The following is a 144,179-nucleotide window of genomic DNA, read 5'->3' on the forward strand; positions in this document are numbered from 1 at the left end:
CAAAGTCAATAGTGTAACTATTTACAATGTGAGTCGATCTGGGGCCCTTCCTGCCCTGGTTGATCGTCTCGGTGTGAAAGCTGGTGTTGTTGAATCATTTGTTGGGCCCTCGCTGGGCTGCCGTGCAGCTGGCCTGCCTGGTGTGTTAAGCCCTGCAGGGCTGCTGTGGATGATGGGTTCTGCTGCGTGGTCAACCGTGGTGTCGGTTGCCACTGGTGTATGTGTTGGGGGATCAAAAAAGGTAGGGTCCAAGGTGGGTTGCTTCGGGTAGTCCGTGAATCTGAGTTTGATTTGGTCCAAGTGTTTCCGGTGAATGAGTCTATTTGAAAGTTTGACCCGAAACACCCTGCTCCCCTCTTTGGCCACGACAGTGCCGGGAAGCCACTTGGGACCTTGTCCATAATTTAATACAAATACAGGATCATTGACTTCAATCTCGCGTGACACATTTGCGCTATCATGGTATGCACTTTGTTGAAGCCGCCTGCTTCGACCTGTTCATGTAGATCAGGGTGAACGAATGATAGCCTTGTCTTAAGTGCTCATTTCATGAGCAGTTCAGCAGGTGGGATCCCAATGAGTGAGTGTGGTCTCGTGCAGTGGCTAAGTAGAACTCGGTTTAGGCGAGTCTGCAGTGAGCTTTCAGTTGCCCTCTTCAAACCTTGCTGATGGTTTGCACTGCCCTCTCTGCCTGACCATTGGACGCTAGTTTAAACGGGGCAGATGTGACATGTTTGATCCCGTTACGGGTCATGAATTCTTTGAACTCAGCACTGGTAAAACATGGCCCGTTGTTGCTCACCAGGACATCGGGTAAGCCGTGTGTGGCAAACATGGCCCGCAGGCTTTCAGTGGTGGCAGCGGACGTGCTAGCTGACATTATCTCACATTCAATCCACTTGGAGTACGTGTCTACAACCACAAGGAACATTTTACCCAAGAACGGGCCTGCATAGTCGACGTATACCCTTTGGAGGGCCAAGACCATAAACTTAGCGGTGCCTCCCTGAGTACATTGCTTAACTGCAAGCATGTATTACATCTGTGAACACAGGACTCTACGTCCGCATCGATGCCTGGCCACCACAAGTGGGATCTTGCTATCGCTTTCATCATTATGATGCCTGGGTGGATACTGTGGAGGTCATTGGTGAAGGTGTCTCTGCCCTTCTTGGGGACCACTGCTCGATTGCCCCACAGAAGGCAGTTTGCCTGTGTAGACATTTCATCTTTGCGCCGCTGGAATGGTTTTATCTCTTCCTGCATTTCCACTGGGACACTGGACCGTGAAGCACATAGCTTTTGACTAGAGCTAATAAGGGGTCCTGGCTTGTCCAGGTTTTGATCTGCCGGGCAGTGACGGGTGATTGCTCACTCTCATGCTTCCATAACCATGGCTAGATCTGCGGGCTGCGCCATTTCCACCCCCGTGGTGGGCAACGGCAGCCTACTGAGAGCATCGGCGCAGTTTTCTGTGCCTGGCCTATGGCGGATGGCGTAGTTGTATGCGGACAACGTGAGCGCCCATCTCTGGATGCAGGCCGATGCGTTGGTATTTACCCCTTTACTCTCGGAAAACAGGGATATAAGTGGCTTATGGTCAGTTTCCAATTCGAATTTTAGCCCAAACAGGTGTTGATGCATTTTCTTTACCCCATAGACATACGCTAACGCTTCTTTTTCAATCATGCTGTAGGCTCTCACGGCTTTAGACAGCTCCTGGATACATAAGCAACCGCTTGCAGTTTCCCGAAATGAGCTTGTTGCAATACACACCCGATGCCATATGACGACCCATCACATGCTCATACCAAACGCTTACATGGATCACACAACACAAGCAATTTGTTTGAGCATAACAATTTTCTCGCTTTTACGAAGACATTTTCTTGGCTTTTGCCCCAAACCCATTTGCCCCCTTTTCGTAGTAAGACATGTAGTGGTTCTAGAATGGTGCTGAGACCCGGTAAGAAGTTACCAAAGTAGTTCCATCATGTTCTGTGGCCTCGGTGCGTTCTCGATGGCCTCCGTCTTCGCGTTAGTGGGCCTGATGCCGTCCGCCGCAATCCTCCTTCCCAGGAACTCCACTTCAGACGCACTTCAAGCATTTTAACCTGAGCCCCACGTGGTTGAGTCGACAAAGAACCTCCTCCAGGTTCTGCAGATGCTCGACTGTGTTCCAACCTGTGACTAAGATGTCGTCCTGGAAGACCACGGTGTGCGGAACCGACTTCAGTAAACTTTCTATGTTTCTCTGGAATATCGCTGCCGCTGATCAGATTCCAAATAGGCATCTGTTATAAACAAAAAGATCTTTGTGCGTGTTGATGCAGGTGAAGGCCTTCGATGATTCCTCCAGTTCCTGCGTCATGTAGGCTGAAGTCAGATTCAGCTTCGTGAACGTCTTTCCTCCCGCCAGCGTTGCAAAGAGGTCGTTGGCTTTTGGTAGTGGGTATTTGTCCTGCAGGGAGAAACGATTGATAGTTACTTTGTAATCGCCACGGATTCTGATGGTGCCATCTCCTTATAGGACTGGGACAATAGGACTGGCCCACTCGCTGAACTCGATCGGTGAAATGATGCCCTCTCGTTGCAGCCGGTCTAGCTCAATCTCTACCCTTTCTCTCATCATGTACGGTCCTGCTCTCGCCTTGTGATGGATGGGTCGCGCCCCCCGGAATTAGGTGGATCTGCACTTTTGCTCCTTGAAATTTCCCGATGCTTGGTTCGAACAATGAAGGAAATTTGTTTAAGACCTGGGCACACAAAGTGTCGTCATCGGGCGATAGCGCTCTGACGTCGTCCCAGTTCCAGTGTATCTTTCCCAGCCAGCTCCTGCCGAGCAGCGTGGGACCATCGCCCGGTGCCACCCAGAGTGGTAGCTTGTGCACCGCTCCATCGTAGGAGACCTTTACGGTAGCACTGCCGATTACAGGAATCAGTTCTTTAGTGTAACTTCTTAGTCTCGTGCGAACTGGAGTTAGGACTGGCCTTGAGGCCTTGTTGCACCACAACCATTCGAAAGTCTTTTTGCCCATGATGGACTGGCTCGCGCCCGTGTCCAGCTCCATTGACACCGGGAGACCATTTAGTTCAACATTCAGCATTATCGGGGGGCAATTCGTGGTGAATGTGTGCACCCCATGTACCTCTGCCTCCTCTATCTGAGGCTCTGGTTCGTAGTGATCCTCCGTGGATCTGTCCTCCTCTGCAACATGGTGGTTTGCAGGATTAACAGGCTTAGCAGCTCGTCTGCACACTCGTTGGGGGTGTCCCATTGTTCCACAGCCCTTGCAAACGTATCCTTTGAATCGGCATGAATGGAAACGATGGTCACCCCCGCAACACCAACAAGGTGTTAATGGCCTTGCATTCATAACCCTTGATGGTGGACTCAGACATCTGCAGACGTGTAGCTGCAGGTATGTTTGACCTGCCTTGTACGTTACTATTATGTTCCTAACACAGATGAGACTGCAGACAGGGAGGTTAAAGTAACAGTGACCTCAGTCTTTATTAAGACACTCCAGAGTGAGAAACAGGCATTAGGGGCCGGCTTATTATACAGTGCTCCCAAGGGATGCTGGGATCCCTTGGAACTTCAGGGGATGTGCTCCCTGGTGGCGGAACATGGGAGTGCATGCTTTACAGATACACAACATCACTCTCCCCCAAAGTTAAAGTGAAAACTATTTACAAGGTGAGGCGGTCAGGAGCCTTTCTTTCCCTGGTGGACCGCCTCGGTACAAATGTCTGGGCTGGCACGTTGTTGGCCCTGCAGGGCTGCTGGGTGAGCCTGGCCTTGCTGGGCTGTTGGGCGTGATGGGTTCGATTTCCTGGTCCGGGGTGGTGTCGTTGATCCTTTGGGTGTGTGTTGCGGACTCAAAAAAGGTGGTGTCTGCTGTGGGTTGTTCAGGGCAATCTGTGAACTGCAGCCTCGTTTGGTCCAGGTGCTTTCTGCAAATTTGTCCATTGTCCAGTTTGACTACAAACACTCTACTCCCTTCTTTCGCTATCACTGTGCCCGCAATCCACTTGGGGCCATGTCCATAGTTTAGCACATACACAGGGTCATTCAGATCAATTTCCCGTGACACAGTGGCGCGACCATGGTTTACATTTTGTTGCTGCCGCCTGCTCTCTACCTGATCAGAGTCTGGTTTTTAAGTGTCCTTTTCATGAGTAGTTCAGCCGGGGGCACCCCTGTGAGCGAGTGGGGTAGCTGAGCAGTACTCAGGACAGGCGGGTTTGGAGTGAGCCTTCTGTGACTCGTTTAAGGCTCTGTTTGATTGTTTGTTTATACTGTCCGCTCTGCCTGCCCATTGGAGGCTGGTTTAAACGGGGCCGAGGTGACATGTTTGATCCCATTGCGGGTCATTAATTCGTTAAATTCGGCATACATTTTGTTGCTGACGCCTGCTCTCTACCTGATCAGAGTCTGGTTTTTAAGTGTCCTTTTCATGAGTAGCTCAGCCGGGGGCACCCCTGTGAGCGAGTGGGGTAGCTGAGCAGTACTCGGGACAGGCGGGTTTGGAGTGAGCCTTCTGTGACTCGTTTAAGGCTCTGTTTGATTGTTTGTTTGTACTGTCCGCTCTGCCTGCCCATTGGAGGCTGGTTTAAATGGGGCCGAGGTGACATGTTTGATCCCATTGCGGGTCATTAATTCGTTAAATTCGGCACTGGTGAAGCATGGCCCGTTGTCACTGACCGGTATGACAGGCAGGCCGTAGGTGGCAAACATGGCCCTCAGGCTTTCAATGGTAGCGGTGGCTGTGCTTCCCGACATTATTTCACATTCAATCCATTTTGAAAAAGCATCCACCACCACCAGGAACATTTTACCTGGAAACGGGCCCGCATAGTCGACATGGATCCTCGACCATGGTCTGGAGGGCCAGGAGCACAAACTTAGTGGTGCCTCTCTGGGCACGTTACTCAACTGAGCACACAGTTTGCCATACACAGGACTCTAAGTCAGAGTCAATACTGGGCTACCACACGTGGGATCTGGCTATTGTTTTCATCATTACTATACCCGGGTGTGTGCTGTGGAGATCCGAGATGAACGTCTCCCTGCCCTTTCTGGGTAGTACTACGCGGTTACCCCACAACAGACAGTCTGCCTGAATGGACAGCTCGTCCTTTCGCCGCTGGAACGGCTTGATTAGCTCTTGCATTTCAATGGGGATGCTGGCCCAGCTCCCATGCAGTACACAGTTTTTTACTAGGGACAGCAGAGCATCTTGGCTGGTCCAAGTCCTAATCTGGCGGGCCGTGACAGGTGATTTATCATTTTCAAACACTTCCATGACCATCAACAAGTCTGCGGGCTGTGCCACCATCAACAAGTTTGCAGGCTGCGCCATTTCCATCCCCGTGGTGGGCAATGGTAGCCGACTGAGAGCATCCGCACAGTTCTCGGTGCCTGGCCTGTGGCGGATGGTATAGTTATACACTGATAGCGCGAATGCCCACCTTTGTATGCGGGCTGAGGCATTAGTATTTATCCCCTTGTTTTCAGCGAACAAGTATATGAGGGTTTCCAGCTCAAATTTGAGGCCAAACAGGTGCTGATGCATTTTCTTTACCCTGAACACACACGTTAATGCCTCTTTCTCAATCATGCTGTAGGCTCTCTCGGCCTTAGACAAGCTCCTGGAGGCATAGGCGACAGGTTGCAACTTCCCCGCAACATTAGCATGTTATAATTCACACCCGACTCCGTACGACGACGCATCACATGCTAGCACAAGTCTTTTACACGGGTTGTACAAGCAGATTGTTGGAGCATAAAATGTTTCTGGCTTTCTCAAAAGCAATTACTTGTTTTTTTCCCCATGCCCAGTTCTCACCTTTACGCAATAACACATGTAGGGGCTCTAAGAGGGTGCTTAACCCCGGTAGGAAGTTACCAAAATAGTTGAGGAGTCCCAGGAACGACTGCAGTTCCATGACGTTCTGTGGCCTGGGCGCGTTCCTGATAGCCTCTGTCTTGGCGTCTGTGGGCCGAATGCCGTCCGCCGCGATCTTTCTCCCCAAAAACTCCACTTCTGTTGCCATGAAGACGCATTTCGACCTCTTCAGCCACAGCCCTACGCAATCCAGTCGCTGGAGGACCTCCTCCAGGTTTTGTAGGTGCTCGACGGTGTCCCAACCCATGACCAATATGTCATCCTGAAAAACCACCATGCGTGGTACCGACTTGAGTAGGCTCTCCATGTTTCTCTGGAAGATCGCTGCAGCCCACCGAATTCCAAACGGGCATCTGTTGTAGATGAACAGTCCCTTGTGCGTGTTGATGCAGGTGAGGCCCTTCGAAGACTCCTCCCGCTCCTGCGTCATGTAGGCCAAAGTCAGGTCGAGCTTGGTGAACGTCTTGCCTCCTGCCAGCGTCGCAAATAGGTCGTCTGCCTTAGGTAGCAGGTATTGGTCCTGTAGCGAGAAACGATTAATAGTTACTTTATAATCGCCGCAAATCCTGACCGTGCCATCACTTTTGAGTACTGGAACAATCGGGCTGGCCCACTCGATGAATTCCACTGGGGAGATGATGGCCTTGCGTTGCAGCCTGTCCAACTCGATTTCCACTCTCTTCCCTCATCATGTGAGGTACCGCTCGCGCCTTGTGGTGAATGGGTCGTGCCTATGGGACCACTGGAACAGTTTCCAATGCCTGTCTCAAAAAGGGAAGGAAATTTGTTGAGAACCTGGGTACATGAGGCCTCATCGACATGTGATAGCGTTCAGATGTCATCCCAGTTCCAGCGGATTTTGCCCAGCCAGCTCCTTCCAAGCAATGTGGGGCTATCGCCCGGGACAATCCAGAGTGGCAGTTCATGCACCGTGCCCTTATAGGTGACCTTGACCATGGCGCTGCCCAGGACATTGATGAGCTCTTTGGTGTACGTTCTCAGTTTCGTGTGGATGGGGCTCAGGGCTGGTCTGAATGCCTTGTTGCACCACAGTCTCTCGAACATCTTTTTACTCATGATGGATTGGCTAGCGCCAGTGTCCAGTTCCATGGCTACAGGTAAGCCATTCAATTTTACATTTAGCATTATCGGTGGACATTTTGTCTCAAATGTGTGCACCCCGTGTACTTCAGCATCTGCCTCCTCTCTCTGAGGCTCAAAATTGCTTTGATCCACCATGAACCGATCTTCCTCTGCCACGTGGTGGTTAGCAGGTTTTGCAGAGCTTGCAGCTTGCCATTCAACAAGATCATGGCTGATCTGCCCGTGGACTCGGCTCCACTTACCCGCCCGCTCCCCGTAACCCTTAATTCCCTTATTGGTTAAAAATCTATCTATCTGTGACTTGAATACATTCAATGTGCTAGCCTCAACTGCTTCCTTGGGCAGAGAATTCCAGATTCACAACCCTCTGGGAGAAGAAATTCCTTCTCAACTCGGTTTTAAATTGGCTCCCCCGTATTTTGAGGCTGTGCCCCCTAGTTCTAGTCTCCCCGACCAGTGGAAACAACCTCTCTGCCTCTATCTTGTCTATCCCTTTCATTATTTTAAATGTTTCTATAAGATCACCCCTCATCCTTCTGAACTCCAACGAGTAAAGATCCAGTCTACTCAATTTATCATCATAAGGTAACCCCCTCATCTCCGGAATCGGCCTAGTGAATCGTCTCTGTACCCCCTCCAAAGCTAGTATATCCTTCCTTAAGTAAGGTGACCAAAACTGCACGCAGTACTCCAGGTGCGGCCTCACCAATACCCGATATAGTTGCAGCAGGACCTCCCTGCTTTTGAACTCCATCTCTCTCGCAATGAAGGCCAACATTCCATTTGCCTTCCTGATTACCTGCTGCACCTGCAAACTAACTTTTTGAGATTCATGCACAAGGACCCCCAGGTCCCTCTGCACCGCAGCATGTTGTAATTTCTCCCCATTCAAATAATATTCCCTTTTACTGTTTTTTTTTCCAAGGTGGATGACCTCACATTTTCCGACATTGTATTCCATCTGCCAAACCTTAGCCCATTCGCTTAACCTATCTAAATCTCTTTGCAGCCTCTCTGTGTCCTCTACAGAACCCGCTTTCCCACTAATCTTTGTGTCATCTGCAAATTTTGTTACACTACACTCTGTCCCCTCTTCCAGGTCATCTATGTATATTGTAAACAGTTGTGGTCCCAGCACCGATCCCTGTGGCACACCACTAACCACCGATTTCCAACCCAAAAAGGACCCATTTATCCCGACTCTCTGCTTTCTGTTAGCCAGCCAATTCTCTATCCATGCTAATACATTTCATCTGACTCCGCGTACCTCTATCTTCTGCAGTAACCTTTTGTGTGGCACCTTATTGAATGCCTTTTGGAAATCTAAATACACCACATTCATCGCTACACCTCTATCCACCATGCTCGTTATATCCTCAAAGAATTAGTTAAACATGATTTCCCCTTCATGAATCCATGTTGCATCTGCTTGATTGCACTATTCCTATCTAGATGTCCCGCTATTTCTTCCTTAATGATAGCTTCAAGCATTTTCCCCACTACAGATGTTAAACTAACCGGCCTATAGTTACCTGCCTTTTGTCTGCCCCCTTTTTTAAACAGAGGCGTTACATTAGCTGCTTTCCAATCCGCTGGTACCTCCCCAGAGTCCAGAGAATTTTGGTAGATTATAACGAATGCATCTGCTATAACTTCCGCCATCTCTTTTAATACCCTGGGATGCATTTCATCAGGACTAGGGGACTTGTCTACTTTGAGTCCCATTAGCCTGTCCAGCACTAACCCCCTAGTGATAGTGATTATCTCAAGGTCCTCCCTTCCCACATTCCCATGACCAGCAATTTTTGGCATGGTTTTTGTGTCTTCCACTGTGAAGACCGAAGCAAAATAATTGTTTAAGGTCTCAGCCATTTCCACATTTCCCATTATTAAATCCCCCTTCTCATCTTCTAAGGGACCAACATTTACTTTAGTCACTCTTTTCCGTTTTATATATCGGTAAAAGCTTATATCGGTAAAAATGAGGTGCCCCATTGTTCCACAGCTCTTGCAAACATACCCTTTGAAGTGGCATGAATAGGCTGAATGGAAGCCTCCACAACGCCAACAAGTTGTGAATTGCCTTGCATTCATCCTTTGTTGCGGACTCTGAGTCATCTGGGTCACCTGAGGCCTGCTGGCAGTTGCAGACTCGTGGTTTCTGCCCTGTACATTTCTGCTCGCAAACACATTTCCAGTTAATTTATGAACATTGCTACCACTTGTGTGCTGAGAGATTTGTTTGGTGTTATCACTGGTGGACATAAACGCCTGTGCTATCGCAATGGCCTTACTAAGGATTGGTGTCTCTACAGTCAAAAGTTTTCGTGGAATGGTCTCGGCCAATGCCCAGTACACAAAAGCCTCTGAGCATTTGCTCCAGGTAGCCATCAAACTCACATTGTCCTGCAAGTCGCCTTAGCTCGGCGACGTAGCTCGCCACTTCCTGACCTTCAGATCGCTGGCATGTGTAGAACTGATACCTCGCCATCAGCACGCTCTCCCTCGGGTTAAGATGCTCCCGAACCAGTGTACACAGCTCCTCATACGACTTATCTGTGGGTTTCACCGGAGCCAGAAGATTCTTCATGTGGCTGTAGGTCGGTGCCCTGCAGACCATGAGGAGGACTGCTCTCCTTTTTGCAGCGCTTCCTTCTCCGTCCAGCTCGTTGGCTACAAAGTACTGGTCTAGCTGTTCGACATAGGCTTCCCAATCCTCAGCCTCCGAGAACTTCTCCAGGATGCCCACAGTTTGCTGCATCTTTGCGTTGGATTTGTATACTCGTTGCCAGTTATTGTGTTCCTAATACAGATGAGACTGCACACAGGGAGGTTAAAGTAACAGTGACCTCAGTCTTTATTAAGACACTCCAGAGTGAGGAATAGGCCTTAGGGGCCGGCTTATATGCAGTGCTCCCAAGGGATGCTGGGATCCCTTGGGACTTCAGGGGATGCACTCCCTGGAGGAGTGCATGCTTTACAGATACACAACAGTTATGATGCAAAAACAACATCACTTTATTCACAGTACTTACAGCAGCACTTGTGTGTTGAGAGATTTGCTTAGTATTGTCACTGGTGGCAATGAACGCCTGAGCTATCGCTATGGCCTTACTCAAGGTTGTGGTCTCTACAGTCAAAAGCTTGCGAAGTATGGTTTCGTGGCCAATGCCAAGTACGAAAAAGTCACTGAGCATGTGCTCCAAATGTCCTTCAGATTCGCAATGTCCTGCAAGGTGTCTCAGCTCGGCGACATAACTCGCCACTTCCTGGCCTTCAGACCTTTTGTAGGTGTAGAACCAGTACCTCGCCATTAGAACGCTTTCCTTCGGGTTGAAATGCTCTCTGACCAGTGTGCACAAATTGTTGTACGATTTCTCCATGGGTTTCGCTGAAGTGAGCAGATTCTTCATGAGGCCATATGTTGGTGCCCCACAGACGGTGAGGAGAATCGCTCTATGTTTGGCAGCGCTCTCTTCCCCATCTAGCTCGTTGGCCACGAAGTATTGGTTGAGTTGCTCTACAGAAGTTTCACAATCATCTCCCTCCGAAAATTTCTCCAGGATACCCACTGTTCTCTGCAGCTTTGGATTCGCTATCTGTACCAGTTGTTGTGTATGGAGAAAGAGTCAGACTGAACACTGTGAGCTCAAAGTAAAGTGTGACCTTAGTCTTTTATTGCAGGTCTCCAGAGTGTCTCTTCAACCTGTGAAGCTTTCTTAAATACCTGTGCTCCCAAGGGATTATGGGAACATAAGAACATAAGAATTAGGAACAGGAGTAGGCCATCTAGCCCCTGGAGCCTGCTCCGCCATTCAACAAGATCATGGCTGATCTGGCCGTGGACTCAGCTCCACTTACCCGCCCGCTCCCCGTAACCCTTAATTCCCTTATTGGTTAAAAATCTATCTATCTGTGACTTGAATACATTCAATGAGCTAGCCTCAACTGCTTCCTTGGGCAGAGAATTCCACAGATTCACAACCCTCTGGGAGAAGAAATTCCTTTTCAACTCGGTTTTAAATTGGCTCCCCCGTATTTTGAGGCTGTGCCACCTAGTTCTAGTTACCCCGACCAGTAGAAACAACCTCTCTGCCTCAATCTTGTCGATCCCTTTCATTATTTTAAATGTTTCTATAAGATCACCCCTCATCCTTCTGAACTCCAACGAGTAAAGACCCAGTCTACTCAATCTATCATCATAAGGTAACCCCCTCATCTCCGGAATCGGCCTAGTGAAACATCTCTGTACCCCCTCCAAAGCTAGTATATCCTTCCTTAAGTAAGGTGACCAAAACTGCACGCAGTACTCCAGGTGCGGCCTCACCAATACCCGATACAGTTGCAGCAGGACCTCCCTGCTTTTGTACTCCATCCCTCTCGCAATGAAGGTCAACATTCCATTCGCCTTCCTGATTACCTGCTGCACCTGCAAACTAGCTTTTTGGGATTCATGCACAAGGATCCCCAGGTCCCTCTGCACCGCAGCATGTTGTAATTTCTCCCCATTCAAATAATATTCCCTTTTACTGTTTTTTTTTCCAAGGTGGATGACCTCACATTTTCTGACATTGTATTCCATCTGCCAAACCTTAGCCCATTCACTTAACCTATCTAAATCTCTTTGCAGCCTTTCTGTGTCCTCTACACAACCCGCTTTCCCACTAATCTTTGTGTCATCTGCAAATTTTGTTACATTACACTCTGTCCCCTCTTCCAGGTCATCTATGTATATTGTAAACAGTTGTGGTCCCAGCACTGATCCCTGTGGCACACCACTAACCACCGATTTCCAACCCGAAAAGGACCCATTTATCCCGACTCTCTGCTTTCTGTTAGCCAGCCAATTCTCTATCCATGCTAATACATTTCCTCTGACTCCGCGTACCTCTATCTTCTGCAGTAACCTTTTGTGTGGCACCTTATCGAATGCCTTTTGGAAATCTAAATACACCACATCCATCGCTACATCTCTATCCACCATGCTCGTTATATCCTCAAAGAATTCCAGTAAATTAGTTAAACATGATTTCCCCTTCATGAATCCATGTTGCATCTGCTTGATTGCACTATTCCTATCTAGATGTCCCGCTATCTCTTCCTTAATGATAGCTTCAAGCATTTTCCCCACTGCAAATGTTAAACTAACCGGTCTCTAGTTACCTGCCTTTTGTCTGCCCCCTTTTTTAAACAGAGGCATTACATTAGCTGCTTTCCAATCTGCTGGTACCTCCCCAGAGTCCAGAGAATTTTGGTAGATTATAACGAATGCATCTGCTATAACTTCCGCCATCTCTTTTAATATCCTGGGATGCATTTCATCAGGACCAGGGGACTTGTATACCTTGAGTCCCATTAGCCTGTCCAGCACTACCCCACGAGTGATAGTGATTGTCTCAAGGTCCTCTCTTCCCACATTCCTGTGACCAGCAATTTTTGGCATGGTTTTTGTGTCTTCCACTGTGAAGACCGAAGCAAAATAATTGTTTAAGGTCTCAGCCATTTCCACATTTCCCATTATTAAATCCCCCTTCTCATCTTCTGAGGGACAAACATTTACTTTAGTCACTCTTTTCCGTTTTATATATCTGTAAAAGCTTTTACTATCCGTACAATCCCTTGAGACTCCAGGGAATGAGCCCTCTGGTGGCTGTACAAAGTAAATACAAGTCCACATATATAACAGGAAGCTTCTTCACGCAGAGGGTTGTGGGGTCTGAAACTCACTGCTTGGAAAGGTGGTAGAGGCAGAAACCAATATCACATTTAAAAGGTGCTTGGGGGGATGGGCACTTGAAGTGCCGTAATCTGCAGGGTTACGGACCTAAAGCTGGTAAGTGGGATGAGACTGGATAACCTCTTGTTGGCTGGCGCAGATACGATGGTAAGTACTTCAGGGTATCTAATACGGCCAGAGTGGTCTCCTGGACTAGTTTCGATCCCCTTGATGGGTCAGAGAGGAATTTTCCCAGATTTTTTTCCCCAATTGACCTGGGTTTTTATCTGTTTTTTTTACCTCTCCCAGGAGATCGCATGGCTCCGGGTGGGGCGGAGTGTAAAATGTTGCGATACATGGGGCAGACTGGTTGGGCTAGATGCTCTTTACCTGTCCACCATTGTTCATAGGTTTATATGTAACCTTCAGGGCTACTGACCAAGGGCCGTGTGGCTATTTGTCAGCCGGCGTGGACACGATGGGCTGAAATGGCATCCTTCTGCGCTGTTAATTTCTATGTTTTTAATCATAATTTGTGGTCAGCCCAATTCAGTTTGTACTGCAAATAAATACGATGTCCCCCATTGGCTGTCTGCAACAGAGTGTGGTTTAATTCCTGTTCTGTACTGAGTTATCTCAGGAAACACAACTCATAGCCACAGTAATCCTTAATTCAAATGGGGGAGAAATTAACTCAGCATTCTGTTCCTGGTCATTAGTAATGCAAAATAAGACCCGCCTCTCTTGTTGTTTTCTGTGACTGGTGGGCAAGTATTGGTATAATGGTTCTGATATCCCCTGAAATTACTCATTTAACCAATTAACCTTATCCATTTGGTTGGGTCAACCCAACCTCTAAAAATAGAAGTTGCCCCTTTCAGGAATGCCATAAGATTGTCCATTACAGAGAAAGTTGGCTTCTGGAACCAGCGGGTCCAGAATTGATTTTTTGTTTCAGTCTTACCTGATTTAACTGTTTTGATTAAATTTTGTTGGGTGAGGAGGACGGAGATGTGCTGCCTTGCTCGTTCAGATAGCAGCACGCGTCAGTTGTGGCTCAGTGGGTAGCACACTCGCCTCATAGAAACATAGAAAATAGGTGCAGGAGTAGGCCATTCGGCCCTTTGAGCCTGCACCACCATTCAATAAGATCATGGCTGATCATTCACTTCAGTACCCCTTTCCTGCTTTCTCTTCATACCCCTTGATCCCTTTAGACGTAAGGGCCATATTTAACTCCCTCTTGAGTATATCCAATGAACTGGCATCAACAACTCTCTGTGGTAGGGAATTCCACAGGTTAACAACTCTCTGAGTGAAGATATTTCTCCTCATCTCAGTCCTAAATGGCTTACCCCTTATCCTTAGACTGTGTCCCCTGGTTCTGGACTTCCCCAACATCGGGAACATTCTTCCTGCATCTAACCTGTCCAGTCCCGTCAGAATTTTATGTTTCTATGAGATCCCCTCTCATTCTTCTAAACTCCAGTGAATAAAGGCCCAATCGATCCAGTCTCTCCTCATATGTCAGTCCTGCCATCCCGGGAATCAGTCTGGTGAACCTTCGCTGCACTCCCTCAATAGCAAGAATGTCCTTCCTCAGATTTGGAGACCAAAACTGAACGCAATATTCCAGGTGAGGCCTCACCAAGGCCCTGTACAACTGCAGTAAGACCTCCCTGCTCCTATACTCAAAACCTCTAGCTATGAAGGCCAACATATCATTTGCCTTCTTCACTGCCTGCTGTACCTGCATGCCAACTTTCAATGATTGATGTACCATGACACTCAGGTCTCATTGCACCTCCCCTTTTCCTAACCTGCCACCATTCAGATAATATTCTGCCTTCGTGTTTTTGCCCCCAAAGTGGATAATCTCACATTTATCCACACATTACTGCATCTGCCATGCATTTGCCCACTCACCTAACCTGTCCAAGTCACTCTGCAGTCTCTTAGCGTCCTTCTCACAGCTCACACTGCCACCCAGTTTAGTGTCATCTGCAAACTTGGAGATATTACACTCAATTCCTTCATCCAAATCATTAATGTATATTGTAAATAGCTGGGGTCCCAGCACTGAGCCCTGCGGCACCCCACTTCTCACTGTCTGCCATTCTGAAAAGGACTCGTTTATCCCGACTCTCTGCTTCCTGTCTGCCAACCAGTTCTCTATCCACGTCAGTAAATTAGCCCCAATACCATGTGCTTTAATTTTGCACACCAATCTCTTGTGTGGGACCTTGTTAAAAGCCTTTTGAAAGTCCAAATACACCACATCCACTGGTTCTCCCTTGTCCACTCGACTCATTACATCCTCAAAAAATTCCAGACGATTTGTCAAGCATGATTTCCCTTTCATAAATCCATGTTGACTTGGACTGATTCGGTCACTGCTTTCCAAATGCGCTGTTATTTCATCTTTAATGATTCCAACATTTCCCCACTACTGATGACAGGCGAATCGGTCTATAATTACCTGTTTTCTCTCTCCCTTTTTTAAAAAGTGGTGTTACATTAGCTACCGACCAGTCCATAGGAACTGATCCAGCAGCGATAGACTATTGGAAAATGATCACCAATGCAGTCAGAAGTCTGTGTGTTCAAGTCCCACAACAAAATCTAGGTTGACACTTCAGTGCAGTGCTGAGGGAGCGCTCCGCTGCACTGTTGAAGGTGCCGGAGACGTTAAACCGAAGTCCCGTCTGCTGTCTCAAGTGGACGTAAAAGATCCCATGGCACTATTTCAAAGAGCAGGCTAATATTTATCCCTCAATCAACTTAATAAAAAAAAACAGATTATCTGGTCATTATCACATTGCTGTTTGTGGCAGCTTGCTGTGCGCAAATTAAAACAGTGACTACACTTCAAAAGTGCTTCATTGGCTGTAAAGTGCTTTGAGACGTCCGGTGTTCGTGAATGGTGCTATATCAATCCAAGTATTTTAACTTATCAACAAAAGTGGGTTTGTTTTCCTTTGTGCAATTATTTTTAAACTAACAATTGCGTTTCAGCGGCCCTTTAAAAGGTAAGCGATTGGTCAGCGGTGATGACTCACCAACTTGGCGCATAAGTCTCACTTTGGTGGGAGTCAGTGGCGGGGAGGCATGGAATTTGACCTCATTATCCCCCAAATTGGAGGCTTCGGCCGCTCTCAGCGGACGCTGGCGGCTTTCGCCTGCCTCCCCGACTTGTTGCTGGCCCTGACTTTCTTCAGCGGCAGCTTTTTCACGCTCATCCCGGGCCACCGCTGCCGGACCGACCCGCAGCTCCTCCCCGCAGCCCTGGCGAACCTGTCGGGCTCCCGGCTGCTCAACGCCAGCCTGCCGCTGCGCGCCGAGGCTCCCGCCGCCTGGAGCCGCTGCCGGCTGTACCGCTATCCGTCAACGGCGGCCGCCGCCCGCGCCAGTCCGCCGCTTCCCAACGGCACCGTCGCGTGCACCAGGGGGTGGCGGTTCGAGCCGTTCGCCGGCCTCGAGACCAACGTCGTCACCCAGGTGAGCAGCCGCCTCAAGCGCGCGCCCGGTGTTGTCCGTTCTAAACTCCCTCCCTCGTTTTCAGTTTGAACAGTACTAAAGTCTGAGGTAATTCACTCTTATGCGCAGTTTAGAAACCTGCACCTGCTTCTCTGAAGATTTGTGCCTGTTTTTGTTCGAACGTCCTACACACCTCTTCCCCACCAACCACCTACTAGGATATATATATATATATATATTGCACCATCATGTTCAAAAGATTTGTAGCAATTGATGGGTAAGGAAAGGTTGTGGGAAAAGTTTGTTCCAGTTTATTGTTGAGTTTCGCAGTTTACCAGAATTGTTCCTCTGATGACGGGACTTCAGTTATGTGGAGAAAAGGGGATTGTTCTCCTTGGAGCAGAGAAAGTTGGGAGGTTTGATAGAGGTGTTCAAAATCATGATGGGTCTAGATAGAGAGAAATGTTCCCGTTGGCAGATGGGTCGAGGACACTGATTTAAGGTGATTGGCCAAAGAATCAAAGGCCACATGAGGAAAATTTTTAATGCAGTGAGTGGTTAGGATCTGGAATGCATTGCCTGAAAGGGTGGTGGAGGCATATTCAATCATGGCTTTCAAAAGGTAATTGGATAAGTACCTGAAGGGAAAAAAATTGCAGGGCTATAAGGAAAAGATGGGGGAGTGGACTAGCTGAAGTGCTCGTGCAGAGAGCCGGCACGGGCTTGATGTGTCGAATGGCCTCCCTCTGTGCTATAACCATTCTATCTATGATTATCCATCGCCTAGGATTATTGCATGATGTATAATTAGCAGTCCATCATCAACTTCATCATCATCATCATCATAGGCAGTCCCTTGGAATTAAGGAGGACTTGCTTCCAGTCTAAAAATGAGCCCTTGGGTGGCTAAACAGTCCAATACATGAACCATAGTCCCTGTCACAGGTGGGACAGATAGTCATTGAGGGAAAGGGTGGGTGGGACTGGTTTGCAGTACGCTCTTTCCGCTGCCTGCGCTTGATTTCTGCATGTTCTAGGCGATGACTCGAGGTGCTCAGCGCCCTCCCGGGTGCACTTCCTCTACTTAGGGCGGTCTTTGGCCAGGGACTCCCAGGTGTCAGTGCGGATGTTGCACTTTTTATCAGGGAGGCTTTGAGGGTGTCCTTGTAACGGTTCCTCTGCCCACCTTTGGCTTGCTTGCCATGAAGGAGTTCCGAGTAGAGCGCTTGCTTTTGGAGCCTTGTGTCTGGCATGCGAACGATGTGGCTTGCCCAGTGGAGCTGATCAAGTGTAATCAGTGCTTCAATGCTGGGGATGTTGGCCTGGTCGAGGACGCTAACGTTGGTGCGTCTGTCCTCCCAGGGGATTTGTAGGATCTTGTGGAGACATCGTTGGTAGTATTTCTCCAGCGACTTGAGGTGTCTACTGTACATGGTCCATGTCTCTGAGCCATACAGGAGGGTGGGTATTACTGCAGCCCCTGTAGACCATGAGCTTGGTGGTGGATTTGAGGGCCTGGTCTTAAAAAACTGTTTTCCTCGGGCGGCCGAAGGCTGCGCTTGCGCACTGGAGGCGGTGTTGAATCTCATCGTCAATGTCTGCTCTTGTTGATAAGAGGCTCAAGAGGTATGGGAAATGGTTCACGTTGTCCAGGGCTGCACCATGGATCTTGATGACTGGGGGGATGGGGGAGTGCTGTGCGATGAGGACAGGTTGGTGGAGGATCTTTGTCTTACGGATGTTTAGCATAAGGCCCATGCTTTACCAAGCTATTCTCAGTAAACGTTCCTATCATTTGCTGTAATTTATGTGAATGTTTTCACGATCACTTAATAATGGACGGAACATCCAGGCTGTGGTTAGCTCACTGTTGTAAAACGTCAAATTATCCCCCAATATAGTTGGATGAAATGTTAGCCTGTCACACTGAACAATACTTTCTGCTAAATGCAATTTAATTTAATTAAATATTCTAATGCTGCATTGTAAAGTCCATTTTTGAAGAAATATTCTTGCGATTTAATTAGGTTTTTGGCATGATGTGATGTGAACTGATGTGAAACTCCTGAAAAGCATGTGTGTTGCTTTTTAACTTTTTTCTGAGTGTAGACTAATTTGCATCTGTCCATCCAAAGTTTAGCTTTGTGTGACAACACTGTTTGCTAATTCTGTAGCGCAAAGATTTGCGGTCAGTATTTTGCTCTTAAAGCTAGGGTGCCTAAACTTCAGTCTATCTGTAGTATGCAAACCCTGGACCAAGCAACTTATTTACACTTTCATTTCCTACTTGCTAATTTGTCCTGAGTTTTGTGGGTATGCAAATTTGGAATAGGCTGTTCTAATTCTTGCCTCATTTGTGTATAAATCTTGAAGCAGGATGTGAAGATCCTTGTTGGTATCTGCAGTTTGAAATAGATGCAAAATAATTGGAACATTGAATTAAACTAAGTAGCTACTGCAGTTTCATTGAATGTACTAAACATATCTCGCCATCAACAATAACTTGCATCTTTTTAATGTAAAGAAACATACCAAAGCACTACACAAATTGTTTATAAAGAAACAGTCTGACTAGGAGGGGACAAATTAGGGACAGACTAGAGAGGTTTTTAAAGGTGGAGATAAAGTCCAGGGAGGAAGGGCCAGAGCATAGGACAGAGGCAGCGGAAACCTCTGCCACCAATGGTGGAGGAGGGAATGCACGAGAGACCCGAGTATGAGGAACAGGGCATTTAGGAGAGGGAACATAGTGTTCGAGGAGGCTGCAGAAATAGGCTGGGGTGAGGCAATGAAGTGATTTATGGAGCTGGATGAAGATTTTATTTGCTTTGAAAATGGGAAGTGAGGCTGGGAATAGATGGGTTTGCAAAATTTGGTGTGGGACAAGATACATGCAGTAGGGTTTATGAACAAGTTGGAGATGGGAGACCAGCAAGGAGGATGTTGGGATTGTTAAGTCTGGAGGTGACTAAGACGTGTTAGATGTAGAAGTGAGCAGTTTTGGTAATGGATAGGATGAGAGATTTAAAGCTCAGCTCAGGGTCAAACAGGGTACCAAGCTCGCAAACAAACTGTTTTAGCCCGAGCATTGCTAAGGAAGGGGAATGGAGTTGCAGTGGGTGCCACAAACAATGCTTTGGCCGTTTCAATTTTGAGTTGGAGTTCTAACTCATTCAAGACGATATTGAACAAGCAGCCTGGCAGCATGGAGTCACGGGTCAATAGAAATGGTGGAGTAGTAGAGCACAGTGTCGTCTGCATACCTGTGAAAACTGACCCCATGCCTGCAAATGATACTGCTGAGGGGCAATCTATAGATGAGGAGGGGTCAAGGCAAAATTCTTGATCTCTGAAGATGTTTGCATGGGAGAGTTAGGTCGCAGTTCAGCCATGATCTCCAAGAATGACAGGCCATTTAGCACCTCGAGCCAGTTCTATGTGTGTTCCTAGAGAAGAAAAGCTATTGCTGGAGATGCAGTGAATGTGTTCAGATAGGTAGGAATAGAATTGTTAAAGACAGCCCTATGGAACTGATGACAGAGAAGATGGTTTGGAGGAAAATGATTTGGTCGATTGTATAAAACACCTTTGGAAAGAGTGAGGAGGGATAATACATGTCGATCAAGTTAAGAGAATGTCATTTGTGACTTTTGCAAAAGCCTGTTTTGGCTGTTGAGATGTTCAGAAGAGAGATTAGTGTGATTCAAGGACCGTTTCTGGAGAACTGGGAATAGAATTAGAAGCCCTGACACATTCTAAGATGTTCGAATTAGGTTGGTAATTGATCGGTCTTGGATCGTTTTTTCTGAGGAGGTGGGTGGTGTTGGTTTTTTGAAGGCAAGTTCATATCAGCTAGCATGGAAGATAGAAAGGAAGTAAGTGGAAAAGGAATTGAGGGACAAGGAGGTTGGTCACTTGAACAAAATTAATTTTGAGAGGGCAGGAAAGCAGATATGAACATATGAAAATGAAGGGCAGGTCCATCAAGCCTGCCCCACACTCAGGGTGGCTGTAGCATCTTGAGTAGACACTTCCTCCCTCCACCTTTCCACCATCCCCTCTAGCCATGTAATCTCCTGAAGAGGCAAAAAAAAATCTTAAAAACCCAGGGCCAATAACTGGTTCGGGGAAAGCTCCTCTTTGACCTCTTCATGCAGTCCAGGCGATTACATGGACCATGCATTTGTTCTCTCTTAATCAGTTTGCCTTCTACATGATACAATCTCTGCCCCAGCCAAGAAACAGTCCTGCTCCCTCCTGAAGCCATTCAGAGAGTCCGTACATGTTATGTATGCAATAAAGGTTCAGTTTAACTAAGCAAGGTACAACCTGGGCTCTGCTTTATTTGGGCCCAAAGTGCCTGACTCTCAAAATGGCTGGCCTTTTATACCTGAGCAGCACCATGTGCATGCTGCTCAGTAGCCTCCAACAATGACGCCATCTGGTGGCTACAGACAGAATGTACATAATGACAATACACACCGCACCAGCCGCCAACGCAATCCAATCCAGAGGCTTGTGGCTCTTTGGGGGAGAAAAAGGAATTGCTGAACATCCAGCCTTTTCCTACTTTTATGTAGTTAAATGCATGTTCCTTGGGCCTCCCCAATCTTTCCAACTGAAATAATCTTATCTATTGGCACGCAATCCAGTCCATTATTTTCTAAACCCCTATTGAATCACCTTTATGTGTAGACTGCTCTAGATCAATAGGCCCAGCTATTTAAGCCTATGTGAGTAAATAAGATTCTTTTAAAGAAAGAAAGCACTTTCATTTCTATAGCACCTTTCACGACTGCGGCACTACCCAAAGTGCTTTACAGCCAACTTTTGAATTGTAGTTAATTTTATAATGTAGAGAATGCAGCAGCTAATTATTACACAGCAAGGTCCCATGAACAGCAATGTGATATTGACCAGATAGACTGTTATTAGTAATGTTGGTTGAGGCATAAATATTGGCCAGAACACTAAGGAGAACTCTCCTCCTACTCTTCAAAATAGTGCCATGGGATCTCCACCTGAGGGTTTAATGACCCATCAGAAAGACGACACCTCCTACAATACTGCAATCGGAGTGTCTGAATAGATTATGTGCTCCAGTCTGAAGTGGAACTTCAATCCACAACTTTGAGGCAAGAGTGCTACCACTGAGCCATGGCTAATCTAATTTATCAGGAATCATTCTCGTACCTCTCCTCTGAATATTTTCCAATGCCACTATATCACCCACCATGATATGGAGGGAACTAGCAAAAATATAGGGCTAAAGTGGTTAGGAGACTGGGTCAAAAAAGGCAGAGTGGTGCATCTGCAGCAAAGCTCAATCATTGCTGCTTGCATGCATTAAAGTCTCTCCCAGATAGTGTTATCTGGAATCCTCCCTTTTAGTTCAGCAAGGAGTGCAGGAAAGCATGCCAGGAGCAGCACCAGGCATACCTAAAAATGAGATACCAACCTAGGTAGCTGCAAGACAGGACTACATGCATGATGAGCAGTGGAAGCCTCATGCCATCAACAGAGCTAAGCGATCTTATTAACGGATCAGGTCAAAGCTCTGCAGTCCTGCGACATCCAGTTGTGAATGGTGGTGGACAATTAAATAACTAACGGGAGGAGGAGGCTCCATGAATATCCCCATCCTCCATGATGGCGGGGCCCAGCACGCAAGTGCAAAAGACAGGGCTGAAGCATTTGCAACCGTCTTCAGCCAGAAGTGTCGAGTGGAAGATCTATATCGGCCTCGTCCTGAGGTCCCCGCCATCACAGAAGCCAGCTTTCAGCCAATTTGATTCACTCTACATGATATCAAGAAGAGACTGAGAGCTTTTGCTGTATCCAGTGCAATGAGCCTCAACAACATTCCCTCAACAACATTCCGGCTGTCGCGGTGAAGTCCTGTGCTCCAGAACTAGCCGTACCTCTAGCCAAGCTCTTCCAATACAGCTACAACAAACCTCATTACAGACTTCGTCCAAACATGGACAAAAGAGCTGAATTCCAGAGGGGAGGTGAGCGTGACTGCCCTTGACATCAAGGCCGTATTTGACTGAGTGTGGCATCAAGGAGCCCTAGTAAAATTGAAGGCAATGGGAGTCGGGGGAAGGGAGGGGAGGGGGAACTCTCCACTGGCTGGAGTCATACCTAGCACAAAGGAAGGTGGTTGTGGTTTTGGGGGTCAATCACTGCAGGAATTCCTCAGGGCAGTGTCCTAGGCCCAACCACCTACAGCTGCTTCATCAATGACCTTCCCTCCATCATAAAGTCAGAAGTTAGGGATGTTCGTTGATGATTGCACAGTGTTCAGTTCCATTCCTCAGAAAATGAAGCACCGTGGCTGCAGTATGTACCATCTATAAAATGCACTGCAGCAAATCGCCACGGCTTCTTCTGCAGCACCTTCCAAATCCGTAATCTCTACCATGTAGAAGGACAAGGACAGCAGGTGTATGGGAACACCATCAAGTTATGCACCATTCCTGACTTGGAAGTATATCGCCATTCCTCCATCGTCGCTGGGTCAGAATCCTGGAACTCCCTCCCTAACAGCACTGTGGGAGTACCTTCACCACACGGACTGCAGAGGTTCAAGAAGGTGGCTCACCATCACCTTCTCGAGCGCAATTAGGGATGGGCAATAAATGCTGGCCTTGCCAGCAACACCCATATCCCAGAACAAAAAAAAACTAAAAAAAAAAGTTAAAATGCAGCATTAAACCATTGTTGACTAAACTAAGGCTTTTGGAGCATCCATTGGATTATGGGAAATTTATGACTTGCATGCTGATATTCTTGCATAATTTTTTGTAAGTTTTCTGTTAGTCAAATTTGAGATGCCTAACCTTGGTACAGTTGTGTTCAGATGCCTCCTATTCTGTTTCCTCCTATATTTTTACAAATTTGAGGTAGTCATCACAGGCAGTCCCTCGAAACGAGGATGACCTGCTTCCACACCAAAAAGGGATGAGTTTACAGGTGTTTCAATTAAGGACCTAATATTCCAGATCCCGAACTACATCTTGAAGGGTGGAAAATGCCTCTGCGTGGATTTTTTTTTTAAACGTATGCTCATGGACTTAACAGAGCTCGGTCTTGGTCCAGTGGTAAGGATCAACCAAGACAACTGGAGACCAGCTCTGCTGCATGGACCAAGTGCGCGCACATATCACAATGTGTGCTGGCCCGTACTGTTTGTAGGACACTACTGTGTGCATATTGTCTGCTGCAGATGCCAACATAATAAGAGTAATTTTATTTCAACAGCAATTAATTGATTGATTATTAACATTTGGGGTGTACAGAGTACAACATGAGATGTTTGTATGAATGCAAGCTCTTTATTTCCTTTGCTGTATAATCATATGATTAAGCTAAAGTGATACTGGAATTTTTTTTAAATGAGCAGATACAGAGTATTCATAATAGGAGTAATTTTATGTATAGAAATTATGTAGGCACCTGCGGCAGACAATATGCACACAAGATTCCTACAAACAGTACGCGGGATGTTAATCCCTGAAATTTGGCAGTATGGATTGACTGAACAATATTGACTAAGTCACCAGGAAAACTCCCTGTTCTTGGAATAGTACACAATAGAGCTGGTCTCCAGTCGTCTTGGTTAATCCTTGCCACTGGACCAAGACCTAGCTCTGTCAAGCCCGTGTGCTGGCTGGGGTGCAACGGCCACCACACATATTTAAAAAAAAAAAAAAAAAAATCCACTCAAAGGCATCTTCCACCCTTCAAGATGTAGTTTGGGATCTGGAATATTAGGTCCTTCATTGAAACACCTGTGAATTCATCCCTTTTCAGTGTGGAAGTAAGCCATCCTCATTTCAAGGGACTGCTTATGATGACATAGTGTAACTTGGAAAAACAAATATGAACTGCATTGAAAATATGATGGAGTTGGGTGGATACAATTTAACGTCCATTTATTAAATCCTACAACATTATGACTTCTTGGTTAAATGATACTTTCTGCCTGCATTGGAAAAGTAATTAATTGCGTAAACAACCTTTTAAGACATTTTGTTGACATGGTAAGGATGCTATATAAATGTAAGTATGTATTTCTTTGGTTTGGCCCTCCCTCCCATGCTCATGGACAGTTAAATTATTACATTAAAATTGGATGCTATGATGGAGCATGATTCCACAAGATTGGGGTTTCTGCTTTGTCTTCCCTTTTACCTTTCCCTCCCACTGCATTACAAGTAGACAATTGTTCATTTTAGATATTGAGTACAATTTATTCTTAACTTGACTTTTGTGTTCAGTCAAGTTCTTCTCTCTTTTTCATGACATTGGCTCAGTAGAATAGGTTATTGTCCTTGCTCAGTGCAGTTGGTGCTATTCAGCTGAAGGAGTGATGTTCTAGTAGTGGGTGATAGTGAAACAGGAATCCTGGCAATTTCATAAAATTGTGAAGCCTAGATGAAGGATAAAACTCATACTCCAGGATATCACCAAGGTTAAAAAGGCTATAAGGCAACATGAATCACTCCCTAAAAATAAGACGTTTGGACCACTTACTGGAATGGTTGACTGCGCTGAGCCTGTGGAGGTATCTATGGCAGACCCGAATTTGTAACAGAGTATTATTGGTTAGTAACTTGTAATTCAATACTCTTATGTTGATCGGTTCCTGGTATGCCCTTTCACTTGGTTTCAGTGGTGTCAACAGATTCTTCAACCATAGGTCTACGACACACTATCGCACAACAATGTTGTTGACTTGCATAATTGCCAATGAAAATCTGGGATAATTTATCTATACAACTGGCAAAGTCCTCGTGTTGAAGCATCAAAATTTAAATTTTTCTCACTAAAAACTATTCCTGCTTAATCACTTCACTACACAATATTTGAATATTTATGTAATTGTGGAAATATTTTGATGTAATATCTTTGGATGAGAACCAATTGTACATTCTCTAACTTGAGTTAAGCTTGCAACTTTGCACTACTGATGGGGAACCTTGTCCACTGATCTCGCTTGTCAGAATTTCAGTTGCATGCTGCATGTGATTTTCCAACTATTTAAATTTATATGTTGGAAAACATGTATAACATGTGCCCAATTCCCTAATATGCACTGCTGGTGGGTGAAGTTTTTTTTTAATGTTTTAGTGTAAGCAGGCTTAATATAAATGATGAACTTTTCTCTGGCTTCTTGCAAAGTAAAGAAAGTCCTTTTCATTAGCTTTGGCTTCAAGCAGACATGAGTCCTTGCATCTAGTTTGGCAGATGACTCTGGTTAGGGTACCCTCTCGATGCACTTTCCAAAGCACAAGATACAACATATGGTTCCCTTCTAATCTAACCAGTGTCAGTTTAATTTCTTCCATCAGTCATTTTGGGAAGCTACAAGTGGCTTTTTTTTTAATTGAATATTTCTCTTAGTTAGGAAGAAGAGTGGAACCTCTATCTTGCCCTACCACTAGCAATGCTGTTCGTTGATTAAGGCTGTTGAAATTAAGGTCATTGTTGTACCCCACTCTCAGAATAGTATTTATATTGTATGATGCAGACCCAGAGTTATCCTGCTTCTGCATGTCAACCTCTCTGGTCAGAAGCAAAGGAGCTCTCCAAGCATGTATGTGTAGAGTTACTATGGGCCCAAGTTTCGGATCCTCGGTAGATCAGTGCACCTCGGAGAGGCCCGCCTAATTTCTAGAACTGAAAAAGCGTCAAATACTTAACTTCGCGATTCCCCGATATCTGTAGGCCCATTTGCAGCTCAGTGCGGCGCAGCAGAAGCTGCTGGGGGCAGAGCTACAGAGTGCCGGCAGCTGCGCGTGTGCGCAGTAGCTCCTGGCCCTCCCAGCACGTCCTGTCTCCGGGCGACGACCCTATCCCTGGCCAAAGGGACGTTGCCCCTATGCTGGGCTGAGTGGCCTGCCTGCCCTTACCTCGTCGGCGGCGGGCCCGTCCGACTGGCATCTCCTCGGGGGCAGGCCCCGCCCGAACTCCTCGTCAGTGGCGGGGCCTGCCCGACCAGCATCTCCTCGGGGGAGGGCCCCGCCCGAGCAGCTCTTCGGCAGGCTTGGTTAGAGGGCGCCTGGTGCTGCAATAGGTGAGAAGAAACTTTAAATGTTTTATTTATTGACTTTTTGATTTTATTTTAATTATTTTTTGATTTTTATTGGTTTATTGATTTATCATTTATTATTGATGATGGCTCTTTATTGGTTAAAAGTGAAGTGTTTAATGCTTTGTAAAATCTCCTAACTTCCCCCCCCCCCCCCCCCTACACCCCCCCATCTCGCGCTAACTGTGCCTAATTTATAAAGTGTAGGCAAGGTTTTTCTGAGCGTACAAAAATTGATACTTACTCCGTTCTGTTAGTTTGGAGTAACTTTTCGCTGCCTAAACTTGCAAAACAGGTGTAAGTGGCTGGTAATGTCCACTTTTGGGGAAAAAAACTGTACTAAAACGAAACTATTATAATTAACTAGAACTGGAGCAAACTAAATGCAGAGAATGGCGATTTCTAACATACTCCATACTAAACTAGTTGCTCCAAAAAAATAGGAGCAACTCAGGCCGAAACTTGGGCCCAGTATAACTAAAAAAACAAATGGTGTGACTCTAAAGGTGTACGAGTCCACCTCTTGGGGATTGTATACCACTAGATTTTGATGTCGTTGGAAACGACTTCACTGGCCTGATTGTACTTGTTTTGCATTAATGTTGAGCAGTTTTGAATGTGTTTCAGGAAAGCAGTAATTAAAGATTGTTTCCATTGGTTCATTACTTTGTAACAAGGGGACATAGACTCAGAATTGTCACTCGAAGAACAAAGTAAGTAGTTACAGGAATTATTTTTCAAGCTCAGTCTTGATCATAAGTGGCTATTGAGGCAGAAATGATATTATCGAAAAGGGAATTGGGAAAGGAGGCTATGGGGAAAGGGCAAGGACCTGAGATTACAGTAAATGGCTCCAGATGAACAGATAGCGTTGGCAGGATCATAACTGGCCAGATGGCCTCCTTCCGTGTCGTGGTTAATTTTGTGATTCCAGTCCTTGAATTAACTGAGGGGGGAGGAAGAGAGAGACGGGACCCTTATTAGTAAATAGAGAAACCTAGATTATGTTGAAGAACCCTGCATTTAAATAAATAAATAAATAAATAAAAATTTATAATGGGGGGGGGAAAAAAAGACTTGCATTTCTATAGCACCTTTCACAGCCTCCAGACGTCCCAAAGCACTTTACAGCTAATGAAGTACTTTTTGAAGTGTAGTCACTGTTGTAAAGGAATGTGGAATAAAGGCAAAGAGCTAACTCACCTGTGAGGCAGTGACCAAATGTTTTTCATTAGTTCCAATTCCGCAAAATTCTTCTACACTACTGCCTCCCCCCCCACCCCGCGCGCGCACACACCTTCATTCATAGAAACATATAAAATAGGTGCAGGAGTAGGCCATTCGGCCCTTCTAGCCTGCACCGCCATTCAATGAGTTCATGGCTGAACATGCAACTTCAGTACCCCATTCCTGCTTTCTCGCCATACCCCTTGATCCCCCTAGTAGTAAGGACTTCATCTAACTCCTTTTTGAATATATTTAGTGAATTGGGCTCAACAACTTTCTGTGGTAGAGAATTCCACAGGTTCACCACTCTCTGGGTGAAGATGTTTCTCCTCATCTCGGTCCTAAATGGCTTACCCCTTAACCTGAGACTGTGACCCCTGGTTCTGGACTTCCCCAACATTGGGAACATTCTTCCTGCATCTAACCTGTCTAAACCCATCAGAATTTTAAACGTTTCTATGAGGTCCCCTCTCATTCTTCTGAACTCCAGTGAATACAAGCCCAGTTGATCCAGTCTTTCTTGATGGGTCAGTCCCGCCATCCCGGGAATCAGTCTGGTGAACCTTTGCTGCACTCCCTCAATAGCAAGAATGTCCTTCCTCAGGTTAGGAGACCAAAACTGTACACAATACTCCAGATGTGGCCTCACCAAGGCCCTGTACAACTGTAGCAACACCTCCCTGCCCCTGTACTCACATCCCCTCGCTATGAAGGCCAACATGCCATTTGCTTTCTTAACTGCCTGCTGTACCTGCATGCCAACCTTCATGACTGATGTACCATAGCACCCAGGTCTCGTTGCACCTCCCTTTTCCTAATCTGTCACCATTCAGATAAAAGTCTGTCTCTCTGTTTTTACCACCAAAGTGGATAACCTCACATTTATCCACATTATACTTCATCTGCCATGCATTTGCCCACTCACCTAACCTATCCAAGTCGCTCTGCAGCCTCATAGCATCCTCCTCGCAGCTCACACAGCCACCCAACTTAGTGTCATCTGCAAATTTGGAGATACTACATTTAATCCCCTCGTCTAAATCATTAATGTACAGTATAAACAGCTGGGGCCCCAGCACAGAACCTTGCGGTACCCCACTAGTCACTGCCTGCCATTCTGAAAAGTCCCCATTTACTCCTCCTCTTTGCTTCCTGTCTGACAACCAGTTCTCAATCCATGTCAGCACACTACCCCCAATTCCATGTGCTTTAACTTTGCACATTAATCTCTTGTGTGGGACCTTGTCGAAAGCCTTCTGAAAGTCCAAATATACCACATCAACTGGTTCTCCCTTGTTCACTCTACTGGAAACATCCTCAAAAAATTCCAGAAGATTTGTCAAGCATGATTTCCCTTTCACAAATCCATGCTGACTTGGACCTATCATGTCACCTCTTTCCAAATGTGCTGCTATGACATCCTTAATAATTGATTCCATCATTTTACCCACTACCGATGTCAGGCTGACCGGTCTATAATTCCCTGTTTTTTCTCTCCCTCCTTTTTTTAAAAAGTGGGGTTACAGTGGCTACCCTCCACTCGATGGGAACTGATTCAGAGTCAATGGAATGTTGGAAAATGACTGTCAATGCATCCGCTATTTCCAAGGCCACCTCCTTGAGTACTCTGGGATGCAGTCCATCAGGCCCTGGGGATTTATTGGCCTTCAATCCCATCAATTTCCCCAACACAATTTCCCGACTAATAAGGATTTCCCTCAGCTCCGCCTCCTTACTAGACCCTCTGACCCCTTTTATATCCGGAAGGTTGTTTGTGTCCTCCTTAGTGAATACCGAACCAAAATACTTGTTCAATTGGTCCGCCATTTCTTTGTTCCCCGTTATGACTTCCCCTGATTCTGACTGCAGGGGACCTACGTTTGTCTTTACTAACCTTTTTCTCTTTACATATCTATAGAAACTTTTGCAATCCGTCTTAATGTTCCCTGCAAGCTTCTTCTCGTACTCCATTTTCCCTGCCCTAATCAAACCCTTTGTCCTCCTCTGCTGAGTTCTAAATTTCTCCCAGTCCCTGGGTTCGCTGCTATTTCTGGCCAATTTGTATGCCACTTCCTTGGCTTTAATACTATCCCTGATTTCCCTTGATAGCCACGGTTGAGCCACCTTCCCTTTTTTATTTTGACGCCAGACAGGAATGTACAATTGTTGTAGTTCATCCATGCGGTCTCTAAATGTCTGCCATTGCCCATCCACAGTCAACCCCTTAAGTATAATTCGCCAATCTATCCTAGCCAATTCACGCCTCATACCTTCAAAGTTACCCTTCTTTAAGTTCTGGACCATGGTCTCTGAATTAACTGTTTCATTCTCCATCCTCATGCAGAATTCCACCATATTATGGTCACTCTTCCCCAAGGGGCCTAGCACAACGTGATTGCTAATTAATCCTCTCTCATTACACAACACCCAGTCTAAGATGGCCTCCCTCCTAGTTGGTTCCTCGACATATTGGTCTAGAAAACCATCCCTTATGCACTCCAGGAAATCCTCCTCCACCGTATTGCTTCCAGTTTGGTTAGCCCAATCTATGTGCATATTAAAGTCACCTATTATAACTGCTGCACCCTTATTGCATGCACCCCTAATTTCCTGTTTGATGCCCTCCCCAACATCACTACTACTGTTTGGAGGTCTGTACACCACTCCCACTAACGTTTTTTGCTCTTTGGTATTCTGCAGCTCTACCCATATAGATTCCACATCATCCAAGCTAATGTCCTTCCTAACTATTGCCTTAATCTCCTCCTTAACCAGCAATGCTACCCCACCTCCTTTTCCTTTTATTCTATCCTTCCTGAATGTTGAATACCCCTGGATGTTGAGTTCCCAGCCCTGATCATCCTGGAGCCACGTCTCTGTAATCCCAATCACATCATATTTGTTAACATCTATTTGCACAGTTAATTCATCCACCGCATTACGGATACTCCTTGCATTAAGACACAAAGCCTTTAGGCTTGTTTTTTTGAACACCCTTTGTCCTTTTAGAATTTTGCTGTACAGTGGCCCTTTTTGTTTCTTTGCCTTGGGTTTCTCTGCCCTCCACTTTTCCTCATCTCCTTTCTGTCTTTTGCTTTTGTCTCCTTTTTGTTTCCTTCTGGCTCCCTGCATTGGTTCCCATCCCCCTGCCATATTAGTTTAACTCCTCCCCAACAGCATTAGCAAACACTCCCCCTCGGACATTGGTTCCAGTCCTGCCCAGGTGCAGACCGTCCGGTTTGTACTGGTCCCACCTCCCCCAGAACCGGTTCCAATGCCCCAGGAATTTGAATCCTTCCCTGCTGCACCACTGCTCAAGCCACGTATTCATCTGTGCTATCCTGCGATTCCTACTCTGACTAGCACGTGGCAATTCAATTTAAATTTTGCTTTTAAGTTGCTGGCACAATTCATGTGTGCTGTTTGAACAGTATATACAAATCTCCGCAAGACCCTACAAATCCCCTGGGAGGACAGACGCACCAAGATTAGCGTCCTCGACCAGGCCAACATCCCCAGCATCGAAGCACTGACCACGCTTGATCAGCTCCGCTGCGTAGGACACAAGACTCCCAAAGCAAGCGCTCTACTCGGAACTCCTTCACGGCAAAGGTGGGCAGCGGAAACATTACAAGGACACCCTCAAAGGCTCCCCACTGACACCTGGGAGTCCCTGGCCAAAGACCGTCCTAAGTGGAGGAAGCGCATTCGGGAGGGCGCTGAGCACATCTAATGTCGTCGCCAAGAGCGTTCAGAAATCAAGCGCAGGCAGCGGAAAGAGCGTGCGGCAAACCAGTCCCATGCACCCCTTCCCTCAACGACTATCTGTCCTACCTGTGACAGAGACTGTGGTTCTCGTATTGGATGTACAGCCACCTAAGAACTCATGTTAAGAGTGGAAGCCAATCTTCCTCGATTCCGAGGGACTGCCTATGATGATGGTGATATACAAATTAGAGGGGTGGTTTTTTTTTTCTGTGAAGATGGGTCTCGTGTCGTGACAAATAGTGATAGATGACAGGATCCCTGATTGATCTCACACTTTCAAGTAAACTATTTTGAACTTGAAATAATTTTATTGAGTGGGACCTCTATTATCTTCCTTCATGATTGACTGCCAACATTTTCATGGGGGGGAAAAAAAACATTACATGAGACATCTGCCCTCTGAGGTGGATATAAAAGATTCCATGGCACTATTTCAAAGAAAATTAGGGGAGTTATCCCTGGTGTCATGACCAATAGTTATCCCTCAATCAAAATCACAAAAATGGATTATGTGGTCATTATCATATTGCTGTTTGTGGGAGCTTACTGTGTGCAAATTGGCTCCCGCGTTTCCTGCATTGTGACTACATTCCAAAAATACTTCTTTGACTGTAAAGTGCTTTGAGACGTCCGGTGGTTGTGAAATGCGCTATATAAATGCATGTCTGTCTGTCTCTTTAATTTGTATCATACTTGGCTTTATTTTTCTGTATAGGGGATTTATGTACGTTGTGCGTAAAACTGCAATATGTGGACTCTTTACAGTTAAGAGTAGATAACAAAGGTTTCCTGAACGTACAGGTCTAATAATACACGTGTGAATTAAGTGTGCATCTTATGTGTAAAATTACATGTACAATTAACGCAACCATGTTAGACCAACACTATGGGAACATTTCTAAGCGTATGTGTATCAACTCCGAAATACTTGTTTAGTGAAGGGATACTTTAATACTGAGTGCATTGTTTGCTGAGTATAGATATGTGCTTTCTGGTTCTGTCTAAGAGCTGAATAAATGCAGCTGACCACAGAATGAGTCTTAGCCACCACGCTGTAATTAGAGAACACAAGTACAGAGTGACTAAACCACGGTATGCAAGTGAAAGTACAGTTTACAGGTTTGTGAGAAATAAATCATAAGTGTTCTAAAGTTTATATGTCCTCAGTAGTAAAAGAAAGACTTGCAAATAAGCATGTCCAGAAAAATGCTCTGATTGGGTCTCCTTGATCACATGACCTGCTTGCTGATTGATCTCCTTGGAAGATAAGTTACACCCAGCTGTTTCTCTGGAATGTGTAATTAGAACCGCCCTGCCAACAAATCAGTGAATTTGCAAAGTGTTATTCGAGCCATTCTGACTGCCGATTCCAGACAGAAGAGAGATCACTTGGAACAGACAGGGCTTATTCTCATGGGTCAAGATCTTCTCCCACCACCCCCTGCCTCCCACCCACCAAGTGCCTGACCTTGCCCCCAGTATCTTTCTCGCTCTCTGCCCCAGCGCTCGCTCGTGCGCTCTCTGCCTCCAGTCATTCTCTCTCTCTCTCTCTCTCTCTCTCTGCCCCCAGTCATTCTCGCTCGCTCTCTCGCTCTTCTTCTCCCCTCCCCCCACCCCCCAGCTCTTTTTTTTCTCTCAGAAGGCCATGTAAAAGTTTGTATAGTTAATCAGCGATATTCTGGTCAAAAGTCCTGCAGATAATCCAAAAGCCCTAGAACCAGCTCCAGGCTCGGGCAGCAGTGAGCGCCACCCGGTTCATGGTTCGGCTCCGACTTCCTTGTATATCGCGCTGCATATGAGTGACCGGATCCGACGTGCATGTTCAAAAATGGGGCGGAGTCCAAGGTGCGCATGTGCAGAAGGACACACAAAGATTGCAAATAATCACTTTTTGCATTTATATAGCTCCTTTCATCACTGGGTGTTTCAAAGTGCTTTGCACCCAATGAAGTACTTTTTGAAGTGTAGTTGCTGTTGTAATGTGGGAAATAAGTACTGTAGTATAATTTAGATAAGGGGTTCGTGATTACTAATCCAGTTGAAAAGGGATCCTTCAACCCAAAAAGTTTGAGAACTACTGCTTTAGAACACAGTCTAAGTTGTTAAACAAATGCCAATGGTTACTAATAAATTCTATATATTATTAACTCTTAATAATTTGAGAAGCTTCATGGAAAAACATGAGCAGCACCATATATTTTGATAGCTCCTTCAGCTATACACTAAATGACAAAGTAGATTATTACAGCAATCTAATGTTTTTTTTCAACTTTGTCATTTAAAAACATAACTAATTTACTGGGCATTTCTAATACTGATCCATACCATAACACTTTATTACAGTAATTTAAAAAAGACATCAGCATTTTAATGGAACCTGTTTGACCTGAATGTCGTAAGCAAGTCGTTAGTACTGCCAGTGACTCACATGCTTTGCATATATTGACCGTGCACATCACTTGACTTCTTTCATCATACAGTTTAACAACTGAGGATATATTTACTCTTCCTGCAAAAAAAACTACAGTATAATCCATCCCTCAATTTTTGGTTACTGTACCATGCGTTAAAAGATTAACTTTTTCCAAGTGTGGTTTAATTCTGTTATGAAGCCTTCACTGTATATAGCATGCAAGTGTGATGCTCAAAATACTTAACTACTGAGAGTGGAGTATTTAAAGTGCAGATCACATTTGTTGAATCCAATGTATTGACTAGTATATAGTAAGTGAAGCACCCTAAGGAAGGTCCAGAAAAATGGCTTTGTTGAGCCTTAATACTTTAGCCTTTTGTTTTTTAAAAAAAAACACAATTTACCCCAACTTTTCAATAATTTGTTGGCTCACAAATTACATCTTGAATATCAGCGTGGTTATGGAAATTGCCGTTCCCATGCAATTTCTCTATTGCAAATGATGCAGAAAATGGTGGAAATATACTACAGCTTCCTCAGCATATATAAAAAGGAGAGATAAGTTGATGTTTGAGGCATAGGCTCCAGGAACATGAAGTACTGAGCCGGATGCTGAGCTGACTGTCGTCCTAGTAGACAGTGCTTTTTTCAGTACTTCCTAAAGTTGCAGAAGTCTGCTGGAGAGAATTATATTTATTCTGAATTTCATCTTTGAGAATGACTAAAATACCAAAAAATTGAAAGATAGGATTTAATTGTAAAATAGAGTATTGGACAATGATAAAACTGTAACCACAATGTACTGTATAAAATGAGTAATATTGGTCTACTTGATGTTTTTAGGCGGTAAAGAAAAGGTACTCCTTGAGATTAAACAGTTTTCATTTTATTTTTTAAGTGGAACCTGGTTTGTGAGAACTACTGGAAGGTTCCACTAGAGCAAGTGAGCTACACAATTGGTTGGACTGTTGGATTCTTGACTCTTGGATCTGTTGCTGATGGGTAAGTTTTTTTTTCTCTGATTCACGGTATTGGCCTCTCAAGCTTACTGTGATTTGTTTTAGTATTTGGTATCCTGCTAAAACTGCTGCTATTGTAAATTTCAAGACAGCGTAGTAAATGCAGTATTTTCATGGTTTGAAAATAGCTTGAATGCTCCAGCAGAGAACTGTTTGAAAATCCTTCTTGACAAAGGCAAGTAGATTTACATGATGGGTAATTCTGGGCTGACCTGTTTAGATAGACCTTTCAGGTGTCAGCTGTGGCTCATTGGGTAGCACTCTTGCTTCTGAGTTAGAAGGCTTTGGGTTCAAGTCTCACTCTGGAGACTTGAGCATAAAATCTGGGCTGACATCCCAGTGCAGTACTGAGGGATATAGAAAATGCTTGTGTGTAAAATTGAGGGACCTAGGCCCTTATTTTCCCCAATGAAGATTTCTGGCATCCACTTACCTGTACACACGTTTTTCTACCCACCGTCGGCGGTGAAAAAAAAACTCGCTAGTCTCCCCGAAACGAAAGCTATTTATAGCACCGCGCTACCCGAGTCCATCTCGGCAGGGGGGGGGGGGGGCGGAGCTGACAATGTGCACCAAAGATTCACTGCACACCGCTTAAATAAAAAATGTAAAATAAGAGCCACTCACTGCGCTTGCGCTTGCGCATGCGCATGCGCAGAAAAAAAACTCTGCACATGCGCTGTAAACAAAAAATCAGCACATGTAGGGTCTGTCTGGATCACAGTGAGAATCCATTGGTGGCAGCGGTGGATTTGCAGGTAGGAAATACAGCTTCAATCAAAAGATGGATGCAAGGGAAGGACGTAGAAAAGGCGAAAAGGTCGGCGACGCAGAAGGGGAAGCTGTAAGGACCAAGAGATTTCTCTCGAAGAAATTGAGGCCCTGGCAGACATAATTGTGAGGTAGATGGGAAGTTCTTGAAAACAAGGGGAGCTTCGGTAAAAGTAAACTTAAACCCTCTGTACTCGCAAAAGTTTGGGACCAGGTTGTTTAGTTTAATGCAGTGTCCATTACCCCGAGAAGCAGTGCACAACTCAAAGAAGTGGCAGGACCTCGGACAAGCAGTGACTGTAAGTAATATTTTTATTTACATTTTATTTACGTTTTTATTTATATTTACGCACTGCAATAACATCTTTAAATGTGATTCCTTTGTGTGTGTGTGTGTGTGTGTGTTCAAAAGGACCCTCTCTTTAAAAAGTTCCATTTTCATCTTTGCAGAAGATGGTGTCACTGATCAACCTTGAATGGTCACAAACTGGAGGAGGTCCGGCAAGTAGGCTGCAACTAACAGCTGTGGAGCAGTGGATAGCTAATGTGATTATATCTTACAGGAGAAAACCAACCATCAACGTGGAAGCTGGGCCCAGTTTCCCAAGAGAGGGTAAACCCAGCAAATTGCACAGTCTGGGTTGGCTAAATGTTACATACTGCATGTGCTGGCTACACTTCTCCTTCCTCCCTGCTGCTAACCAAGCAAGCCACACCTGCGAGACGTCAGGAGGATGGAAGGGAGAGCTGATGCAGAGAACATAGGACATCTTGTGGGGAGAACATCCAACAATCGACATTGCTCCTGGAAATCTTCGGTGTGGTGAAGGTAGAATTAGCGGGACTGAGATGAAGTAGCAACACTGGCTGGAAGAATGGGTGAGGTGAGGGGAGAAATTGTGGGACTGTCATTAAGGGTGGCAAGACTTTTGGGACAGATGAGAGGTAGTAGCAGCAATAAGGGGGCGCACACCCAGGTGATCATTGTTGCCACTAATGTTCTAACCTCCAGACCAAAGTCAAAGGTTGATCCACAGGCTGAGGATGATTCCGAAGAGGAACCCAGGCCTTCCACAATGACACATGCTAGCTCTGTCCCTGTTGTAACCCAACAAGAAACACGCCGTCGGAAAGAAAAGAGAACCTTTGGGGGTGGAGGAAGGAAGAGAGAGGAAGCACAGGTCTGCAACAACGGGCACGTGTGGACATAGCGGCATCAACAGGGGCAGGAGTTGCGCACGTCGCTTAGGGGGAGGACAGATAATTGCTTTGTTTGGTTGTTCATTTAAAAGTTTGGCATGAAATGTATAAAAGTTAAAAGATAAGTTATGTTGCTAAGTACAACTGCTGTACAAATGTTTAATAAACATTTATTTTGGACTTTTAACCTGACTCCTGCACATTTTTTAAAATCCAGCACAACAAAATCTTTTTGGCTTATGTCACGGATTCAACATATCAAATGGCCTTATTCCTTGTAACCTACAAGTTTAAATGAAACTGGGACAGGTTCCAATACTAAGGTGTTCATGGATCCTGACTTGTTCTGAGTCACTGATGCATGCAACGCCGGACCAATGTATCAGTGACCCTGGACAAGTCGAGATCCATGAACACCTTTGTACTCGTATGTAATCTTGTAAAGCCAGGATTTTCAAATGTAACCCAATTTGAGGCAGTTAATGGACGTTGGAGCCTGGTGGCAACATACTAAATATACTTATGAGGTTGAGCACACCCTTTTCTAGTGGATAAAAACATTTTTACACTAAATAAATATCCATTAAAATATATAGTTTATTCAGGTTCATCATTATAGGCAGTCCCTCAAAATTGAGGCTTGCTTCCACTCTAAAAGTGAGTTCTCAGGTGACTGTGCAGTCCAATATGGGAATTACAGTCTCTGTCACAGGTGGGACAGACAATCGTTGAAGGAAAAGGTGGGTGGGGAGTCTAGTTTGCTGCACGCTCCTTCCGCTGTCGACGCTTTTCTGCATGCTCTTGGCAATGATACTTGAGGTGCTCAGCGCCCTTCCGGATGCTCTTCCTCCACTTAGGGTGGACTTTGGCCAGGGACTCCCAAATGTTAGTGGGGATGTTGCACTTTATTAAGGAGGCTTTTGAGGGTGTCCTTAAACGTTTCCTCTGCCCACCTGGGGATCGCTTGCTGTGTAGGTGTTCTGAGTAGAGCACTTGCTTTGGGAGCCTTGTGTCGGGCATGCGGACGATGTAGCCCACCCAACGGAGTTGGTCGAGTGTGGTCAGTGGTTTGATGCTGGCCTGATCGAGAACACTAAAGTTGGTGCATCAATCCTCCCAGGTGATTTGCAGAATCTAGCAGAGTCATCGTTTGTGGTATTTCTCCAGCAATTTGAGGTGTCTATTGTATATGGCCCATGTCTCTGGTCCATACAAGAGGGCAGGTATCACAACAGCCCTGTATATCATAAGCTTGGTGCCAGATTTGAAGGCCTGGTCTTTGAACACTCTCTTCCTCAGGAAACCAAAGGCTGTGCTGGCGCACTGGAGGCGGTGTTGGACCTTGTCGTCGATGTCTGCTCTTGCTGATAGTAGGCTCCCGAGGTATGGAAAGTGGTCCACGTTGTCCAAAGCCGGGCCGTGGATTTTGATGGCAGTGCTGTGTGGCAGGGTTAGGTTGGTGGAGGACTCTTGTCTTACGGATGTTTAGTGTAAGGCCCATGCTTTCGTAAGCCTCGGTGAAGATGTTGACGATGGCTTGGAGTTCATCCTCTGTGCGCAGACACAAGCGTCGTCCGCGTACTATAGTTCGATGTCTAAGGATGGGACGGTCTTGGATCTAGCCTGGAGGCAACGAAGGTTGAACAGGTTCCCACTGGTTCTATAGTTTAGTTCCACTCCAATGGGGAGCTTGTTGAGTGCGAGATGGAGCACTGCAGTGAGGAAGATCGAGAAGAGGGTTGGCGCGATGACGCAGCCCTGCTTTTCCCCAGTCCGGATGTGGACTGGGTCTGTGGTGGATCCATTGGTCAGGATCACGGCTCGCATATCGTCGTGGAGCAGGTGGAGAATGGCAACAAACTTTTGGGGGCAGCTGAACAGAGGAGGATGTTCCATAGTCCCTCGCGGTTAACGGTGTCAAAGGCCTTGGTGAGGTCAAAGGCGGCCATGTACAAGTACAAGGGTTGGTGCTGCTCCCTGCATTTCTCTTGCAGTTGTCGCGCCGTGAAGATCATGTTCATTGTACCCCGTTGTGGACAGAATCTGCATTGTCACTCTTCGAGAAGTTCTTCAGCCACAGGGAGAAGACGGTTGAGGAGGAATCTAGCGATGACTTTCCCAGTGGCCGACAACTGGGAGATTCATTTGTGGTTGTTACAGTCAGACTTGTCCCCTTTTTTTTTTAAAAAGATGGTCACGATTGCGGCATCTTTGAGATCTCCAGGCATGCACGCCTCCTTCCAGTTGAGAGATGAGTTCATGCATTCACGGCAATAACGCCACTCCGCCATACTTCAGTGCCCCAGCAGGGATTCCATCTGCTCCTGATGCCTTGTTGGATGATGGATGGCCTTTTCTACCTTGTGCAGGGCTGGGGTTTTGCTGAGATGATGGCGGGTAGCATGCTGCGGGATGGAGTCGAGGACACTCGTGTCAAGGGCAGAACCTCGATTTAAAGTGATCTTCGAAGTGCTCTTTCCAGCGGGCCTCTGTGTCCTTGATGAGTGTCTTCCCGTTCTTGGCCTGCAGTGGGGTGGGGCCTTGGGTGCTTTTGGCTGTAGGTGGACTTGACTGCGGTGAAGAATCCTTGCACGTCATGGCTGTCGGCCAGCTGCTGAATCTCCTGTGCTTTCTCCACCCACCATCTATTCTTTAGGTCATGGGTTTTTTGTTGGCCCTCTGGCCTTTAGCCGTCTGTAGAGCTGCTTTGCTGCTCCTGAGTTAGGTTGTTGCTTTAGGTTCAGAAAGGCCCTGCACTTGAGGTTTATTAGCTCCTGGACATTTTCATCAAACCAGTCCAGGTGTTTCCTGGTTGAGTGACTGAGCATATCTTCGCAGGCATTGGTTATGAAGGACTGGAGGGCAGACCAAGCGCTGGCTGTATAGGGCTCTCTTAGCTGGGTCTTTGAGTGCCCCAACGTTGATTTTTCTGCGGCATTGCTTCTTTTGCCATCGTATCTTTGGGGCTATATTAATGTTGATGACGGAACGGATTAGGCGGTGGTCCATCCAGCAGTCGTTGGCTCCTGTCATGGCGCGGGTGATGCGCACGTCCTTGCAATCTCTCACTCGAATGATGACCAATGCTTGGAGCAAGGATGTTGCCACGATGCCTTGTACTTGTCCCTCTGGTGGAACAAGGTGTTGATGCTGCTGGTACCGCTGGAGTTGGTTTTCCCTATCCCCTCTCTGCTGATCACGCCTCCCCAGAGGTCTGTATTCTGGTTCACCTAAGCATAGCAATACTGTATTAAAACATTGAAAATTTAAAGGAGACTATTTAAAAACAAAGTTCAATGTCCAGGCTTTAAAATAATTCACTAATCCTTTCCAATGTGCCTGGAGTGTGTTGCACTGTCTTGTGTGGAGGACCTTCAGCCTGGGATAGCAACGGGCAGCGTGCGTGGAGGACCATTGGCCAGGGATAGTAGCGGGTCGAGTCGGCTGCGTTGAAGACTTTATCTGCGAAGGAAAAGGCTGTCCTGGATGTTTGCTAAAGCAAGGTTAATCTTGAGGTGACTTTGCCTGCCGTTTTAGGAGAAGAGGCTACTCTACATTTTTGGTGATGAATCTTGGAGTATCTTTTGCAATTCGGATCCAGTTGGAACTTCGAGGGGAAAAGGCGAGTGGGGAAGATTTGTTTTTAAATTTGCCTGCAGTATCCTCAACCAAGGAAGAGTCTTAAAAGTAAGTTTTATTTCAGCTAAATTACTTTTAAACTACAGTTATTTGCTACAAAAAGGCATGGAGGACCTTCGGCCAGGGATAGGAGCGGGCCAGCGCCCATTTCTTTGAAGTGAGGGTAGGGTTTTTTTCAAACGGTCTTCAATGTCTCTGCAGTTTTAAAAAAAAAAACGGCGGTGGGGAAAGTGGCCTTAATGGCCAGAAACAGCGCGTAAACAGCTTTTTACCATACACCAACGGCAGAATATATAGCGCCAAAAATTCTGGCGCTGTTTGCCGGCGCTCAAACATCAGGGAAACTTTGAAATGCCTATCCATGCCAGAAACATCACTGGGTGCCAAAAGAAACAGCGCCCAATGCTGGGGAAAATAGGGGCCCTAGATAGAGTGGATAGGAAGGACCTATTCCTCTTAGCAGAGGGATAAATAACCAGGAAGCATAGATTTAAAGCAAGAAGGTTTAGAGAGGATTTGAGGAGAAATACTTTGACTGAGGGTGATGGGGTCTGGAACTCATTGTCTGAAAGGGTGGTAGAAGCAGAAACCTTCATAGCATTTAAAAAGTATTTGGATGTGCACTTGGAAGTGCCATAACTTACAAGGCTACGGACCAAGAGCTGGAAAGTGGGATGAGGCTGGATAGCTCTTTGTCAGCCGGCATGGGCATGATGGGATGAATGACCTCCTGTGCTATAATGCTCATTTTCAAACTGCATTTCTACTGTAATTGCAATGCTAAAACAGAATTTACAAAATGAGACCAAACTATTGAATATTGATTTTTTTTTTCTCACCTATAGACTGGGCCGTCGAAATACATTCATTCTCTCATTAGTTGTATCAATTATTCAGCACATTGGAGTTTCAATCTCTGTGGATTTCCTCATGTTTGTTGTATTCCGTATTTGTAGTGGGGTAGCATTGGCTGGACTACTCTTGTCTGTGTACATTGCAAGTAAGTATGCATCAGCTTAGAATCTGACCATATGTCAAACTACAGTGTATTCAAATGTATGCCTGTCTCAAAATTACAGGTTCCTCTCCTTTCTTAGTTTCTGTGACTTTTTTAAAGAGGTACAAGTACAACTCTTATTTTATATGATTTTCCAATACTGATCTTTAAGATATGACTTTTGTCAGTTTCTTCAATAATTACAGACAAAGTTGACCAAAATGCTATACTTGGAGCTCTTTAGTTCTAAGAAGTCGCTATCGTACATCTTAAAATTAAATTTCCCCAAATCTAAACAATAGCAAATGGCTGTATGCTGCACTAGTAGTTATTTTTTTTTTCATCCCTCTCTCCCTCTCCCTCCCAATATCCCCATCCAGGTTGCAAGTCCCTTTTTACATCAGCGAATTCAGTTGGCAATACTTAAAGATTGCTGAAATTGACTCAACTGTGCGTTCTCATAATTATTTGAATTGCATACGAGAGTAACTTGTCACAGCTGTTAAGGTTTAGTATAGTTATTTTGGGCTCCAGTTTCGGACCCTCGCTAGAACAGCGCTCATCAGAGAGGCCCGCCTAATTTGTAGAACAGAAATTGTGCCGGATACTTACCTCGCGATTCGCCGATATCTGTAGGCCCATTTCCAGCTCGGCGCGGCGCAGCAGGAGCTGGTAGGGGCGGAGATACAACCCTGTGCCAAAAACAGTGCCGGCAGTTGCGCGCGTGCGCAGTGGCTCCTGGCCCTCCCAGCGCGTTCTGTCTCCGGGCGATGACCCTATCCCTGGCTGAAGGGATGTCGCCCCTGTCCCGGGCCGAGTGGCCTGACACCTCTTACCTCATCGGCGGCGGGGCCCGCCTGCCCGGCATCTCCTGGGTGCAGGCCCCGCCCGAAGTGGCGGCGTCGTCGGCGGCGGGGCCCGTCCAAAATCCTCAGTGGCGGCCCGGCTTCTCGGTGCGGGCAACGGCGGGGCTGACCCACCCAGCATCTCGCTAGGGGCGGGTCCCGCCAAAAGTCCTCAGTGGCGGCCTGGCTTCGGCGGCGGGGCCCACCTACTTGGCATTTTGCTGGGGAAGGGACCCACCCGAAGTCCTTGACAGCAGCGATAATCTGCTAGGTGCGGGCCCCGCCCGAAGTGGCGTTGTCTGTGGTGGCTGGGCCCGCCTGACCGGCATCTCCTGGGGGAGCCCTGTCCCAGCACGCTGTTGGAGGGCTCCCAGTGTTGCAGTAGATGAGTAGAAACTTAATTTTCTTATTTATTGATTTAATTTTTTTTGTTTTAATTTTTTTGATTTTATTTATCATTTATTATTGATGATGGCTCTTTATTTGTAAAAGTGAAGTATTTAATGCTTGTAAACTTCCCTCCCCCTTCCCCCCCCCCCCCCAACTCCCCATCTCTCATTCCCTACGCCTAATTTATAAAATGTAGGCAAGGTTTTTCTGAGCGTACAAAAATCTACACTTACTAGTTTGGAGTAAGTTTTCACTGCCTAAACTTGCAAAACAGGTGCAAGTGGCTGGACACGCTCCCTTTTGGAAAAAAAAATCTGTTCAAAAATGAAACTATTCTAACTCACTAGAACTGGAGCAAATTAAATGCTGAGAATTGCAATTTCTAAGATGCTTCATTCTAAACTAGTTGCTCCAAAAAAATAGGAGCAACTCAGGCAGGAACATGAGCCCAGAGAATGTTGGATTTAGCTGCAAAATCTGATGTATAATTTTAATTGGCTTCAGAAATTAATTTTATTTTCTGAGCTGTTCATTAGGCAGCTTTATGGACTGATAGAAAACTAAAGATATAAACAAGAACAATATAGAATGCAAATGCACTGCATGAGACTAAGAAATGCTTTTCAATCATCATAGTACAGTGAATTAGGAGCGTAGATGGTGAGCAATTTCTTGTAAATGTCACCGAGTTAAGGAAATGTAAATGTCGCAGGGTTGGGAGACTTGAAATCAGTCAAGTAAATTTAAATTGGTGGAGTGTTGTATCAATTTCATTTGTAAAATCTGACTCGAAGGAATATTTTTTCCTTACTGCTCAGAGTAAGTGGGATTTCTTAAAACTCGATCTCTTGAGAGAACTAACCAATCTACTCTCAAATTTGGCTATTTTCATCAGAACACGAGGACATGTGATTAGGTCTTTAAAATTATGATGGGATGGAACCGGGTAGATAGATAGTTTCCAGTGGTTTAGTGACTTTAAAATGAACCTAATTACTCATACTTCATTTTAAAAGTGAAGTTCTCTTGTGAGAACATAAGAATTAGGAGCAGGAGTAGGCCATATGGCCCCAAGAGTCTGCTCCGCCTTTCAGTAAGATCATGGCTGATCTTCAACTTCAACTCCAATTTCCCGCCCAATTTTCCCCATATCCCTTGATTCCCCAAGAATCCAAAAATCTATCTATCTCAGCCTTGCACATACTCAACGACTCAGCATCCACAGCCCTTTGGGGGTAGAGAATTCCAAAGATTCAACATCCTCTGGGCAAAGAAATTCCTCCTCATCTCAGTCTTAAACAGCTGACCCCTTATCCTGAGACTATGCCCTCTAGTTCTGGACTCTCCAGCTGGGGGAAACAACCTCTCGGCATCTACTCTGTCAATCCCCCTCAGAATCATTATATGTTTCAATGAGATTACCTCTTATTATTCTAAACTCGAAAGAGTATAGGCTCAATCTCTCCTCGTAGAACAACCCTGTCATCCCAGGGATCAATCTAGTGAACCTTTGTTGCACCGCCTCTAAGTCAAGTATGTCCACCTTCTGATAAGGAGATCAAAACTGTGTACAGTATATTCAAGGCTGATATAGATAGATTTTTGGATTCTAGGGGAATCAAGGGATATAGGGATCGGGCGGGAAATTGGAGTTGAAGTCGTGATCTTTTTGAATCTTGAACTGTTAATAAAGGATGTAATCAGTCCAGTCATGAGAAATGATATTGGCTCAGAAAATCAAGATGTAGAATCAGTTTGGGTGGAGATGAGGAATAATAAGTGGAAGAAGTCACTGGTGGGCATAGTCTATTGGCCCCCTAACAGTAGCTACACTGTTGGACGGATTATAAATCAAGAAATAATGCAGGCCTGTAAAAAAAGTAACGGCAATAATCGTGGGAGGATTTAATCTTATGGATTGGACAAATCAAATTGGCCAAGGAAGAGTTCATAGAGTGTATCTGGGATAGTTTCCTTGAACGGTACTTTGCGGAACCAACCAGGGAGCAGGCTATCTTAGATCTGGTATTGTGTAATGAGACGGGATTAATAAATGATCTCCTAGGAAAGAGTGATCATAGCATAGTTGAATTTCAAATTTAGTTGGAGGGTGAGAAAGTTGGATCTCAAACCAGTGTCCTAAGCTTAAATAAAGGAGACTACAAAGGTATGAAGGCAGAGTTGGCTAAAGTGGACTGGGAAAATAGATTACAGAGTAGGACAGTTTATGAGCAGTGGCAGACATTTTAAGGAGATATTTCATAACTCAACAAAAATATACCTCAATGAGAAGGAAAGACTAAGAGAAGGGATATCCATCAGTGACTAATTAAGGAAATAAAGGATGGTATCAAATTGAAAACAATGGCACACAAAGTGGCCAAGATTAGTGGGAGGCCAGAGGATTGGGAAACTTAAAGCCAGCAGAGAACGACTTTTTTAAAAAAAAACAATAGAGGGTGAAGATAGATTATGAAAGTAAACTAGCAAGAAAAATAAAAACAGATAGTAAGAGTCTCTACAGGTGTATAAAAAAAGAAGAGAGTGACTAAAGTAAATGTTGGTCCCTTAGATGATGAAATTGGGGAATTAATAGTGGGGAATAGAGAAATGGCAGAGACTTTGAACAAATATTTTGTGTTGGTCTTCATGGTAGAAGACACCAACAACATCGCAATAATGGATAATCAAGGTGCTATTTTGAGGGAGGAACTTAAAACAATCACTATCACTGAAGAAGAACTCAGTAAAATAATGGGACTAAAGGTGGACACGTACCCTGGACTTGATGGCTTGCATCCTAGGATCTTAAAATAATTGGGCGCAGAGATAGTGGATGCATTGGTTGTAATCTACCAAAATTCCCTGGATTCTGGAGAGGTCCCAGCGGATTGGAAAACCGCAAATGGAACGCCCCTATTTAAAAAAGGATGCAGACAGGAAACTAGACCAGTTAGCCTAACATCTATTGTTGGGAAAATGCTAGAGTCCATTATTAAGGAAGCAGTAGCAGGACATTTGGAAAAGCATAATTCAGTCAAGCAGAGACAGCATGGTTTTATGAAAGGGAAATAATGTTTGACAAATTTGCTGGTGTTCTTTGAGGATGTAATGAGCAAGGTGGATAAGGGGTGCCCAGTGGATGTGGTGTATTTGGATTTCCAGAAGGCATTCGATAAGGTGCCACGTAAAAGGTTACTGCACAACATAAAAGTTCACGGGGTTGGGGGTAATATATTAGCATGGATAGAGGATTGGCTAACTAACAGAAAACAGAGAGATGGGGTAAATGCGTAATTTTCCGGTTGGCAAACAGTAACTAGTGGGGTGCCACAGGAATCGGTGCTGGGGCCTCAGCTATTTACAATCTATATTAATGACTTGGATGAAGGGACCGAGTGTAATGTAGCCAAGTTTGCTGCTGATACAAAAATAGGTGGGAAAGCAAGTTGTGAGGAGGACACAAACTATCTGCAAAGGGATATAGACAGGCTAAGTAAGTAGGCAAACATTTGGCAGATGGAGTATAATGTTGGAAAATGTGAGATTATCTACTTTGGCAGAAAAAATAGAAAAGCAAATTATAATTTAAATGGAGAAAAATTGCAAAGTGCTGCAGTACAGAGGGACCTGGGTGTCCTTGTGCATGAAACACAGTTAGTATGCAGGTACAGCAAGTAATCAAGAAGGCAAATGGAATGTTGGCTTTTATTGCAAAGGGTGATGGAGTATAAAAGCAGAGAAGTCCTGCTACAACTGAACAGGGTATTGGTGAGGCCACACCGTGAGTACTACGCACAGTTTTGGTCTCCTTATACTTGCATTGGAGGCAGTTCAGAGAAGGTTTACTAGGTTGATTCCTGAGATGAAGGGGTTGACTTACGACGAAAGGTTGAGCAGTTTGAGCCTGTACTCATTGGAGTTCAGAAGAATGAGCAGTGATCTTCTTAAAACTCGACCAGGTAGATGCAGAAAGGAGTTTCCACTCATAGAATCTAGAACTAAGGGGCATAGTTTCAGAATAAGGGGTCGCCCATTTAAAATTGAGATGAGAAATTTCTTCTGAGGGTTGTAAATCTGTGGAATTCTCTGCCTCAGAGAGCTATGAAGGCTGTGTCATTGAATATATTCAAGGGGAGATAGACAGATTTTTGAGCAATAAGAGTAAAGGGTTATGGGGAGTGGACAAGGAAGTGGAGTTGAGCCCATGATCAGATCAGCCATGATCTTATTGAATGGCGGAGCAGGCTCGAGGGGCCAAATGGCCTACTCTTGTCCTATTTCTTATGTTCTTATGTTGCAGGTGTAGTCTCAGCAAAGCCCCGTGTAACTGTAGTAAGACTTCCTTAGTTTTGTACTCCAACCCCCTTGCAATAAAGACCAACGTGCCATTTGCAGTCCTAATTGCTTTCTGTACCTGCATTCTAACTTAGTGTTTCCTGTACGAGGACATCTAACTCTCTCTGAACACCATTTAATAGTTTCTCACCGTTTATTAAAAATCTATTGTTTTTCTATTCATCCTACCAAAGTGAATAACCTCATTTCCCCACATCATACTCTTATTGCCCACTCACTTAACCTGTCTATATCCTTTTGCAGGCTCTTTGTCCACCTCACAGCTTACTTTTCCACCTAGCTTTGTATCGTTAACAAACCTGGATACATTGCATTTGGTCCCTTCATCTAAGAATTTAATATAGATTGTAATTAGCTGAGGTCCATGCACTGATCCTTATGTCATCTTACTGGTTACAGCTTACCACCTGGAAAATTACCCATTTATCCCTACTCTCTGTTTTCTGGCCATTAACCAATCTTTTATCAGTACTAATATATTCCCCTACCCCAAAAGCCCTTATCTTTCATGGCAATCTTTTATGTAGCACCTTATCGTATGCCTTTTGGAAATCCAAATATACTTGCATCCACTTGTTCCCCTTTATCGACCCTGCTAGTTACATCCTCAGAACATTTGTTCAATATGATTTCCCTTTCATGAAAAACATGTTGACTCTGCTTAATCATATGATTTTCCATGTGCCCTGTTACCACTTCCTTGATAATAGATTTCAGCATTCTCCTGACCACTTATGTCAGGCTAACTGGCCTGTAGTTCCCTGTTTTGTCCTCTCTCCTTTCCTGCATAGTGACATTACATTTGTTACATTCCAATCTGCTGGGACTATTATAGAATTTGGGAAGATCACAACCAATGCATCCACTATCTCTGCAGCCACTTCCTATAGAACCCTAGGATGTAGGCCATCAGGTCCAGGGGATTTATTGGCTTTTAGTTGTATTAGTTTCTCAAGTAGTTTTTCTCTACTGATATTAATTACTTTAAGTTACTCACTAATTTTGGTATGCTTTTTGTGTCTTCTACTATGAAGACCGATACAAAATATTTGTTTAAAGTCTCTGCTATTTCCTTATTCCCCATTATAATTTCAGCTGTCTCAGCCTCTCTTCCTTTTCACATACTTGTAGAAGCCCTTACAATCTGTTTTTAATATTTCTTGCTAGTTTACTCATTTTATTTTCACCCTTTTTATCAATTTTTTTTGCTGGTTTCTAAAGCTTTCCCAATTCTTGGATTTACTGCTATTCTTCGAAACATTATATGCCTTTTTTAATCTAGTACTATCTTTAACTTCTCTAGTTAGCCATGGATGGACCACTTTTCCCGTGGAATTTTTATTTCTCAATGGAATGTATATTTGTTAAGAATTGTGGTGTATTTCTTTAAATGTCTGCCCTGCTTATTTATCTATCCTACCTTTTAATTTCCCAATTTACCTTATCCAACTCGCCTCACAAAAGCATAATTGGTTTTATTTAAGTTTAAGACTCTAGTTTTGGATTTAAGTATTTCACACACAAACTCAATATTAAATTCTATGATATTGTGATCACTCTTCTCCAGAGGATGCTTTACTATGAGATTACTATTTAACCCTGTTTCATTACTCATTACAAGATCTAAAATAGCCTGTTCCCTGGTTGGTTCCATGACTTTTTGTTCTAGGAAACTGTCTCAAATGCAATCCCTGAACTTGTCCTCTAGACTGCCTTTGCCAATTTGATTTGCCCAGTCGATATGAAGATTAAAGTCCACATGATTATTTTATTACCTTTGTTACTAGCTCCTATTATGTGTTGATTAATGCTCTGTCCAATGGGATAGAGGGTATGATAACATAGTGGTCATTGGAGTAGTAATCCAGAGGCCTGGTCTAATAACCCAGAGACTTGAGTTCAAATCCCACTATGGCAGCTGGCGAATTTAAATTCAATTAAATAAATCTGAAATAAAAAGACAGTATTAGTAATGGTGACCATGAAACTACCAGATTGTTGTATAAACCCATCTGGTTCCCAAATTTTCTTTAGGGAAGGAAATCAGCCATCCTTACCTGGTCTGGCCTATATGTGACTCCAGATCCACAGCAATGTGGTTGATTCTTAACCTCTGAAATTGGCCTAGCAAGCCACTCTGTTGTAACAAATCGCTATGATAAGAATAAAACCAGACAGACCACCCGGTATTGACCTAGGCACCGGCTACGGACGCAACAACGACACACCCAGCCCAGTCAACCCTGCAAAGTCCTCCTCACTAACATCTGGTGACCTGTGCCAAAATTGGGAGAGCTGTCCCACAGACTAGTCGAGCAACAGCCTGACGTCGTCATACTCACAGAATCATACCGTTCAGCCAATGTCCCAGACTTCTCCATCACCATCCCTGGATATCTGTCCCACCTGCAGGACAGAAACACCAAAGGTGGTGGCACAGTGGTATACAGTCGGGAGGGAGTGGCCTGGGAGTCCTCAACATTGACTCCGGACCCCATGAAATCTCATGGCTTCAAGTTAAGCATGGGCACGGAAATCTCCTGCTGATTACCATCTACCACCCTCCCACAGCTGATTAATCAGTACTCCTCCATGTTGAACACCACTTGGAAGAAGCACTGAGGATAGCAAAGGCACAGATTATACTTCAATATTTATCACCAGGAGTGACTTGGTTGCACCACTATTGACCGAACTGGCTGCCAAACTGGGCCTGTGGCAGATGGTGAGAAGCAACATGAGGGAAAAACCTATTTGTCCTTGTCCTCACCCATCTACCTGTCGCAGATGCACCTGTCCATAACCGCATTGGTCGCAGTGACCACTGCACGGTCCTTGTGGAGGTGAACCCCCATCCTCACACTGAGGACACCCTCCATCTTGTGTGGCACTACCGGCCTGCTAAACAGGATAGATTCAGTACAGATCTAGCAGCTCAAAACTAGGCATCCATGAGGCACTGTGAGCCTTCAGCAGCAGCAGCAGAATTGTATTCCACCATAATCTGTAGCCTCATGACCCGGCATATCCCTCACTCTAGTATTATCATCAAGCCAGAGGACCAACCCTGGTTCAATGAGTAGTGAAGAGCGTGCCAGGAGCAGCACCAGGCATACCTAAAAATGAAGTGCTAATCTGGGGAAGCTGCAACACAGGACTAAACAGCAGAAGCAGTGACTACACTCCAAAGTTACTTCATTGTCTGTAAAATGCTTTGAGACATCCCGTGGTCATGAAAGGCATTCTAAAAATGCAAGTTGTCTTCATGCTACAAGAGTTATGCGATCCCACAATCAACAGATCAGTTCAAAGCTCTGCAGTCCAGTCACATTCTGTCGTGAATGGTGGTGAGCAACTAATGAGAGGAGGAGGCTTCATGAGAATCCCCATCCTAAATGTGGGTGCAAAGACGAGGCTGAAGCATTTGCAACCATCTTCAGCCAGAAGTGTCGAGTGGATGAGCCATATCGGCCTCCCCCTGAGGTCCCCACTGTTATGTCTCAAATAAAGCAATGTGACTGAGTACTGCAGACTTGAGTAAGTGTAACCTTAGTCTCTTTATTCTGCCTCCAGAGTGCTGGCACAGCATGGGAGGCCTGCTTACATGCAGTGCTCCCAAGGGATGCTGGGATCCCTTGGGACTCCAACAGATGCGCCCTCTGGTGATTTTAGAATGCTGGTTACAAGGTGTTGCATACATAACACCCACCATCACAGAAGCCAGTCCAGCCAATTCGATTCCGTCCACGTGATATCAAGAAATGGTTAAACACACTGGATGCAGCAATGGCTATGGGCTCCGACAACACCCCGGCTGTCATGCTGAAGACTTGTGCTCCAGAACTAGCGTGTCTCTAGCCAAGCTCTTCCACTGCAGCTACAACACTGGCATGTATGTCCTGTCCACTTAAAGCAGGATAAATCCAATCCGGCCAATTACCACCTCATCAGTCTACTTGCAGTCATCAGCAAAGATGCTCACTGATGCTCAGTTCGGGTCCCACCAAGACCACTTGGTTCTAGATCTCATTATAGGCTTGGTCCAAACATGGACAAAATAGCTGATTTCCAGAGGTGAGGTAAGTGACTGCCCTTGACATCAAGACAGCATTTGACCGAGTGTGGCATCAAAGAGCTCTAGTAAACTTGAATTCAATGGGAATCGGGGGGGATGATGGCGATGGGCGGGTGGGGAAACTCTCCACTGGCTGGGGTCATACCTAACGCAAAGGAAAATGGCTGTGGTTCATAGAATCACAGAAATTTATGGCAAAGAAGGAGGCCATTCGGCCTATCGTGTCCGTGCCAGCTGACAAAGATCCATCCATCCTAATCACACTTTCCAGCTCTTGGAACATAGCCTTATAGGTTATGGCACTTCAAGTGCATATCCAAGTACTTTTAAAATGTGGTGAGGGTTTCTGCCTGTACCACCTTTTTCAGGTAGTGAGTTCCAGACCTCCACCACCCTCTAGGTGAAAATATTTCTCCTCAAATCCCCCCTCCTACTAATTACTTTAAATCCATGCCCCCTGCTTATTGACACCTCTGCTGAGGGAAATAGGTTTTTCCTATCCACTCTATCTAGGCCTCTCAATTTTATACACCTCAATTAGGTCTTCCCTCAGCCATTTTTGTTCCAAAGAAAACAACACCAACCTATCCAATCTTTCCTCACAGCTAAAATTCTCAGGTCCAGGCAACATCTTGTAAATTTCCTTTGCACCCTCTATAGGTGCCATCAGGTCTTTCCTGTAATGTGGTGACCAGAACTACACGCAGTAGTTTCTTAGAGCAATATCCAAGGCCCAACTATCTTCAGCTGCTTCATCAATGACCTTCCTTCCATCATAAGGCCAGATGTGGGGACGTTTGCTGATGATTGCAGTGTTCAGTTCCATTTGCAACTTCTCACATAATGAAGCAGTCCATGCCAACATGCAGCAGGACCTGGATGACATTCACGCCAGGCAACAACAAGCGAGAGTCTAACCACTGCCCCTTGACATTCAACAGCATTACCATCGGCGAATCCCCCACCAGCAACATCCTGGAAGTTAGTATTGACCATAAACTTAACTGGACCAGCCACATAAATACTGTGGCTACAAGAGCAGGTTAGAGGCTAGCTATTCTGCGGCTGGTGTCTCACCGCCTGACTGCCCAAAGCCTTTCATATGAACATAAGAAATAGGAGCAGGGGTAGGCCATTTGGCCCCTTGAGTCTGCTCCGCCATTTAATAAGATCATGGCTGATCTGATCATGGACTCGGCTCCACTTTCCTGCCCGCTCCCTAAAAACCCTTTATTCCCTTATCGCTCAAAAATCTGTCTATCTCTGCCTTAAATATATTCAATGACCCAGCCTCCACAGCTCTCCAGGGCAGAGAATTCCACAGATTTACAACCTTTTTGAGAGCAGAAATTCCTCCTCCTCTTAGTTTTAAATGGGCGGCCCCTTATTCTGAGACTGTGCTCCCTATGAATGGAAATATCCTCTCTGCATCCACCTTGTCGAGCCCCCTCATTATATTGTATGTTTCCATTCTTCTGAACTCCATTGAGTACAAGCCCAACCTACTCAACCATTCTTCATAAGTCAACCCCCTCATCTCCGGAATCAACCTAGTGAACCTTCTCTGAATTGCCTCCAAAGCAAGTATATCCTTCCTTAAATATGGAGACCAAAACTGTATGCGGTACTCTAGGTGGGGCCTCACCAATACCCTGTACAGTTACAGCAGGACTTCTCTGCTTTTATACTCCGTCCCCCTTGCAATAAATGCCAACATTCCATTTGCCTTTCTGATTACTTGCTGTATCTGCATACTAACTTTTTGTGTTTCATGCACCAGGACACCCAGGTCCCTCTGTACTGCAGCACTTTGCAATTTTTCTCCAATTAAATTATAATTTGCTTTTCTATTTTTTCTGCCAAAGTGGATAACCTCACATTTTCCCACATTATACTCCATCTGCAAAATTTTTGCCTGTCTATATCCCTTTGCAGATTTTTTTATGACCACCTCACAATTTGTATCATCAACAAATTTGGCTACATTACACTCGATTCCTTCATCCATGTCATTAATATAGATTGTAAATAGTTGAGGCCCCAGCACCGCTCCCTGCGGCACCCCACTTGTTACTGTTTGCCAACCAGAAAATGACCCATTTATCCCGACTCTCTGTTTTCTGTTAGTTAGCCAGTCCTCTATCCGTGCTAATATATTACCCCCAACCCCATGAACTTTTATCTTGTGCAGTAATCTTTTATGTGGCACCTTATTGAATGCCTTCTGGAAAAACAAATACACCACATCCATTGGTTCCCCCTTTACCACCCTGCTCGTTACATCCTCAAAGAACTCTAGCAAATTTGTCAAACATGATTTTCTCCATCTACAAGACACAAGTCAGAAATGTGATGGAATACTCTACACTTGCCTGGATGAGTGCAGCTCCAACAACACTCCAGAAGCTCGACGCCATTCAGGACAAAGCATCATTTTATTGACCCCCCATCCACCACCTTAAACATTTAATACCTCAACCACTGGCGCACTGTGGCAGCAGTGTACACCATCTACAAGATGCACTGCTGCAACTCATCAAGGCTTCTTCATCACATCCTCCCAAACCCATGACATCTACCAACTAGAAGAACAAGGGCAGCAGGCACATGGGAACACCACCAACTCCAAGTTCCCGTCCAAGTCACACACCATCCTGACTTGGAATTATATCACTGTTCCTGCATTCCGGCTGGGTCAAAATCCTGGAACTCCCTCTCTAACAACACTGGATGTACCTTCACCACACGAACTGGAGCAGTTCAAGAAGGTGGCTCACCACTATCTTCCCTAGGGCAATAAATGCTGGCCTTGCCAATGACGACCACATCCCAGGAACAATTTTTTAAAACTACTGTGTGGGGTCTATAAACTGCTTCCACCAGTGATTTCTGTCCCTTTTTGTTATTTATCTCCACCCAGACTGATTCTACATCCTGACCTTCCGAGCCAAGATCCTTTCTCACTACTATCCTTATGTCATCCTTTATTTCAGGGCAAACCCTGCCCCCTCCCTTTTCTATTCTGCCTGTCTTTTTGAAACATCAAGTACCCTGTAATATTTAGTTCCCAACCTTGGTCACCTTGCAACCATGTCTCTGTAATGGCTATTAGATCAAAGCCATTTTACTCTCCCTGTGCCACTAATTCGTCTATCTTGTTATTAATGCTTCGTGCATTCAAATAAAGAGCCTTTAATTTAATTTTTTTTTAACCATTATTCCCTGCTTTCACCTTATTTGCTGATGCACTATTACTGTTAAATTCTCTGTCCTTCCTAGCACATTACTTATTTTTACCCAAATAGCTACACAACTCCATTGCCTTGACTTTTCTCTTTAGTTTTCTAAATTTCCCCTCACCTGACCCCTTCCCCCAGCCTTTTTAGTTTAAAACCCTATAGAAACATAGAAACATAGAAAATAGGTGCAGGAGTAGGCCATTCAGCCCTTCTACCCTGCACCACCATTCAATAACATCATGGCTGATCATTCGCCTCAGTACTCCTTTCCTGCTTTCTCTCCATACCCCTTGATCCCTTTAGCCGTAAGCGCTATATCTAACTCCCTCTTTAATATATCCAATGAACTGGCATCAACAACTCTCTGCGGTAGGGAATTCTGAGTGAAGAAGTTTCTCCTCATCTCAGTCCTAAATGGCTTACCCCTTATCCTTAGACTGTGACCCCTGGTTCTGGACTTCCCCAACATCGGGAACATTCTTCCTGCATCTAACCTGTCCAGTCCCGTCAGAATTTTATATGTTTCTATGAGATCCCTTCATCGTTCTAAACTCCAGTGAATACAGGCCCAGTCGATCCAGTCTCTCCTCATATGTCAGTCCAGCCATCCCGGGAATCAGTCTGGTGAACCTTCGCTGTACTCCTTCAATAGCAAGAACGTCCTTCCTCAGATTAGGAGACCAAAACTGAACACAATATTCCAGGTGAGGCCTCACCAAGGCCCTGTACAACCGCAGTAAGACCTCCCTGCTCCTATACTCAAATCCCCTAGCTATGAAGGCCAACATATCATTTGCCGCTTTCACCGCCTGCTGTACCTGCGTGCCAACCTTCAATGACTGATGTACCATGACATCCAGGTCTCGTTGCATCTCCCTTTTTCCTAATCTGCCACCATTCAGATAATCTGCCTTTGTGTTTTTGCCCCCAAAATGGATAACCTCACATTTATCCACATTATACTGCATCTGCCCACTCCCCTAACCTGTCCAAGTCACCCTGCAACCATTTAGCGTCCTCCTTACAGCTCACACCGCCACCCAGCTTTGTGTCTTCTGCAAACTTGGAGATATTACACTCAATTCCTTCATCTGAATCATTAATGTATATTGTAAATAGCTGGGGTCCCAGCACTGAGCCCTGCGGCACCCCACTCGTCACTGCCTGCCATTCTGAAAAGGACCAGTTTATACCGACTCTCTGCTTCCTGTCTGCCAACCAGTTCTCTATCCACGTCAATACATTACTCCCAATACCATGTGCTTTAATTTTGCACACCAATCTCTTGTGTGGGACCTTGTCAAAAGCCTTTTGAAAGTCAAAATACACCACATCCACTGGTTCTCCCTTGTCCACTCTACTAGTTACATCCTCAAACAATTCTAGAAGATTTATCAAGCATGACTTCCCTTTCATAAATCCATGCTGACTTGGACTGATCCTGTCACTGTTTTCCAAATGTGCTATTATTTAATCTTTACTAATTGATTCCAACATTTTCCCCATTACTGATGTCAGGCTAACTGATCTATAATTACCTGTTTTTTCTCTCCCTCCTTTTTTAAAAAATGGTGTTACATTAGCTACCCTCCAGTCCATAGGAACTGATCCAGAGTCGATAGACTGTTCGAAAATGATCACCAATGCATCCACTATTTTTATCTGCAGCTCCAGTTAATTCAGTTCACCAGGCACTGGTCCCAGCCTAGTTTACGCGAACCCTGCCCCAATGGAACAGCTCCCTTTATCTTGGCACTAAATCTAATTGGATATAGTGAAACTGACTACATTTTACCCTAGCGCCCGAGTCCAAGATCGTGGGTTCAAAACCCACTCCAGATACTTGATCTAGGCTGACACTTCAGTACATTACTGATGGAGTGCTGCTGTGTCAGAAGTGCCATCTTTCAGATGAGCTGTCAAACCAAGGCCCATCTGTCTTTTCAGGTGCACCTATAAAAGATCCCATGGTACTGTTTTGAGTTTTCCTGCATTCCTGGCCAACATTTATCTCTCAACTAACAATTTTTAAACAGATTATCTTGTTATTGATCTCATTGCTGTTTGTGTGACCTTGCTATTAGCTGTTGTGTTTCTGTCCATTTACATCAGGTTGAAAGTTCTTCATTGTCTGTGAACAACTTTGGGAGGTCATGATGCCATGAAAGGGATTATGCAAGTGTAAGTTCTTCTTGGTAGTTGAGCCTTTCATAGGGCTCATTGTGTGTTCACTAGAAAAAAAGTTTGAGACACAATAAATGCAGGAGTAGTTGGGGGAGTGGGGTGGAGGGAGAGAAGAAACTTGGGCAAATAAAGTGCACAATGTGCTCTATCTTTTCACTTTGTGACTGTGTCCTGCAGTGTAAGATGATTGTGTCGCAGTTGATAAACTGTCAAGTGTGGTGAAGTGAAGATTAAAATAATTAACCTCGACACAGTCTGTTAGGAATCAAACACAAGTATGTTTATTTTATTTGCAAGGGAGAAACAAGCCTGCAAACCAGCCCCTGCTGAACTCCTCACACTTGCTCTCTGCAAACAAAGAACACAGGGTTTTTATACAGTTACTCGGCTATAATGTCCGTACATTCAATACATGAGACATACATTGATTTGAACGGACACAGCCCCTTGTCATTCAGGTGAAGCAGGTTCCTATCCTGCCTACCCCTGGGACCTTTCCCCCAACTCGTTTCTGGGTTGTTTGCTCAGCTTTGGAATGTTATGTTATCTCTCCTGTGCCTGGCTCCAGTTCTCATGTTATTTGACCTCTGCTTGTACTGGGTACCGCTTTTGCTGAAGTGTCAGTCTGAGATATAGCATTCTCATGTTATCTCTTATGTTAGGACATGAGGGAGCCGATGAGGCCTTGAGAGACAGCGCAGATGTACAATCTCATTTCTTTCTTGCATCTAATTCAAAGGATGCTTCTGCTTTCTGCATATATACACTTTAACCCTTTATTCCATGTCTGATTTGTCCAGTGTGACTTCTTGTCCCACTTCAGTCCCCCCCCTTTGGTGATCTTGGCTACCCTACCCAAGGTGACCAACTATGCTAACTGTCTGCCGCCCCCGCATCAGTGATCAACCGAAAGGTTTGGGAGGCCCAATGCCTAGGGGTTAGATAACCCCGTCATCCGGTTGTTTCTCTAGCCACCTACAACGTTCCTTCATTAATGCTTTAGCTCGTAGCTGGTTCTTTCGCGTGGCGCAAGCCTTGCATGTTGCAATCAACCAGCCTATCACCAATATTAACTGTATAATCACCAATACGTGCGATATTATGCGAACCTAGGGGTGTATGTTAACATTCACTCCCCAATCCCGGGCTGACACATACCACGGAACCTTCTGAAGGTTCTGGTTAACCTTATCTCCTAATTTCTTTAATTCTTGTTCTGGGAGGTGGTATCGCTGCACATTTTTCCACAGGGGATCTTTAATATCACTTAGATTCCCCGGAAAATGTGGGATTGGGGCCGCCATGTCCTCCTCATATAGCTCCAGGTCTGCCTTTTAAATCATCAGTTACATTTAGAGTCACCACCTTTCTGGTGTGGATATCTATTAATCTGGCCCAGTCAGTGCTAACTGGTATCCGGGGGGTGAAGCAGAAGTTAGGTTTTGGGATGGGGCAAATCAGGTTCCCATAGTTGTAAGCCTGTTGGTTAGTCACCACACAGTACATGCCTCTGCCCCTGTATACGGAGTGTGTTGGCTCGCTCCAGGCTGAGCTAGATTCTAGTACACAGCCTACGGTTCGGTTGAGCCTACGGTTCGGTTGAACCCACACCCGTTCATGCTATCTCTTCGTAATGGGTGTGGACATATGGTCAGACTCCCTACCCGGCGACAACCAGACGGGGAGACTCCTCGCATGCTCCCATTCATTCTAGTGGCGTACTGGTCCATGGGGTGATACCGGAGGTATTTGTTTCCCCAGATTAGTCCCAAGTTTTCCATCTCGTACTGCGGGTATGGGCCCTCCATTCCAGTCATCTCCAGGATCACAAATACCAGCCCCTCCCAATTACTGGGAAAGCTTTCGTCATCCCCTTCAATGTACATGCGTCTAGGTTTCCGGGATGCTGGCCGAGGGAAAGCAAGTGTGTGCTGTTTACCCAATCGGGGACCTTTCCTTGATTGACTTGTTCCAGGCTATGGCTGACCTGTCCCCCACCCAGTCTGCTTATGCATGGCACACATCTCGTTTCACCCAGTCAACTCCATCCTTGTATTCCCTGTCAATTAGTTTATTGATAGTGGCTGAATGCCCTTCTAGGACCGTTACCCCCTTCAATAGCTGCTCAGCTGTCACCTTCCCCAACTGTCCCCTCTCCTGGGCAGACTGTGTGTAGAGTTGTAATAATCCCTGCATCATCTCCCGGAGACTCTCGGCGTGTGCATGTATTCCTTGTATGTCTAGGGCATTCACGAAAGATGTTCCCGTATTTACCCCGGTCAGCACATCATTTGCCAGTCCCCTTTTCTTATGATGTTGGTTTAATTTCCCCCGGCCTGTGATGCTCCACCCACGTCCGTTGCCTCTCAATAGTATTTCTCATCATCATCATAGGCAGTCCCTCGGAATCGAGGAAGACTTGCTTTCACTCTTAACATGAGTTCTTAGGTGGCTGTACAGTTCAATATGAGAACCACAGTCTCTGTCACAGGTGGGACAAACAGTCGTCGAGGGAAAGGGTGGGTAGGACTGGATTGCCACACGCGCTTTCCGCTGCCTGCGCTTGATTTCTGCATGCTCTCAATGACGAGACTCTCTGTGCTCAGCGCCCTCCTGGATGCACTTCCTCCACTTAGGGTGGTCTTTGGCCAGGGACTCCCAGGTGCCAGTGGGGATGTTGCACTTTATCAGGGAGGTTTTGAGGGTGTCCTTGTAACGTTTCCGTTGCCATCCCTTGACTCGTTTGCCGTGAAGGAGTTCCAAGTCGAGCGCTTGCTTTGGAAGTCTCGTGTCTGGCATGCGAACTATGTGGCCTGCCCAGCGGAGCTGATCAAATGTGGTCAGTGCTTCAATGCCGGGATGTTGGCCTGGTCAAGGATGCTAACGTCGGTGCGTCTGTCCTCCCAGGGGATTTGTAGGATCTTGCGGAGACATTGTTGGTGGTATTTCTCCAGTGACTTGAGGTGTCTACTGTACATGGTCCATGTTTCTGAGCCGTACAGAAGGGCGGGTATTACTACAGCCCTGTAGACCATGAGCTTGGTGGCAGTTTTGAGGGCCTGGTCTTCAAACACTTTCTTCTTCAGGAGGCCGAAGGCTGCATTGGCGCATTGGAGGTGGTGTTGGATCTCGTCACCAATGCCTGCTCTTGTTGATAGGGAGCTCCTGAGATCAGGGAAGTGGTGCCACGTTGTCCAGGGCCGCGCCATGGATCTTGATGACTGGGGGCATCCTATATCTAGCAGGCGGGTGTATAGTGCACTTACTTTGGCATTACACCCTTCCAGCAAACCCAGATCAGTGAGGCTCACAATTACTGGGAGGATTTCATGGTTCACATTATCATACAGTTGGACCCCTTCTGAGCGTATCACAATCCCACTTTCTGGTCCCTGTGTTTGTGTGTGTGTGTGTGTGTGTGTGTGTATCTATCTGAACTGGTATTCCCCACCGGGGAAAGACTTCCTCTGCCAATATCCTGGCAACAGTTGTTGCTGTACATTCGTGACTGGCAAATAACTAGACAGTATTTCTTACCTTTACGTGCTGTAACGAGTGGCCCGGTGAAGTCGATCTGAATGTTTTCCCACGGGCCCCATGGTTGGGGCTGGTGGCTCATTCTTTTCTTTACTGCCCTTCCCAGGTTGTGCTGCATGCATGTAATATGTTTCTGACCGTACTGGGCAACCTGGCGTCCCGGTGCTGGTCACCACCATTCTTTCTGTAAGCTCGTGATCATGACATTGCGCCCCCTGTGATCTGGAGGGGAATGGTATGACTATCATCACGCCTCCATACATCGTCTGTACTCAGGATTCCTCCCAGGTACTCTCATTTTTACTTTTTCCTTTTCATCCGTATCGGCGTGTAACTGTTTAATGTCCACATCCTTCTCCCCGATTGCTAGCGCATAAACGGATTCTGGGTCTGGGTCCAAGGACTCGGTTGCTTCATAAGCAGCTATGTCCGCGGCCTCATTCCCTTTCTGTACTTCGTTAACCACTTTTTGGTGAGCTTTCACCTTCACCTCTTGGGTGGGTTTTGTAGAGGCGTCTAGCAGTAATTTAATTCTTCCTTCATGTTTACTTGCCTGGGGAGTCCTCCCATTCCAGTGCACTACAATTGTGGGGTTCCCCTTGCTCCAGAAGTCCTTCTGCAGGCTTTTCCCCAGTGTCTCGCAGTATTTTGAGGGACTTGTCTTTTATTATATTTCTTTTCAATCTGGTGAAAGTCTCATATCCGGAACTAGGGACATTCACACTTTGAAATAACCAGAATTTCATCGTGGCCACAATGAAAGTCCGGTTTTCATTGGTTAATTAACCTTAATAATTCCAATTAAATTCAGGCCAATATTTTTTTCATAGCCAATATTTTATTAACTAAACACAATACAGAGCAGATAAAATAAAACAACATAACACAGTAATTTTACTTCAGTTTCCATATTCTTCCTTCTTTGGGTACCTTTCCAATGACCTGCAAAAATACTGAATTAATTTTTGTATTTAACAAACATCACAAACACATTATACACAAAAGGGAAAAGGGCAGAACTTCCCCTAGCTTGCAGCTCTGAGAAATTTATGCAGGCTTTTTGGAAAAAAAAGGGATACTAAAGAAGAAGGTACTTTTTAAATGTTCAAATTGATTTGCTTGCAATAACCAAATTCAAAAGACAATGCTTTGTTACAATTCAAATTGATTTAAAACAAGACAACACTTTTTTTTGTAATCCAATTAAAACGTTCAATTTGTGTGTGTTTTTTTTTGTAACTTCAAGGCTGAAGTTTTATCTTTTGTTAAACAACCCGTCTTTTCATGGCTCCTGTCTTTCTAACTTAAAATCTAGTTCAGTTCCAGTACACAATGAACATTTTAACATTCAATTTACTCATACTTTCCCAGATCCAGTACAACATTACAAAGGGTTAAAAAAGCTTTCGGCTCCATGTCTGAAAACTGGGGGAGGTAAAATAAACATACAGATTCTTCTTTCTTTTTAAAAGACAGGCTTTCAAACAAATGAAAAATTCATTAACTCCTACCCCAAACATTCCACAGTCAAGAAAACTTCCACACAAACATACACACTTTCATACAAACTGAAAACATTTAAACAACATCCTTTTCACTCAATAAAGTGCTTTTTTTCTCAGCAACCTATAAAATGAAACAAAAGGAAGGGGGACTAGCAACTATGGGATGTTCCCAGGGAGTCACCATATTCAGTGCTGTGTAGTCGATTGTGAGACGGTATAACCCGCCTGGCTTCTTTACTGGCCACATAGGAGAATTGGTAGTGGCTACAACCTCCCTCAAAACCCCGTCCGTTACCAACTGCCGTTCTATCTGGGTCACTTCTTCATGTGCCTCAGGCGTATCAGGTATTGTTTATGCGCTTTGTGTTCTGCCCCCCCCCCCCCCGGGACATTAATGGGTTCCAGTGCTCACAAGACTGCAATCTTCTTTTGTCCTAGCCCAGGCCTCAGGCAGGCTGGCACGTTCTCCACCCCCACTGACCATCCTTGGTTCAATCCCAGCCAGAAGCTGAACACTACCGACATGGGCATAGTCGTCAAGCCTCTAGACTCCCCGTAGGGTTATTTTCTTAACGTGGCAATATCTGCGCTATGGTATGAAACTCCAGCTTTGTCAGTTTTATTTTTGGAATTTAGTTTCTTGTGCTTATCTGCGAAACCCCATTCGTCAGACATCACACATTATTAGACATTCTACCAAATTATTTTCTTACCCCAAACTTACTTGTTTTGATCTCCAACAGACACTTTATTTGCTTGTATATCCCGTTTGACTCACACCTAGCGGCCGGAACACATTGGATTTGAGCGTGGTAATTTTAAAATACTCATTGATGGTCCGGTACGATCGGTGTCTCATCCCCCGGGGATATACTGCCGACTACGCCAAATTAAGTGGAGATTAAGATAATTGACCTCGACATAGTCTGTTAGGAATCAAACACAAGTATGTTTATTTTACTTGCAAGGGAGAAACGAGCCTACAAGTCAGCCCCTGCTGAACTCCTCACTCGCTGTCTACGAACAAAGAACATAGAAATATAGAAAATAGGTGCAGGAGCAGGCCATTTGAGCCTGCACCACCATTCAATATGACTTTGGCTGATCATGCAACTTCAGTACCCCACTCCCGCCTTCTTACCATACCCCCTGATCCCCTTAGCCGTAAGGCCCACATCTAACTCCCTCTTGAATATATCCAACGAACTGGACTCAACAACTTTCTGTGGTAAAGAATTCCACAGGTTCACCACTCTGAATGAAAAAGTTTCTCCTCATCTTGGTCCTATATGGCTTACCCCTTTATGGAGGATTTTTAAGGAGCTCTTTCATAGTGCGCAACAAAAATATATTCCAGTGAAAAAGAAGGGCGGCAAGAGAAGGGATAACCAGCCGTGGATAACCAAGGAAATAAAGGAAAGTATCAAATCAAAGACCAATGTGTATAAGGTGGCCAAGGTTAGTGGGAAACTAGAGGATTGGGAAAATTTAAGCAACAGCAAAGAATGACTAAAACAGCAATAAAGAAAGGGAAGATAGATTACGAAGGTAAACTTGCGCAAAACATAAAAACAGATAGTAAAAGCTTTTACAGATATATAAAACGGAAAAGAGTGACTAAAGTAAATGTTGGTCCCTTAGAAGATGAAAAGGGGGATTTAATAATGGGAAATGTGGAAATGGCTGAGACCTTAAACAATTATTTTGCTTCTGTCTTCACAGTGGAAGACACAAAAACAATGCCAAAATTTGCAGGCCACAGGAATGTGGGAAAGGAGGACCTTGAGACAATCACTATCACCTAGGGGGGTAGTGCTGGACAGGCAAATGGGACTCAAGGTAGACAAGTCCCCTGGTCCTGATGAAATGCATCCCAGGGTATTAAAAGAGATGCCGGAAGTTAGAGCAGATGCATTCGTTATAATCTACCAAAATTTTCTGGACTCTGGGGAGGTACCAGCGGATTGGAAAGCAGCTAAAAAAGGGGGCAGGCAAAAGGCAGGTAACTATAGGCCGGTTAGTTTAACATCTGTAGTGGGGAAAATGCTTGAAACTATCATTAAGGAAGAAATAGCGGGACATCTGGATAGGAATAGTGCAATCAAGCAGACGCAGCATGGATTCATGAAAGGGAAATCATGTTTAACTAACTTACTGGAATTCTTTGAGGATATAACGAGCATGGTGGATAGAGGTGTACCGATGGATGTGGTGTATTTAGATTTCCAAAAGGCATTCAATAAGGTGCCACGCAAAAGGTTACTGCAGAAGATAAAGGTACGCGGAGTCAGTGGAAATGTATTAGCATGGATAGAGAATTGGCTGGCAAACAGAAAGCAGAGAGTCAGGATAAATGTGTCCTTTTCCGGTTGGAAATCAGTGGTTAGTGGTGTGCCACAGGGATCAGTGCTGGGACCACAACTGTTTACAATATACATAGATGACCTAGAAGAGGGGACAGAGTGTAGTGCAACAAAATTTGCAGATGACACTAAGATTAGTGGGAAAGCGGGTTGTGTAGAAGACTCGGAGACTGCAAGGAGATTTGGATAGGTTAAGCGAATGGGCTAAGGTTTGGCAGATGGAATACAATGTCGAAAAGTGTGAGGTCATCCACCTCGGGGGGGGGGGGGGGGGGGAGAAACAGTAAAAGGGAATATTATTTGAATGGGGAGAAATTACAACATGCTGTGATGCAGAGGGACCTGGGGGTACTTGTGCATGAATCCCAAAAGGTTAGTTTGCAGGTGCAGCAGGTAATCAGGAAGGCGAATGGAATGTTGGCCTTCATTGCGAGAGGGATGGAGTACAAAAGCAGGGAGGTCTTGCTGCAACTGTATAAGATATTGGTAAGGCCGCACCTGGAGTACTGCGTGCAGTTTTGGTCACCTTACTTAAGGAAGGGTATACTAGCTTTGGAAGGGGTACAGAGATGATTCACTAGGCTGATTCCAGAAATGAGGGGGTTACCTTGTGATGATAAATTGAGTAGACTGGGTCTTTACTTGGAGTTCAGAAGGATGAGGGGTGATCTTATAGAAACATTTAAAATCATGAAAGGGATAGACAAGATAGAGGCAGAGAGGTTGTTTCCACTGGTAGGGGAGTCTAGAACTAGGGGGCACAGCCTCAAAATACGGAGGAGCCAATTTAAAACCGAGTTGAGAAAGAATTGTGAATCTGTGGAATTCTCTGCCCAAGGAAGTAGTTGAGGCTAGCTCATTGAATGTTTTCAAGTCAAAGATAGATAGATTTTTAACCAATAAGGGAATTAAGGGTTACGGGGAGAGGGCGGGTAAGTGGAGCTGAGTCCACGACCAGATCAGCCATGATCTTATTGAATGGCGGAGCAGGCTCGAGGGGCTAGATGGCCTACTCCTGTTCCTAATTCTTATGTTCTTATCCTTAGACTGTGACCCCTGGTTCTGGACTTCCCCAACATTGGGAACATTCTTTCTGCATCTAACCTGTCCAGTTCCATCATTATTTTGTATGTTTTTATGAGATCCCCTCTCATTCTTCTAAATTCCAGTGAGTATAAGCCTAGCCGATCCAGTCTTTCTTCATATGTTAGTCCTGCCATCCCGGGAATTAGTCTGGTGAACCTTCGCTGCACTCCCTCAATAGCAAGCACGTCTTTCTTCAGATTAGGAGACCAAAACTGTGCACACTACTCAAGGTGTGGTCTCACCAAGGCCCTGTACAACTGCAGTAAGGACCTCCCTGCTGCTATACTCAAATCCTCTTGCTATGAAGGCCAGTATGCCATTTGCTTTCTTTACTGCTTGCTGTACCTGCATGCCTACCTTCAGTGACTAATGTACCATGACACCGAGGTCTTGTTGCACCTCCCCTTTTACTTATCTGTCACCATTCAGATAATCTGCCTTCCTGTTTTTGCCACCAAAGTGGATAACCCCACATTTATCCACATTATACTGCATCTGCCATGCATTTGCCCATTCACCTAACCTACCCAAGTCACCCTGCAGCCTCTTAGCATCCTCCTCACAGCTCACAATGCCACCCAGCTTAGTGTCACCTGCAAACTTGGAGATATTACATTCAATTCCTTCGTCTAAATCATTAACGTATATTGTAAATAGCTGGAGTCCCAGCACTGAACCTTGCGGCACCCCACTAGTCACTGCCTGTTTATTCCCACTCTTTGCTTCCAGCCTGCCAGCCAGTTCTCTATCCACGTCAATACATTACCCCCAACACCATGTGCCTTAATTTTGCACACTAAACTTTTGTGTGGGACCTCATCAAAAGCCTTTTGAAAATCCAAATACACCACATCCCCACTGGCTCTCCCTTATCCACTCTAGTAGCTACATCCTCAAAAAACTCTAGAAAGATTTGTCAAGCATGATTTCCCTTTCATAAATCCATGCTGACTTGGATCGATCCTGTCACTGCTTTCCAAATGCGCTGCTATTATATCTTTAACAATTGATTCCAGCATTTTTCCCACCACCGATGTCAGGCTAACCGATCTATAATTCCCTGTTTTCTCTCTTCCCTCCTTTTTTTAAAACACATAGGGTTTTTAATACAGTTACTCGGCCTATAATATCTGGACATTCAATACATGAGACATACATTATTTGATTGGACACAGCCCCGTGTCATTCAGGTGAAGCTGGTTCCTATCCTGCCTACTCCTGGGACCTTTCTCCCAACTCGTTTCTGGGTTGTTTATGCAGCTTTGAAATGATAGCAGGACATTTGGAAAAGCAAAATTCGGTCAGGCAGAGTCAGCATGGATTTATGAAGGGGAAGTCATGTTTGAAAAATTTGCTGGGATTCTTTGAGGATGTAACGAACAGGGTGGATAAAGGGGAACCAGTGGATCTGGTGTATTTGGACTTCCAGAAGGCATTTGACAAGGTGCCACATAAAAGGTTACTGCACAAAATAAAAGTTCACGGGGTTGGGGGTAATATATTAGCATAGATAGAAGATTGGCTAACTAACAAAACAGAGAGTAGGGATAAATGGTGCATTCTCGGGTTGGCAATCAGTAACCAGTAGGGTGCTGCAGGGATCAGTGCTGGGACCTCAACTATTTACAATCTATATTAACAAATTGGAGGAAGGGACTACGTGTAACGTAGTTAATTTTGCTGACGATACAAAGATGGGAGGAAAAGCAATGTGTGAGGAGGGCACACACAATCTGCAAAAGGACAGACAGGCTAAGTGAGTGGGCAAAAATTTGGTAGATTGGACAGTGTGAGGTCATGAACTTTGGCAGAAAAAAATCAAAGAGCAAGTTATCATTTAAATGGAGAAAGATTGCAAAGTGCTGCAGTACAGCGGGACCTGGGGGTACTTGTGCATGAAACACAAAAGGTTAGCATGCAGGTACAGCAATTGATCAGGAAGGCCAATGGAATCTTGGTCTTTATTGCAAAGAGGATGGAGTATAAAAGCAGGGAAGTCTTGCTACAGTTATACAAGGTATTGGTGAGGCCACACCTGGAATACTGTGCAGTTTTGGTTTCCATATTTACGAAAGAATATACTTGCTTTGGAGGCAGTTCAGAGAAGGTTCACAAGATTGATTCCGGAGATGGGGGGTGGTTGACTTATGAGGAAAGGTTGAGTAGGTTGGGCCTCTACTCATTGGAATTCAGAAGAATGAGAGGTGATCTTATCAAAACATATAAGATTATGAGCGGGCTTGACAAAGTGGATGTAGAGAGGATGTTTCCACTGATACGGGAGACTAGAACTAGAGGGCATAATCTTAGAATAAGGGGCCGCCCATTTAAAACTGAGATGAGGAGACATTTTTTCTTTCAGAGGGTTATGGATCTGTGGAATTTGCTGCCTCAGAGTTGTGGAAGCTGGCACATTGAATAAATTTAAGACAGAAATAGACAGTTTCTTAAACAAAAAGGGAATAAGGGTTTATGGAGAGCGGGCAGGGACGTAGACTTGAGTCCATGATCAGATCAGCCACGATCGTATTGAATGGCGGAGCAGGCTCGAGGGTCCGTATGGCCGACTCCTGCTCCTATTTCTTATGTTCTTATATTATCTCTCCTGTGACTGGCTCCAATTCTCATGTTATTTAATCTCTGCTTGTTGCTGAAGTGTCGGTCTGAGACAGCATTGTTATGTTATCTCTTGTGTTGGGACATGAGGGAACCAATGAGGCCTTGAGACATAGCGCAGATGTACATTCTTGTTTCTTGCTTGCATCTAATTCAAAGGATGCTTCTGCTTTCTGCACGAACACACTTTAATCCTTGTCTGATTTGTCCCACTTCATATGAAAACACATTTGGGAACCAATAGAGGGGTTGCTGTTGAGTATTGGTCCAAATAAATCTTTATTTAACTTTTTTCTTTCTCTTCTCCCACAGTTTATTGTTTACAGCTACAGTTCATAATTTTTCTCCTGATTTATTTTTTTGTAATGACAGCATTTATCTTGCAGTGTATGAATGCATTGTTTAATGTACAGAGGCTTCTCTGGTCCTGGTCTCGTGTCTGAATTTTCTTCTAACATGACTCTCCAATCCAGTCGAATTGGGATGGGGAATTCAACCCTTTTAAATTTTTTTAAAATTAAATTGGAGTGGTGAAGGTATTGCGTTGCATCAAATGTATTGCAAAATGTAAATATAAGCACATTTAATTCCGATTCTATCCCTTGCTGTCATTTTTGGACTTCTTTACTTACCTTCCGATGGATCTTCTCCATCCTCTACTAATTAGCTTATCGAAGGTAACCTACCATTTTGTCTTTGAATTCTTTGCTCCTCTGGCTTTAAAGATAAGTCTGTATGCTCTTACACTCAGTCACACTAAACAGATGATTGTGACTGAGAAAAGTAAGACGTGCAACTGGGAATGGTGTTCCATCAGGATCAGTGCTGGGACCATTGTTGTTCACAATTTATATTAATGATTTAAACTTTGGAATCAACAAAATTTCAAAATTTGCGGATGACACCAGATTGAGGGTGATAGACAATACTGAGAAGGACTGCAACAAATTACAGGAGGACATTAATAAAATTGCAGAATGGGCATATAATTGACAAATGAAGTTCAACACAGATATATGTGAGGTATTACATTTTTGAAGGAAGAATAGGGAGGTCACTTATTACTTGGAGGGTGCAAGTCTAGGTGGGGTAGAGGAACAAAGGGATCTCTGCGTACAAATACACAAATCACTAAAAGTTGCGATACAAGTTAGCAAGGCCATAAAAAAAGCATATGAAGCACTAGGGTTTATTTCTAGAGGTATAGAATTGAAAAGTAGGGAAGATACGCTAAACCTATATCAAGCCTTGGTTAGACCACAGTTAGAGTACTGCGTACAGTTCTGGTCACCATATTAAAAAAAGGATATAGAGTGTCCAGAGAAGATTGACGAGGATGATAACAGAAATGCGAGGGTATACAAATCAGGAAAAGATGAACAGGCTGGGTCTCTTTACTCTTGGAAAAAGAAGGCTGAGTGGTGACCTAACATAAAAACCCAGAAGCCATCAATATAAGATAGTCACCAAGAAATCCAATAGGGAATTCAGGAAAAAATTATTTACCCAAAGAGTGGTGAGAATGTGGAACTCGCTACCACATGGAGTGGTTGAAGTGAATAGTTTGGATGCATTTAAGGGGAGGCTAGACAAGCATACGAAAGAGAAGGGAATGGAGGGTTATGCTGATAGATTTAAATGAGGAAAGACAGCAGGAGCCTCGAGTGGAGCATAAACGCTGGCATGGACTGGTTGTGCCGAATGGCCTGTTTTTGTGACATATATCCTATTTAAAAGGTTTAAATTCCTACTCCGATGTCTGTTCAGTCTCGCAATGTCATAGCTATCAGGAAGACTCAATACAACAGGTTTCCAGCAAGCTTTAAGTAATGCAGAATATTTTATTACATAGGAGAGAACATTCTCTTAAATTTTTATGCTCATTTTGGAGCACAATTTCTCTGGCTCAAAAAAAATCCTACATAATTAAGTTCATCCTATTGCAAGTTAAGCATACATTTTTTCCACTCGAAAGATTAATTGCTGCATTTTCCAGCCATTCATCTGGATGCACAGAGTTCAAAGCCCACCATGGTTGCTGGATTTTCATAAAAACCCAATCTGTTCACTAATATGCTTCAGGGAATGAAACTTGCCATCTGCATGCAGCTCCATGATGACTGCATCCACATTCATGAGATCAGCTTCCATATGCAGGAAGCTGACAACCAGCTATACCTCCCTCCTCCTTCCAGGCCACTGTTTCTGACTGAACCAATTACAGTTACAGTTGCAACCTCAGCATCCTGTTTGATCCACCACAAAGAACACCTACTTCCATCTTTGTAATATCACATGCCTTTTCTTCTACCTCACCCCATCTGTCACTGAAACCCTCAATAGATGCATTTCTTACTCTTCAGATTTGATTGCTCTAGTTTTCTCTTTGCTAACATTCCATCCTCCACCCTATATAAAGTTCAACTCATCCAAAACTCTGCTGCTTGTACCCTATCCCTTGCCACGTCCCGCTCACACATCATCCCTGTCCTTGATGACCTGCGCTGGTTCCTGGTTGATAAGAACATAAGAAATAGATACAGGAGTAGGCCATCTGGCCCTTCGAGCTTGCCCCACCATTCAATAAGATCAGGGCTAATCTGATCTTGGCCTCAAGTCCACTTCCCCGCCCTCTCCCCATAATCTTGACTCCTTTATCTTTCAAAAATCTGTATCTCCACCTTGAATATATTCAATGACCCAGACTCCACAGCTCTCTGGAGTAGAGAATTCCAAAGATTCACAACCCTCTGAGAGAAGAAATTCCTCCCAATTTCCATTTTAAATGGGCGATCCCTTATTTTGAAACTATGCCCCTTAGTTCTAGTTTCCCCTACAAAGGGAAGCATCTTCTCTGCATCTACCCTGTCAAGCCCCCTCAGTACCTTATACGTTTCAATAAGATCACCTCTTAATCTTCTAAACTCCAATGATTATAGGCCCAACCTGCTTAACCTTCCTTCTTTTGACAACCCCTTCATCTCAGGAATCAACCTTGTGAACCTTCTCTGAACTTCCTCCAATGCAAGTATATCCCTCCTTTAAATGAGATCAAAACTGTACACCGTACTCCAGATGTGGTCTCATCAACAGTTGTAGCAGGACTTCCCTACTTTTATACTCCATTCTCTTTGCAATAAAGGCCCACATTCCATTTGCTTTCCTAATTACTTGCTGTATCTGCATGCTAACATTTTGAGTTTCATGTACAAGGACCCCCCAGGTCCCTCTGTACCGCAGCATTCTGTAATCTCTCCCTATTTAAATAATTAGCTTTTTTATTTTTCCTACCAAAGTGGATAACCTCACATTTTCCCACATTATACTCCATCTGCCAAATGTTTGCCCACTCACTTAGCCTATCTATATCCCTTTGCAGATTCTTTGTGTCCTCCTCACAACTTGCTTTCCCACCTATTTTTGTATCAACAAATTTGGCTACATTGCACTCGATCTGTTCATCCAAGTCATTAATATAGATTGTAAATAGTTGAGGCCCCAGCACTGATCCCTATGGCACCCCACTAGTTAGTTTGCCAACCTGAAAATTACCCATTTATCCCGATTCTCTGTTTTCTGTTAGCCAATCCTCTATCCATGCTAATATATTACCCCCAACTGCATGAGCTCTTATCTTGTGCAGTAACCTTTTATGTGGCACCTTATCGAATGCCTTCTGGAAATCCAAATACACAACATCTATTGGTTCCCCTTTATCCACCCTGCTTGTTGCATCCTCAAAGAACTCCAGCAAATGTGTCAAACATGATTTCCCTTTCATAAAACGATACTGACTCTGCTTGACTGCATTATGATTTTCCAAATGTCCTGCTACTACTTCCTTAATAATGCACTCCAGTATTTTCCCAATGACAGATGTTGGGCTAACTGGTCTGTAGTTTCCTGCTTTCTGTCTCCCTCCTCTCATAAATAGAAGTGTTACATTTGCAGTTTTCCAAACTGCTGGGACCTCTCCAGAATCCAGGGAATTTTGGTAGATTACAACCAATGCATCCACTATCTCTGCAGCCACTTTTTTTAAGACCTGAGGATGCAGGACATCAGGTCCAGGGGTCTTATTCACCTTTAGTCCCATTAGCTTGCCTTGTACTTTTTCTCTAGCGATTAGTGATCGTTTTAAGTTGCTCCACGCACTCCCTCCCAATAGCCCCTTGATTATCAATTTTTGGGATGCTTCTGATGTCTTCTAACGTGAAGACCGATACAAAATATTTGTTCACATTCTCTGCCATTTTCCTGTTTCCATTATTAATTTCCCAATCTCATCCTCTAAGGGACCAATGTTTCCTTTAGCTACTCTCTTTTTATATACCCACAGAAGCTCTTATTGTCTGTTTTTTATTTTTTGCTAGTTTACTCTCATAAACTATCTTCTCTTCATCGTTTCTTTGGTCATCCTTTGCTGGTTTCTAAAGATTCCCAATCCTCTGACCTTCCACTATTCTTTGCAACATTGTCTGCCTTTGTTTTAAATTTGATACCATCCTTTACTTCCTTAGTTAGCCACGGATGATCATCCTTCTCTTAGATTCTTTCTCACTGGAATATATCTTTTTTGAGAGTTATGAAATATCTCCTTAAACGTTTGCCACTGTTTATCTACCATCTTGCACTTTAATCTATTTTCCCAGTCCATTTTAGCCAACTCTGCCTTCATACCTTTGTAATTGCCTTTATTTAAGTTCAGGACACAAGTTTGAGGCCCAGTTTTCTCACCCTCACCCTGAAATTTGAAATTCTACCATGCTTCCCAAGAGGATCCTTCACCAGAAGATCATTAATTAATCCAGACTCATTACACATTACCAGATCTAAAATAGTCTGCTCCCTGGTTGGTTCCGCAACATACTGTATAAGGAAACTATCATGGATGCACTCTATGAACTCTTCCTCAAGGCTACCTTTGCCAATTTTATTTGTCCAATCAATATGAAGATTAAAATCGCCCATGATTATTGCATACCTTTCTTACAAGCCTTCATTATTAATTTATGCTCTGCCCTACAGTGTGGCCACTGTTAGGGGGCCTGTAGACCACTCCCAACAGTGACTTCTTTCCCTTATATTTTCTTATCACCATCCAAATTGATTCTATATCTTGATCTTCTGAGCCAGTATCATTTCTCACTACTGCACTGATCTCATCCTTTATTAACAGAACTACCCCACCTCCTTTTCCTTTCTGCCTATCCTTTCAAAATGGCAAATACCCCTGAATATTCAGTTCCCAGCCTTGGTCACCTTGCAACCATGGCTACCAGATCATACCCATTTATTTCTATTTGTGCCATCTACTCATCTATCTTGTTACTAATGCTGAGTGCATTCAGATAAAGAGCTTTTAATTTTGTCTTGTTACCATTTTTCCCTACTCTCACCCCACTTTCTGAAGCACTATTATGTGTATACACTCTGTCCTTGCCTCTTATACTCTGGTTATCATCACCCCTATCGCTACCCTGCACTATTGCCTTCTCCTTTTTCTTTAACTTTTTTTAAATTTCCGCACACTGGATCCTTTACCCTCACCCACACCCCCCACTATTTAGTTTAAAGCCCTAACTACAGCCCTATTTATTTAATTTGCCAGGACACTGGTCCCAGCCTGGTTCAAGTGAAGCCTGTCCTGACTGAACAGCTCCCTCTGGGATAAGAGGGAGCTGCCAGCGCCCCATGAATTGAAACCCATTTTTCCCAAACCAGTCTTTGAGCCAAGCGTTTATCTCTCTGATCTTATTTACTCTATGCAAATTTGTTCGTGGCTCAGGTAGTAATCCAGAGATTATTACCTTTGTGGTTCTGCTTTTTAATTAAGTCCTTAGCTGCTCATACTCCCTCAGCAGAACCTCTTTCTTTGTCCTACCAATGTCATCGGTACCTACTTGGACCACAATAACTGGATCTTTCCCCTCCCTTTCCTACATTACAACAGTGACTACACTCCAAAAGTACTTCATTGGCTGTAAAATGCCTAGAGACATCCAGTGGTCATTAAAGGTGCTCTATGAACCCAAGTCTGTCTTTTCTTTCTTTCTCCCAAGTTCCTCTCCAGCCCAGAGGATATGTCCTTCACCCTGGCACTGGGCAGACAACACAGCCTTTGGGACTCACACTCTCAGGTGCAGAGAACAGTAACTATCCCCCTGACTATACTGTCCTTTATCACTACCACTGCTACATTTCTTTTTGCTACCCCACCCCACCCCACCACCTGAATGGCCCCCTGTACCACGGTGCTGTGGTTAGTTTGCTCATCCTCCCTGCAGTCCCTGCTCTCATCCACATAGGGAGTAAGAACCTCATACCTGTTGGACAATTGCAAGGGCCGAGACTCCTCCATCACTACATCCTGGGTCCCCATACCTGCTTCATTTGTAGTCACACCCTCCTGTCCCTGACCATGGACCATATTTGAATTATTTAACCTGAGGGGTGTGACATCCTGCTGGAACACTGCATCCAGGTAACTCTCCCCCCTCCCTGATGTATCGCAGTGTTTGAAGCTCGGACTCCAGCTCGTCAACTCGGAGCCGAAGTTTCTCGGGCAGCTAACACTTACTGCCGATGTGGTCACCGTGGATCTCAATAATGTCCACCAGCTCCCACATGCTGCAGTTGATAAAAAAATCTAATTCAGAATTCTTGTCCATCCATCACCTTACCCCTCCCTATCTTTCTAACCTTCTGCAACCATACAATACCCCACCCCCGAAAAAAAAAAAAAATGATTTGAATTCAGTTCTTTTCGGCCCACCATTAATCAGCATTCCTTTCGGTCCTAAATTTAGATTTAGTTCGGACCTGGAATTTTAGGTCCGTCATTGAAACACCTGTAAACTTTTTGACGTGGAAGCAAGTCATCCTCAATTTGAGGGACTGCCTATGATGATTTTCTGGAATTCCTTTGCAAAGTTCCCCAGGCTCCCCACTTTCCCCGCTCCCTTTTTTAATTGCGGAAAGGATAAACATGCAGAAAAATTGGCACTGTTCAACAAATTCATTCAGCAGTCACAATGGAAATGAAAAATGACTAGAATGTCTCAATTTCCAATACAGGTATTAACTCTTTGTTTCCCTCCAGGGTTGGAGATGTGTGACCCACCACATCGACTGATGATCACAATGATTGCTGGGTCCTTTACAGTGACTGGGGAAATGTTGCTGCCAGGTTTAGCTGTGTTGTGCAAAGACTGGAGGATTTTACAGGGTGTTGTTACTGCCCCTTTCCTATTACTACTCATCTATTGGTGGTGAGTATTTTAACAGCAAGTTCATCATTTGACTGCGTTAGAAAAGTGTCTTTGTATAAACCTACCTATTGCAGATTCTAAAACCATTAGTAATGTCCAATAGTCTTCCTTTTTATGAGTATTCTTGCATATTAAGGCAACAATAATTTTTTGTTTCAGAAACATGAAAGGAGTGATTTTAAAGGTTTATTTTCATCTACTTCAGATAATTCTTCTTAACTGCTGAGTTTCTCTTGTGGTTATGTTTTAAAACTTCTAATAGATGACCACATTATTAGTTCTAGATTTCTATTCTTTAATGGAGTCATACATTCAACAGCAACTTTTATTTATATAATGCCTTTAATGTAGAAAAACATATCTGATGCATCAGAGGCCTAATCAACAAACCAGATACAAAGTAAGATATAGAAATGTAGAAATTTACAGCGCAGAAGGGAGGCCATTTCGGCCCATCGTGTCTGCGCCGGCCGACAAAGAGCCACATGGCCCTCAGTCAGCAGCCCTGAAGGTTACATATAAACCTATAAACAATGAACAATGGCGGACATGTAAGGAGAATCCGGCCCAACCAGTTCGCTCCACACAACTGCAGTACCCCATATATCGCAACATTTTACACTCCACACCACCCGGAGCCATGCAATCTCCTGGTAGAGGCAAAAAAACAGATTAAAAACCAGGCCAATTGGGGGAAAAAATCTGGGAAAATTCCTCTCCGACCCATCCAGGTGATCTAAACTAGTTCAGAAGTTCACTCTGGCCGCATTAGATTCCCTGACGTACTTACCATTGTATCTGAGCCAGCCAACAAGAGGTTATCCAGTCTAATCCCACTTACCAGCTCTAGATCCATAACCCTGCAGGTTACAGCACTTCAAGTGCCCATCCAAGCACTTTTTAAATGTGGTGAGGGTTTCTGCCTCTACCACCTTTCCAGGCAGTGAGTTCTGGACCCCCACAACCCTTTGTGTGAAAAAGCTGTCCCTCAAATCCCCCCTAAACCTTCCACCAACCACCTTAAACCTATGCCTCCTCGAAATTGACCTTCCGCCAAGGGAAATAGGCCCTTGCTATCACTATATCCAGTCTCCTCTCCGCCTCCTCTGTTCCAAGGAGAACAAACCCAGCCTATCCAATCTGTCCTCATAGCTTAAGATTCTCCATTCCAGGCCGCATCCTCATAAATCTCCTCTGCATTCTCTCCAGTACAATCACATCCTTCCTATAATACGGCGATCAAAACTACACGCAGTATTCCAGCTGTGGCCTAACCAGTGTATTATACAATTTAAGCATAACCTCCCTGCTCTTGTATTCTATGCCTCAGCCATTAATGGCAAACATTCTGTATGCCTTCTTAACCACCTTATCCACCTAGCCTGCTAATTTCTGGGATCTGTGGGCAAGCACTCCAAGGTCCCTTTGTTCATCTACTCTTTTAAGTGGCCTACCATTTAATGTGTATACCCGTTCCTTATTAGCCCTCCCCAAGTGCATTACCTCAGATTTCTCCAAATTAAATTTAATTTGCCACTGTTCTGCCCACCTGACCAGTAGATTGATATCCTCCTTCAGTCCATGACTTTCCTCTTCATTATCAACCTCCAGCCAATCTTAATGTCATCTGCAAACTTCTTAATCATAACCCCTATATTCAAATCTAGATCATTGATGAATACCACAAAAAGCAAAGGACCCAGTACTGAGGCTTGCGGAACCCCACTGGAAACATCCTTCCAGTCACAAAAACATCCATTAACCATTACCCTTTGCTTCCTACCTCTAAGCAATTTTGGATCCAACTTGCCACTTTGCCCTGGATACCATGGGCTTTTACCTTTGTGATCAGTCTGCCATGTGGGACCTTATCAAAAGCTTTGCTAAAGTCCATATACACTACATCATACACACTACCCTCATCAACCCTCCTGGTTACCTCCTCTCAAAATTCAGTCAGGTTAGTCAAACATGATCTTCCCTTAATAAATCCGTGTTGACTATCCCTAATTAAACCTTGCTTTTCTAAATGTAGATTCATCCTGTCCTTCAGGATTTTTTCCAATAATTTCCCCACCACTGAGGTTAGGCTGACAGACTACACCTCTCTATCCTTCTATTCTTGTACTCATTAACACGTGACACCGGTAGTAACCTGGAGATTACTATCTTTGAAGTCCCACCCATTAATTTTTCTCCTAGCTCCCTAAATTCTTCCTGCAGGACCTCCTCCCTCTTTCTACCTATGTCATTGGTCCTGATATGGACCTCGTCGTCGTCGTCGTCGTCATCGACGACGACAGTCCCTCAGAATCGAGGAAGACTTGCTTCCACTCCTGAAGTGAGTTCTTTGGTGGCTGAACAGTCCAAAACGAGAGCCACAGACATTCGTCGAGGGAGGGGATGGATGGGACTGGTTTGCTGCATGCTCCTTCCGCTGCCTGCGCTTGACTTCTTCACGCTCTCGGCGCTGAGATTCGAATAGCTCAAAGCCCTCCTGGATGCATTTTCTCCACCTAGGGCGGTCTTCAGCCAGGGACTCCCAGGCGCCAGTGGTGATGTCGCACTTTATCAGGGAGGCTTTGAGGATGTCCTTGTAACGTTTCCGCTGCCCACCTTTGGCTCGTTTGCCATGAAGAAGCTCCGCATAGAGCATTTGCTTAGGGAGTCTTGTGTCTGGCATGCGAACAATGTGGCCTGCCCAGCGAAGCTGATTGAGTGTGGTCAGTGCTTCAATGCTGGGGATGTTAGCCTGGACGAGGATACTGATCTTGGTGCACCTGTCCTCCCAAGGGATTGGCAGGATCTTGCGGAGACATCGTTGGTGATATATCTCCAGCGACTTGTGTCTTCTGTACATCGTCCATGCCTCTGATCCATACAGGAGGGTGGGTCCTCCTGTTCACCCTCTCTCCCCAGAATGTCCTGCATCCGTTCTGTGACATCCTTGACCCTGGCACGAGGGAGGCACCATACCATCCTGGAGTCACGTCTACAGCCGCAGAAACGCCCCTCTATTCCCCAAACGATTAAATCCCCACCACTACAGCTCTTTTATTCTTTATCCCTCTCCCCTGTGCAGCTGAGCCACAAGTGGTGCCTTGGACTTGGCTCTGGCTGCACTTCCCAGAGGCACTGATGCTCAGAAGAGAATATCGGTTGGAAAGCGAGATGACCTGAGAGGCGGGGACGGGATTCCTGCACTACCTGCCTAGTGTTATTCCTCCGTCTGGTGTTCACCCACTTCCCCTCTACCTGCATGCTTTTAAGCTGCAGGGTGACCACCTCCTGAAACGTGCTATCCACGTAGCTCTCAGCCTCGCGGATGCACCATATTGACTCCAGCCGCTGCTCAAGCTCCGAAACGCAGCGCTCGAGTAGTTGAAGCTGGAAATCCCTCTTGCACACATGGTTGTCTAGGCTGTGCGAAGCGTCCAGGACTTCCCACATACCACAGGACATGCACTCCACAGGACTGAGCTGCCCTGCCATCTCTCTAATTAAACTTATCTGATTGGCAAGTATCTCTCTTTCTCTTATAATCACTTACCTGCCCGGACAAGGACTGTGAGCGGGCAGAAGTCGGAAACGCAGTTTGGAGCCGAATCTGAAATCAGCAGGGTGCAAGGGAGCAACTCACTCGGCAGAACATAAGAACAGAACATAAGAACATAAGAATTAGGAACAGGAGTAGGCCCTCGAGCCTGCTCCGCCATTCAATAAGATCATGGCTGATCTGGCCGTGGACTCAGCTCCACTTACCCGCCCGCTCCCCGTAACCCTTAATTCCCTTATTGGTTAAAAATCTATCTATCTGTGACTTGAATACATTCAATGAGCTAGCCTCAAATGCTTCCTTGGGCAGAGAATTCCACAAATTCACAACCCTCTGGGAGAAGAAATTCCTTCTCAACTCGGTTTTAAATTGGCTACCCCGTATTTTGAGGCTGTGCCCCCTAGTTCTAGCCTCCCCTACCAGTGGAAACAACCTCTCTGCCTCTATCTTGTCTATCCCTTTCATGATTTTAAATTTTTCTATAAGATCACCCCTCATCCTTCTGAACTCCAACGAGTAAAGACCCAGTCTACTCAATCTATCATCCTAAGTGGGAGGAGCGGGAGGTCGACGAGGAGGGGGGAGGTCGGCGAGGAGCTGGAGACCCGGAGGTTGGCAAGTAGCGGATGGTTTCTGCAGGGAGGAGCTTCCACCTGCCTTGGACCAAACGGTAAGCAGCCGATATAAAGAGCATGGTCAAATAAGAGGCTTCATGAGGGTCTTAAAGGAAAAGGGAGAGGTGGATGGGTTTAGGCAGCGAATTCCAGAATGTGGGGCCTAGATAGTTGAAAGTATGGTGGATTTTGACATTAACACCAGTTGCTATAAATGAAGGCTCATTTGGATGACATTTTCATATTGCAAATGCACTTTGTGTCAACGCAATCCCATTTTAATGTAATTTTGTTATGCTGCAGTGCATTTTGTTTCTCTGATTTCACTTTGGTGTTATGAGTTTGCTTTGAATTAGATCTGTGCCTCTGGATGCACTAATGAGAGAAATTATTGCATTAATTAAAATTTTTAGCTTTGGAAAGAGACTGCCATGGTGATAAAGTTCAGGTAGTTTTTTTTTATAAGTTTATGTTCCTGAGCAATATCCTGAAAACGAATGAAATCGACCTGGAGCACAACTTTATCCTATCCTTTTCTTTGCCTCTTCAACCAGAAAGTGAACTCACTTTTTATCTGGTTACTGTACTGCTAGCTATTGCAATAATCAGCTGGAAACCTCCTTGAATTTGGTACGCTGAGAGGCAAAACACAGGCATTTTGAAATGTGCTGCTAATTAAAATTATTTAAATGTGGGTGAGGAGAGAAGCTGACTAGGACTGCAAGAAAAGCATTCCCAGTGACTTTAGGGAATTTTGCCATACCAAACTATTTGCCCTACCCATCAAGTGATGTAATCTATGGTTGATTCCGCTGTTGGACACGCATGGGGCACGGATTCAGAAATGTGTGGCCCAGTGCCTGATTTTTTTTTTTTACGCACATATAAATTTATGAATGGAAAAAGGGACTGGGGCCTATAATTCCCTAACCTGCACGCTGTACGAGTACCACTGTATCCCAGAAGTACCCAACTGTTCAAAGATATCGGCCTTTATATCTTTTGATGTGAGAGAGTATGTTGTTCACCACCAGTTGTAAAACTAGGATCACAGGTCACACACACATACCCAAAGAGTTTTGGGAGTTGTAAGGCATTTTATTAAGGGAACAGTAGTTCAATTATAGTCAAGCACAATACACAATCAGGATAGACATAGTAGATGTACAACCGTGACAAATAGCTGTTTATTAGTCTTGATCGGACAGATGGCTGGTGGCACGAACAGTTATTATCTTCACCGTCTCCTCTGAAAAGCACTTTAGACATCCTTTTTATTGTCTTTTTAGGGTGGGCCTGGGGGAACTTGATGGACAGGACCATTTAACCTATAAGGGCTCTTGCCAAACCAGGGTGCCCACTGGCCTTTTAAGTTCTTTATCTCCACTCTGAGGTGTCTTTCCTGTTTATACTTTCTGAAAATCCATCCTCTCATGGTTGGAGTCAAACATGGCATTCTTAGCCTTCAGCTGTTTGGAGCTGCCTGCTATCAGTTATTTATGTTCACACTGTTCCATGTAACTTTAGCTATTGTACCATGGAATTAATCTTTTAATTCTAACACCAGCCTGAAGAGACTTTTTGGTCTCAAGTTATTTCTTCCAATTCGCAATTTCTTACACAGTTGAAAGGAAATATCATGAAGTTATGGATGGTGGTGGTTCGTAGTAGTTGTCGTCATGTTGTTCAATAATGGTGGCAACGAGGCTTAACTGTTGGTCTTCAATCTGTGGTGGCACTAGTAGTTCACTAAGACCAGATGACATTTGAAGATCCTCTCGCACATGTCACAACAGTTATTTAAGTCAGAATGCTATGTCTACATTAGTGTAGCAACACAGTTCAGTAGATTTTGCCTGGTCTTGATCGCAATTCTGAAATCTTCAAATTGTTGAACTCTACCATAGACTGCTATTCTCTTATCACAGTGGTTGTCAAACTATTTTTGTTTGAAGGACCTCTATTCAAATGGATAAATAATCACTGACCACCACCCCCCCCCCCATCTAAATTATTATTGCCACCTTTTATTGATACTGTACCAGGATCTTCTGACAATGAATTGCAATATAGCTATGGTGATATTTACAAAATGGGAATCCCTCAAGTATGTATGCGTAAAATGATAGTGATTTTCTAAAAGCATTTTTTTAAAATTACAAATACATTTGTTATTCAGTGTTGCCCAGGTTATTATGTCAGATTTGCTGCTTGACTAGCCCTTGACTATGGACAGACAGATTTAATGTAATGTATGTCCGACTTGCTATTCTTTTTGGCCACCACTCGCGTTGCGGCAGCCAGCTGGTAGTCAGGACAGGATCTTTGTGTACAGACAATGGTTCCTCTCCGAACAGTTGGCCGTGCCCGTTTCTGCTTCCGACCCCTGTTGCTGACGGTGGCATTGCAGCTGCTGCTGGCCCGCAGTCTTTTTCTCCCACTTTGTCTTTTTATTTCCGGCATCACGACTTTATTAAACAACAAGTACAAGTCTAACAACTCGATGGCAACTTTTCACCATTTTATGAAGGAAACCTGTTCAACCTGATTTCATCTCTGTGTGATATTAGTAGGGAATTCCCGCATGTAGTCATGTCGTCCCAGTCTCGAGTAAATGATATTAAGTACAATCCGTCCAGACTTCTATACTCTGTAGACTCTACAGCGATCCACCCCGGCCAGGTCATCATCTTACCTGTCACACTGGACACCGGTTGCCAAGCATGCCTATGGCCCACTAATCTCTCAGATTTGGACGGTGTGTTAGGCTGCAGGAAGCATGTACGTCTCTTACTATGGTGAGACTCTGGGGGCAGCATTTGCCCACCCATGCCTCACCTGTCCTGAGCCACAGTTGTGCCCAGGTGCCCATCAAGCACTAACACTGTCTCTCTGTGCCAGAGCCAGAGCAGATTAATATCCCCGCAGTACTTGCTGAGGGGAGGCACAGACAGATGCAGGGGGTTTGCTCTGCTCCCAAGGTGAGGTGTTCAGCCACAGTGAACAGATGCAGCCAAGAACTGGCACTGAGCTGCCCCTCCCACCTCTCCTCTAGGGCATACCTGGTGCCGAGCTGCCCCTCACATCCCTCCACTGGGGCACACCTGAGTCCCCAACCAGGCAAAAACCACCACTTCATGCTCAAACAATTGGAGCTCAATGTTCCTGAAGGAATGGCTCAGAAGCACGGTGATGGAAGATACCTATGATGAACACGGTTTGCAATTCATTAGTAACAGGGCTCTGAAAAAACCCATCAAGCTGCCCCTCCCCCTCCAATGACTGATCCAGCAGATTTTAGTTCAGATTCCCCCACCCTGACCAGCAGACCATGTTCACAGATGGGATGTTCAGTGTATCAGACAGCCTGGTCCAGAGGTAATCACTGAGGACCAACTCCAGTCTAAAATAAAAACGGAAAATTCTGGAAATACTCAGCAGGTCAAGCAGCATGTGTGGAGAGAGAAACAGAATTGACATTTCAGGTCGATGACCCTTTTTCAGAATGAAGGGGAAGGCTTTTGTACTAACTCGAGTCCCCCTGGTGATAGGATGCAGACACAGCATCTGTTCATGGTGTCAAATCCCTCCACCCCCCAAGTAAATCAATCCCTTAACTATCACTGCCTCCCACCCCCGCTGCAGTTTTTCAGTTTCAAACACCACTGATCATGAAGGACATGGTTCTCACCCACAGAGCCAATCGAGTGAAACATTTCTTGGCCAGTGTCACTGAACAGTCTGTAATGAACCCCAAGGTGTTTTGCATGCCCTCGGTACATCTTGGTCAAACTCCATAGTCTTTCTGTGAGGTATTCATTGAGCTCATCGTCATCCTTGGCCTTGATCCACCGCTCTAGATTCTGCTCCTCTGCCATCGCCCACCGCACCGCCAATGCCTGGGGTTTTTATTGCAAATCCCCTGGAAAGTCTCTACGTTTGAGAACGACTGCATTCCATCCTGCAAAAAAATGGTCTGCTGAAAAGTATTCCTGATTGTGTTTTTTTTTAACTAAGATGTTTTAAGAGCATTTTTGGTGCCTTGGTGCATGAATTCAAGGAGGTAAAATTTGTATGCTACAATAAGGAGTTCAAATAGAATCATCTATAATTGTAGTATATGGAAGATGGTTGCATTCATGGAATGAAGACTATACAAGGTAGATAATGTAGCTTTACTTTCTGTGGTCTTATTTGAATACTTATCTTCCTCAACCCCTTTCCCATTGTTCCTATCTGATTTGAAGCATTTGTAGATTGCCACCATAACTTGTACTGCAAGGCCTTTTTTTAAGTGAGGGGGTGAGGGGAAACTGAAGGATTTTAAGAGTATGGATTGTGGGAACATCACATGACATCTCCATGTTTCTCTACTCTCGCCTCCCCCTTAATTCCCAGATTTGATAGTTAAAAATTCCTTTTTAAAAAAAAAAGAAAATAAAGTGAAGGTATCAGCCATCATTTGATAAGATAATGGCTGATCTGATCATAGAAACATAGAAAATAGGTGCAGGAGTAGGCCATTTGGCCCTTCTAGCCTGCACCACCATTCAATGAGTTCATGGCTGAACATTCAACTTCAGTACCCCATTCCTGCTTTCTCGCCATACCCCTTAATCCCCCTAGTAGTAAGGACCTCAGCTAACTCCTTTTTGAATTTATTTAGTGAATTGGCCTCAACAACTTTCTGTGGTAGAGAATTCCACAGGTTCACCACTCTCTGGGTGAAGAAGTTCCTCCGCATCTCGGTCCTAAATGGCTTACCCCTTATCCTTAGACTGTGACCTCTGGTTCTGGACTTCCCCAACATTGGGAACATTCTTCCTGCATCTAACCTGTCTAACCCCGTCAGAATTTTAAATGTTTCTATGAGGTCCCCTCTCATTCTTCTGAACTCCAGTTAATACAAGCCCAGTTGATCCAGTCTTTCTTGATAGGTCAGTCCCGCCATCCCGGGAATCAGTCTGGTGAACCTTCGCTGCACTCCCTCAATAGCAAGAATGTCCTTCCTCAGGTTAGGAGACCAAAACTGTACACAATACTCCAGGTGTGGCCTCACCAATGCCCTGTACAACTGCAGCAACACCTCCCTGCCCCTGTACTCAAATCCCCTTGCTATGAAGGCCAACATGCCATTTGCTTTCTTAACCGCCTGCTGCACCTGCATGCCAACCTTCAATGACTGATGTACCATGACACCCAGGTCTCTTTGCACCTCCCCTTTTCCTAATCTGTCACCATTCAGATAATAGTCTGTCTCTCTGTTTTTACCACCAAAGTGGATAACCTCACATTTATCCACATTATACTTCATCTGCCATGCATTTGCCCACTCACCTAACCTATCCAAGTCGCTCTGCAGCCTCACAGCATCCTCCTTGCAGCTCACACTGCCACCCAACTTAGTATCATCCACAAATTTGGAGATACTACATTTAATCCCCTCATCTAAATCATTAATGTACAGTGTAAACAGCTGGGGCCCCAGCACAGAACCTTGCGGTACCCCACTAGTCACTGCCTGCCATTCTGAAAAGTACCCATTTACTCCTACTCTTTGCTTCCTGTCTGACAACCAGTTCTCAATCCATGTCAGTACACTACCTCCAATCCCATGTGCTTTAACTTTGCACATCAATCTCTTGTGTGGGACCTTGTCGAACGCCTTCTGAAAGTCCAAATATACCACATCAACTGGTTCTCCCTTGTCCACTCTAATGGAAACATCCTCAAAAAATTCCAGAAGATTTGTCAAGCATGATTTCCCTTTCACAAATCCATGCTGACTTGGACCTATCATGTCACCTCTTTCCAAATGCACTGCTATGACATCATTAATAATTGATTCCATCATTTTACCCACTACCGATGTCAGGCTGACCGGTCTATAATTCCCTGTTTTCTCTCTCCCTCCTTTTTTAAAAAGTGGGGTTCAGCTCCACTTCCCTGCCCGCTCCCCATAACCCTTTATTCCCTTATCGCTCAACAATCTGTCTATCTCTGCCTTAAAAATATTCAATGACCCATAACAATTCCATAGCTCTCTGGGGCAGAAAATTCCATAGGTTTACAACCCTCAGAAGAAATTCCTCCTCATCTCAGTTTTAAATGGGCGGCCCCTAGTTTTAGTTTCCCCTTTGAGTGGAGATATCCTCACTGCATCCACCTTGTCGAGCCCCCTTCATTCTCTTGTATGTTTCGATAAGATCACCTCTCATTCTTCTGATCGCCAATGAGTATTAGCCCAAAGTACTCAGCCTATCTTCATAAGTCAACCCCCTCATCTCCGGCATCAACCTAGTGAACCTTCTCTGAACAGCCTCCAATAATTCCTGATTTTCCTGGCCCTTCCTTGCCTGTGAAATGGGCCAAACTTATGGTATGATTGTTGCTTCATGTCCTGGAATATAACTGAAATTATTGGCTGGGATTTTTTTATTTCTGCTGCTTCATATTTTCTATGCATCCAAATGAATGGCTGGAAAATGCAGCAATTGATCTTTCTAGTGGAAAAAATATATGCGTAGCTTGCAATAGGATTAACTTAATTATGTGGGGGGGTGGTTTGAGTCATTGAGAAATTGTGTTCCAAAATGAGCATAAAAATTTAAGTGAATGCTCTCTCCTATGTAACAAAATATTTTGCATTACTTAAAGCTTGCTGGAAACATGTTGTATTGAGTTTTACTGATAGCTATGACATTGCTAGACTGAACAGACATCTGAGTAGGAATTTACACCTTTTTAAATAGGATATACGGCACAGCAACAGGCCATTTGATATAACCAGTCCATGCTGGCGTTTATGCTCCACTCGAGCCTCCTCCTGTCTTTCCTTACTTAAATCCATCAGCATAACCCTCTATTCCCTTCTCCCTCATATGCTTTTTTAGCCTCCCCTTAACTGCATCTATACTATTTACTTCAACCACTCCTTGTGGTGGCGAGTTCCACATTTTCAACACTCTTTTTAGGTAAAGGATTTTCTCCTGAACTCCCTATTGGATTTCTTGGTGACTATCTTTTATTGATGGCCTCTAGTTATGCTCTTCCCCACAAGTGGCAACATTCTCTCTGTATCTCTGTATCCGCTTTGATCAAAATTTCATAATTTTAGACTTCTATTAGGTTACCCCTCAAGAGAAAAGAGACTCAACCTGTTCATCCTTTTCCTTGCATTTCTGGTATCATCCTTGTAAATCTGTGCCCTCTCCAGTGCCTCTATATCCTTTTTATAATATGGCGACCAGAACTGTACGCAGTACTCTAACTGGTCTAACCAAGGTTCGATACAGGTTTAGCATAACTTCTGTACTCTTCAATTTATCCCTCTAGAAATAAGACCTAGTGCTTGGTTAGCTTTTTTATGGCCTTGCTAACCTGTGTCACAACTTTGTGATTTGTGCATTTATACTCTGAGATCCCCTTGTTCCTCTACCCCACCTAGACTCGCACCCTCCAATAAGTAACCTCTCTATTCTTCCTACCAAAATGTAATACCTCACATTTATTGGTGTTGAACTTCATTTGCCAATTATATGCCCATTCTGCAAGTTTACTCGTGTCCTCCTGTAATTTGTTGAGGTCCTCCTCGGTATTGACGATCTCCCCCATGCCCCCCCCCCCCCCCCCAATTTGGTGTCATCTGCAAATTTAGAAATTGTTTTTAATTCCAAAGTCTAAATCGGTAATGTAAATTGTGAACAACAGTGGTCCCAACACTGATCATTGTAGAACACCACTACCTTCTGCCACTGTGAATAGCTACCCTTTACCCCTACTCTGTGCTTTCTGTCTTGAAGTCAGCGAGCTATCCATTCTGCTACTTACATAAGAAATAGGAGCAGGAGTGGGTCATTGGCCCCTCGAGCCTGCTCCGCCACTTAATAGGATCATGGCTGTGCATAGCTACCCTTTATCCCTACTCTCTGCTTTCCGTCTTGAAGCCAGCGAGCTATCCATTCTGCTACTTACGTAAGAATGGGCTCAGCTCCATTTGGGCTCATCTCATCTTGGGCTCAGTTCCACTTCCCTGCCTGCTCCCCATAACCCTTCACTCCCTTATCGCTCAAAAGTCTGTCTATCTCCACCTTAAATATATTCAATGACCCAGCCTCCACAGCTCTCTGAGGCAGAGAATTGCACTGATTTACAACTGTCTGAGAGAAGAAATTTCTCCTCATTTCAGTTCTAAATAGGCAATCCTTTTTTCTTCAATTATGCCCCCTTGTTCTAGATTCCTCCAAGAGGGGAAACTTCCTCTCTGCATCTACCCTGTCACGTCCCCTCAGTATCTTGTACATTTCAATAAGATTATATCTCATTCTTCTAAACTCCAGTGTGTATAGGCTCAACCTAAGTCAACCCCTTCATCTAGGAATCAACCTAGTGAACCTTCTCTGAACTGTCGCCAATGCAAGTATATTTCTCCTTAAATAAGGAGAGCAAAACTGCACACAGTACTCCAGGTGTAGTCTCACCAATACCCTGTACAGTTGTAGCAGGACTTACCTGCTTTTATACTCTATCCTCCATGCAATAAAGGCCAACATTCCATTTGTCTTCCTCATTCCTTGCTGCACCTGTTATACTAACTTTTTGTGTTTCATACACAAGGACCCCCAGGTCCCTCTGTACTGCAGCATTTTGTAATCTCCATTTAAATAATCATTTTGCTTTTTTATTTTTTTTACCAAAGTGAATAACCTCACACTTTCCCACATTATACTCCATCTGCCAAATGTTTGCCCACTCACTTAGCCTGTCTACATTCCTTTTGCAGATTATTTGTGTCCTCCTCACAACTTGCTTTCCAGCCCATCTTTGTATCTGTAATGTCTGTAAGCTTGTACTGTTTGTAGCTCCACACTGTGGATGTGGACGTATTGTGTACTGCAAGTGCAGGGTTAATAATAAACAGAACCAGTCAGATTTTCGGAGACTTCCAAGAGAGCTGCCTGCCATGTTAGGAAGCTGTGTGTGCTGTGCTCTGTGAATATATCACATTTGGCGACTGAAGATGGGATTTTTCGGATGATTTAAAGCTTAAATTTTGTTGGTGAAGGCTTCAGCCAGCCGACTGAGAGACTTTGGAAGTTTCTGTCTTTGGGGAAAAAAGCTACAAAATCCGAGGGTAAAATACAGCACAGTGTGAACAGCTAGAGATTAAAATGGCAGCACCCGCAGGTGTATTGGGATATTTGGGGGAATATACACACGACCGGGAACGTTTTAAAGCGTATGTGGATCGGCTAGAAATGTATTTCACTGCAAATAACATAATCGAAGTTCCAGACAATGCAGTCCAGACCGGGCAGTGTTGGAACGTAAGAAAGCGATCTTCTTATCGGAGGCAGGTCCAACATTATACGAAACCTTTGTAAATCTGCTTGTGCCTGACGAGCCAAAGGACACAACGCTGAAAGAGATTTTAATGAAGCTGGAGCATCACTATAACCCCAAACCATTAGAAATTGCTGAAAGCTGTCGTTTCTGGATTCGGAATCAAAAGGTTGATGAAAGTATCCGTGATTACATCATTGCATTAAAAAAGCTATCGATGCACTAATTTTTGAAACTTTCAAAACCGCGCATTATGGGATCGTTTTGTTTGTGGGGTGAAAAATGATGCGATCAGAAGGAAGTTATTGACGACGGATGACTTGACTTTTGAGATTGCTTGTCAAACAGTGAGGTCGATGGGCATGGCCGAACAATATTCCCAAGAATTAAATAATAATTACGGTCATCAGTCAACCAAGGTAAATCACCTGCAGGTTCAAGGTAAAAGACGGTAGGGGCCCAAAGTCTCGCAAACTGGAAATTCTCAGAGCGTCGAAGTCGTGCTATAGGTGCCTGGAACAACACATTGCTCAAAGTTGTCCATACGTGAAGGCAGAGTGTTTCTTCTGCAGAAAGACTGGGCATCTTGCAAAGGCATGCCGACTGAAGGATAAATCAGCTTTAAAAGCTATGAGTCCAGCGTTCAAAGCTATGAGTAGAAATCCAAAGAGACTATATAGCATGGAAGAACAACAACAGGACGAGGAGATGTTAGAGTTACACATCATCAGGAGCACGAGGTTAACGGACAGTAATTCGGAAAACATCAAAATCCACATATATGTTGTGGGATTCAAGATACCAATGGAAATTGACACGGGTGCATCCGTGAGTGTAGTACCGGAGTCGCTGTACAGTGACAAATTGCGTGATTTCCAACTGGAGAAATCTAAGATAGAGCTGCGAGGCTACTCGGGAGAGAAAATTCCTGTGGTAGGTTGTATCACCGTACCGGTGAAATAGAAAGATCAATTTCAGAACTTACCTCCTAATAGTAGTGAAGGGAGACAAGCCTGCCTTACTCGGAAGAAATTGGTTGAGCTCACTGAAGCTGGATTGGAGTAAGATTTTCTGTGTGGAAGCGAGATTTTCATCAATGGATGAGGTTATCAAGCAGAATCCGAAGTTGTTCTGTGAAACGGGCAGTCCGATCCAAGGCTTCAAGGTGAGTGTCAGGGTGCAGCAGGACGCTAGATCGGTTTACTACAAGCCACGTTCCGTACCATATGCACTCAAGGAGAAAGTTGAGCAAGAACTCAAAAGACTAGAGACTGAGAACATTATTTGTAAGATAGATCGATGTAATTGGGCTACACCCATTGTTGTTGTATCTAAGTCCGATGGTAAGGTAAGATTGTATGGTGATTATAAAGTAACCGTAAACCAGGTTCTAGAGGGTAATGTCCCCAATACATTGCCGAATATAGAAGATTTGTTCACAACACTGACAGGTGGTCAGATCTTCTCAAAACTGGATCTTAGGAATGCCTACTTAAAGCTTGAACTCGATGAGGAGTCCAAGTCATTTTGACTATAAATACTCATCTTGTCCTATATCAATTTAATAGGCTACCGATTGGAGTGTCTTCCACCCCTGCCATATTCCAAGGGGTGATGAACCAGATTTTGCAAGGTATTGAAGGGGTAGTATGTTTGGATGACATACTAATTACAGCACCAAATAGGCAAATTCATAATAACATATTGAATGAAGTCCTCAAACGGCTAGAGAAGCACAGAGTACGAGTGTCTGCTCGTAAGTGTGAGTTATTTAAAAACTCAGTGGAGTACTTAGGGTACAGAGTAGACAAAGATGATTTACATCCAACCATGGAAAAATTGGATACGATCAGAAATGCATCAGCTCCCAGGAATGTCACTGAACTTTGTTCATTCTTGGGTCTTTTGAACTATTATGGGAAGTTCCTACCAAATTTGGCTACAGTATTACATCCACTGAATGAACTTTTGAAAAAACAGGTCCATTGAAGTGGTCAAAGGAATGTGATACAGCATTCAAGGAGTGTAAAAGCAAATTGGTAGAGAGCACCGTGTTAGTTCACTGTGACATATCTAAGGAGATTAAGCTAGCATGTGATGCCTCTCCGTATGGAGTTGGGGCAGTAATCTCTCATGTATTAAGTAGTGGGGAGGAGAGACCAATTGCTTTTGCTTCACGCACTCTCAGTGCCAGTGAGAGTAATTATGCGCAAATTGAAAGGGAAGCTTTGGCATTCATTTTTGGCGTCAAGAAGTTTCACAAATACTTGTATGGTCGTAAGTTTACTATCGTTACAGACCATAAGCCTCTAACAGCAATCCTCCATCCAAAGTCCCCAGTTCCAACATTAGCTGCAGCCCAAATGCAGAGATGGGCTTTGATTTTGTCAGCGTATACAGACGATCTTGAATACAGACGATCAGCTGATTAAAGTAATGCTGATGCAATGTCTAGATTGCCTTTCCCATCACAAGTTACACCCGATAGGGAAGAAGTGTTTTATTTTTCATACATTGATGAACTGCCAGTCACAGCTGAAGAGATTGGTAGAGCAACCAAACGTGACCCAGTGATGTCAAAGGTATATGAGTATATTGCAAATGGATGGCCAAACCAGGTAACAGACAAAGATACACGTCCATTCTTCATTTGTAGGAATGAATTATCAGTCGATAACGATTGTATCATGTGGGGTGCAAGAGTGGTTATACCAAATAAATTCAGGTCCAAATTATTAGGAGACCTCCATGACCAGCACCTGGGAATGTGCTTGACCAAGAGTTTTGCACGCAGTTATTTATGGTGGCCAGGTCTTGATAAAGATATTGAGTACATTATGAGTCAGTGTACGACATGTCAATCGGTAAGCAAGCAACCACCACCAGTAACATTACAGCCATGGAAATGGCCTTCCAGGATGTGGCAAAGGCTACATATTGATTTTGCTGAGTTAGAAAGACAACAATTGTTCATTGTGATTGATAGCCATTCGAAGTGGGTTGAGGTGTTTCCAATGTGGAAAATAAAACATTGGACATTTTACGAAAATTATTTTCTTCATTTGGCCTCCCTGAAAAAATTGTTTTGGATAATGGAACACAATTTCGTTCAGAAGAATTTGCACAATTCACGAGCAAAAATGGTGTGAAACATACCAAGGTTCCACCATACCATCCTGCTTCGAATGGTGCAGCAGAGCGCACTACAAATTGTAAAACGTGCTCTCATAAAACAAATGTTAGATCCAAATTCAAGGAAATGACAGTTGTTATTGGATCACAAATTGACTCATTTTTTGATTACATATCGACCTTTTCTATGTTTCTATGAAATACTCCTCATACAACTACTGGTAGAACACCAGCAGAGTTGTTTCTCAAACGACAGCCACGAACCAGATTCTCGTCGTTAAAGCCAAATTTGGCACAGTCCGTAGAAGAGACACAATTAAGACAAAGAGAATCATGATAGAGGTAGAATAAAAGAGAGAAGTGTGAAATTAAACCAGAAGATGAGAGTGAAGAACCATCACCATAAATGGTCAAAGTGGTTACCAGGAAGAATGGTGAAGATATGTGGTCCTCGCACATATTTGGTAAAGATGTTTGATAATGGACAGGTTAGGTTTGTTCATATTGATCATATTTTACCTTCAGACATGGAAGGAGTTGAAGGTGGGAATGATTCAATTATTTCTGACTCATCAGATAGTTTTGATATGCCAGTAGCAAATCCTAAATCCAATGTACTGGAAACAAATCCAGGAGAGAATCAGAATGAAAGCCTGAGTCCGAGTCAGGAAAACAAAGAGCCTGACGTTAGTGAGTTCAAATGAAAATCAAGGCAATTCCGTGGAGGAAAACGTTCCTCAGAATGAGCCGCGAATGAGTTTAGATTCGAGACCATGTTTGGAAGGTTCTGTTCGAGAGCAAAGGTATCCTCTTTGAAACAGAAAACAAGTGGTAAAGTTAAATTTGTAAATATGGAAAAAAAATAAGTTTATATCCTGTGTTATGTATAAACATGAAAGTTATGTATGATGTTTGTTATGATAGCTTTTTCATTAAGGAGGGAGAAGTGTAATGTCTGTAAGCTTGTAATGTTTGTAGCTCCACACTATGGATGTGGACGTATTGTGTACTGCAAGTGCAGGGTTAATAATAAACAGAACCAGGCAGATTTCCAGAGACTTCCGAGAGAGCTGCCTGCCATGTTAGGAAGCTGTGTGTGCTGTGCTTTGTGAATATATCACAGTGTCATCAGCAAACCTGGCTGCATTACATTTGGTCCCCTCATCCAAGTCATTAATATAGATTGTAAGTAGTTGAGGCTTCAGCACCGATTCCTCTAGCACCCCACTAGTTACCATTTGCCAACCGGAAAATGACCCCTTTATCCCGACTGTTTGTTTTCTGTTAGTTAGCCAATCCTCTATCCATGCTAATATATTACCCCCAACACCGTGAGCTCTTATCTTGTGTAGTAACCTTTTATGTGGCACCTTATTGAATGCCTTCTGGTATCCAAATACACCACATCCACTGGTTCCCCCTTATCCACCCTGCTCGTTACATCCTCTTACTCTGCATTCTCTGACCTTGTTCATCAGCCTATTATGAGGTACCTTTATTGAAGGCCTAGAAAATCTGGATAAATTACATCTACTGCATTACCATTGTCTACTCTCACTGTTGCCACCTCAAAATTCAGTGAGGTTGGTTTTATCCTCTTTGAGTTTGATGAGTTTATTTAATATATCCCCTTTTATTAAAAAAAAATTTAAGTGCACATCTCATTTTAGTGACTACACTCAAAGTACTTAATTGGCTGTAAAGTGCTTTGTGACGTCTGGTGGTTGGGAAAGGCACTATATAAATCCAAGACTTTCTATACTAATCTCATCATCCAATGCCATGTCCACCTATTCTATCTCCCTGGTAAATACTGAAGCAAAATTATTATTTAATATTTCTGCATCTCTCTATCGTTGCCTGTGGTATTATCATGTCTGTCACTTAATAGCCCTATTCCCATCCCAACCTTTTTTTATTGATGTGCCTGTAAAATATTTTACTATTTTGTTTTATATTAATTTAATTTCATAATTCCTCTTTGCCTTCCTAATTGTTTTTTGACTTCTCTCTCAATCTTTTTGTATTTTTTGACTTCTCTCTCAATCTTTTTGTATTCTCCCTTATCATGTGCACTCCTGCTCTCCATGTACTTAATGTATGCCTCTTTCTTTACCCTCAATTGTTCCCTTATGACTTTATTCATCCATGAAGTCTCATTAGTGTTTAGTTTAGTTTTTTCTTTCCTTTTAGTGAAATATATTATTCCTGCACTCTGAACACCGTTTTAAATGTTTTCCATTGCTGTTCTACATCGTCTTTGTCAATATTGTTGCCCATTTTATTTTCCCAAGTTCTATTCTCAGCCCCTCAAAATCCACTTTTCTCTACTTGTATCCTTTTCAATTATCTTGAAGCATATTATATTATGGTCACTATTGCCAAATTGTTCCTCTACTTTTACTTCTCTTATCTGCTCTGGTTCATTCCCCATTACTTGATCCAATAGCGAATCCTCCCTTGTTGGGCTTTTTACATATTGGGTTAGAAAGGAGTCCTGTACACATTGTAAGAACTCTTATCACCTTTACCTACCGCTTCTGTCTGCATATTTCTTCCTCCACCTCCCTTCCACTATTGGGTGTCTGTAGACTACACCTATTGGTTTGATCGTTTATTATCTCTCGCCATATGGATTCTATTTTTGTCTTGCTGATAGCTGCATGACTTTTTGCTGCCTTTGTTATCCCTAATAAGTACAGCTACGCCACCTTTCCTTTTTCCCTCTCTATCTTTTTTCTAAATATGTTATACCCTGCAATGTTTAATTTCCAATCCTGATTTTTCTGCAGCCATGTCTCAGTAATCTCTACTATGTCTGGTTCCTCGCAACGCATGATTGCCTCCTGCTCCCCTGTTTTATTATGGACATTGTACATTGCGGTACAGATAGTTTGACTCACTTTTAATAAGATTTCCTCTCACTTTATGTTTAACCATCTTTTTTGACTCCTGTACTATAACTCTCTTTATTCCCTTGTCATCATTGTCTTCCCTTACTTTATTCTTTCCTAGGCTCTCTTTGTCTGTTTTGTTTATATTTAGGCTGGTTACCTTTCTTGTAGATCCCTCCCCATATCTTACTAGTTCAAAGCCTTTGCCACCTCCCTGTTTATCCTTTCAGCTAGGACACAGGTTCCATCCCGCTTCAGCCCGTCCCATCGGTACAACTGCTTCCTTTCCCAGAACTGGTGCCAGTTTTCCATGAAAAGGAACCCCTCTTTCCCACACCAGCCCTTTAGCCATGTGTTAATTCTCCTAATCTGTCTGCTTGTATGCCAATTTGCATGTGACTCAGGCAATAATCCAGAGATTATTACCCTCGAGTTCCTGCTTTTTATTTAGAACCTAACTCCAGATACTCTCAATAGGACCTCTTCTCTGTTCCTAACTATGTTGTTTATTCCAACATGGACCATGACAACTGGATTTCCCCCTCCCTTTCCAAGTTCCTCTCCAGCTGCCACAAGATATCCCTTACCCTGACACTAGGTAGGCAACACACCTTTCGGGATTCTCATTCTTGGCTGCAGAGGGTGCTATCTATCCCCCTAATTATAGAGTCCCCTATCACTACTACATTTCTATTCTGCTCTTTCCCCTCCCCGCTGCTCTTGCTGTGTTCCTGTGTCGCCAATGCTTTTATCCCCGCCGCTCTCTTGGGTTCTCTGGCCTCGGGTTGCTGCTGCTTTTTCCTTGACTTAGATGCAAAGCTTTGGCTAGTTGAGAACATTTTAGTTGTGTAGCTGCTGAAGACAAATTTATTGAATTAATCATCATCTGTGTCTTTTCTGGCTGATGGTACTGATGTGACCGGCCTCTAGCAGGTTTAGATATAATTATCTTAAAAAATGAACTTAAACCTCTCCACTTTGGGCCACAGTCACTTTGCCAATCTACTCAAAAGCATGAATGTGCCTGAAGGCTACTTCATTCTCCATCTCTTGCTTAAGTCCTCATCCCACCCCATTCCAAAAGTGATGAGGTTCTTCACCTCTGCTCAATGCAAAGTCACTACAGAAATAGATACCTTTTTAATAGATTTCTTCTGTACTTTTGTCTTTTGGGGGAAGAAATATTGTTTTCTCCTTCAATGGGATAAACAACATTTTTAGTAACTTTTGTGTAAACTAACATCCTACTTGGAACTAAAACTTTCTTTGAACAATTTACAGCATTCCAGCTATATTCCCAGAGTCTCCACGCTGGCTCCTTGCAACCAGACAAATTGAGAAGTGTAAGCAAATATTGCGAGGTATAGCAGCTGGTAATGGTGTCGACGTGGATGATGAATTATACACCCCGTGCAATGTGTTTAATGGTATGTGACACACCGTGAATAAGTAACTGAAAACCGATTGAATTTGCCAGTGTAGTGACTACATTTCAAAATTGCTTTGGGACGTCCGGTGGTCGTGAAAGGTGCTATATAAATGCAAATCTTTCTTTTGTTCAAGAAATGGTCAACTAGTTCATCAAGCTTGTTCCTTCCCTAAAATGCATTTCACTTTCCCATTTAATCCCATGTGGTAAAGTTTTGCATAAATAAAGCCCCCTCCCCACCACCATCCTCACATTTCCACTATTAAAACCTGCACTAATGCCTTCCACAGATATTTTTGGGTTGCACCCCTTCTCCGCCAAGGGCAGGAACAGTTATGCCCCATGTATTAGCGAAATGGGGAATGGTAGCATAGCGGTTAAATTACGGGACTAGTAATCCAGAGGCCTGCGCTAATAATCCAAAGACGTGAGTTCAAATTCTGTCATGGCAGCTGTAGAATTTAAATTGTTAATTAAATAAATCTGTAATAAAAAGCTAGTGTTGGTAATGGTGACCATGAAACTACTGGATTGTTGTAAAAACCCATCTGGTTCACTAACTTGCTTCAGGGAAGGAAATCTGGCCTATATGTAACTCCAGACCCACAGCAATGTGGTTGACTCTTAATTGCCCTCTGAAATGGCCTAGCAAGCCACTCAGTTGTAACAAACTGCTACAAGAAACAATAATGCGAATAAAACTGGACGAACAACCCGGCATCGACCTAGGCACTGGCTTCAGATATCGGCACACCCAGCCAAGTCGGCCTTGCAAAGTCCTCCTCCTAACTTATGCCAAAATTTGGAGAGCTGTCCCTCAGACTAGTCAAGCAACAGCCTGACCTAGTCATACTCACAAAAGGATCCATACTCATTCTTAGTACATATTCATACCTTTCAGCCAATGTCCCAGATTCCTCCATCACCATCACAGTCCTCAACATTGACTCCGGATCCCATGAAGTCTCATGGCTTCAGATCAAGCATTGGCAAGGAAACTTCCTGATGATTACCACCTAACCCTATCCTCAGTTGATGAATCAGTCCTCCTCCATGTTGAACACCACTGAAAGAAGCACTGAGTAGCAAGGGCACAGAATGTACTCTGGGTGGGGGACTTCAATGTCCATCACAAAGAATGGCTTGGTAGCACCATTACTGAGCAAACTGACCGAATCCTGAAGGACATAGCTGCTAGATTGGGCCTGCAGTAGGCAGTGAGAGAACCAACATGAGGGATAAACCAACTTGACCTTGTCCTCACCACCCTACCTGTCGCAGATGCATCTTTCCATGACGGCATTGGTAGCAGTGATCACCTCACAATCATTATGGAGACAAAGCCCCATCTTCACACTGAAGACACCCTCCATCGTGTTGTGTGGCACTACTACCATGCTACACGGGATAGATTCAGAGCAGATATAAAACTGAGCATCAATGAGACGTGGTGGGCCATCAGTAGCAGCAGAATTGTATTCCACCACAATCTGTAACCTCATGGCTCGGCACATCCCTATCACTCTACCATTACCACCAACCCTGCTTCAATGAAGAGTGCAGGAGAGCATGCGAGGAGCAGCACCTAAAAATGAGGTATCAACCTGGGGAAGCTGCAACACAGGACTATATGCATGCTAAGCAGCATGCTATAAACAGAGCTAAGCGATCCCACAATCAACAGATCAGATCAAAGCTCTGCAGTCCTGCCACATCCAGTTGTGAATGGTGCTGGACAATTAAACAACTAACAGAAGGAGGAGGCTCCATGAATATTACCATCCTCAATGATGGCGGAGCCCAGCATGCAAGTGTAAAAGACACGGCTGAAGAGTTTGCAGCAATCTTCAGCCAGAAGTGCCGAATGGATGAACCATCTTGGCCTCCTCCTGAGGTTCCCACCATCACAGAAACCAGTCTTCAGCCAATTCAATTCACTCCACGTGACATCAAGAAGCAGCAGAACGCACTGGATACAGCAAAGGCTTTGGGCCCCGACAACATACCAGCTGTCATGCTGAAGACTTGTGCTCCAGAACTATCTGTGACTCTAGCCAAGTTGTTCTAGTACAGCTACAACACTGGCATCTACCCAACAATGTGCAAAACTGCCCAGGTATGTCCTGTCCACAAAAAACAGGACCAATCCAATCCGGCCAATTACCTCCCCATCAGTCTACTCTCAATCATCAGCAAAGTGAATGAAGGTATCGTCGACAGTGCTATCAAGCGGCACTTACTCACTGCTCACCGATAACCTGCTGGTCAGTTTGGATTCCGCCAGGACCACTCGGCTCCAGACCTCATGACAACCTTGGTACAAACATGGACAAAAGAACTGAATTCCAGAGGTGAGGTTGGAGTGACATCAAAGCAGCATTTGACCGAGTGTGGCATCAAGGAGCCCTAGCAAAATTGAAGTCAATAGGAATCAGAGAAAACTCTCCACTGGCTGTAGTCATACCTAGCACAAAGGAAGATGGATGTGGTTGTTGGAGGTCAATCACCCCAGCCCCAAGACATTACTGCAGAAGTTCCTCAGGACAGTGTCCAAAGCCCAACCATCTTCAGCTGCTTCATCAATGACCTTCCCTCCATCATAAGATCAGAAGTAGGGATGTTTGCCGTTGATTGCACAGTGTTCAATTCCATTTGCAACTTCTCAGAAAATGAAGCCGTCCATGCCCACATGCAACAAGATCTGGATGACATTCAGGCTTGGGCTGATAAGTGGCAAGTAATATTTGCGCCACACAAGTGCCAGGCAATGACCATCTCTAACAAGCAAGAGTCTAACCATCTCCCTTTGATATTCAACGACATTACCATTGCCGAATCCCTCACCATCAACATCCTGGGGGTCACCATTGACCAGAAACTGAATTGGACCAGCCACATAAATACTGTGGCAACAAGAACGGGTCAGAGGCTGGGTATTCTGCAGCGAGTGTCTCACCTCATGACTCCCCAAAGCCTTTGCAACATCCACAAGGCACAAGTCAGAGTGTGATGGAATACTCTCCTCTTGCCTGGATGGGTGCAGCTCCAACAAAACTCAAGAAGCTCGACGGCATCCAGGACAAAACCGCCCACTTGATTGGCACCCCATCCATCACCTTCAATATTCACTCCCTCAACCACCAATGCACCGTGGCTGCAGTGTGTACCATCTATAAGATGCACTGCAGCTATTCACCAGAACTTCTTTGGCAGCACCTCCCAAACCAGTGAGCTCTACCACGTAGAAGGACAAGGGTAGCAGATGCATGGGAACACCATCACCTGAAAGTTCCCCTCCAAGTTACACACCATCCTGACTTGGACATATATTGCTGTTCCTTGATCGTCGCTGGGTCAAAATCCTGGAACTCCCTCCGTAACATCACTGGGAGTACCTTCACCACAATGACTGCAGTGGTTCAAGAAGGCGGCTCACCACCATCTTCTCAAAGTCAATTTAGGGATGGGCAATAAATGCTGGCTTTGCCAGCAATGCCCACATCCCAGAGCGAATAAAAAAAAATTTAAAAAAATGTAGTACTTGATTCTCAGTTTATTTCTGTAACCTCCAATGCTGTTCTCAACTATCTATTGATCTGAAACAAAAACAGAAGCTACTGGAAGCACAGCAATGTCAGCCTCTGTGGAAAGTCAAAGATGAGTTAATGATTTGAATGTCACCTTGCCACAGATCTGAAGAAAAGATGAAAAAGCATTTAATAGAATTTCCTGAGGTTAGATGACTACTCAACAAATAATGCCTTGTTATAAAGTGTTTTGGAAAGTTTGAAAGAAAAAGAAAGACTTGCATCCTTTCACAACCAGCAGACGTTCAAAAACCAAAACGTAACATGCATCTGTGGAGAGAACAAACAAGTTGAGATTTCGGATGTGAAAACCCATCCTTGTTCTACTACTCTGAACCTTGTTTGTCCTTTTTAAGTTGGGTACCCAAAATTGCACACTAAAATATTTACATTATGAGCATCTTAAAATGTGACCTGTTGTGGCATGAATATCATATCCTTCAGTGTATTAAACATGATTATTGAGGGTTTTGCCTTCCCCATCCCCTACAGAGATGGATTCTGTGTTTGAAGAGGTTGTACAGGCTCGTCGGTATACTTTCTGTGACATGACCAGCACTCGAGTCATTTGGAAGAACATCTTGATACTGGGCTTCACCACGTAAGTGAAGATGTTCAGTAATAAATGTTTTCTGCTACCCATGTTTTTGAACGGTATCGCCATAAGTAAGTATGTGGATAAGGAGCGAACCAAGGATATATTGTTGCTGAACTCTGGAGGTAACAATGCGGGGGCTGGAGGAGACCCCATTGTTCGAGATTCTCTAGCTATGATCAGATTGGGAAAAACAGAGCCAAGCGAGGCCAGTTCTACAAAGCTGGGCAGCAGTAGATAGGAATTGGATAAGGATGGTGTGGTAGACCATATCAAAAGCTGAAGAGAGATTGAGGAGAGATGATGCACCATGGTTATCGTTAGAGAATGCAGTGAAATCAGTTTGAGCTTAATCTAGTTTCCAGTGAATACAAAAGCTTGCATCATTCAACAGAATGTAATCTTACTCGAGGTAGAAGGTTGGCTGGTATTAGTAAGCATGATTCAGATGCAGTTAGGCTGATGTTCTTTGGTTGGGAGTTGGATGCATAGCTGTGGCAGAGTGGAGCGAGTTTTAGCCTGTGTCTAACAGTAACTACATTTCAAAGTGTTTTGGGAAGTTCTGAGGACAGGAAAGGTACTATCTAAATGTTTTTTTGTGTTTTAAATATAGTTCTTATCTGGCTTTTTGTGGTGACTTTTAAGGAATATTTTAAATCTTACAAAAGAGCCTGTGAAGCCACTTGAGAAAATGTCACCAACTGTTGGTGTGCTGTGTGATGTCCACAATTTTGCTGGAGATCATCGTACTTTGCAAATTAAATGATCCTAATAAATTAATAAATAACATTTTCTGATTAAAATTAACTTTATTGGCCTTAAGCCAATATAAAAATGTGACCTATGGTGCCTGTGTCGATGCAAGCTCCAGCTCAGTGCTATCTACTTTATTCTTATTTCCCTCTTTCCTTATAAAAATTTTTTTTTTGTTTATCTAATTCCCTCTATTTGACTGACTCAACTTAAATAGCCACATTCTGTGGGTGGTGGGGAGTAGAAAGAATTCTTCTCGCTTTTCTCTATTATGCATCAACTGATTTTCTTTTGAACATACTGGGTCTTGTCAATTGGTGAAGGATGCAACCGATTAGTGGAAAAGTGGTGCAAATACACTGATCTTTTCCAGTTGGAAAATGCCATAAAAATGTGCAAATTGGATTGAGTTTTATATTTAGGATTACTGAATGCAAAAAGCCAGGATGTAATTATAAACCTGAGATGGTGGTTAAGCTAAAGTTGATGTTCTGAATGCAGTTTTGGGTACCCTAAAAAGGCTATTGGATTGAGTCATGGGCCAAGTTAAATTATATTTCCATTCTATTCTTCATATACATTGAAATGCATTTGCCACCTATTTTTCCACTCTCTCAAACTGCTCATCCTGCAGTCTCTTGCATTCTTTTTCAGTTTTTCATGCCCCTAATATGATGGTCAGCAAATATTGATATTCTCTTACTGTACAAGTCCAAATCATTCAAAGGAGTGGTTGCAACACAGATCCATGAGACATGCCACCAGCTATATCTCAACAATCAAGAAACATCCATTTGCTCCTTCTCTGCTTTCTATCCTCCAGCTATCTTTTCAGACATGCTCCTATTTACTTTCTAATACCAGGAGCCCTATATGGCACTACTTAATCTAACTTTGTTTTCAAAATCCAAACATATTATCACTTCATTACCTGAGTTTACACTGCAATTTTCTTTATAGAATTTGATTAATTTTATTGACCCTTTACTAATCAGCGTTGTCTCTGACAGCCTATCCCTTTCTAATTATTTGCCTAATAACTATCCCATCACACATTCTCTAGCAGTTTTCCTACTACTGACATGAGGCTGTCTTGTCTATATGGTTTATCCTTTTCACCCAAGTATGTAGCATTCACTAACCTTTGGTCTTCTGGTACAATTCCAGTTCCCCAAAATTTGGGAATTATAGTTGGTAAGTCTGTTAATGGATTCATCATTAACTATGAGTATTCTGCATGTAAATAACTTACAAAATTAAGTTTCATCAAGTCTTAGAATAATATACACACTCCTTTCTTTCTCTCATCAGTAAATACAGAGGCAAAATATCTGTTTAGATCTCTCAGTTTCTACTCTAAGGTTGCTATCTTGTTCCCTTATTGTCTTCCCCCTTTGTAGCTGTCCACTTGCTCTGGGTGTTTTTAGAAAAGCTTTTTGCTACTATCTTTTATATTGACTGCCGGTTTTGCAATATTCTTTGTTGTCTAGTTTATGTCCTTCCACTTAAAATGAGCTAACTATTTTTTGTAGAGGTCATACATTTGTTGTTGTTCTTGTGATCTGTGACCAATATTTACAGCATATAGAAGAATATTGTTTTTTTGGAGAAAATAATTATCTGCACAATATTAATTTGGTCAAAATTGAATAAAGTTATTTCTGTTTGATATGCCGCTATGGTTAGATGAAGAGGGGTGGGAGGAGGCTCCTGTGGAGCATAAACAGCTGCACAGACCAGTTGGGCCAAATTACCTTTTTCTGTACTGCAGACTTTATGTAATTCTATGCCATGTTTAGTTATTTTAAAGAAAAATCTCCCCTGTTCCTGATACTGATTTTTTACGGGGGTGTGTGTGGTTCCACATATGTTGACAGCCCTCTGGTAACTTTCGCAAGTGGTCATTCTTCATGTCTGAGCTTGGAGATTGAATGTTAGTAACTATTGGGCCATAGTAGGTGCACTCCAGGCTCATAGGTGAGACTGAAGAAGTTCTGCTGAACAATTAAAGGTGGCTTCTCGTATAATCTTGTTCAAAACATACAAAATCCTAGCCTCGACAATTTTGCTCTACTGCACTAGCATGCTTTCATCTTTCATCTCTTCACTGCGATATAAAGTTGACTGGTTTGTGCAAAATAAAAATACCTATTTATTATCTAGTTGTCAATTTATTACCATCTTACCACAAAATCTATTACATCTACTTTCGCTCCTCTGAATTTAGATCCAGGTTAGTATTTTAGCCACTGCAATGACTCCATCTAGAGGGATAACCTTATTCATTTCATCTCAGGTTCATCGGCAGTGGAATCCAGCACTGCTTTTCCCAAAACCTTGTTGATTATAACCCCAGGTTCTACTTACGCTATTTTGTCCTTGCTGGTGCTGAAGGTGTGGCCCTCCTTTTCCTATATTTTACCGTGAACAAGTTTGGGCGACGTGGTATTCTACTTCTCTCAACAATCTTCACAGGAATATCATCGTTGTTGTTGCTTGCTCTTACACAGTGTAAGTATAGATGATTTTGCACAGTAAGTAAATATTTTGCACAGGGATTAGAATTATAACTCGAGCTATGTACTGTGTGTGATCTCTCATCATTAGTTGTAATTCCTGGTGAGAAATTTTACAAAAACTGGTTCTGCTGAATCATCTGGGCAAAGTAGCCTGGTACAGCAGTCTTTACTAAAAGTAAAATATTTTGACTTGTGCAAAAAGAGAAAAGGGACAAATTGATGAGTCTTGGTTTAGGTCATAACTGGAAGAGATTAAAATCACAGTTGCTAAATTGTAAACGGAAGTGAAAGAGTTGCTGCTTAAGTTGCAATAAGGACACCCTTACTGTGCAATGCTACAAAGACCTTTTAAGCGGAACAATGCTGGAACAATATTTGTAAAATGGAAAAAAATAAAGAAACCTGACAACGAGAACACATTATGGTGATCAAAATAACTTAAAAAATCAATCAAATATTTTTAAAGATGTACAGGGAAAACAATAACTAGAAGTCCAACAAAATTCAATTAGGAACTCCTCCAACTATATTCCAATACAACTCTATTATCCCTCATTATAGTACAGGTACACTGAGATACTGCAAGGAAAATTTAAATCCAACCTTGGGGTGCAGTTTCATGTGCATCAGTAGTTTTAATAAAGGCCAACCTAACATTTGCCTTCCTAATTGCTTGCTGTACCTGCATGTTAACTTTGTGATTCATATACAAAGGCACCCAAATCCCTCTGAATCCCAACATTTACTTGTGTCTCACCTTTTTTAAAAAAAAATATATATATATATTCCTACCAAAGTGGATAATTTCACACATCCCCACATTATAGTATATCTGCCACCTTCTTGCCCAATCACTTAAGCAGTTTATATCCTTTTGCAGCCTCTTTACATCCTCCTCTCGGCTTACTTTCCCAGCTAGCTTTGTATTGTCAGCACACTTGTGTATATATTACACTCGGTCCCCTCATCAATGTCATTGATATGGATTACAAATAGCTGAGGCCCGAGCACTGATCCTTGCAGCAGTCCTATTAGTTACAGCCTGCCATCCCGAAAATAATTTGTTTATTTCTACTTTCTGTTTTCTGTTGGATAAGGGCAAAGGCTGAGGCTCCTCCAGCACTGCACCTGGGGGTCCCCTTACACCCTCCTGTCTCTGACCACTAATCAGACATGTACCACTACCTAACTTAAGAGATGTGACTGCCAGGAGGTTGTAAGGGTGTAAGGGGACCCCCAGGTATCAGTGTCCAGATAACTCTGAGCTGAAGTTCCTCGAGATGCAGACACTTACTGCAGGCGTGGTCGTCTGGGATCACGATGCTCTCCACAAACTCCCACATGCTGCAGTTGCGGCATACCACCTGCACTGCCATCACTATATAATCTTGTTTTATTTAATTAAACTTTATGTATTTAATTAAGTTAGCTTATAGTTTAGTTTTTTTTAACTAATTACTAGATCTAGTTTAAGGTATAGGTAGATAAAGTAAAATACTTACCTGTAACACACAACACTACAATATTGGGAGCCAAAATCAGCTCCTCCTTCCCCCCTCTGCTCTGAATTCTCACTCCCCAAATTCCCAACTTTAACACTGTTTAGAAGCACTCCATTTAAGATTGCTCTGTGCTTCAGCAGATACTCTTGGAGCCAAGTTACAAGTTCTGTTTCAGCGTTCTGCTCACAGTAATTAAACCCTATTTAAAACAAACGCTTATAGCTGACTTACAGTTTTTAAAGTTCTAACTTAAACTCAAAATGTTAAACTAAATTTCACTTTTTACAACCCACTACTTGCCAGAGACTTCCACTCTCTCCAAATTCCCAACTTTAATACTGTTAGAAACATTCCATTTAAGATCACTCTGTGCAGACCACTCTTCCTTTGGTCAGACCACACCTAGAGAACGCTGTGCAGTTTTGGTCTCCTTACCTAAGGAAAGATATACTTGCCTTGGAGGGGGTGCAAAGAAGGTTCACCGGATTGATTTCTGGGATGAGTGTGTTGTCCTATGAGGAGAGATGAATAGAATGACACCATATTCCCTAGAGTTTAGAAGAATGAGAAGTGATCTTATTGAAACATATAAAATTCTTGGAGGGCTTGACAGGCCAGATGTGGCAAGGCTGTTTCCTCTGACTAGAGAGTCTAGAACTAGGGGGTCATAGTCTCAGCCATTTAGGACTGAGCTGAGGAGAAATTTCTTTACTCAGGGTTGTGAATCTTTGGAATTCTCTACCACAGAGAGCTGTGGCTGCTCTGTCGTTGAGTATATTAAAGGCCGAAATCGTAAGATTTCACTGAGGGAATCAAAGGATATGGGATTAGGGCAGGAAAGTGGAGCTGATGTACAAGTTTAGCCACGATCTTCTTGAATGGCAGAACAGGTTCGAGGGGTCATATGACCTCCTCCTGCTCCTATTTCTTGTGTTCTTATGTACTATGTCTGTTAACTGCATTTGTTGTAACAGACTGAGAGGCTGTAGTGCCAAATCTAGAGCAAGCAAGAATAAAGGGTGTTAGCATAACCATATTACCCATTGATTTTTAAAAATATATATATACATCTTTTGTTGTTCGGTATTGAACTACCAGCTGTTTTGTTTTCCTGCAGACTTGCATCACGGTGTTCACCTGGCCCTTTCCATCCTGGGTCTTTTTTCCTCATATGCTGTTGTTACACTGAGCATATTTTTTGCCAGTGAAGTTATCCCAACAGTAGTTAGGTAAGTTCAGCAATTGCGCTATGCATGTTCATTTTCAAAAAATGTTTTTTTTATATAATTGTCAATTTTTTGTGACTTTTTACAGCCATGTCACTAAATTTGAGACCTTGAATTTGAATTAATCTGGCAAATGTCAAACTGCTGCAATACATTCCAATACCACAAATGTGTTGGAAATAATAATGAAAAGGTAGAATTAAAGCATTAGTAAATTATTAGTCTGAAAACTGCACATTATTTTTGGTACTAAATTTGCAGTCTGAAGATTGCCTAAAAAATGTTGCAATGTGCCTCTACACTTGCCAACCTGTGTTCCCAGCCTCCCTCCCCCAAGCTGGGAAAATCGCAGACTGGCAAGTGTTGAACCAGAAATCTGGGCCGGTACGTGCAGTAGGATTTAATAGCAGAGGTCCAACATATTGGATATTTTTTAGTCTGTCATTTAAATCACAGGGGAGTGGAAGACCACAGTCATGCTATTTTGAAACAATAGACCACATTTGCGAGGTCATTTCTTCCCCACTGTTATCCTTATTGGAAAGTGCCGGGACTTAATTTGGTACGTCCCCTCAGTGCGCATCTCCAACTAATAATTCACCATGATAATGGACAGAAACCTCATTTGTGTATATAGATTTTATAACTTTTTTGAGCTATTTGGTTTGAGTACCTTGATCTCTGGTTTATTACTGTGCTGCAATCCTCCTCCTCTCCGCCAGGGGTACAAGTGTTTGAGATTTATTTTGTGCCTTTTCTGTGTATGAACGGCTGTGCCTTGTCTGTACACTTTGGAACTAGTGTTTTCTCCAATGTGAATGGATGAATTAGAATTTTTGAACGAGTGTATTATATTTTTGACTTATCCAGTGATTGTATAATAATTCTCAGTGTACATATTATACAGACAGGCATGATAATTAAATGTTGTGAGGAAGGCCACTGATTCATGATTTTCATGGAAAAATAGATGGAATTGAGGAAATCTATCCCAAAACATCAATGAAAAATTACTGAATCCTATTAAATAGAATTGAATTTGGACTTATTCAGTCACCACAAATCACTTGGCCCTGGCTATGAGCACTACTGTACAGAAAAGGTTATGTCATCCAAAGCTATGATCAAGTTAATGCCTTTCTAAACTATTTGAGAAATAATGGGCCAGAATTTGCTGTAGCAGGGCATTGAACAATGTCTTTGTCGTTAGTTGGATTTGCCTTACACTCTTCAGCTCAAAAGATTTTAGCCCACAAAGCTGCTGATAACTGCACAGTAAGGGAAATCGGGCATCTGGGGCCTGAATGAACAAGGCAACCAACAGGCAATCTCCTGAACCAACAATATTTATGGATTGGAAAATAAACATAGAAAAGGCTGAAAATGAGGGTTAATTAAAGGGGGTGAATTTAATGTCAAATCAAATAAAGAAAAGGAAAGAAAGATTGGATTGAGAGAGAAAAAAAGAGACAGAAAGGAAAAGTAAAGGAAAAAAAAACTCCCTAAAGGAACGAGTCTCCAGACTTGTAATTAATTTTCAATGCCAGAGGGATTGATTGGCAGTCATTAACACTTAGCAAATTGTTACGCTCGTAATGACAACTTAACTTTCTGTGGCGACTTTAATGTGCAAATAGAGCAAATTCCTTTTTATGTAAAAAAAAAAACGAAGGCCAAGAGCAAGATGCTGCATTTGCGAAGCTTAACGGCAGAGTGGTGCAACTTGGACAGCAACTTTGGGATATTCACATTTAACCACACATCTGCTCCTCACCTGAAGTTGCTGTACCATTAACCCATAAATAACTGCACGTGATTAGTCTTGCCGTTATTCTGACAGCAATTCTGGCCCATTATGAATTAGATCATTTATGCACCTTTTAATGTTTTATAATTAGCTTTACAAATTTTACAGATGCTTATAAAAGGTGGTTGTATGTTATACTATCTATATTTACCTATGTTCATAAAATTCATAATTTTTATCTTTATAAAAATGTGTTCACAGAGGTGCAGGCTTGGGCCTTATTATGGCAACAGGCTGCATTGGTAAAGCAACATCTCCAATCATGGATCTTCACAATAAACATGGCTTCTTTCTTCATCACGTTGTGTTTGCCTCCTTTGCTGTCCTCTCAGTGCTGTGCATCATGTTGCTTCCAGAAAGCAAGCGGAAGCCACTCCCAGAAGCTTTAAAAGATGGTGAAAATCAGAGACGTCCTCCACTGTTTTTATCACGAAACAAGGATAGAGTTCCTTTGCTGCATTCAAAACAGCACAGACATTATAATCCAGAAAACTATTCCAAACTTGTAACAGCAACTAAGAAAATGTTGGCTCAAAATGTCCCTTTTCAGCCACAGGATCCTGTAAATGAAAGTGACTGAGGAGACCAGAGAGTCAACGTCCTAGCCAATCTTCATCACGTGTATAGAAATGTAGAAATACTTTACTCTTGCATATTATGCACAACAGCAAATAGTCTTTTAGACATTGCAGAATTTGTATTTTCTAAGACCTAATTTGGGCAGGTTTGGCTAAACTACAAACTGTTTAACAAGCCTTTAACTTGTCTGAAGTTTCATTCCCCATCACAAAAACATGTTTCTAAAGGTATGTGATTCCATAATGAGGACAGATTGTAAATTGGGATCCAGGGTTAAAAGCATAAAATGTTGAATACATTTTCGGATTGTGTACATCTCTAGTCATCTGTATATCAATAGGTTTGTGTTGTGTGTTGCCTCTTGCAAATGATGTGCGCAATTGAGTCTGTGATTATTGCACTCTGGTATTTTTTATCGCCTAACTAATCATAAAATCTAGTGAAGCCTGTTTTTGATCAACTCAAGTGGGGTCCCAAGTTTCTGTATGTGCAAGACCCATTCCATACACTGCCATATAAATGTGGCCTAGGATGAAATCATGTTTGCAATTCTTTTGGATATCTAATTCCTTGCTCTCCTTTTCTATACCACAATATGTTGATCAAATCCTTGTATGGATCATGTTTTCTATAAGCAAAGTCTTTACATTGTTTTGCATTTTGACTACAGTAAGCAATTAAACAGTTTCCTATTACTTTAAAGGTAGGGCAGCCAATTTTGCTAATTAGATTAGACTGAGCCTCAAAAATACTGCCTTGGGAATTGCTTAGTTGTCATAGACCTAAAAAAATGAATTATTCAATATTATCATAAATGAATGCAGCAGAAGTTTCTTTGGTCCAATTTTGAATAACAACATTATTAATACAAGATGCAGGCAATTTTTGGCCCCCTCTGTACCCAGGCTTTTCACTCAGTGCATGTTCATAGTTGCAACATATCTCGGGATGTCATATCTCCATGTATATTCCTGCCTGGATGATTGGCTCACTTACCTGATGTTTGCCAGCACAGTGATGCAGTTGGTATTTAGTACAGTCCAAGGCTGGGATTCATAATTAATTACAACAGATTCTTGCTGTTGCTTAACCCAAAGTTTATATTCTTAAGAGATTCTTATTTGAACAATCTAGCAGAAGGCTTTAGTGTAAGCTTAAGGATTTGAGATCATTTTTAGAAAATGGGTCATGGATTATAGAAAAAAAGTGACTTGGAGGTTTAGGTCTAATAGCAGTGCTTGTTGTTTTTTATAGAACAAATTTAGTTAGTGCCTCTTTTTTCTCATCTTTTCCCAAGTAGTAATGATCAGTTGGGTCTTCACATGATAATCACTAGAGGACAATGTTCTACCAGGCAATCATTTGTGCATGCCCCAGTACCACAGATTGTTCCAAAGATGCAAGAGAACAGAGAAAGTGGTTCTCTGACCACCTGATGATGAGCAGAGATAGTAATATTGCATCTGAAACTAGAGACATTCCAGTTACAGACCTGGTTATTTAAAAGTGATAACTATTGTCCCATTCCAATTGTGCTGAAGAAAAATCATTTTTGACAGAAAACGTCCAAGTTCCAAAAGACATTCAGCACCTTAATTAGTGTCTGCAGTGTATACATTTGTAACATAAAATGGAAAAGGTTTGGTCATTTGATGTGCTAACACTTTTTGCCCCATTTCAACAGCAACAACTTATATAGGGCTCAATTTTGGCCAAGCCCGTTTTACAGGCGCATTTACCGGAGTTACACCGCTTATGTAGGTTCCCAGATGCGCCGAAAAAAAAATGTTGAACTTTGGGCGCTGTTTGGCCTCTTCACTGCAGCATGGCCAGTCATTCTGCGCTGGAAAATATGCCGGGACATCTGCACGTGCGGTGTGATTATTCATGATGTCCACGCATGCGCAGTAGCGCTGAGAGTGCAACAACAGTCCCAATTGATGTAGGTCTCTGTCAGTTTGAGAGCGTGGCGATGTTCTTCCTCCCTGTGTTGTTGGGCTCCTTAAGGTAAAATTCTCTATTTATTCTGCCTCCTTTGTTGGGCTAGGGACGGGATGGGGAACCGATAGAAATCACTGGCAGGCAGGAGCACGAAGAGATCAATCGCATCGGGAGGCCACTCGGCCAGGGCGAGGGGTGGGCAGGGGAACTGATAGCGCTCCTGCCTGCCGGTGCTTTCTATCAGTTCCCCTGGCCGAATGGCCTCCCGGTGCGTTGTCCCGTCCCTAGCCCAGGCCGAGTGGCCTCCCGCACCAGCCTGCTGCCTTCCCGGGCCGAGTTTGAAGATGAACGTAGGACTTCAATTTTTTATTTCTTATAGAATTGGTTTTAGTTTGCAAACATTGCTATGGGTAAGGTTTGATTGGTTTAGGTGCAGGTCCTCCGCTTCCTGCCCCTATCCCAGGCTGAATGGCCTCCGATGTACCTATCTGCGCCGATTTCTTTAACTCTCCGCAAGAGTTTTCTCAAGTGGCCACATACGCTGGCTTAAGTAGAAATGGAGTAACTATTAGCTGGCCAAAGTTGCCTAAATGGGCAGAACTGACGTAAGTGGCTGGTAACGCCCCCTTTTGAGAAAAAAAACTAACCTTAAAAAAACATAACTGAGTTATGCTGGTGCAAATTGATTAGGGAAACTGGGGATTTTTAAGTTACGCCAGAAAAAGCAGTTATTCCAAAAAAAACAGCAACTCCTGGCAGTGTCTTTAACCTAATAAAACGTCCCAAGGCGCTGCACGGGAGCATTATCAAACTAAATTTGACACTGCACCACAAGGTGAAATTAGGGCAGATGACCAAAAGTTTGGTCAAAGAGGTAGATTTTAAGGAGCGTTTTAAAAGATGGAAAGAGACATAGAGAGTCGGTGATGTTTAGGGAGTAAATTCCAGAGCTTTAGGGCTTTGGCTACTGAAGGCACAGCCACCAATGGATGAGCGATTAAAATTAGGGATGCTCAAGAGGCCAGAATTAGAGGAGTACAGATATCTCTAAGGATTGTGAGGCAGCAGGAGATTACAGAGATGAGGAGGAGCAAGGCTATGGAGGGATTTGAAAACCAGAATAAGAATTTTGAAATCGAGGCGTTGCTCAACCGGGAGCCAAGGTATGTGCCAGGAGCATGAACTCTGCCACCCATGCCAATGGTTTCAGTTTACACCATACTTAATTGGAGGGCATTTCTACTCATCCAGTGCTGATTGTCAGACAAACAGTCTGATGGTATAGATATGGTGGAGAGGTAGAGCTTGGGTATCACCAGCATACATGCATGTGAAAACTTGTGTCATGACATTGAGGGGCAGCATGTAGATGAGAAATAGGAGGAGGCCAGCAGAGCTTATGGTGCGGCATTGGGAAGAAAAGCCATTGTATGTGATTCTATTGATACGGTTAGAAAGATAGGAATGAAACCAGGCAAGTGCAGTCCCATCCAGCTGGATGACAGTGGGGGGAGGGGGGGAAGGGGTGGTGGTGTTAGAGTAGAATTTTGTGGTCAACTGTGTCAAAGGCTGCAGACAACAGTAACTTGTATTTATCTAGCACCTTTAACGTGCTTTATAGAATCTAGAAAGTGAATCTGTTCGACAGAGGAAACAAGGCTTAGTAAGTAGTAAGCAAGGAGGTCTTCCTGTGCTAAATGGTATATGCTTTAATGCAAGGGGTATAGCGAATAAGGCGGATGAGCTAAGAGCACACGTAGATACTTGAGAGTATGACATTATATCTCATTACAGAAACATGGCTGAAAGAGGGGCAGGTTTGGCAGATCAATATTCCTGGTTATAGGATTTTTAGACCAGATTTTGGGGGGGGTGGGTGGGTGTCGTGATGCTGATTAAAAAAAACTATTACAGTGAGGAGGGATGATATGTTAGAGGGATCATCAAATGAGGCCATATGCGTTGAACTGAAAAATAAAAAAGGGGCGATCACACTAGGCATGTATTATAGACCATCAAACAGTGGGAGGGAAATAGAGGAGCAAATATGTAGGCAAATTGCTGTGAAGTCCAAAAACCATAGGGTTGTAATAGTTGGGATTTTAACTGTCCAAATATTGATTGGGACAAATATAGCGTGAAGGATATAGAGGGTGCGGAATTCTTGAAATGCATTCAAGAGGACTTTTTTAGTCAGTATGTAGCTAGCCCAACACGAGAGGGGGCGGTCTTGAATTTAGTTTTGGGGAATGAAGCTGGGAAGGTTGAAGGGGTATGAGTAGGAGAGCACTTTGGTAGCAGCGACCATAATTCAGTCAGATTCAAGTTGGTTATGGATAGGCCTGGAATAAAAGTCCGATTGGGGAAAAGCTAATTTTGCTAAGTTAAGGAGTGATTTGGCCATAGTGGACTGGAAACAGCTAGTTGTGGGTAAATCAGTGTCCGAACAGTGGAGAACAGCATTCAAAGAAGAGATCCGGAAGGCGCAGACCGAACATGTGCCCTTAAAGAAAAAGGTTAAGAATAATTCTAGAGCCTGCGTGGATGTCTAGGGACTTACAGGGGAGGATAAAGAAAAAAAGGGAAGCTTATGTCATATACCAAGGGCTAAATACTATAGAATCTTTAGAGGAATATAGAATGTAAAGAGGCAAAATTAAAAAGGATATTAGGAATGCTAAGAGAAAGTACGAGAAATTCTTGGCTAGTAAAATTAAGGAAACCCCTAAGATGTTCTATAAATATATTAAGAGTAAGAGAGTAACTAAAGAAATATATTAGAGACCATGAGGGTAATCTTTGTGTGGAGGTGGCAGATGTTGGTAGGGTTCTTAACGAATACTTTGCATCTGTTTTCACAAAGGAAAGGGGCAATGCAGATACTGCTACGAGGAGGGGTGTGATATTCTGGATAAAATAAATAGAGTGAGAGAGGAAGTATTAACGGGTTTAGCAGCTTTGAAAGTAGAAAAGTCCCCAGGCTCAGATGAAATGCATCCCAGGCTGTTGAGCGAAGCAAAAAAGGAACTAGCAGAGGCCTTGACCATCATTTTTCAGTCCTCTTTGGATTTGGCATGGTGCCGGAGGATGGCTAATGTAGTACCCTTGTTTAAGAAGGGAGAACGGGATAGGCCAAGTAATTACATGCCTGTCAGCCTAACATCAGTGGTGGGAAAATTATTGGAAAAAATCCTGAAAGACAAGATAAACCTACATTTGGAAAGGCAGGGATTAATTAGGGACAGATAGCACGGATTTGTTAAGGGAAGATAGTGTTTGACTAACCTGATTGAATTTTTTGAGGAGGTAACCAAGAGGGTCGATGAGGGTAGTGTGTACGATAAAGCTTTTGATAAGGTCCCACATGGTAGATTGGTCAAGAAGGTTAAAGCCCATGGGCTCCAGGGCAAAGTGGCAAGTTGGATCCAAAATTGGCTTGGAGGTAAGAAACAAAGCGAAATGGTTGATGGATGTTTTTGTGACAGGAAGGATGTTTCCAGTGGGGTTCCGCAGGGCTCAGTACTGGGTCCCTTGTTTTTTGTAGTATATATCAACGATTTAGATTTGATTATAGGGAGTATGATTAAGAAGTTTGCAGACGACACTAAAATTGGCTGTGTGGTTGATAATGAAGAAGAAAGTCATGGGCTGCAGGAGGATATCAATCTATTGCTCAGGTGGGCAGAGCAAATGGCAAATGGAATTTAATTCAGAGAAGTGTGAGGTGATGCACTTTGGGAGGGCTAATAAGAAAAGGGTATACAAATTAAGCAGTCGGCTACTTAATAGTGTAGATGAACAAAGGGACCTTGGAGTGCTTGTCCACAGATCCCTGAAAGTAGCAGGTGGTTAAGAAGGCATATGGAATGCTTGCTTTTATTGGCCGAGACATAGAATAAAAGAGCAGGGGGGGGTTATGCTTAAATTGTATAATACTTTGGTTCGGCCACAGCTGGAGTACTGCGTGCCGTATTATAGAAAGGTCGTGATTGCACTAGAGAGGGTGCAGAGGAGATTTACTAGGATGCTGCCTGGAATAGAGAATCTTAATTATGAGGACAGATTGGATAGGCTGGGTTCGTTCTCATTGGAACGCAAGAGGTTGGGAAGAGACCTCATTGAGGTGTACAAAATATTGATGGGCCTGGACATAGTGGATAGTAAGGACCTATTTCCATTGGTGAAGGGATCTATTACAAGGGGGCATAGTTTTAAGGTGGGTGGTGGAAGGTTTAGAGGGGATTTGAGGGGGGGCTTTACACAAAGGTTGTGGAGATTTGGAACTCGCTGCCTGGAAGAGTGGTGGATGCAGAAACCCTCATCATTTTTAAGAGACGGTTGGATGGACACTTGAAGTGGCGTAACCTGCAGGGTTATGGACCTAGAGCTGGTAATTGGGATTAGACTGGATGACCTTTTGTTGGCTGACGCAGTATAAATAGTAAGTACTACAGGGAATCGAATACGGCCAGGGTGATCTCCTGGACTAGTTTCGATCGCCTGGATGGGTCGGAGAGGAATTTTCCCAGATTTTTTCCCCCTAAATTTGCTTGGGTTTTTATCTGGTTTTTGCCTCTCCCAGGAGATCATATGGCTCCGGTTGGGGTGGAGTGTAGAATGTTTCAGTATAAGCGGTGTTGCAGTTGAGTGAGGTGGACTTGTTGGCTTGGGTGCTCTTTGCCTTTCCGTCATTGTTCATAGGTTTATATGTAACCTTCAGGGCTGCAGACCAAGGCCCAGGTGGCTCTTTGTCAGCTGCCATGGCCACGATAGGCTGAAATGGCCTCCTTCTGCACTGTAAATTTCTATGTTTCTAACGTAGTGAAACGTCCCAAGGCATTTCACAGGATTATTGAGATTTTTAAAAATTGACACCGAGCCACACACTGAGAAATTAGGGCAGGTGGCCAAATGCTTGGTCAAAGAGGTAGGTTTTAAGGAGCATCTTGAAGGAGGAAAGAGAGGCAGAGAGATTTAGGCAGGGAATTCTAGAGCCTAGGCAACAGAAGACACGACTACCATTGGTTGAGCGATTCTAATGAGGGATACTCAAGAGGGCAGAATTAGATGAGCCCGGATATCTCCGGGGGTGTGGGGCTGAAGGAGATTACAGAGATAGGGAGGGGTGAAGCCATGGAGCGATTTGAAAACAACTTGTATTTATATAGCGTCTTTAACATAGGTACTTCACAGGAGTTTTGAGATAGAAATTTGACACTGAGACGCTTGAATAGAAATTAGCGCCGGTGACCAAAAGCTTGGTCAAAGAAGTATGTTTTAAGGAGCATCTTGAAGGAGGAAAGAGGCGGAGAGGTTTAGGCAGGGAGTTCCAGACCTTGGGGCCTAGTGTTGTTATGAAGGTTACAGTTACATGAAGGTTACATACATGACATCACCTTCCCTCCCCCCCCCCCACGTCTTATGGGGTCAAAGATTAAGTCTTTCAGGTGATCGACGCGCTCTCGTGGAGCGCCGCAGTTGGGGCTCTGGTTGTTGAGCCTTGGCATGTGTCTCTGTCACTTGTGGTGATTCCGGCTTGTCCGGGCTGGCCATAGGAACTGTGCATGCTGCTGAATGTTCTTGTTGCTCGTTCACTGGCGGTGGTAACAGAGTGCTCAGGAATAATCAGAGAGGAATGCCTGGTAACAGCCCTTTTGTTCACAACGATCTCAGCTCATGTAGGTTTCAACAACTTATCTGTAGAAATTGTAACTTCAGTGGAGATTTAGCCAGAATGTACAGGAAGCCCGCAGCGAGGCTAATTTACGAGTCAGATGAACCAGCAGAGGGGTCTGCAATGCTTGGGACAAAGCAATGGACGCTGAAGTTCAGTGGGTTCATGTGGCAAACATCCACAGCTCATATACCAAAATGCCACCTATGATGATGAAAGTCCTATTAAATGGCATCCCAGTACGCATGGAGCTGGACACGGGCCAGCCAGTCACTTATGAGTGTCCAACAATTCGAGAAACTATGGCCACTCAGAGCTAGCGGACCCAAACTAGAACGCTGACACGCAATTACGGACGTACACCAAAGAGATCATCCCAGTGCTAGGCAGTGCAATGTTGGTGGTCACACATAATGGATCAGAGAACCGGCTGCCACTCTGGATTGTCCCGGGAAATGGTCCCGTGCTTTTGGGGAGGAGCTGGCTAGCCGAGATGAACTGGAAATGGGGGGATGTGCACGCCATTTCATCTGTGGAGCGAAGTTCATGCTCACAGGTCCTACAGAATCACTATTTCAACCTGGTGTCGGGACTTTCAAATGTACCAAAGTAGTGATACGCATCACCCCGGACACCAGACCAGTGTACCACAAAGCCAGAGCTTTGCCATATGTGATGCGGGTGAAAATTGATAGTGAGTTGGACAGGTTGCTAAGAAAGGCCACAATTTCGCCCGTTGAATTCAGCGACTGGGCAAGCCCCATCAACCCTGTCCTAAAAACGGATGGCTCGGTCAGGATCTGTGGCGACTACAAGGCCACTATCAACCGAGTGTCACTACAAGACCAATACCCGCTTCCGAGAGCAGAGGATCTTTTTGCCACGCTGGCAGGCGGCAAGCTGTCCACCAAGTTGGACCTCACTTCAGCGTACATGACCCAAGAACTGGCCGACGAATCCAAACTACTGAGCACAATCACCACGCAGAAGGAGCTGTTTGTCTACAACAGGTGCCTGTTTGGCATTCGATCAGCGGCCGCGATTTTTCAAAGAAACATGGAAAGCCTGCTCAAATCCATTCCTGGAACGATCATATTCCAGGACGATATCCTCATCACGGGTCGGGTCACCGAGGAACACCTCCAGAACCTGGAAAGAGGTGCTACGCTGACTGGACCAGGTAGGCCTGCGACTCAAGAAACCTAAGTGTGTGTTTTTGGCTCCCAAAGTCGAGTTTCTGGACAGGAGGGTTGCTGCAGATGGGATTTGGCCTACCGAATCCAAAACAGAGGCAATTCGATGAGCGCCCAGGCCCTGCAACACATCGGAGTTGCGTTCATTTCTGGGACTCTTGAACTATTTCGGGAACTTTCTGCCGAACTTAAGCACATTGTTGGAGCCGCTACACTTGCTCCTTCCATAAGGATTGCGATTGGTTTTGGGGGTACTGTCAGGAACGGGCTTTCAATCGGATGTGGAACCTGCTTTGTTCTAATAAGCTGTTGACTCTGTACAACCCCTGTCAAAACTAATTTCTTACATGTGATGCATCATCCTATGGGGTTGGGTGCGTGTTGCAGCAGAGTAATGATGAGGGCCAACTCCAACCTGTGGCTTATGCCACCAGGTCACTCTCCCAAGCAGAACGGGGATATGGAATGGTTGAAAAGGAAGCACTCGCATGTGTCTCCGGGGTGAAAAAGATGCACCAGTACCTTTTTGGCAGAAGTTTCGAGTTAGAAACGGACCACAAGCCATTAACATCCCTGTTGTCAAACAGCAAAGCTGTCAATGCCAATGCGTCAGCTCGCATACAGCGATTTGATGTCATGTATGTAACCTCCATGTAACTGTAACCTTCATAACAACACTGCATACTGTATACACCTAAGAAATGCACACCTTGACCACGGGGGTGAACTTGTGGGAGACACTCCTCACCTGGTCATCCAGGTATATAAAGGGAGGTCCCATGCAGGGTCATCACTTCTTGGTCCTGTGAATAAAGGTTCAGGTCACAGAGTGACCTTGTCTGCAGAATGTGCCTCATGTGAATTTATAGTAGTATGTAAGGACATTGCATTTTGCATTTCTTAGATTATGCAGTGTTGTTATGAAGGTTACAGTTACATGAAGGTTACATACATGACAGGGAGTGCAGGGGTTGTGGGTCTGAAATGATTTTAGTGGGGACAAGGTCATCAAAGGTGGTGGAGAGGATTTAGTAAGTCAGTAACTGCAGAAGTGTCATGACAAATTGTAAGCCAAAGGCTAGATAGTTGGGAATTAGAAAGTGCAGTGGTAAGGGAGTTGAGGGAGCTTTTCTTTCCAGAGGCAGATAAGAAAAGAAGTGGGATTAGGAGGGGAAAGGGGAATATGGGTGGAGAGTGATGCAAGGAAATGGTCGGCGATTACCTTTATCAGTGATGGCTAAGGAGGGGATAGGATAACCTTGTATATGGGTGGGGAAGTTTACAATGAAGGGAGATATTAAGGAAGGAAAGGAGGGCAGTGAACTCAGGAGGGAGAACAATCAGAGTTGAGATGGAGGTTGAAATCATCAAGGATGAGAAGTCATTTGGTGCAAAGGGAGGAACACCGAGATCTCTAAGAAAATTGTCATGGTATTTGGGTGGGTGGTACAGAACAAGGATTTTAAAAGAGAGACGTGAGGGATGAAACACAGTGCAATGCTCGAAGGAGAAGTTTCTGGAGCAGTAGGGAGATAGACCAAGGTGTGATATAGATCTACGGGTTACACTACCACTGCAGCAGTTTAGGTGCAGAATATGGTGAAAAGTATAGCCAGGTGGGGAAGCGTCATTAATGGGGAATGCATCATCACCCCTCAACCATGTCTCTGTCAATGCCATGATTTCAATGTGATCATCCACCATAAGATCATGGATAGCAAGGCCTTTACAAGTGAACATACATTTTGAAGGAAAATGCGGCGAGGGGTAAAGACGACTAATTTATTGGTGGAGTCCAGCGGGGCATAACAGGGAGGAGGTTGGTGAGATTAGGCGCAGCAGTGATTTAGGGTGGGGAGAGAGTAAGATCATGCAATTTGGGTTGCTGCTCACTAGGAGGCAGCGATGAATGCATTAGTGGCCTTTTCAAAGGATATCAAGAGATGTATAGTGGGAAGCTGTGGAATTATTTAGGAGGGAGTCAACTCTTGTGGGGTGGCAGGAGAGTAGGGAGGATGATGAGTGGTGGAGAATGGGGGTTAGTGAGGGTGGAGTACTTGAAGGTGGAGAAAGTAAATGAGGCATGAAGGCTGGGGGAGGGTAAAGAAAAAGGGAGAGATAGAAGTGCTAGAACTCTGATCTGGAGCTGCAACCAAAATGTGCAAGCGAATGGACTCTGGGATTGTTACAAAGGTATGTTTAAATGTTAGATGATTTAAGTTGGTCTGAAAAAGATAATGTGGTGAATTGATGTCAAGAGCCAAGGCAATGATTTAAATTATTTCCTGAGGCGGAGTAGAAACAGATTATTGTCGTGTGTCAATGGCGGTTGGCCAAAAGATGCAGTGAGACGTTCCAAACAACGTTGTTCCAACTGTCAATAAGGTAGGTGTTATGTATGTAAACATTGTAATTGTGTAACACTTGCCACCAGAGGGACCAAGGGTCACCTGCACACTTCATGCAAGGGAGTATAAAAGGTTGTCTGCCATGCTGCTTATGCACTTTGGAGTTGTATTAAAGAGACTAAGGTCACATCAGTTTTAACTGACAGTACTCAGTCTTGTGGAGTTCTTCCATATTTAACCATTGACGATGAGTAACAGATTACGAACTTTCACGCGGTCATGACTGCTGTTGGTATTTTAGAGAGGTTTGTTGAGGGTGGTGATTGGGAAGCCTTCGTTGAACGTCTTGACCAGTACTTCATGGCCAATGAGCTGGATGGGGATGATACAATGATCAAGCGCAGGGCGATTCTCCTCACCGTGTGTGGGTCCACAATGTATAGCCTAATCAAGAATCTGTTAGCATGGGAGAAACCAACGGAGAGGATATATACAGAGTTGTGTACGCTGGTTTGGGAACACATCAAGCCAAAGGAGAGTGTCTTAATGGCCAGGTATCGCTTCTACATGCACCACCGCTCCGAGGGCCAGGACGTGGCGAGTTATGTTGCTGACCTGAGATACCTTGCGGGAACTTGCGAATTTGCGGGATTTTGGGGGGAAATGCTGAGGGACTTTTTTGTGCTTGGCATTGGCCACGAGGTCATTCACCGCAAGCTGCTGTCCACTGAATCCCTAGGCCATCACGATAGCACAGGCATTCATAAAAAAGGAGAGAGAGAAAAAATGGAATTATAGACTGGTTAGCCTGACATCGGTAGTGGGGAAAATGTTGGAATCAATTATTAAAGATGTAATAGCGCATTTGGAAAGCAGTGACAGGATCGGTCCAAGTCAGCATGGATTTATGAAAGGGAAATCATGCTTGACAAATGACACAAAAGGTTACTGCAGAAGATAAAGGTACGCGGAGTCAGAGGAAATGTATTAGCATGGATAGAGAATTGGCTGGCTAACAGAAAGCAGAAAGTCGGGATAAATGGGTCCTTTTCGGGTTGTAAATCGGTGGTGCTGGGACCACAACTGTTTACAATATACATAGATGACCTGGAAGAGGGGACAGAGTGTAGTGTAACAAAATTTGCAGATGACACAAAGATTAGTGGGAAAGCGGGTTCTGTAGAGGACACAGAGAGGCTGCAAAGAGATTTAGATATGTTAAGCGAATGGGCTAAGGTTTGGCAGATGGAATACAATGTCGGAAAGTGTGAGGTCATCCACCTTGGGGAAAAAAAACAGTAAAAGGGAATATTATTTGAATGGGGAGAAATTACAACATGCTGCGGTGCAGAGGGACCTGGGGGTCCTTGTGCATGAATCCCAAAAAGTTAGTTTGCAGGTGCAGCAGGTAATCAGGAAGGCAAATGGAAAGTTGGCCTTCATTGCGAGAGGGATGGAGTACAAAAGCAGGGATGTCCTTCTGCAACTGTATAGGGTATTGGTGAGGCCGCACCTGGAGTACTGCGTGCAGTTTTGGTCACCTTACTTAAGGAAGGATATACTAGCTTTGGAGGGGGTACAGAGACGAATCACTAGGCTGATTCCGGAGATGAGGGGGTTACCTTATGATGATAGATTGAGTAGACTGGGTCTTTACTCATTGGAGTTCAGAAGGATGAGGGGTGATCTTATAGAAATATTTAAAATAAAGAAAGGGATAGACAAGATAGAGGCAGAGAGGTTGTTTCCACTGGTCAGGGAGACTAGAACTAGGGGGCACAGCCTCAAAATATGGGGGAGCCAATTTAAAACCCAGTTGAGAAGGAATTTCTTCTCCCAGAGGGTTGTGAATCTGTGGAATTCTCTGCCCAAGGAAGCAGTTGAGGCTAGCTCATTGAATGTATTCAAGTCACAGATAGATAGATTTTTAACCAATAAGGGAATTAAGGGTTATGGGGAGCGGGCGGGTAAGTGGAGCTGAGTCCACGGCCAGATCAGCCATGATCTTGTTGAATGGCGGAGCAGGCTCGAAGGGCTAGATGGCTTACTCCTGTTCCTAATTCTTATGTTCTAGAATTTTTTGAGGATGTAACTAGTAGAGTGGACAAGGGAGAACCAGTGGATGTGGTGTATTTGGACTTTCAAATGGCTTTTGACAAGGTCCCACACAAGAGATTAGTGTGCAAAATTAAAGCACATGGTATTGGGGGTAGTATTGATGTGAATAGAGAACTGGTTGGCAGACAGGAAGCAAAGAGTAGGAATAAATGGATCCTTTTCAGAATGGCAGGGAGTGACTAGTGGGGTACGGCAAGGTTCAGTGCAGGGACCCCAGCTATTTACAATATACATTAATGATTTGGACGAAGGAATTGAATGTAATATCTCCAAGTTTGCAGATGACACTAAGCTGGGTGGCAGTGTGAGCTGTAAGGAGGATGCTAAGAGGCTGCAGAGTGACTTGGACAGGTTAAGTGAGTGGGCAAATGCATGGCAGATGCAATATAATGTAGATAAATGTGAAATTATCCACTTTGGTGGCAAAAACAGGAAGGCAGAATATTATCTGAATGGTGACAGATTAGGAAAAGGGGAGGTGCAACGAGACCTGGGTGTCATGGTACATCAGTCGTTGAAAGTTGGCATGCAGGTACAGCAGGTGGTGAAGAAGGCAAATGGCATGTTGGCCTTCATAGCGAGAGGATTTGAGCATAGGAGCAGGGAGGTCTTACTGCAGTTGTATAGGGCCTTGGTGAGGCCATACCTTGAATATTGTGTACAGTTTTGGTCTCCTAATCTGAGGAAAGATATTCTTGCTATTGAGGGAGCACAGCGAAGGTTCACCAGACTGATTCCCGGGATGGCAGGACTGACAAATGAAGAAAGACTGGATCGACTAGGCTTATGTTCAATGGAATTTAGAAGAATGAGAGGGGATCTCATAGAAACACATGAAATTCTGACAGGATTGGACAGGTTAGATGCAGGAAGAATGTTCCCGATGTTGGGGAAGTCCAGAACCAGGGGTCACAGCCTAAGGATAAGGGATAAGCCATTTACAACTGAGATGAGGAGAAACTTCTTCACTCAGAGAGTTCTTAATCTGTGGAATTCCCTACCGCAGAGTTGTTGATGCCAGTTCATTGAATATATTCAAGAGAGAGTTAGATATGGCCCTTACTGCTAAAGGGATCAATGGGTATGGAGAGAAAGCAGGAAAGGGGTACTGAGGTGAATGATTAGCCATGATCTTATTGAATGGTGGTGCAGACTCGAAGGGCCGAATGGCCTACTCCTGCACCTATTTTCTATGTTTCTAAGTTTCTATGTTTCTAAGTTTCTATATGCACGAGCGATAATACCAGACAGATATCTTCTCAGCATCGAAGTTCTGTGCATAAAATAACGTCACTAGCGAAATGTAGGTTGGAGAAAAACAAGAGTGAAGGGCAGAGAAATCAAGGGCAAAAATCAAAAAGGGCCACTTTACAACATAATTCTTAAAGGACAAAGAGTGTTAAAAAAACAAGCCTGAAGGCTCTGAGTCTCAATACAAGGAGCATTTGTAATAAGGTGGATGAATTAATTGCGCAGATAACTGTTAGCGGATATAATGTAATTGGGATTACGGAGACATGGCTCCAGGGTGACCAAGGCTGGGAACTCGACATCCAGCGGTATTCAATATTCAGGAAGGATAGACAAGAAGGAAAAGAAGGTGGGGTAGCGTTGCTGGTTAAAGAGGAGATTAACACAATAGTAAGGAAGGACATTAGCTTGGATGATGTGGAATCTATATGGGTGGCGCTGCGAAACACCAAAGGGCAGAAAACATTAGTGGGATTGTGTACAGACTACCAGAGAGTAGTAGGTAGGTTGGGGATGGCATCAAACAGGAAATTAGGGATGCATGCAATAAGGGTACAACAGTTATCATGGGTGACTTTAATCTACATATAGATTGGGCTAACCAAACTGGTAGCAGCACTGTGGAGGAGGATTTCCTGGAATGTATAAGGGATGGTTTTCTCGACCACTATGTCGAGGAACCAACTAGAGAGCAGACCATCCTAGACTGGGTCTTGTGTAATGAGAGAGGATTAATTAGCAATCTGATCATGCGAGGCCCTTTGGGGAAGAGTGACCATAATATGGTAGAATTCTTCATTTAAGATGGAGAGTGACACAGTTAATTCAAAGACTAGGGTCCTGAAAGAAGGGTAACTTCGATGGTATGAGAAATGAATTGACTAGGATAGACTGGCGAATGATACTTAAAAGGTTGACGGTGGATATGCAATGGCAGACATTTAATGATCACATGGATGGAAGGACTGACATATGAAGAAAGACTGGATCGACTAGGCTTATATTCACTGGAATTTAGAAGAATGAGAGGGGATTTCATAGAAATATATAAAATTCTGATGGGATTGGACAGGTTAAATGCAGGAAGAATGTTCTCGATATTGGGGAAGTCCAGAACCAGGGGTCACAGACTAAGGATAAGGGGTAAGCCATTTAAGACCAAGATGAGGCGAAACTTCTTCACTCAGAGAATTGTGAACCTGTGGAGTTCTCTACCATGGAAAATTGTTGAGGCCAGTTCGTTAGATATATTCAAAAGGGAGTTAGATGTGACCCTTATGGCTAAATGATCAAGGGCTATGGAGAGAAAGCAGGAATGGGGTACTGAAGTTGCATGATGCCATGATCATATTGAATGGTGGTGCAGGCTCGAAGGGCCGAATGGCCTACTCCTGCACCTATTTTCTATGTTTCTAGCAGGCAGGGCCTACACATCTACAGCTGCAAGACCTAGGATGACTGAGTCCGCCATCGGGTGTGAATGCAAATCCATTAGCACCATGTTGGCGCTGCAGGGGTAATCATTGAGTCCATCAATGTCGATTTAAGCACTACGTGTGCAAAGGCTGCGAAACAATGGGGCACCTCCAGTGAATGTGCAAGTGTGCGATGACTCACCATGTGGCAGAGTCGGCAGAGGATGATCGATCCTTGCAGAACAAGCAAGAGAGGCAACTCAACCCGAGGAAGAAGTGTATGAGGTACACACCTTCACCACCAAGAGCCTTCCTATTATGCTGAAAGTCAAATTGAACGGTATTCCGGTATCAATGGAGTTGGACACTGGGACGAGTCGGTCAATTATGAGCCACAAGGCTTTTGAGAAACTGTGGGGCAACAAGGCACAAAGGCCGAAACTGAGCCCGATTCAGACAAAGCTGCACACCTACACCAAAGAGCTCATACCAGTCATTGGCAGTGTGGCAGTTAAGGTATCGTACGATGGAGCGGTGCATGATTTATCACTGTGGATTGTACCTGGCGATGGCCCAACGCTATTTGGCAGAAGCTGGCTGGGAAAGATTCGATGGAACTGGGACGACATCAAAGACTATCTTCAGTGGATGATGCCTCGTGTGCCCAAGTGCTGAGCACGTTTCCATCGCTATTTGAACCAGGCATCGGCAACTTCAAGTGTCAAGGTGCAGATCCATCTAGTCCCCGATGTAAGGCCCGTTCATCACAAGGCTTGAGCGGTTCCATATATGATGGGGGAGAAAGTCGAGATCGAACTGGACAGACTTCAACGAGAGGGAATCATATCGCCAGTCGAGTTCAACGAGTGGGCCAGTCCGATTGTTCCGATGTTGAAAAGCGATGGCACGGTCAGAATCTGCGGAGACTACAAGGTTACAGGACCAGTACCCGCTACCCAAGGCGGATGATCTGTTCGCAACGTTAGCAGGGGGGAAGTCGTTCACCAAGTTGGACCTAACCTCCGCCTACATGATACAGGAGCTGGCTGAATCTTCAAAAAGATTGACGTGCATCAACACACACAAAGGACTGTTTATATACCACAGGTGCCCTTTTGGGATTTGTTCGGCTGCTGCCATCTTCCAGAGGAACATGGATAGTCTGCTGAAATCGGTTCCGCGCACCGATGTGTTTCAAGACGACATCCTGATCACCGGCTGTGACACCACCGAACACCTACACAACCTGGAAGAGGTTCTAAGTCGACTAGATAGAGTGGGACTCAGGTTGAAATGCTCCAAGTGTGTTTTCCTGGTGCCAGAGGTTGAATTTTTGGGATGAAAGATTGCGGCAGACGGCATCAGACCCACGGACTCAAAGAGAGGCCATCAAGAATGCACCCAGACCACAGAATGTGATGGAGCTGCGTTCGTTCCTGGGACTCAACTATTTTAGTAACTTTCTACCCGGGTTAAGCACTTTGCTGGAACCGTTGCACATGTTGCTACGTAAGGGTGACGACTGGGTTTGGGGTAAATCTCAAGAGACAGCCTTTGAGAAGGCCAGAAACCTACTTTGTTCTAATAAGTTACTTGTACTGTATGACCCGTGTAAACGATTAGTGCTAGCTTGTGATGCATCTTTGCACGGGGTCAGCTGTGTGTTACAGCAAACCAATGTATCGGGTAAACTTCAACCGGTTGCATTCGCGTCTAGAAGTCTGTCTAAGACTGAAAGAGCCTACAGTATGGTCGAGAAAGAGGCGTTAGTATGTGTATATGGGGTTAAGAAAATGTACAAATACCTATTTGGACTTTGGTTTGAGCTTGAAACCAACCACAAACCGCTCATTTCACTGTTTTCAGAAAGCAAAAGTATAAACACCAATGCTTTGTCCCGCATCCAAAGATGGGCACTAACATTGTCTGCCTATGACTGTGCTATCCGCCACAGACCAGGCACGGAGAACTGTGCTGATGCCCTCAGTCGGCTACCATTGCCCACTACTGGGGTGGAAATGGCGCAGCCTGCAGACTTGCTTCTGGTCATGGATGCTTTTGAGAGCGAGGAGTCACCTGTCACTGCTCGCCAGATCAAAACCTGGACCAGCCAGGATCCTGTGCTATCGCTTGTTAAAAAGTTGCGTCCTCAATGGGAGCTGGTTGGCCGTTCCCTGGGAAGTGCAAGATGAAATTAAGCCGTTTCACCAATGCATAGATGAAATGTCCATCCAGTCGGATTGTGTCTCATGGGGTAATCGGTTGGTTTTGCCAAAAAAAGACACGGAAACATTTATACGCGACCTACACAATATCCACCCAAGCATAGTCATGATGAAGGCTATAGCCAGGTCGCATGTTTGGTGGCCTGGCATTGACTTGGACTTAGAGTCATGCGTACACCAGTGCAATACGTGCTCACAACCGAGCAATGCACCAAGAGAGGCTCCATTAAGTCTGTGGTCATGGCCCTCCAAATCGTGGTCCAGGATCCACGTAGATTTTGCTGGCCCCTTTCTCAGAAAGATGTTTTTAGTTGTAGTGGACACTTACTCTAAATGGATTGAATGCGTAATCATATCATCCAGCACATCCACTGCCACCATTGAAAGCCTCCGGGCTATGTTCACCACCCATGGCTTGCCCGCCGTCCATGTAAGTGACAATGGAATTCAACGAGTTTATGACCCGCAGTGGCATCAAGCATGTCAGGTCTGCCCCGTTTAAGCCCGCATCCAACAGTCAAGCGGAACGGGCAGTCCAAACTATCAAACAGAGCTTGAAACGCGTGACGGAAAGCTCCTTGCAGACCCGCTTATCTCGGGTTCTGCTCAGCTACCGGACGCGACCCCACTCGTTCACTGGGGTTTCCTCTGCAGAATTGTTAATGAAGAGAGCACTCAAAACCAGGCTCTCTCTAGTCCACCCGGATCTAAATGATCATGTGGAAACCAGGCGTCACCGGCAAAACATGTAGCACGATCGCACGGCTGTATCGCCTGACATTAATGTTAACGACCCTGTGTTTGTCCTGAATTACGGTCATGGTCCTAAATGGGTTGCTGGCGCTGTCTTGGCCAAGGAGTGGAATCGAGTGTTTATAGTCAAACTATTGAATGGACAAACGTGCAGAAAGCATTTGGATCAGACCAAACTGTGGTTTACCGACAACCAGGAACAACCTGAAGAGGACATCACCATCATCGATCCACCAACACACATCCAACCAGCAATCGACGTTGCTGTCATTCAAGACGATGCACCCACCATTCCCAACAGTCCTGTCAGACCAGCTGCGCCGCAGTGCAGCAATGGTCTGACCAACTCACCCATGCCAAAGTTTGAACTCAGACGATCAACCAGGGTGCATAGGGCCCCGGATCGTCTCAACTTGTAAATAATTTGTATCAAAAACTTTGGGGGAGGGGAGTGATGTTATGTATGTAAACATTGTAACTGTGTAAGACTTGCCACCAGAGGGCCCAAGGGTCACCTGCAAGGCACAAGGGAGTATAAAAGGTTGTCTGCCATGCTGTTTATGCACTCTGGAGTTGTATTAAAGAGACTAAGGTCACATCAGTTTTAGCTCACAGTGTTCAGTCTTGTGGAGTTCTTCTATACTTAACAGTAGGCCATTGTGAAGATTCAATAAAGAGACAGTTTGAAAAAAAATTTCTAAGAAATAAATCAAAAATCCAGAGCAACCACAAGAGAAATCAGAATCGATAAGAGCCAAGGGGCAGATCAATATCAGTGCTAACAGCGATGTCAGTTTCAAAGTGATGCAACAACAGCTGAAGTGAAACCAATCAATGACAGTGCCCCTGTTAAATAACTGACAGACGATCTAAATAACTGATAGAAAAAAATGGTGGTGTTTTTCACCTGGATCGTCTTGAACCTGGCAAACCCCCTACTGGGGGATGCGCATGGTGGGCAGGGGTGGAGCTCAGCCACAATCACTTCCTGACACCACTCACCGTTGAAATCAAAATAACATTGTGTCCCCTCAACAATGGAGTTCATTTCTGCAGATGGCATTTCCCACGTTATGCACAAAGACCCAACTATGCACGAGGTGATATTGACAAGTATCTGACAGATCCTCCACTCAGTCCTAATCAATCGGGAGTTGGGAATCAGTGACCCAACCATTCATTTCATCAGACCACTGACAAAAAGAAAGGAAAAGAAGATTTTTAAAAATTAGTTCATAGAATGTGGGTGTCGCTGGCACGACCAGCATTTATTGGCCATCCCTAATTGCCCTTGAAAGTGGTGGCGAGCCACCTTCTTGAATACACTGAGTGGCTTACTAGGCCATTTCAGAGGGCAGTTAAGAGTCAACTACATTGCTGTGGGTCTGGAGTCATAGACCAGGTAAGGATGGCAGATTTCCTACCCTAAAGGAGACTAGTGAACCAGATGGCTTTATATAACAATCTGATAGTTTCACCATTACTGATAATAGCTTGTTATTTTTTATTTTATTCCAGATTTATTTAATTGAATTTAAATTCCCCAACTGCAGTGGTGGGATTTGAACTCAAAGTTAGGACACAGGCAGCAGCATTTTGGATAACCTCAAGTTTACGGAGGGTAGAAAGTGAGAGGCTGGTCAAGAATGCATTGGAATAGTCAGGTTTGGAGGTAACAAAGGCATGGATGAGGGTTTAAACAGCAGATGAGCTGAGGCAGGGGTGGAGTCAGGTGATGTTCTGGAAATGAAAATAAGCATTCAAATGTGTTCCCAAAAGAATAGTTGGCCATAAACCCCAGTGATGCCTATTTTCACATTACCATGTGGTCGCATTATTCCAGAATTCTTGTGTTTAATACTCAAGGCTGCAGCAGTTGGTGTAGGGAGATTCTCTTATGGCATTTCCATAGCTTCCAGGTTCTTCTCAAAATGTTTAACTGTTGTCGTAGCTAATCTTGCGCTGTAGCATGTGCATTTTTATCCATACTCAGCAGAGGTCCCTGTTAACAGACTGCTCATGCAGTTGTTTTATATCAGAGCCTATGTTTCAACAATTATGAAACATCTCAACTAAAACTAAAACAGAACATGATTTTTGTCGGTGCCTTCTTCTGAATGCAAACTGCTCTTTTCCCAGGTTCAGTCTGCCAAATACTGGTGAGAGGTGGAAAATTGCAATGGGACACAACTGTCACATTCTTTGGTCTGTTAATAGGGCACTGTTTCAGCTAGATGGATTTGACTCTGGTTTGATCTGAGCTATTGGTCACAAGAGCATAGTGCTCTCCAGCAGATTTTGCTACAACCTCTATCTATTCAACTGATGTGTTGTACAACCTCTGCCTATTCAACTATCCGGGAGGGCGCTGAGCACCTCGAGTCTCAACGCCGAAAGCGTGCAGAAATCAAGCGCAGGCAGCGGAAAGTTCATACGGCAAACCAGTCCCACCCACCCCTTCCCTCAACGACTATCTGTCCTACCTGTGACAGAGTCCATGGCTCTCATATTGGACTGTTCAGCCACCAAATAACTCACTTCAGGAGCGGAAGCAAGTCTTCCTCGATTCCGAGGGACTGCCTATGATGATGATGATGATTCAACTGATGCATTCTATAGATACATTCCAGTATAAGTAGAGCTACTCCTATAAGGAATGATTGGATCTGGGTCAGGTAGATTGCAAACAAAGCCACTCGGCACATAAACCGATTTGAACTACAATTAAAGTGATCTTAACACACTTTCAGGCTTTGGAGCAGGACAGGTCAGCATGTCTCTTAATTGATGCATATTGTCCAATGTACAAATACACCAAATGGATCCACTCCTAAGTAGTACTCTGTTCTGACCCATCAATTGTTACTGGAACTGTAGACTGACACTCTCAATGCAACATAGACTTAGAGTGAACAATATGGCTGCCACCAATCTGCTTATTTATGTTACATCCACAAATGCAAAATATACAGCAAGGCAATACAGAATATCTTCAGAGCTTGGGGTAACCCTGAGATGAACATATTCACATCACTAAATCATTGCCAACTATCATGTTTTAGCATGAGGCCTGTAGACAAGACTGCATGGTTGTTCAGTGGTCTTTCCTGTGTTGGAAAACTAGTTTCTGTACATGTTCCTCTGTTTACCCCATCAGCATGCTCCAGAAAATCAGAATAAAGGGAGGAAAGGTGATTTCTGATCACTCCATACTGGTCTTAAAAATGGTGATTATTGGGCATCCATCCATTGAACAGTGCATGCCCATCTTACTATTCCCTAAAACTGAACCTCTTCTCAACTGTCCGGTCAGGTCTGACATCTGGACCCAGCCATTTTCTTACTGACTGCTTGGCTGTGAGTGGGGATGATTACAAATGTAAGGCCGACAGATCAACTAAAAGCTTTAGATTTCACCCTCCCCTGTGCTATTTTTTCATCCTATAGTATTTCCAACATTTCCTTAATTTAAAGTTGAAATCTTGAAAAAAATGCATTTTCAGCCCTTACTGCCTTTCAAAATAAACATATAACTTAAAAATAATTCCCAAATGACAGTCTTCAGCTCTTAAAGCTGAATTGTTTTCCACACCTAAAGCAATGGTATCTTCTTCTTCTTAGGCAGTCCCTCGGAGTCGAGGATGACTTCCTTCCACACTAACATGAGTTCTAAGGTGGCTGATGAGTCCAATTAGGGATCTAAGTGGGGCAGGTAGTGTTTGAAGGGACGAGTGGGTGAGGTTCTAAGTTTGCACTTGACTTCTGTGTGCTTCCGATGAAGAGACTCGAAGTGTTTGACGCCTTCCCGAATGCTTCTTCTCGACTCTGAGCGGTCATGGGCCAGGGATTCCCAAGAGTCGGTGGGAATGTTACATTTTTTCAAGGAGGCTTTGAGTGTGCCCTTGAATCATTTTTCTGCTCTCCTGGGGCTCGCTTGCCATGACGGAGCTCGGAGTAGAGTGCCTGTTTCGGGAGTCTTGTATGAGGCATGTGGACTACGTGGCCGACCATCGGAACTGATTGAGCGTGGTCAATGCTTTGATGCTGGTGATGTTGGCCTGAGCGAATGCCTGAGAGAGAACGTCTGAGAGTTGGTACGCCTATCCTGTCAATGGATTTGTAGAATTTTGTGGAGGCAGCGTTGGTGGTGCTTCTCCAATGCTTAGAGGTGCCTACAGCATTAACACAAATAGCTTATCTAGCCAGGGAAGGGGCACCCAGGGTCTCGCACGCAACACTCCAGCTTTGTGCAGGGGGTCAACATTGCAAGAATGGCCCTCTAACCACAGGGGCCAGGAAGTCCTCCAAAAAGAAGGATGTGGAACCACATCACTGAGGCTGTCACTGCCAACAGTGTTGCCCTCACGACCTAGCTCCAGTGCCCAAAGAAGCTTCATGACCTCAGACCATTGATCAAGGCATCTTCAAAAGTCGTCATCTACTAACTGCATCATCAGCCTCCCACCCCGCCCCCTCCCCCCCCCACACCATCACTCACCTACCAACAATCTGTATCAATCACGAGGCAGTTTCCCATTCCTAGCCTCACCTCACCCCCTTGGAGGAGGCAGTTGAGTCATGGCTGAGCCTTTGGCCAGCGGCAGGGCTGAAAAGATACAAGATGCTGGTATCCTCATACATTATCCTCCTTCTGGCATGCACCTCTTGCTTTCCCACCCTCCCTTCACCATAACTGCATCCTTGTGCCGCCTTCATTACGCACACCTGAGAAATGCAGCCTGTCCAACCAGTGGGTGACCAAGAAGAGGGAGAAGAGAGTGAAGAAGAACAATGATTGATTTAACACTCCCAGCCACCAGAGCCTTGAGATCAACCAGCAAGGCCATTTGCAGTGTCCCCCACTGAAAGCCAGCAGCCTTCCACCAGCCATGCTGCAGCCTGTGTGACATCAGTAGGATAGGCAAAGGCACACACAAGACAGTCACTAAGAGAATGCATAAAGGTGATGAATTGATTTCTTGATGTCATATTGGATGGCTAGATGTATAAAGTTAGATTGGAAATTTTGCTTTGTGGTGGCTTTTATTTCAGCATTGTAGCCAATAGGACATAGTGATGGTCAGTAACAGGGAAGGTAAGGTGTGAGACTAATGTTGAAAGGGTAATTGGGGTTGTGGTCACTGGGACCGCAGGCGGATGATTCCATCCCAGATAACTCGGCTGTCTAGGGCTGTCTGAATTGCATCCTTCTGTCTGATTCCTCTTCTTCTGCTTCCTTCTCTTTGGTTTTCCTCATCAGCATCCTCCCCTTCGGCTTCCTCCTCTTCTGTGTCTTCCTCTACCCTCTGCAAGCGGATGCTATAAATCTGAAATGCCAGCCCAAAATGCTGGAAATACTCAGCAGCTCAGGCATCATCTTGACCCGAGACGTGAACTCTGTGTGGCTCTCCATGGATGTTGCCCGACTTGTTGAGTATTTGCAGCATTTTCAGAGGCCTTCATTTACCATCCTGTGCCTTGCAAGCATCCAGCAGCACTCCTTGCGCACTTAAAAAACTTTTAACATCTATTGCAGTAAGCCACTACTTCAAAAAAAATTTTTAAAAACAGAGCCTGCTCCGCCATTCAATGAGATCGTGGCTGATCTTCTACCTCAACTTTACTTTCCTGCACTATCTCCATATCCCTTGATTCCCTTAATATCCAAAAATCTATCGATCTCTGTCTTGAATATACTCAACGATTGAGTTTCTACAGCCCTCTGGGGTAGAGAATTCCAAAGATTCACAACCCTCTGAGTGAAGAAATTTCTCCTCATCTCAGTCTTAAATGGCTGACCCTTTATTCTGAGACTGTGACCTCTGGTTCTAGACTCCCCAGCCAGGGGAAACATCCTCCCGGCATCTACCCTGTCAAGCCCTGTAAGAATTTTGTATGTTTCAATGAGATCACCTCATTCTTCTAAACTCTGGAGAATAAAGGCCTAGTCTACTCAATCTCTCCTCATTGGACAATACCCCCATCCCAGGAATCAGTTTGGTGAACCTGCGTTGCACTCTCTCTATGACAAGTATATCCTTCCTTAGGTAAGGAGACCAAAACAGTAAACAATATTCCAGTTGTGGTCTCACCAGAGCCCTATATAATTGCAGTAAGACGTCTTTACTCTTATACTCAAATCCTCTTGTAATTAAGGCCAACATACCATTTGCTTTCTTAATTGCTTGCTGTACCTGCATGTTAACTTTCAGTAATTTGTGTACAAGGACACCCAGTTCCCTCTGAACACTAACATTTCCCAATCTCTCACCATTTAAAAAATACTTTGATTTTCTATTTTTCCTACCAAAGTGGATAACTTCATGTTTCTCCACATTATATTCCATTTGCTATGTTCTTGCCCACTCACTTAGCCTGTCTATATCTGCTTGAAGCCTCTTTGCATCCTTCTCACAACTTACATTCCCACCTAGCTTTGCATCATCAGCAAACTTGGATATATTACATTTGGTCCCCTCATCCAAATCATTGATATATATTGTGAATAGCTGGGGCCCAAGCACTGATCCTTGTGGTACCCCACTAGTTACAGCCTGCCAACCCGAAAATGACCCATTTATTCCTACTCCCTGTTTTCTGTCCGTTAACCAATCCTCAATTCATGCTAATATATTACCCCCATTCCATGACCCCTAATTTTGTTTAATAACCTCTGTGTGGCACATTATCAAATGCCTTCTGAAAATCCAAATACACCACATCCACTGGTTCCCCTTTGTCTATTCTACTAGTTAAAACCTAAAAAAAACTCTTAACGGATTTGTCAAACATGATTTCCCTTTCATAAATCTGTGTTGACTCTGCCCAATCTATTATTCTTTTCTAAGTGCCCTGTTACCACATCCTTAATTATAGATTCTAGCATTTTCCTCCTACTGATGTCAGGCTAACTGGTCTGTAGTTCCCCTTTTCTCTCACCCTCCTTTCTTAAATAGTGGGGTTACATTTGCTACCTTCCAATTTGTGGGAACCATTCTAAAATCTATGGAATTTTGGAAGATGACAACCAATGCATCCACTATTTCTATAGCCACCCTTTTCAAAACCCTAGGATGTAGGCCATCAGGTCCAGGGGATTTATTGGCTTTCAGTCCCATTAATTTCTCCAGAACCATTTTTTTACTAGTACTAATTTCTTTCAGTTCCTCATTCTAGCTGGACCCTTGGCTTTCCACTATTTCCGGCAAGTTTTTTTGCATCTTCTTCCATGAAGACGGACACAAAGTATTTATTTAATTTGTCTGCCATTTCCTTATTCCCTATTGTAATTTCTCCTGTCTCAGCCTGTAAGGGACCCATATTTAGTTTTGCTAACCTTTTCCTTTTTACATACCTATAGAAGCTTTTACAGTCTGTTTTTATGTCTCTCTCTAGTTTACTCTCATATTCTATTTTCCCTTCCTTAATCAATTTCTTGGTCCTCCTTTGCTGAATTCTTAAATCCTTTCAATCCTCAGGCTTACTACTCTTTTTGGCAACATTATACGTGTCTTCCTTTGATCTAATAATATTTTTAACTTCTCTTTGTTAGCCACTGTTGGACCACTTTTCCTGTGGAGTTTTTGTGCCTTAAAGGAATGTATATTTGTTGTAAATTAAGTATTAATTCTTTAAATGCTATCCATTGTCTATTGTCATACCTTTTAATGTAGTTTTCTAATCTACCTTAGCCAATTCACCCCTCATACCTACGTAGTTTGCTTTGTTTAGATTTAAGACCCTAGTTTTAGATTCAACAAAATCATTTTCAAACTAAATATAAAATTCTATCATATTATGGTCGCTCTTCCCTAAAGGCCCCTTTACCACAAGTCTTTTAACTAACCTTTTCTCATTGCACAATACTAGATCTAAAGTAGTTTGTTCCCTAGTTGGTTCCTCAACATAATGATTTAGAAAAGTATCTTGTATACATTCCATGAATTAGTCTTTTACGCTATTACTGCAAATCTGGTTTGCCCAGTCTATATGTAGATAAAAGTCCCCCATGATTATTGTATTACCCTTATTTCATGCATTTCTAATTTCCTGATTTATACTCTGCCCTACATTACAACTATTGTTTGGAGGCCTATAAGCCACTCCCACCAATGTGTTCTGCCCCTTGCTGTTTCTTAGCTCCATCCAAATTAATTCTACTTCTTGATTTTCAGAGCTAAGGTCCTTTCTCTCTACTGTCTTTATCCCATCCTAAAGACTCCCTCCTTTAGGCCTGGGTACTACTGTATTGATTTCCAGTTGTGTGCTGAGGATGTTTTCTGAATTAGCAATTGCCTGTGGATTCTTTCATTATTTGACACTCATTGAGCTAGAAATTCCCTTGCGCCCTTTTTGGGGTGATAACTTTTGAAAAGTGAGAAAAGTATCACAATTCTGGGATTTGAGTTTGAGTTCAAAGTACAGAATAAATACTTAGCTAGGACCAGTAACTGTAAACAAACATAACCCTAAATGATAAATAATAAATTATTAGAAGTGAAATAAGGAAATCAAATTCACCTACATAAATCTTGCAAGGGAAATAGGTGAAATGGATGATGATAAGAATAAACATATTCAAGTGAAAAGGGTGGTCAGCAGTGCAAAAAGGGAATTGGAAAAAAGTGTGTCTGCAGACAAGAAAAACAAAGAAATCTTTTCAGTCCTATAATAACTTGCATTTTTATAGTACCTTTAACATAGTAAACCATCCCAAGGCACTTCACAAGACTGTAATCAGACAAAAATTGACAGAGCCAAAGAAGGAGACATTAGGACAGGTGGCAAAAGGCTTGTCAAAAAGATAGGTCTTAAAAGAGGGGAGAAAAGCCGTGAGATTTACTGAAGGAATTACAGAGTTTAGGGCCTAGACTACTAAAGGCAAGGCTACCAATGGGGGGGGGGGGGGGTGGTGGGGAGAGGGGCAAAGAAAATTGAGGATAATAATCCTGAGATTATTATCCTCGAGGTTCTGCCTTTTAATTTAACTCCTATCTCCTGACACACCCTCAACAGGACCTGTTCTTTCCTATGTCATTTGACCCAACACGGACCACGACAACTGGATCTTTCCCCTCCCTTTCCAGTTTCTTTTCCAGCGCATTGTGATATCCCTTGCCCTGGCACCAGATAACGAACAGACCATTCGGGACTCTCAATCGTGGCTGCAGGGCATGCTATCTATCCCCCAATTATTGAATCTCCTATAACTGCTACATTTCTATTCTGCTCCTCCCCCCCCGCCCCCCCCCGCCCCCCCCCGCCCCCGGATAGCTCTCTGCTCCACAGTGCCAAGGTCAGTATTGTGGCTGGCCTCCCCACGGTTTTTCTCCTCATCCTCACAGGTATCAAGTATATTGCACCTGTTGGACAGGACCAGTGTCTGTGGGACCTCCTCCCCTAACTCTCCTCAGTTCCCCCCACCCTGCTGACTGACAGTCACATCCTCACCTTCCTTTACCGGTACTTTGATCTGAGGTGTGACTGTATTCTGGAGAAATCTATCCAGAAATGCTTCACCATCCCTTGTGTGTTAGAGTGTCTCTAACTCGCACTCCAACTCAACAACCCTGAACTAGAGTGTTTCAAGGTAGAGACATTTCCTGCAGATGTGGCAATCCAGGACAGTTCGCTGTCTACAAACTCCTACATTCTACTGTCCACACACACTGCCTGTATTGCCATTTCTAGTATTTATTTGTTAGTAATAATTTAGTTCTAGATTTAGTTGAATTACTTGAGATCTAGATTATATTTAGTAGATGGATTTAGTTTCATTTCAGATTAATTTGGTTTTAGTTAGACTTTTTGTTTATTTACTTAGTTAAAGTTGGTAGATTAGTTTATCCCTATCTCTGTAATCTCCTCCAGCCCCACAACCCTCCAAGGTATCTGTGCTCCTCTAATTCTGACCTCTTAAGCATTCCCGATTTTAATTGCTCCACCTTCAGCTGCCAAGGCCCTAATCAATTTGATTGGTTGAGGGTGCCGATCTGAAACAGGCCAGATACAGGGAGATCTTTGTTGACAAGCCTGCGAAAACTTTGTGGAAACTGTCAGTGAGGTGAACAGTGAGCGGTGTTCCTTCACTGCTGAGAGCAAAATCTGGGCATTCGAGTCTTTGCTCTCACCGAGCTCTCTTTATATTCTTGTGTCTCCCCTCTCGCTGTGCTCTCTTTATACTCTGGGATCTCTGTTCTTCCTGCACTGCTTTATAGTCTCCACCTCCTTCCTTTCCTTTAAGACCTTCTTTAAAGCCGATCTTTTTTTAAATCAATCCTTTAGTCACCTCTCCTAAATCACTTTCTTTGGCTTTGTTAAGGGCGCTTTATAAATACAAGTTATTGATGGTCCTAAATTCATCTATGGATGCCATGGTTAGGCATGCTACATTCTCAAATGCTATTGCAGTGGCTTAGTTAATGCCAAGCTATTCTACACATTGCATAGTTGAGCCTACATTGCAGCTAGCACTAAATTGTGCCTTTGAGCCAGCTTCAATTTCTTCCTATTTCAGGAACATTTTCTGAGTCTTGATATATCTGTTACATACTGAACCAGTGAAATAGCTCCCTCTTGTGAAGTTTTCTTTAATTGATCTAAGTTTGCCAATGAAATCATTTTGCGAATGCAACAGTAGCGGCTCAGCAACGCCAACTCTAAGTTTACATTCACTTTCTTTTTCTGTTTTCACCCCCTAAATCCTCAAGCTTAGTTTGAGATTTTCCACCCCAGCAATTGGTTTCCTGAGGCTGTTGTGCTGGGCTGTTGAATAATATAAGTATGATTTTGTAATCACATTTTTGTGTGCAAAGGGGCATATAATTGCAAGAAAATTGAATTCAAATAGAATTTTTAATCATCCCTGCAGAATATTTCAATACTCTATAGCCACACAGTGAGTTCGCATGCTATGTAATACCATACAGACTGCTAAGAAATATTTGGGGCGATATTTCCGGCATTAGTGGTTGTTTTATTTTTCAGGATCGCCGGAATATCGCCCATTTAAAAACTGCTAGTTTTGCCTTTTTAATTTGGGCAATAGCCTTCGCGATGTGAAATGGGCGATAGCGATGTATTCAGACGTGCAAGGCTGGCTTCCATAGCAACGGCCGTTCTGTGCATGCGCATTTTTTTTTATCAGGCAAATAACTTTTCCCGTAATTCTGGAGGTCACGGGTCATCTGCGCATGCTCAGAATACAAATGGAGAGAGAGTGTTTGTAGTGGAGAAGAAGGCTGTGTCGAGCAATTTGGTTGATTATTGGAAAAAATTATCGGATAATAAATATAAATAATAATAGTTGAGATGGAACACGAAGCGAACTTGGGAGAGAGTGATGTTGTGAAGGTTGGAAGGAGAAGGAAGGCGAAAGCCTTCTCTGACGAGGCAAATGAAGCTTTGGTCCACAAGGTGGAGACTCGGTGGGATCAGTTAACCCAGGGTGGACGTGGGAAACCTCCGCCCCCGTGTATACCAGCGAATATTTGCGGACATTGCCGAAGTGGTGTCATCGGCAGCCCGCGATGTGTGAGAGCCAAACCAGTGCTGCAAGCGCTAGAACAGTCTGGTCTCATCTGCAAGAGTAAGTATTAAATTATTATATTTATAATTGTAATGATGCACTGACTCATTAATTAGAATGTAAATCTGCCGGATTGTAATTAAGCTGGGTAATCTTGGTGTCATGCATTAGTTCTTAAACACGGTCTTATTAAATTTCTTCTCTGAACATTGATGTTATAACCATGCATCAATTGCATAAAAAACGGTACTAGTATATAACGTTAACAATGAATAGCATGTGCAATGACTAATTGTGGATTACAATATCTGTGTGTTTCCGTAATAGTACCTAGGCAATTAGCTTATGCCACACTTTTGTCACATTTGCAGAGGAAGATATCTAAGAATCAGGTGGAGCGAAGGCGGACCGGAGGAGGGCCTGCTAATCTGTACCAGCTTCCTGGCCTGGAGGAGCGTGCCTCAGCCCTTGTAGGGGCGCATAATCGTGCTGCAACCCATGGTGGTGCAGATCCCATTGTTGCACCAGTGGTAATTTATAGTAATTTAATGCTATTTGATTATAATATATGATGTCCATACTGCTGGGTTAAGGTCAGGTGAGTGCAACTTTTCTTGAGCGTCTTTTTGGACGAGCGATCATTTGGGCAGTATATGGGCGAAATGCTGAAAGTGGTGCTCGGCGATAATCTGGCCGGTATTTGGGCGTTAGTTTCCATTATAAACAGTATTCTGGGCACTGCACGAGTGATGACGTCAGATTTTATTTTTTTTAAATGGGCAGGTGGTTCAGCTCATTCCTGTATGCCGAAAGTTTCGCCGGTGATAGGCGATAATCGGATAGTAGTTTCCATTTATCGTCAAATATGGGCGATAAACTGAATCTCAGCGATTAAATGGGCGGATATATACCGAAAGTGTAGCCCAACTCTGCTTGGTTATAAAACATCAAAAATTTATTAAGTCTGCACACAGAAGAAAGTCTATAATCTAAAATGGCGACTCTATATTCAGATAAGTATGTTTTAAACACTTGCATTTTTGGTTGCGATCTGCAGCAGTCTGTTTAAGGACTACCTGTTAGGCATAAACCTGGTTTTCCTGAATGCACCCAGTGTCGACTTCCTCAGGGCAAACAGTGGTATTCCCAGGAGAAGACGTTTACGAAGAAACGTCTTCCGAGTCAGAAGCAACTGCTTCCTTCTGACTTGCATTTGTCGATGTTGGTGGTACGGCACCTTGGGGTGCAGTGCCGTATCCCGAAACCATCGCCTGCTGCATGGCATCGACGGAGTTGGCCGTTCGCCATATTGCCGCAACCATCTGCCCCATGTTCTCCGCACGTGTTATTGGACAAGTCCAGGTATGATCGCTTATCCCTGTAAATGCGTTGGGTGTAACGTCTCCTCCTCCTCAACAGTCTGCCACCTCTTTAATTGGGCACATATGCTCTTCAATGAACCTTCTCCTATCTCTATTCTGCAGCATGTGATTAGTCATCAATACTGGCTGAGAAATTACAGGCCCCACCACTATAAATGACTATAAATGCCCTAATCTGTCTTCAAAATTCTTAAAATGTCCTCAACAAACACAATATAAACTCGAAATTGACCACAATGTGATTAGATGATTGGCAAGATTCTGAACCGCCCTTAAAATCACTCACAAATTACTTCAACACCTTGAAGCAGCTTTTTATTAAATTTTCTCCGATTTACAAAATAATGTTCATACTGCTGGGTTAAGGTCAGGTGAGTGCAGCTTTTCTTGAGCGTCTTTTTGGATGAGCGATTATTTGGGCGGTATATGGGCGAAATGCTGAAAGTGGTGCTCGGCGATAATCTGGCCGGTATTTGGGCGTTAGTTTCCATTATAAACAGTATTCTGGGCACTGCACGAGTGATGACGTCCAATTTTATTTTTTTTAAATGGGCAGGCGGTTCAGCTCATTCCTGTATGCCGAAAGTTTCGCCGGTGATAGGCGATAATCGGATGGTAGTTTCCATTTATCGTCAAATATGGGCGATAAACTGAATCTCGGCGATTAAATGGGCGGATATATACCGAAAGTGTAGCCCAACTCTGCTTGGTTATAAAACATCAAAAACTTATTAAGTCTCCAAACAGAAGAAAGTCTATAATCTAAAATGCCGGCTCTATATTCAGATAAGTATATTTTAAACACTTGCATTTTTGGTTGCGATCTGCAGCAGTCTGTTTAAGGACTACCTGTTAGGCATAAACCTGGTTTTCCTGAATGCATCCAGTGTCGACTTCCTCAGGGCAAACCACTGTTGTACACCATTTATACAAACAATTTGGACTCGGGGATCGGAAGTAGAATTTCAAAATTGGCGGATGACACTAATTTGCGGGAAGTGGGTGTGTAATACATATAGCTCCACCCAGTGGAGTAATGCAGCCATTGCTGTTTACAATAATAAAGAGGGAATAGGTCACCTGACAGGTTCCTGAAGTTATCAGCCACCTTGTGTTTGTGAGGTCGTACAGAAGATATCACAGGGTGGGTGATATAGTTACTACTGAGGAAGGCTGTGACAAAATACAAGAAGATGTTAACAAACCTGCAGAATGAGCATGTAAATGGAAAATGAATTTAAATACAGATAACTGTGAGGTGGTGCATTTTGGAGGGAGGAATAAGGAGGCCACATACTGCTTGGAAAATAAGAGTCTAAATGGGGGAGAGGAGCAAAGAGATCTAGGGGTACAGATGAACAAATCATTAAAAGTAACAATGCAGGTTAACAAGGCCATAAAAATGCAAATGAAGCATTGGGATTCATTTCTAGAGGAATAGAATTGTAGAGTAGAGAGGTTATGTTAAACGTGTATAGAACCTTGGGTAGAAAACACTTAAGAGTACTGTGCTCAGTTCTGGTTTCCATTTTACAAAAAAAATATAGAGGCACTGGAGAAGGTGAATTTTTTTTACAAGGATGGTACCAGAACTAAGAGGATATAACTTTGAGGAAAGACTGAACAGGATGGGACTCTTTTCTCGAGAAAAGAGAAGGCTATGGGGTGATCTAATAGAGGTATTTAAAATTATGAAGGGGTTTGATAGAGTAGATGTAGAGAAGATATTTCCACTTGTAGGGAAGTCCAAAACTAGGCTCAGAAATATAAGGTAGATACTACTAAGTCCAATTCAGGAAAAACTTCTTTACCCAGAGAGCCACCACAAGGAATAGCTGAGACAAATAGCGCAGATAAACTAGTCGTCTCCTCACTGTTCACTAACTTGGAAGTATAGTGAACAGTGAGGAGCAGAGTGATAGACTTCAGGAAGACATAGACAGGCTGGTGAAATGGGTTTATCTGTGGCAGATGAAATTTAATGCAGAAAAGTGTGAAGTGATACATTTTTGTAGAAAGAATGAGGAGAGGCAATATATACTAAAGGGTACAATCCTGTAGTGGGTGCACAAATGGCGAGACATGGGGGTTATATCTGCACAAATCGTTGAAGGTGGCAGGGCTGGTTGAGAAAGCAGCTAAAAAGGCTTATGGGATCCTGGCTTCATAAATAGAGATATATGGCTGGATTTTCGGCTGATTTGCGCCCCATTTAGCACCTTGGCGGGGCATAAAAATGACTTTTTTGATCGTGGAACGAGCTGCTCAAGATTTTGCGCCCGGGTGGAACCTTCGCCAATGGTTTTACAGCGACGCTAAGACTGAGTGCCCCTCCGCTGTTTTGACCATTGGGATGACATAAATCGGCGTGCTTCACTGCGCTAGTGCCCCAGGTGGAACTTTAGGGCATTTTGCCTGATTTAACGTCCGCCCGAGAACCTGCCAAGAAAACCCAGTCGGACCCAGGGCGCACCAGGTGCTAACGGAGGAGAAAGTCACAGTTGTGAGTGATTAAAAAGATTGGGAGAAGAACACTGTGTTACTGCATACTTTTGATTGTGAAGTTTATGTGAGTTTCTAGTTTATTTTAGAGGGTATTTAAGGACATATTAAAAGATGGGGACCATGCTACGTCGGGAGCCAGTAATCCTGGCTGCTATATTCACACGGCTTTGAGCTGGAAGAGGCTTATTGATGATTATTTGGAACGTAATCGAAGAGGTCGCAGATGTAGTGGGAGGAGGCCTTACCCCCCCACGAGTTGACAGGGAACATCGCTCATACCTCCAGCTCTCTGAGGCACAATGCGTTAGAAGGCTGCGCTTCTAAAAAGAGGTGGTCACAGAGATATGCCAGCTCATACAGGCAGACCTACAGCCTACCAGCAGCAACAGGACTGTACTGCCTGTGAGGGAAAGGTGACTGTGGCACTTGCCTTCTATGCCTCCGGCTCCTTTCAGGCATCAGCAGGGGACATATGCTCCATCTCGCAGCATGCTACACATTGCTGTATTCACCAGGGGACTACTGCACTGTGCGGATGCAGAATGGATTTCATAAACTTCCGAATGACTAAGGAGACCCAAAATGAGAGGGCTCTAGGTTTTGGATGATTTACTGGCTTCCCCAAGGTTCAGGGTGCCCTTGACTGTGTGCACATCACCCTGTGAGCACCTTTACAAAATGCTGAGGTTTACCGAAACCAAAAGGGATCCCACTCCATGAATGTACAGATCGTCTGTGACCATACTCAGAGCATCATGCCCAATATTCATGGAGCATCCATGATGCTTTCATCTTGCATGAGAGCAGTGTCTCAGGCCTGTTCCAGCATCAGCCACAAGGGCCAGAGCTGGATGCTCCGGGACAAAGGTTATGGCCTTGCCACCTGGAGGGCTCATGATCCACCCCCGGAACCCTTAGACAGAAGCCGAGCATCACTATAGTGAGAGCCATGCAGCCACCCGCAACATCATTGAACTTACAATTGGAGTGCTCAAGCAGCGCTTCCGATGCCTGGACCACTCTGGATGCTGCCTACAATACTCCCCTAAGCACGTTTCTGAGTTCTTTGTGGTGTGCTGCATTCTACACAACTTAGCCATCATGAGGTGACAGGAATTGCCAATGGGGGTTGCAGGACCACCTCAGGAGAGAGAAGGGGAGGAGGAAGACGAGGAAGAGGAGCCTAGCGAGGAACCCATGCCCCCACCACAACCACAGGGGAGGCATTCTTGAGATTTCACCGCTGCAAAAGCCTTACGTCGGCAGCTCATAAGTGAACGCTTTGCTTGAAGAGTGAACAGCACGTTTGACCGTTGCCTGGCCTCTCTATCCCACCATGTCGACCAATCCCCCTCTTATTCTGCAAATGAGACACTACATAGGAATAGCTAAGGTGAACAAAAGAATGTATTAAACATCATAAACTTTGTCAACTTTGTAAACTTAATTGTGAAACTTTAATAAAATGATTAGCTGCATCCAGAAGTGTGATCATTCAACGAC

General features: G+C 44.0%; 1 protein-coding gene across 1 annotated transcript; it reads left to right on the plus strand.

Annotated features, from left to right (window-relative positions):
• Positions 1–15,836: 15,836 nt before the first annotated feature.
• On the plus strand, positions 15,837–108,762 carry slc22a31 (solute carrier family 22 member 31). The gene is made up of 9 exons (XM_070898157.1): positions 15,837–16,230; positions 34,612–34,715; positions 41,188–41,342; positions 74,641–74,809; positions 95,629–95,774; positions 99,856–99,964; positions 103,008–103,222; positions 105,850–105,961; positions 107,967–108,762. The coding sequence occupies exons 1-9, from the start codon at positions 15,841–15,843 to the stop codon at positions 108,343–108,345; spliced, it is 1,779 nt and encodes a 592-aa protein (XP_070754258.1). The 5' UTR covers positions 15,837–15,840; the 3' UTR covers positions 108,346–108,762.
• Positions 108,763–144,179: the final 35,417 nt, after the last annotated feature.

The sequence above is a fragment of the Pristiophorus japonicus genome, chromosome 13, assembly GCF_044704955.1.
Source record: "Pristiophorus japonicus isolate sPriJap1 chromosome 13, sPriJap1.hap1, whole genome shotgun sequence".
NCBI classification, from domain to species: Eukaryota; Metazoa; Chordata; class Chondrichthyes; family Pristiophoridae; genus Pristiophorus; species Pristiophorus japonicus.

Bases quoted from the DNA above. Each gene is read 5' to 3' on its own strand.
- slc22a31 (XM_070898157.1), top strand. From the start codon at position 15,841: ATGGAATTTGACCTCATTATCCCCCAAATTGGAGGCTTCGGCCGCTCT. The intron at 41,343-74,640 runs GTAAGTATGCAT...GTTTCCCTCCAG, and splicing joins CTTGTCTGTGTACATTGCAA to GGTTGGAGATGTGTGACCCA. The intron at 74,810-95,628 runs GTGAGTATTTTA...AACAATTTACAG, and splicing joins TTACTACTCATCTATTGGTG to CATTCCAGCTATATTCCCAG.